At 32.4% G+C, this 144,179-nt stretch overlaps 1 protein-coding gene and 1 pseudogene across 1 annotated transcript; one reads left to right on the top strand and one right to left on the bottom strand.

The window, feature by feature from the left end:
* The first annotated feature begins 2,664 nt into the window (after nt 1-2,664).
* LOC124355989 lies at nt 2,665-89,231 on the top strand (annotated as a pseudogene).
* Nucleotides 89,232-90,275: 1,044 nt separating this feature from the next.
* LOC124355990 (mucin-1-like) lies at nt 90,276-90,665 on the bottom strand. The gene has a single exon (XM_046807136.1). The coding sequence runs from the start codon at nt 90,663-90,665 to the stop codon at nt 90,276-90,278; it is 390 nt and encodes a 129-aa protein (XP_046663092.1).
* Nucleotides 90,666-144,179: the final 53,514 nt, after the last annotated feature.

The following is a 144,179-nucleotide window of genomic DNA, read 5'->3' on the forward strand; positions in this document are numbered from 1 at the left end:
TTCAGCAACAATATTAGTTTTATGAAACCTTATCTGCTCTATTAAAGGCGGGGCATTCACCCTAATCACGTGATAATGGTTGCGATCGGGGAGATGATTAGGGTATTTAGCAACCCATGCTCTTGCCACGACAAGCTTTAACTGGCTGTTTACATTGACCTCCGCGAGCTCCGCAGATATTATATGTTTATTGCTATTTGTTTATAATATATTTATAACTCTTTTCATAATTTGCCAACTGAAAATAAATATAAAGTAATAAAAACAACTTAAGCTCTGGCTGTATGTTTGTGATAAATTTATTAACTATTCCTTTCATATATTTCTGTGCGTTGATATTATAAAAGTATGTCAAACAAAAATAAATGCGATCGGAATTCTCGAACTTTTCTCTTGCCATCATACCAATGTAAAAATGTTCGCTAATGGTTAGACACAAGCCATAAGTGCACCATCATCGAATTCAGTTAAAAAAAACAAGAACGAAATTTTGTATAAAACGTTGTCTTTAAGTCAGTTCGTTTTCACATAGACAGGCAGATAGAAATTAAATATATTCCTGCCTCTAAAAATGTTAGTCTTCGCTAACTCTTAGATAATATGAAAACAAAGTTTTAAATACAAATATAGTATGTTTGATACAGGTTCTCCTATTAGTTGGATCTTAATTGAATACGATACTTTGGCTTTTCCTTCTTAGTCAATTCCCCCCCCCCCCACCCCCCCCCCCCCCCACCCCCCCCCCCCCCCACCCCCCCCCCCCCCCACCCCCCCCCCCCCCCACCCCCCCCCCCCCCCACCCCCCACAATTCTGGCTGGTTTATGCCTTCCGGTTGAACCCACAGTGGGTACAGCAAAAACCGATGTGTCACTTTAATTTAAGCAACCTTATAGATGTCCAGGAGCAGCACATCACTAACCGCAAATGTCGAGATTCTGGGGTGGAAGGTAATTATATAGGTCTAGTTTACTGCGCGAGATGACTTTGAAATTGGTAGGGTTTCTTCCCTGAGAGTCAAAGGTTCTTGCCAGCCTAGAACATAAGGGTGTGCCACCTCCTGCCTGCTTTGACTGGAAAAGCTGGTTCAGAGCTGGCTTCTCTTTCTTCCTAGGACTTGAGATTAGTGCCCTAAACTGTTCCTCATGAATCTTGACAGGAGGTGGCCCCTACCCCCAACCTTAGCAATCTAAAATATCCTGTCACTCTGGAAGCAGCACAAGCACAAAGGTCCTTATAGGACTAAGAGGCCAAAAAACGTAAGAGCGGGGGTCGATATGTTTTACGGATAAGCATGTCACAAACATTTTGCTTTATAAAATTACAAAATTCTAAAACGGAGCTATTATTGTATTTTTCCACCAATTCAGTCGTACTTAAAGATAAATTTGTATTCATTCATTTTCTAAATAATATGTTTAGATAGATTAACCTAACGAGAATGGCCAGCAAGGCTTACTAGGTCATGAGGAATTTCCACTCAACAATCTCAACTGGAAACGAAATGAGATTCGGTTGATTCCACAAAACAATGCAGACGTACAGCCCTCGCCTCGCTGAAAAGCTCTAAGAGAGTCTATCGCACTTGCACAAAGGATATCTACTTTATTGCACAACACACATTCCTCCCTGCTTCACTCGGGGTTAACGTAAAGAAATACGTGCTCCCCTTAGTCTTTCTATTACTTTTAACACAAATATGAACAGAGAGTTTTAAATTTTCTTATTTTTCTCTTTATGAATACATCGAAGTTCAGCCACCAATATTTACGTTTTTTTATAAATGTCATTTTTTACCTTTCTTGCTGGGATCGTCTTGTCCGAGTTAATGTGCATTTCAAATTATGTTCGGTTTATTGTTTTATGCTTACGCAATGTTATGGTAAATCTTGCTTGATTTGAAGTTTTTAAATTTTAGTAATTCAATAACATTTCACATTGTAGGAAGTTGTAAATGATTTTTAAAACTTAAGTGAAACATAACTGGAACTGGACAAAATCCCACAGTTTTATTTTACCACGAGTGCACAATAGAACTTTAGGAATTAATTCCATTACAACTTTCTTGATAATTTAATGTTAAGAACAGAATAACGTTTAATTACATTTTATTTAAATTTCTAGAGCCATTTTTATTTTGTTATTGAGAAGAGAGCATTTTATTTTAGTTTTATTTTATAAATAATATTTTTCCAAAGAAAGTTTTGAATAATAAAAAAAATTGTTCCAAATTTCAGTTATATAAAAATTGAGAATACAACAGCAAAGTGTTTAATATTGAGTTTTGCAAGTGAATTAAACATTTTAAATTTATTTTGAACTGTGAGTTTGGTTTTAAATACTCTAGTAACATATCATATCCTTAAAAAATTTAAATGAATGCAAATTAAACATTATATGTATAGCAACTGAAGTACCGGTTCTTGTTACAGAAGACTCTCCATGGTGTGTGACGCCACGTGTTGGGATTTATCTAGGGAGCGTATCGGCCGTGCCGAACAAACCATCTGAAGACACTGGCATGGCACACTGGCCTGTCTTCAAGACTTTCCCTCTGTTGTAACCAATCTAAGTATTCCATATTTCAAGTGGTGGTTCTTGTTACAGAAGACTCTCCATGCTGTGTGACGCCACGTGATGCGATGTATCTAGGGAGCGTAATCGGCCGTGCCGAGCAAACCATCTGAAGACACTGGCATGGCACACTGGCCTGTCTCGAAGACTCTATCTCTGTTGGGAGTAGCGATTCTGGTGCATCTGATTGTCATGACTTCACTCGCTGACAGAGGTAAGAGTAACTGTCTTATTTTAAGAAATGTTTCAAAAGTGTCTTTGGGAATTCCAATTATGTTACATGAGATCGTAATATATGATATTTTAGGGTGTGATATCCTTCATTCTCTTAGAAAGAGCCAAAAATTTACTGTTTTGAAGGCAGCGGTTTTGGTGCTAGTTAAAATTAGAACACAATTTTTCGAGAGAGGTATTACCAGTTTAAAGCCTTACATCGGTCTCTGTAGAAAGAAGGACTTCTGGTGCATATAATATTCATAATGCCTCCTTCGTGAGAGATGAGTTCGCTTCTTTATTAGCCACAAGTTTAATTATTAGTATTGTGGAGAAATGTAATACTGTTGAATTTCCATGAGTAATGAAACATCAATTTTACGACTTGGAGGCTTTATTTTTTTATATCTAACGGACATACTTCTCCATTTTATATACAATATTCATACAATTAACTTAAACTTAACCTAAACAAGAATCTCTACATATATATATATATATAATTTCAATAAACATTGAATCGCAAAAAGTACTTGCTCCGCCGGGTATATATATAAATATATATATATATAATAAAACATATATATATAAATGTTTTAAGACAGTAACAATACATACAGGAAATCAATAACAATAAATACACCTTAACAATAGAAATAACATAATAAACTATAGCATAATATAATAAGAATATTATGTATCAATGTTTTCAAAACAGTAACTATAACAATAATAACACAATAAACTATGGCATAAAATAAAAAATAATATAAATATTATATATAGATAGAAAATTAGCAGTTGAAATAACAAAACTAGTTCTCTGTGAGCCTAGACGTAATTTATAGTTTTTTCTTGCAGCAATAGGGCAGCCACCGTATTATTGATAATAGTATTGCGGAGCTGCATTAATAACTATAGGCTGTCTTTATTTGTGAAAGATTGAGATTCGTTGTAATAAAAATCGTGCTCTTATGAGAAGGACAAGCTATATTGTAGTTGGGTGACGCTCTCAGCCCAATGACGATCAATATTGATCAAGCCTCAATGATTCATTTCAACTAGACCATTCAGCAATTAGCACTACTGCCTTATCAAAATCTACCAACTGTATGACTTGACAAAAACAATATACTTTTATTACATTAATAATATCTAAAGATGATAAGATGTTAGGCATAATATAAAGGAAAATAACTATAACAAGAAGGAAATACTATTACCAATAATACGGTGGCTTGTGATAAATAACACGTTTTAAAATCAATTACTCAGCGCAACCACAAAACTGAATAAATAAATAAAACATTGCTGCCCTATTTCTGCAAGAAAAACTTTATAAATCAAATCTAGTCTCGCAGAGAACTAGTCTGTGGGGGAGGTGAATGAAGTTATGCACAGGCAGATATCTATAGGTTGATAGAGAACGAAACTCTTGATCTATCAAAAAAGATAATAAGATAAAGTAAATACACGTTTAATCTCATACTCTACGTATTTAACAATAAAAAAATAATAATTCTCTCGTCTATGTACTATAGTATACTTATTTGCATGTGCCCACTTATAATGAAATTCAACGTACAACAGTAAACATTTGCCAGATTGCCGGTACACAATCAATATGTGGATTATGTTGGCTAAGCTTTGGATCGTTTCAGTGTAAATATATAACCAACAAAATTCATAGCTTATGAATTATATATCCTTCCCTAATATATATATCAAAACATCAAATTTGTATAAATGGTAATAGCCTTATTTAATTTCAATAAACATTGAATCGCAAATGAGTACTTGCTTCCGCCGCGACTCGAATTCGGATCTCTCACTTGCCGGGTGAATGTGCTACCATTTTGACAAGTCTTTGGTCTTCCAATTATATGTTAGTTTTGGTTATTTAACACATATGTGAATGAAACAGCCAAATACAAAATAATTGAATCGTAAAAAGTGAGGGCTCTGTGGTGTAAATGGTAGCACATTCACCCGGCAAGTGAGATATCCGGTTTCGAGTCCCGCGGAGCAAGTACTTTTTAGCGATTCAATGTTTATTGAAATTATATATATATATATATATATATATATATATATATATATATATATATATATATATATAATAATAATAATAATACGTGAGGATATATAATTCATAAGCTGTGACATCGTAACCCAGAAATACTAGCTAGTATCCTGTGAAGGAGTTTATGATGAGATAATTTTAAAAGTGTTGTTGAATGTGCAGAATGATAGAAAATTGGAATTTTATTGGATTTTGAAGATACGTTTTCATCAACCGATATAACGTTTTCTCTTATCTAAATATTTTCCTCAACTACTCTATAAAAATATATATTTCTGTGTACAGTTTCAGTGTTTATTTAATGAGAATGTATATTTTAAACAGTAAGCTATGTCAATACACTGGTGGGAGCGGCGAGAAACCTGCAGATATCCAAATAAAACATCAAAGACTGTGCTCAATATCAATTTGGTACAGAGCCAGAGTCAGATGTACACGTAAAGGTTGGGATTAAACTACTGTTCTTGTTTTATTGTGTACTTTAAGAGAAAATGTTTGTTGTTTCATATTTAATTTCCATTTTGCGCAATGCAATTCTGTTATTGGATCTGAATGGTTTCTGTTCATAATAGAAACCTATTTATGAAGTAAATTGTTAAATATATATTGTCAAATCGTTTACTCACTAATTAGATCTCATTTCGTAGTTTATATTTTCACCAAATGAATTTTTAATTGTGTATTTCTTATATATATATATATATATATATACTAGCAGACCCGACAGACGTTGTCCTGTACACACGTCTTTAATTCGAAAATTTTTAAACTTTGATTAATCTGTAACAATCGGGGCTGTTGATAAAAATGTCTATTAAAAAAGTTATTACAATATCTAACTTCATCACATGAACATTTAATCACACTTCGACCAACCGATAGTGTGTGAGTATAACATGAGTGATGTGAAATGTAGAGGATGTTTTTAAATGAAAACTTACTTAATCATACTGAAGGTAAAAAAGTTGCAACAAACTATTTAATAACAGGTATATTTTTTTCAATTTACAACTTAATTTATCGTAATGCCATTGAATGTACAATATTTTTTGTTAATCCTTCAGGAGTAATACACAAACAAATTAGATGATTTTCCGATAGAGCTGAAGTATAATAAGTGACCTCCATCACAATCGAATTATTGGTATTTTCTGAATAGCCTATATAACTACTATCCGAATTAGATTATAGTTATGTAAAGGCTGAAGTATAATAAGCGGCCAACATCACAATCGAATTATTGATATTTCTGAATAGCCTATCTAAACTACTAAAATGACGAACTGAATTAGATTATAGTTATTTAAAGGCTGAATTATAATAAACGGCCAACATCGCAATCAAATTATTGATATTTTCTAATTAGCCTATCTAAACTACCGAATTTCATTATCTTTATATTTATATTTCTTGTGTGCGTGTGTATGGAGCTGAACTCCTCCCTAAATGGTGGACCATCTTGGAATGTTTTACATTGTATCCAGCAGAATGCGCTACGATCACAGTTTCAAATGTTTTCTATTTTAATTCCAGGTTTTGCTGCTATCAAATATGTGTGTTGTTTTGTAACATCGTGTAATTATTGTGGTGAGTGCTAATTGTAATATTACATTAATAGAGATTGAAGATGTTTGAAGTACATAAAAAACTATTGTCATTCATTGAAGTTATTGAACTAATTTTGAAAATTTATTGAACGAAGTGAGTATATTGGTCGCATAACCTAAGTAGCATACAAATCAAAAGGTTGTGTTTCTATGTGTGAATAACTATTGTTAACAGTTTTGTTCACATAAGTTCAAATTAAGTAGCATATAAATCACAATGATTGAATAACTATTCGTCCTCTTCCACGAAGACGTGGCATTTTTCTGTAAAAATAAAATTCTGTATAATAGTACACAATGAATATGAATAACTTATTGAATATGTAATATTAATTAAGTAACTTCTAGATAAAAATGTATAACAACATAGACTACAGTATCTAAAATACTGAAGAAGTATTCCCTATAGGTCTAAAGTACAGTAAGTGGCCACCATCACAATCGAATTATTGATATTTCTGATTAATCTATCTAAACTACCGAATTACATTATAATTATTTAAAATTACAGTATAGTATCAGAACTGGCCAACAGAATTTAATTTATCTAACATACTAAATAAGTATTCCCTATAGGTCTGAAGTACAATAAATGGCCACCATCACAATCGAATTATTGATATATCTGAATAGCCTATCTAAAGTACTAAAATGACGATCCAAATTATAGTTATTTAAAGGCTGAAGTATAATAAGCAGCCATCATCTCAATCGAATTATTGGTATTTCTGATTAGCCTATTTAATTTAAAACCAATTCCTACATTATTAACAATAGTTATTGACACATGTGATTCTCTATTAATTTAATATTACAATTACACTCACACAATAATTACACGATGATACAAAACAACACACAAATTTGATAGCAGCACAAACTGTCAGGAAAACCTGGAATTAAAATAGAAAAAACATTTGAAACTGCGATCGTAGCGCATTCTGCTGGATCCAATTTAAAACATACCAAGATAAAAACAATTTATTTATAAACCAAAAATTAACTGATCAATCACTGCACACTTAATATTTAGGAATTTCAGTTAAAAGTGTATTTTACTAAAAACTTCCAATTTTATATCTGGATAACCTCTATTGATATTCCTGATTAGCCTATCTAAACTACCGAATTTCATTATAGTTATTTAAAATTACAGTATAATATCAGAACTGGCCAACAGAATTTAATTTAAAACCAATTCCTACACTATTAACAAATAGTTATTCACACATGTGATTTGTATGCTACTTAATTTGAACTTATCTCACCAATATTGACTGCAGATTAAAAATGTAAATTACAACAAATTATTTGAAATCCATTAGTTTAAAACTTGATTATCTAAAAATGTTAACAATAGTTATTCACACATAGAAACACAACCTTTTGATTTGTATGCTACTTAGGTTATTTGAGGTAATGCGACCAATAATCTCTATTAATGTACTATTACAATTTTAGCATTCCACACAATAATTAAACGATGTTTTATTTTTTATTGTTTTTCTTTTTGCCTGTTGGCTGGCCTTTATAAACTTATAAACGCGGCCCACGTAGTACACTTTTTATAACTCTCATTCTATTATATTTTAATGTTATTTGCCGTATTTACTTTTGAAACATGAACCTTACAAACAACACACAAAACATTGATAGCAGCACAAACTGTCGGGAAAACCTGGAATTAAAATAGAAAAACATTTGAAACTGCGATCGTAGCGCATTCTTCCAAGATCAACACTTAATAATTTACTAAGAATTTCACTTAAAAGCTAAAACTTCCAATTTTATATCTGGATAATCTCTATCCTCCAAAGTGAGTACAGAATATATGAAATAAGAAGTGGTTGTTATTTTTATATGTTTATGCTAACTCTATGCTTTCAAGACTATAATTGATTAAACGTATGGCTGTGTTGTAATATTATTAATGTTTACATAGAACAATTGGTGAAAATTTAACTTTGCAATCTGCATTAGACTACTGATCAAGCACTTTATAATAACGTAATCTAAATGTAAACAAATGTTTCTGCCTCTTTGGTGAACTTCAGCTGAAAATATTCACAGCTGTTTTTTTTAAGTATCAGTTCACTTTGTATTACGTGTCGTAGCGCAGTCTGTCGGATCCAATATAAAACACTCCAACATCAAACAATTTATAATTAAAAATTTAATTACATTTGACCGAATAAATAACTATAATGAAATTCAGTAGTTTGGATAGGCTATTCAGAAATATCAATAATTCGATTGTGATGGTGGCTGCTTATTATACTTCAGCCTTTAAATAACTATAATCCAATTCGGAATAGTAGTTAGGATAGGCCTATTCAGAAATATCAATAATTCGATTGTAATGGAGGCCACTTATTATAATTTCAGCCCTATCGGGAAAACCATATAATTTGTTTATGTACACTCCTGAAGGATTAACAAAAAATATTGTACATTCAATAGCATTAACAATAAATTAAGTTGTAAATTTAAAAAATATACTTGTTATAAAATTAGTAATTTAAAAATTACAGTATAATGTCGGAAACTGGCCAACAGAATTTAATTTAAAACCAATTCCTACACTATTAACAATAAGTCGTTATTCACACATGTGATTTGTATGCTACTTAATTTGAAATTATGTGACCAATTCTGACTGCAGATTAAAAAAATGTAAATTACAACAAATTATTTTAAATCCAATTTGTTTAAAACTTGATTATCTAAAACTTTTAACAATATTCACACATAGAAAACACAACCTTTTGATTTGTATGCTACTTAGGTTATTTGAGGTATGCGACCAATATACTCACTTCAATAAATGTGCAAAATGAGTTCAATAACTTTAATAAATAACTATAGTTTTTTATACACTTTAAACATCTTCAATCTCTATTAATGTATTATAACAATTAGCACTCACACAATAATTACAGAATGTTACAAAACAACACACCAAAGTTGATAGCAGCACAAAATGTCGGGAAAACCTGGAATTAAAATAGAAAAACATTATGGCTGTGTTGTAATATTATAATGTTTACGTTGAACAATTGGTGAAACTTCATCTTTGCAATCTGCATTACACTACTGATGAAGCACTTTACAAATTTAAAATATGAACTTTTCTAAATTATAATGTGAACAAATGTTTCTTCTGCCTCTTCGATGAACTTCAGCTGAAAATATTCACAGCTGTTTAAGTATCAGTTCACTTTGTATTACGTGTCGTTCGTGGCGCAGTCTGGCGGATCCAATGTAAAACACTCCACCATCAACAACAATTTATTATTAAAAATTAATTAAATAAACTATTAAAATTGGACCGAATTATGAATCTAAACCATTCTCGGATCCAACTGAAGACACACAAAAAGTTTCATTAAAATCGGTCCACCCGTTTAGGAGGAGTTTAGGCCCATACACACGCACACAAGAAAATATATATATAAAGATATATATATATATATATATATATATTATATATATAAATAAAAACTAAACTTAACATATGATCGGAAGACCAAATACCTGTCAAACGACTTTTGTTTACATTAATCAAGTTCGTATAAATGGCAATAGCCTTATTTTATTTTTATCAATAAACATTGAATCGCAAAAAGTACTTGCTCCGCCGGGACTCGAACCCGGATCTCTCACTTGCCGGGTGAATGTGCTACCATTACACCACAGAGCCCTCACTTTTTACGATTCAATTATTTTGTATTTGGCCTGCGTATCTGTCACATATGCGTTTAAATAACTAAACTTTAACATATGATCGGAAGACCAAATACCTGTCAAACGACTTTTGTTTACATTAATCAAGTTCGTATAAATGGCAATAGCCTTATTTTATTTTTATCAATAAATATTGAATCGCAAAAAGTACTTGCTCCGCCGGGACTCGAACCCGGATCTCTCACTTGCCGGGTGAATGTGCTACCATTACACCACAGAGCCCTCACTTTTTTACGATTCAATTATTTTGTATAAATAATATATATATATATATATATATATATATATATATATATATATATATATATATATATATATAATAATGAATGTTTGTTTGTCCTTTATGGAATCGTAAACTATTTAACCGACTATTATAAAAATTTGTATGTATGTATATGTATTTTTCCACAGAGAAGGTTTATATACTATGCTCATTGATGTAATTCACCACCAGGCAGTGCTGCAAAAGATACAAGTTTTCACTGCGTCTGCACACTAAAAACTGCAATTACGAGACAGTTATGTATATTTAATAACCAAACACTATATTGAAGTGATGATGTATATTTGTCTTGAAGATAAATTTCTGATTGAACTTAAAGTTTGAGTGTTAGACCACCTTATAATAAATTACATGTAAGTGTAGGATGGCTATAAACATACACAGACTTTCTTGGTCGTGGCAACAAGGCAAACTCGACATTGGCACTGGAAATATAATTCACTTGAACCAGAAGTGCACATACACGGGAAAAGCTTACGAAGAGCGTGTGAAGCCGCGGGATACAGCTAGTTTTATTATAAACTAGACCATCGAAGTTTGCATAAAATTTAATTCTAAATAGACAAGTATGAGTTCAATGATGATGCATTTCTATCTATGGGTTTTGGTTGAGTGTTGTAAAAATCCTATAAGTCAGTGTGCTGAAAAGATTCTTTTATATCTGTTTTACGGCTTAAAAATCGTTCTTGATTAAAATTTTTATGTCCGCAGGACATTTTGAGAATGAAAAAAGTTATTGACCTAAAGTTGTGCATGCTTCCTTAGCGAAGTTTGTTACGAGATATTTGGTTATGGCGTAGGAACGTTGTATTCTAAAGGGCTCCTTTGTAGGGGTAGTGGTTTCTACTGAGAACAGAGAGGCACTGAAAATTGCAATTTATTTAACTGAAATTTGATTTCTTAAGCTTTTAAAATCTAAATCTCCCTAGATTTTTTTCTGTGTTTGCCTTATAATTTAATCTATTATTTTTGTTATCTTTTTGAAAGTTTATTGTTTGTTTCATTAATTTTATGATATCCCTGTAATATAATTAGTTCCATAGAGCTGTTATAGTTGTAGTTTGATCGTAATTGTTGAAGTACTCGAAAGTAAAGTTTTTCTGTTATAATTGCTAATTTATTTGACCGTTAATAATTTCAATTCTTTGTTTTATAAATAACAATGTTTTATAAATTTGCATGTTTATATTGATTTCATTGCTAGTATGTAAATTATATTTGAGGTAGTAAGTAGTAGAGGGTATGTTTTATAGAGTTATAATAAAATATATATATATATATATATATATATATACATTTACTATTTTATTATAACTCTATAAAACATATATATATATATATATATATATATATATATATATATATACATAAATACACAGATATATATATTAATTTTTTTTTTTAATTTATTATATATAAATCTTCAATAATAAATAGGAAGATATCAAACAATTTCTATATTTGGGCTAAAAACCGTCTTCATGATATAAAAAATTATAAATAGGCCCATAAGAACAAACTAAACATAAAGATCAATACAGAAAATGAAAATTAGGAATCTATATCTGTGTGTGTGTATATATGCTGTATGTATATATTTGTATATCAAAGTAGATATTTTTGTCTGCAAATTAGTATAATTTCATAGTGTTTGAGAAGTTGACACCAAACATAGTGGACAGAGTGGACATGTACACCGGCTGCTAATATTTGTAATAGTAATTATTGTAATATTTTTCCCCGTACACACTTTTTGTAGTGCATGGGGCTTGTTATAAATTTACAATTTTCTTTTTTGAATAACATTTGTTGAAATGTAATGAAATGAACAGTTCAACTGCAGGGGGTTGTGTTCCACAGGGCCCGCTGATGAAGGAACTGGTGACCGCCCAAAGCGCAGTGTCGACCCTAAGAGGCACCGAGGATCAGAGAACACGCTAGCCCAGGACCAGAACGGTAGGGCTGCCGTGTTTGCCACAGAGAACTCCACAGTCGTTACTGCTCAGATCACCAGCACAGCCACCCTACCCTGCGTCGTGCGCAAATTTGGAACTGGTGTGGTAGGTTTTTATGTGCACTCTGTCCCTTATAATAAAATAATTAAAAGTTAATGCAATGTTTACGAATTTATGCCTTTACTGATTTACAAAAATGCACAGCCACCCTACCCTGCATTTTATCAAGTTTGGAACTGGTATAGTCAGTTTTTATGCGAATTTTAGTTCGTCAACCAAATATTATTAATTATTATCGTTTATACAGAGCTAAAATGAGGTACAAAATATTTTAATACTAACTATCAATTTTATTTTATTTATGAAAAAACTCAGAAGCTGCCAAACTCATTCATAATCTGAAATATGAAACAAGTCTTTCAACAATTTTCTTAATATTAAGCATTTTGTCATTGTAAATGTGTTTTCTATTTGAAACTGAAAAATGAGTTAGTAATTTTTTTTTTGTAATCTTTGATATTAAATCCCTAAAAGTACCTCTAATTGTAAGAAAATGGAAATCCATTTTAGGGATATAGAACAGTGTTGCTGGTTTAGATATAATATTATCAGAAGCGATAAGATAAAGAATGAATCTCCTTATCTATCAACAAGATGTAAACAAAATGTTGCTCTCATTACTCCAAGTGTTTAACAATAAAAACATAATACACGTCTGTGTACTTTAATTTACTTTTTGCATGTGCCCACTTAGAACGAAATCCGACGTACTACAGTAAACATTTGCCAGACTGCCGGTACACAATCAATATGTGGTTATGTTGGCTAAACTGTTGATCGTGTCAGTAGAACATGAACAATTGAACTATCGTACGGCACGCAAGGATGTTGCAAGAAATTAGGTTACGGGAATTATCGGTTTACTTACCAACAGTTATAATGTTGTTTTTGTACGACTGTGGCATAGAAAATCAATAAATATGATAGGTCTGCCCTTGGTTGTCCAACTGCTGGAAGTTGTATATAATATTGTTGAATGCCCAGATACTGTTATAACGGGGAGTTTGCTTTGGTTCGTTTCTTGTCTTTAAACCATTATTATTATTCGATCCGATATAAATCTTCAATTATATTTCATAAAAAGTATTTAATGTAGATTCAAGATCTGTATAAGTTTCAAAATATATCCATGTAATTTATTGTGGTAGTACCCATTACCTACAAATACAATACTAATTAAACCTTCTAAGCTAAATGTTATCGAGCATCTTTACCTCGATGGTAAAATATATATCTAGCCATTGGGTTGTATAAATCAGAATTTTTAGGCAAATCTTTAACTCCACATAGGCGTATTATTTCAAGATAGCTAATTATATGTGTTACTAACATTTTAATAGGTGCGGTTTTAAATTTTGAGAAGATCGTCATACCACTGGTTGTGTAAGCTTAAGAACTATGATAGATACCTTTAAGCTAATGAACTTTAAGGTAATGTTGGGCCTAAACAGAAAAATAATATGTGGATGTAAATATGTACCGTGGATTCATACATATGTACTATTTACTATTCTAAATATGGATCTAGTATTATGGATATACTATTTATTTCAGGTATCCTGGATTAGGAGGAAGGACTTCCAGTTACTCACGGTGGGCTTGGCGACTTACAGCAGCGACGACAGGTTCATGGTGGAACACGCTAGGCACCTGCAGGTGAGTTGGTCGACATTACCAGGTACATCTTTGGTCCAAGGTTTATGATAATTATATCACCATAAGATGTTAACTATACGTTTTCTGCTCTTTGTAAAAGTGTAGTCTCTCTGATTGCAGGTCCTAATGGCAGGTATAACACTTTGACACACTTTTGATACATACGTCTGTTTAAACAATATGCATACTTGTGATACAACGGAAATATTGTAACTAAGGTCCATGGAGCAAAAATAAAAAAGATTGTAATAATGTTGTTATTATTCTAAGACGATGACCATTTTTAATTGTATAGTAATTAACCTTGACTTCAATATCAAGATAAACCATTGCTATTATTAATAAATATATAACTAACTTGTATAACAATTATCATATAGTGCCCAGTGCTAAGAACCTAATCTAAGTTTTAAAACCTATTATTGTGTTACTCTCCCAGGTCATACGACACTGCAGTTTGTGTAATGAGACTACGCATAGGATTGATGCACAGAACAAAAAAGGGATGGTTTTCTGTATAATACACATGGCCTTTGCCGAAATACACTGCGTATAAAATAGATACATACACATAGAGGACTATTCAAGTAAACGAGTGGCAGGCATAAATTGGCCATACTCGCACATGATAATAGGGTTTATAAAAAAATCTGCTTTCCAGTTAAAATGTTAAATAACGTAAGTTATTTCCGAAAGTGAGAGAGCCTTAATATAAATACATTTTTGTTATTTTCTTTTTAATAACATCTTTTAAGATATAAAAAGCACACTAACTTCACTTTAAAATTTTTAATTGTTTTTTTTATACGAGAAAAAACCTTAAAACCCTATAAAAATTAGAACCTGGAAAAAAAGCTTCTGCAGAAGATGGTAAGTTGAGATGTCCAGCAGACAGTCTTGAGTCTTTGTCTCTAAAAATGTAAGAATATGCTAAAAAGAAAGAAGGAAAAATATAAAGTAAGATAATTGTTCTTCAGCTGGTGGTAAAACCCGCAATTCAAAACCTCTGAAGACTTGAGTAGGCATCATCCATAAGTAATAAAAACAACATACCAAAAATGGAGTGCTGCTGATGAGTATTTTTGTGGTTGAGAATATCTGTAATATTCAAATGTAAACTTCAAGTGAGAGCATACTTTTTTTAAACTAGCTTAATTTATCTCCCACATCTCGGGGGAAAACACACAGATATTAAATCAAGTGAAGTTGTAGCTTTGCTTTCACTCAAGCAAGGATCCTAAAATAATTTTGTTTTCCAGAACTGGGCCTCCAGATTCACAAGGTCCAGAAGACTGATGCAGGAATGTATGAGTGTCAGGTGTCAACACATCCGCCTACCAGCATATTTGTAGAGCTCAAAGTCATAGGTGAGTTTCATTGTTGCTTCACCCTTAGATACAGTCAAGAGTGGCCAACAAACATATTTGTAAAGGTCACAGTCATAGTTGACCCTTTATCATTCACATTTATAAGCAGGTCAACCAGTATAACTTATGTTTAGTGCTCAAAGCGATTGGCAAGCTTCATCGTTACTTTAAATTGACAAACAGTTACGATTGGTCAGTAGCAAAATAACTGATGTTAGCTTTGTTAAGTGTATGTCAATATACCTACAATAGTGCCAATCTATTTTCCATTATCAAAATTTCAATATTGCCGTATTTTATTGTGATGAAATATTATCGTAGATGAGTACTCCTATTTAGTTATATTTACCGGAATTAGAATAACTACAGTATAATGGAGGAAGCAGGACTTTTCTGGACATTTGCCATCGTTCAGTGATACAAAAAAAGCAGTAAACACTAGGTTTCGAGATCTGCAATCTGATCTCTTCTTCAGGTAAATGACTAAGCTAACACATAATTACAAACTAGTTTGAAATAAACTTATCATACCAGAGCGTTGTGACATGCGTAAGGCAGGAATCATAATCGCGAAATTGTGTGTCAACTTCACTACCTCTAAAACTTGCACTTAATAAAAAATCCGAATAAAACGCAATAATTATTTAAACTGATCTAAAGAATACAGGTCACAATAGATCTGCAATTGCCAACCATCCGCCTACGACTGACCCGATGCCAAAAACTAAACGGCGATCGTCTCGGCAGAAACAAGATGGTGGCAAAAATTAAAAATTCCCTAACGATGAAAAATGTCCTGAAAAAATCCTGTTTCCTTCACGATCCTCCCATCGTCAAAAACAAAGTACAGTACAATATTATTCAATGTAACAACAGGTGTAAGTTTTTGTAACAACTGGCTATATTTTCATTTTTGAAAAATGTTCATTGCCTAAGATGAAAAGTAAATGTAAACGCTTCAAACTGAAAGTAAACTTAGGTTATACTTTTCCAAAATAATACGTCTGATTAACAAAATAGCTTGCTGATTAACAAATATCCCAATATAAGAAATATGAAAGTATTTACTGCTTGTGCTCAACACTTTATGTTCAGAATACAAAATCATCCCTTCACGAAATTCACATTCTGATTGGGAAATGAATCCGTAATTTATCTTTTATTAATATTAATATTTCCGGCCGCTATCTTCAATCCATAATTTTATAACATTTGCACACTTTCAAATGTAAGTATTCTGGTGTTGTTACATTTCGAAAACGATTTTTAACTAAACATGACGTCATGGTTTGTTTGTTTGTTTGTTTTTTTGCTGATCTTATTTATTTATTTATTCTTCCAACGGAATTACACCACTTGTACATGTAATAAGTTAAAAAGGAGTATAAATTATTAATAGCACTAATATAATGTATACATATATTATTAAATAACAAACAGTGTTAAAATAAGTAATAAAAAAACAGCGAATTAGTAATAAATATAAGTTAATCTTTATAAGTAAATATGAGTTGATCTTTATTGTATGATCAACTCAGACTATGAAATATTATTTTTGTGTAATGTAAATGATTATATTTTTATTTTTAACATTAATTTATTGAATCTATTGTTGCCAATAAAGTGACAATTAAATAAATAACATATTGATAATAAAATTAAAGTTACTTTAACTGTCATGAAAATTTAATATTCTTGTAATGCTGTTATTTATAGAATTTTGATATTTATTTATTTCCTACGGTAAACCGGTTAATGGTAATCATTTATATACGAAATGTGATTGTGCTGGTATTTTTTGACTGATAGTTATTTATTAGTTGATTTTCAAATCTTTCAGTGTTTTATGTTTTATTAAGAAACATACAATTAGCAACTCATATATTAGCATAATAAAGCAGTCAGAAAAATGTGTCATAGGATCATATGCATCAAATAATCTATTTCTCAAAGTTCCTGCCCAAGTTACAACTACTTGAATAATGTACTATTGACTCTGCATTGAATATCTTGATAAGTATTATTGAGTGTACTGGAATGACATATTAAACTTATACTACTTTAATATTAAGGTCATTAAAATCTTATATGAAATTGTATTAAAATCATATAAGCATAATAGTTTTCTTAAAATATAATTAAAAGAAATATGATATTTAAAAAAAATTAACAAAAATTGTAAGCAAAGGGTTAAACTTGTGCAAGGTTCTCCACTACCAAAGTATATTTTTGATGTTTTATTGATAGTTTGATACTATAGTAACTTCTAAAATGAATGGTTATCAATATGGATGACTAAGCAGTTGAAGCAACATTTCTGAATGAGCTCAATCCTAATAAGCTAAGTGGACATTTCAAGCTTTCGGTATAATACCGATTATAAAGCCATTAAACGAACTATGTATTCATAATACTTCAAGTAGTATAATGTGTGTAAATTGAAAGCACTAGCCAAATATGAAAGTATAAGGAGTAAAATAGATTCTAACTTCAAATTATGAAACTGAAAATTCTTAAAAACTCGGATAAAAATACACCCATTACAAACATTGCCCTTTGAGTAGAAAACAATTATTTTTGACGTAAATTAAAGTATAAATAGGTGTGAAAATAGTTTTATTAATTATAATATATTATTAAACTATATATTAATACGAAAAAATATTTTCCTAACAGCTATATCTAACCATTAAATGTCTCACGCAAAAAAAAAAAAAAAAAAAAAACAGGTATATAACAGTTAGTAGAGTGATAGTTAAACCAAGCAGTTTATTACACCTCGTCGAGGTGTAAGATGACAACAGCTCGACGAAAGCATTAATGATGTCGTATAAAACTTGTAGGATCTAACAGAAACAGTATTTTCTCGTTATCTACTAAACTGTGTTGTGTTAAAGGAAACAATTACACCGGATTATTACAAAATTGTATGACTTCCTGTATAGGCGAGGATGTGTTTGTACGCGAAATAAATAAAAAGATATTCCATGATTGCATACCTATATAAATAAAATATACTGTGTAATATTAAGCAGAAATTATTATAAAAATATTCGATTTTTATCAAGAAAATTGGCTAGTAAAATATAAAATCCTTTATTTCAAAAGTACGAAATTGTAATTTGACTTTTAGGACAAAGATAAACATTATAATTATATTAGCTGCACAATTACGGTAGAAAACATCACATATTCTTCATAAATATTCCCGCATACGCTAGAACTAACATAGTTTATAACTGTGACTATAGGGTAAGGTTAACACAGTTAGAAGATCTGCTCTAAATGCCTCTTACTGATATTTGTTGTTGATAATAATCTGTTGAAAAATCGAACGGTCACAAAGGATAGTCCAGGCGTTTACTTATCTGAAATCAAACATATGCTCAACACGTAGGGTCCCTACTACGCCTTCCAGTGAACACATGCATACCATGTTCTGCACTACTCTACAGCTCTATTTGTATTGGTTCAGAAGCATCAGCTAAAATCCAAAGCTTCTATTGACCCCTTCTGGTACTACGGTATCTTTATGTTCACTATCTTCCCTCCTCAAAAATTCCATTTGTGACGTTTCAGAAGCATTGGCTGACGTACTTGAGTCTCCCGACCTCCACAGCAAGAGCGGCAACCAGCTGCGTCTGAACACGGAGGCTTCCTCGACCTCTTCTGGAACCACTGTGACTGCAAGCTCACCATAACCTAACCCACTCAAACATTCTATTTGTGACGTTTCAGAACCATTGGCTGATGTCCTCGGGTCTCCCGACCTCCACATGAAGAGCAGCAGCCAGCTGCGTCTGGTCTCCACACTGCGTCAGAGCACGGAGTCACCTGTCTACGTGTTCTGGCACCATGGTGACCGAATGATCCGATCCCTCTCTTCTGTCTCTTTCAATAATTCTATTTTTGACGTTTCAGAAGCATCAGCTGACATCCTCGGGTCCCCCGACCTCCACATCAAGAGCGGCAGCCAGCTGCGCCTGGTTTGCACACTGCGTCAGAGCACGGAGGCTCCTGTCTACGTGTTCTGGTACCACGGCGACCGCATGATCAACTACGACAAGGAGCGCGGGGTCTCCGTGCTGAGCGACCGGAAGAGTAGCGTTCTGGCCATCAATGCGGCGGACAAGGCGGACAGCGGCAAACTACACTTGTGTGCCGTCCAACGCCAAACCTGCTAGCATCAACGTCCATGTGCTCAATGGTGTGTTCAACCGACAGAATGTTCGCCCGATCGATCAATTACGTCACAGGCCAGTCGTTCCTACCTACAGATACTGTAAACTCGCTTCCCCAAAGCTCCTTAGATTACGGAATAACCGATAATATACTATCAACGGTCCGAACGGGCTTTCTCAACATCAGGTTGTTTTAATAAATCTTCATAAAAAAGTGTTAGATACTTGAAAATCGGTACATGGGTTCGTCTTGGTCCAAGAAATCCGCTCTTAATTTCGGAATAAAAAGTGGAATCTTCCCGTCTGTCCGCTGTGCTCTTTCCGAAAGTCTTGTTAGGCCTTCCTATACTCCGCTGTATTGGTTTTTACTCGAATAAATATACAAGGTGGGAAGAATCCCCGCAGGGGCTTAATAATTCCCGAAAAAATACAGGTAAAACAATTAAACTTGGTACATCATTACTGCCTTGCATTACCTATAAATTTACTTTTTGAAGTAACTACCATTTTTAATCATGTCAGGGAGAAAACCTGCTAGGAGTCAGAAGGAACTCTTAAATTAGTGGATAGGTCGAGTAGTACATCGAATTAAAGGCCTCTATTAGTACAGTAATGTGCGAAAATCCGACTTGAAATAATTTACACTTAAAACAATTACGCTGATTTAAAGTTTGAAACATTAACAGTGTAGGTCCTATTCCAGGTGGTTTAATATTCTTGTCTTGTCTCAAGTTGTGAAAGTTAAACTTAATATACGTATAAAATACTAGACTAAAAATATTTTTAGGTAATTATTGACTATTGAAATATAATAGGGGATGGTTCTAACAATTTTAAAATAATGTACATCTTGAGCTATTCTTACGTTAAAATTTCCCCCCAACTCTTTGTAGACCATTCGGGAATTATCCATGCGGGACTCTTTTTACACCCTGTATATTAGGCTCATTAGACTTTTTTAATACATAAAAGAAAATATAATGTGTCTTTCTTAGATGATAAGTTATGAATATAAAGTTCTCTTTTCCACAAGTTATAAAAATAAACTAGTAGCAAATGCTTTAAAATATCGTTATAGCTGGAAAAAATGTATTAAATCATTTAATAGCTTAAAAAATATATGTTGTGCATCTTTTAATAATTATACAGCAACATATTATATTAATGTTTGGATAACTTATCATTCACTAGAATAATTAATCTGGTAAGTTTCGTTAACAGAATCAACTAATATGAATAATTTATCTCCGCATATTTCATTCCTTTTATAAAGTAGGATCTACGCTATAATGAAATACGAACACGCCCCTAAAAATATAGGCTAGGCATAGATATGAAGCACTGTAGGTCATTTATAAAACTTGGTTTATGGGCTTTTAATCAGGGTGGAGTTAAAGGACAGATAATTTGTTTTCAATGTATGTATAGTTCTTTATACTTACCTAATTTTATGCCTTTTAAAACTATTTCTAGGTAATGCAATATCTACCGTCAAAACTACTCATTTCTGAGTATAACAGAAAATCTAAGTGCTTGTGTATTTACTAGAACATAAGCATTAACTGAAAATCTGGAATATGTACAGTGGTTTACTTACTATTAATAAATATAACAACTCAACCAAACTATACCAAACAGTAAAGAATTAAACTTCTTTGAGAGAAAAGAAAAACTCGAAAATAACACCTGCCATACGATAAGCATAGCGCGATACTGCAGTCTTGTAGTTGTATTCCACTTGCGATATAACACTTTAAAGTCTATTAACGCTAATTATCCCAGTCCTATTGGTGTCTACGGCAAGCAAGCTTCCCACCCACGTCTCTAAACACTGGTTCCGTGTTTTTTTGAAATGTCCATCGTGATAATTAATTTCGCTGGAAATTCTGGACAGGTGTTTGTAAAATAGTTATGTGGTTTTTAGTGGGTTTCACGGCAAGATTTGACAGATAGTTTGGTCGTCATCACTGTTTTACCTAAATTTTATGTTATATGACGTCATCAGGATTTAAAATTACTATTATAATAATCTAGAACAAATAATTCGGTACTTTGGGATTATACCGACCACACCCAGACATGAATCGTTATTTGACATTTTGCTTCTACTGATTACTAGATTAGCGTAGAAGAATATTTCGTCAATATAAAACAGGAATTGTCTTATCGCAAACCCCTCTTCATCCTCAGACAGAGGCCAAAGTCGAGTGGTCTAGTAGATAACGTGATTGCAGAGTCTCGCCGCCCGTTCAGCTGGTGCGTCGCTTTGTTGTACCGTGTTTTACCCCTACATTTCTCCAAACACAAAAATTCAACAAAAACAAACATTACCAAACAAAAACTAAACTCTTTTTTGAACAAAAACACACAAAACTTGTTTTTATTGTTAATCACACTCCGCCACCCAAAATGCGAGTGCTTCCGGCCATCAGCGCGGGGCAGCCCCGAGGGAAAATGTCCACGAAAGAAAAAACACCCCTCGAGATAGTACCTATCAGTAAAATATCAAATTCTAGAGGGGCTGATCAGAAATATAATTTGAGTTTTAATAGAAAGACAATTATGTACCGTGCAAAAGACTTAAATAATCATGTGATGCCGCGCGGGCCCTTATTCTTAAGAAGGATAAGATAACAGCGACAACAATACCGATCACAATACCTGGAAATGCTTGTTGATTGATAGAATGTTAGTTCGTTACTCAACTACATCGTTTTATAACGTTCTAAGTTAATTGAAAAAATTTAAGCGTTGGGGGCATATAACGGTATCTGACCACATTAACAATATTGATAATCGTTGTAAGTTTCTAATTGTGTAATTAAAGAGTTGTTTTTTCGTTCTATCATGTTGTTTCTATAAATTTATATTTTTGTGTTCTTCATACTGGTGTGGTTGGTATAATCCCAAAGTAACAATAATTCTTTATTTAAAGTTCCTTATCATCGAATGTATAAAAGAATAACATGGCAATTGCCATTTTATATATTAAAGACACTGAAACACAACGTTTCGATTAGTGGTATATGGTGCCTGCGTCAGTAGTTATTTTTTTCCGACATTCAGTACCTTTATATTATGACGGTTGTCGCTACGCGACTGTGTGATACTTTGGGTGAAGATCATCACATTTTTAAGCTTCATTTACATATTTGTTTAAAAATGGGAATCACTCTACAACTTTCATTCATTCAATCAACAATTATGCCAATTTTAAACATGAGGTATCAGCTAATTTCTGTTAAAAATGTTTTATACTTAAATCTAGTTTCATTTCATTTTACGTGATTCAAACTACGTCGCAGTTGTCACTGAGAAATCTTCGCTGCGCATTATTTTCTTCTATTTTTGTTGCATTGTTTTCTTGCTTACATATCCACTATTTTTTGTTTCTTTTCCAATTACAAGAATATTACATACAGTCAACTGTACGAGTCCTGCATAAAAGTTTTCAGTTCACTTTTCAGTGTTTATGGATTTGTGTGTTTTGGTAGCCTGCGCCATTTCCGTTAGCGTATTGTCTCAAAACTCCAAGCTCACAAGGGAAGTTAGTCATTTATTTAATTAATAAACCCAATATTTAATAAATTCGCCTTAAAAATAAAGTGGACATTGTTATAGTATTTTTAAATTATAAATATACCTGCACTCCTCGCACCAAAAGAACCACGTTGAAAATACTCCTTAAAATATTCAAAACTCTTTTTAAGCTTACTTGTAAATATGTGCTCAAGTATTGCACATTAGATCCGTATATATTACATATTAATTTATAGTTTCAAATATTTGTAACTCGATTTGAATTAAAATCTTAAAAGAATAAATTGAAGTTACCAATAATCATAAACTGCCAATTTAGTAGCCACACGTTTATTACATTAAATTTAGTATTCCAGTAAGCGTTATAATATGTTTATAAAGTAAGTTTGTCGATTAGAGGAACGTAGTAGTTAAAGTAAAGGAAAATAAGTCTTAAGACAAGCATTACTTTAACTTATTTAAGCAAAAATCATGTCAATGTTTCCACGCTGCGATTTTCAGAGTTTGATAGGTCGGAGACGTAATTAGGTGGGTCTCACAATCTCAGCAATTTATTTATTTAACAACTGGACTATAAAATGTATCAATAATAATAAAGAGGAATTTTGTTTGTCTAATCCAGTGATGGTTAACATATTGCGTAGCTTCAGGATTTTGTTTTATCCGCACACTATCATGAAAACTAACAGACCTCTGTACTTGAAATTTTACGCGAAGCATCAGGTCTGAAATAGTAAAATCGAGATTGATGATCACTCACGGCCATTTAATACGTAGTCATGATAATAATCAATAATCATATTTTTATTGCTTTCAATCAATTTTACATTGCATTTGCAAACGTCAGTAAATAAAGCTAAATGCTTGCAGTTTACTATTATAATGTTCATTTATTTTACGCATGCATATATTAAATTACATTCTCTCTCTCATTTATACATGGCTTCAGTATCGGTACTAAGTTAGTAGTTCCAGCGGCGTAACATGAACTCGTCTACAGAGTAAAACACTTCAGACACTAAAACGTCCTTTAATAGAGCTTTAAACAGGGTTGGGTAGTTGACACTTTTTATGCTCTCGGGCAGATTAATAATTAATCTGACACCAGCTTGTGAAGGAAGTTGTTCACATGCCAGTGTTCTATGTTGTTGCATCCTGTACCTGTCCTCCCCTCTAGTATTATACCTGTGAACGTCTCTGCCCCGCACTAAGTCACATTGGAATCGGCAATACAGAGCTACATCCAAGATAAAGAGGCAGGGTAAAGTAAAAAACCATGCTATCTGGAAGCATCATGGCACGACTCTCTTGGTTTCAGTTTGCACATGATTCTAATGAATTTCTTCTGAAATCTGAAAACTCTGTTGAATTTGATCCTGCACATCCCCCCCAAAAGCGTATGCCCTAGGTCAAAAAGAGATATGAAAGGCCAAAATAGGGCATCCTTAGAACGTCATAAGGGCAAACCTGTGCCAAATTCCTCTCGGCATGATGGCATCGAGCAAGTTGCTGAATAAATAAATGTGTATATAGACAATTGTATGAACTTATATCGTGTTTAGACACATTTAGCTTTAGACAAAGTTTTAAATTCAACCTAAGTGAAGCCTGTTACACGACATGTGGTTTGGCGTACTTCTACCTCGCATACACTACTTGCGAAAAAGATTGCAAAATAAAGAAGAAAAATTAGGAAATTATGCAAACTACGCGTAACGTGAAACCAATCGAGTTTACTCAAGAGGCGATTATTACACACAATTTAAATTGAAAAAAAAAAATCACAGCTGATACAAAATAAAGAAACTTCCTGAAAATGATTAACAATGAAAAACAGACGTACGAAACCAGAAACTTCGTTATTTATTTGGCACAATTATAAATACCTTTCCGACTTTTAATCGTTTCTAACTTGACAAATACTGAGTAGCAATAAACAATCGCTCTCAATATTATCAATAGTGATGGCCGTGAACTCCTTACTTTTACTACTCTATAAGTGGTTTATTTTTCCTTCCCATTTATAATAAACAAACTCCTCTTTATTCAATAGTATTTGAGTAATTCTGGTAAAAGCGAGAATTTTATTCAGTCAAGCGGAATTTATAACCTTCTTTGTATTGCATAATTGCAAAAAATTTCAAATAAAAACTGCAAAACCACTGCATTTACGCGCGAGGCAAAGCCGAATGTGAAAAATGCTATTGAGCCATGATGAAAATAACTAGACATCTTAAATGATTATCGGATAATTCATACACCATTAATCATTCTTCCATAAGGAAACGTAACACTACTTTATAATTCATTTTGGTGTAAAATCAGCTTTTGGAACTTAGACTTTTCAAAAAAATACGGGAATTTCAATTGTTCATATGTAAAGTATTGTTTGGGAGATGAAAAATCATCTGACTTAGCTCCGATGGAAACAATGGCCACGCAAAACTCAGCTGTACTGGAAAGTAGTTCATTACTGTATAGAATGATGAAACCATTTTTAATTACTATTTCAGTGGAAATAGGTTTTATAGATTTATAGTATGGTCATTTTGAGTTACTCTTCTTATTAAGTAATAATAAACAAAACGTATACATTTACATTTTGTTTTCTTGTGATAAAAACTGTGTTCATCACACGGAGTAGAAGTTTCCATTTGAAGCTTAATTGTATTTCCAACCTTGACTTTGCCTCGCTCGTTCGATTCACATCGAAAACAACCACTTCAGTGTCTCTTGGTGTAAATAATATTAAAAATTTTTAAACTTTAGGGATTATTCTTGTTTTGTTAAGTATTGGCTTACTTGATTATTTATGGAATGTGAAATGAAAAAAATCTGTGAGGAACTCTCTAATATGCTCATATGATGGAATATTTAATTAACTCTTTGTAAATAATATAAAATATATGAGAGACCTTAACAAGGTCTATTAATAAACTATTAATAATCAGCTCATACATATTATTTGGTGTGTCTCACGGGAAACTCATGAGATACGCCGATGAAAATTATACATATGTATTTTTATAATAACGCTACATTGCCTGGGGTGAATAATGAAAAATATCTACTGAGAAGGCAGATTTTATACTTAATAAGCGTTAATTGGCTAAGAGGTAACGAAGGAACTGGGAATCTTTTCTATCAGTCTGTCTGCACGAGTCTAAAAAATAAACCGATCTGCAGACAAAATTTTGCTGAAAGCTTCATTTACACATAGGCAACATCGAGTTCGATCATGATACATATTACTCCCTAGGATATAGCTGAGCGTTAGTGAAGGAACTGGAAAGCATTTATACCTGTCTGCCTACACGATATCTCAAGAAAGAACAGTCCTGCAGACGAAATTTTGCTGAAATATTAATTTGTGTATAGGCAACATCGAATTCGATGATGCTACATATCACTTTCTGGGATTTACGTGAGCATTTACATTGCGCTTTTGGGTAACAGTGGTTACAACGAGACAATTCCAAAGTAAATAACTTTATAATCAAACTGGTTACAGTCATATGGAATGTTTGCATGGATCATAATATGTATTTATTATAAGCTTCACGTAGGTTTATAATTTTCTGAATAGCTAAGGATAAACATGTGAATTGTCAACACTTAAAATATACTAAAATAAACAAATCAAGAAATAGTTATAGATTAGCAAAGCTTAGTGAACTTAGTCTAAAAATTAAATAATACGTAAGTTCCCATAAAAAAAACTCTTATTCACTTAAGTATTCATCAACTGCATAGTATGTCCGGATACTGAGGTAGAATTTAGGAGGTTTTAAATTCATTTATGGAATTTTCCCTCTTTAGATTTGGAGAAAATTTATTATAGATTTCAAGTGCTGAATAATAAGGAACCTGCTCGAATATTTTTAACCGGTGTATGGGGTATTGTAAGGAATGATCTCTGATGTTATAATGGTGAAAAACTAGATTTTTTTGAAAACAGTTATTAATTTTAAATAGTAATGAGGTTTCTACAATGTATTGAGATGGTAAAGTGGCACTTCCAGTCTACCGAAATAAACTCTAGCTTTGAGACGTTTATTCTTATGTTTATAATTGGATTATTAAAGTAAACGTTGCTCGTTTATAGCTCTAGATAAACAAACAGTTATCAATTTTACACCATGAATAATAATTGAAAGGTTTGAAGATGAATTCTTCGCAAGTAAATCTTTACCACTTCCTAAATACAATTATTTATGTTAAATCCAAATTGGCCCCCTCCCCTAACGTTTCATATACCAGACTTTTTTTTAATATGCACTATATATGTGCTTGGTATTCAGATTAATCAGGGGTGACAACTCCGGCTGTGACAGTAAAAGCTCTAATGGAATTGTCTCTTGTATGTAAACTTTGCATCACCTGTGAAACTAGCTTCAAGAGCTTCCTTCCCAAAGTGAACTGCTAAATTAATTCAATCAAAGTTTCTCTAACAGGGGCATAAACAAGGTAACTCTCCCATGTAGCAATTGCATTAATTAAATTAGGGTTTTGTCTCTCTGGCGACGAAACTTTATAATTCAAACGAATTTCAATTGAAAGTGTGTCACATGATTTTGCAATCTTCAATTACAAACTTTACCTATTGTACAGGGTATACTGTAGCATTTGAAAAAAACACTGTAGACCTAATTAATTAACATTGCACATCTTATAAAATATATATGTGTATTGAAATTTTTACAATTTCAAGCGGTTTAAACATTTAAAATTTTAACTTATAGTAACTCCATATGCAAGTAAGTGACATTTAAATTATATAAAGAGTTACTTGTATTGAATCGACCCTGAGTTTCCCTCTTAAGAATTAAATAAAAACGTTCATACTTAGTATAATGTGAACAATAGGAGTTATCACATTGATAACTTTGTTTTTTTGTAAATTTTTTTTAATTTGATCGATAAATTAGCGAAACCTTAGCATTCTTTAGGCAGTTAATAAAAGTATTTAATACATTAATCAGAGCTTGTATTAGTGTCAATTATATCTATACAATAAATTATATCTCGTAACATTCTACGACTAATTAGGCTGTAAAAGTGTAAATGTGTTGTAAAAGATATTTAGCACTGTTGTTATGTGGCTACAACCAAGATGATCACAATTACGGTCGGCTTTTTACATGAGCTATAGGTGAGCCTAGTAGAAAGCCTAACAAGGGGGAAAGGGCAGTGGGAGAAGATCGGCAGGCGTGCCGTTGTCATGGTGATCGTCCGTATTAGTCACTTTAAAAATAAGGTTCTGCGCATTTTACTTTCTTGTTGGCATCTTTGGGTGTAAATGTTTTCAGGACTCACAGTACATCGTGGCTCCATCTGTCACTATTCCTTCCGTTATTCAATTCTTGAAACAGGAACTTATTTTTTGAGTTTGAATAGATTTTATTTTTGATAGTTATATTTACTATTTTTGGTGTATGGTATTTATTACTTTAGAGAATTGAGAGACCCAGTTTATAAACAACGGCTGCTAAAGATAATATATGTTTTGTAATAGGGTTTGATGAATGTAAACTAAATTTTAACCATGTATTAGCTCCACACTAAAGGGAAAATTTCTAAAACAGTTCGGGCCTCCATATAAACCTACTTCGTGTGTTTTTGTTTCTTTATGTAAGGTTTTCAACATTTGACAAACAAAGAAACACTTGGGGTACTATTAAAAAATTCTTGAAATAATTAGAGAAAAAGTTTATAAACCAAAATACAAAAAAGATGTACAATATCAAAATATTTAATTTTATTTTTACTCCTAAGTTGGTAAATAAATCGACCATTAAAAGTACTAAATTAACAATAACACATCCATTGGTTTAAGACTTCCTACAGAGTGTTGTGTATTAAAAAAAATGAGCTAATATTTATAGTATAAATTAAAATGATACGAAAATAATTTTTTATACACCAAAATATATTTATAATATATTTAATTGAGAGGAAAGCGCCTGTTATTGGAAAATCGATTGCAGTAAGAGAAGTTCGACACTTCCAATAATACATCAGTAATTGCATTGTCAGGTGTGAATTCCAACACCTTGACACATTATAAATACTCGCGACCTTTAAAAACAGTTATCAGCTGTATAAAACTTTTTAGAATAGAATATATTTATCAAAGAATGTTCTCATATTTCTTTTATATAAATACAGTTTCAAATTGGTATAAAATCGTTGTTTGATATTTTTTTTAATATAGGACTATAATTAAAGACTTAGTACAATTGGAAACAAATCCTCATCAATTTAAACAAATTCATCCTTCCAAGGTGATGAAACCTTTGGTTTCTGAAGGCCTCATCCAAAAAATAGACTGTATTGGAAAAGTATTATTTTTATATCATTTAATACTGCTTTATAACACCATAATGTTTCATAATCGTCAGGTTCTTCATGTATATAAAGTAATTTTTATAAATTTAACAGTTTGTATATTTTCATTGGTGTATGATTTTTAACATGTTTTTATTTATATTAGTGATTTAGTTCATGTGTGGTGTGGTGCAATATCGTATATTTTAACTATACTAACAGGAAGTAATGTTTTGCATATCGATTTTGAGTAAATATTTAAAAACAGATTCGATTTTTATTCCAGGAGAAAAGCCCGCAGCTATGCAACATGGCGGCCGAAGCAGCGCGCCTCGAGCTGAAGGACTGGACGCCCCTGGGGGTGTTGCTGGCCTACTTCCTCAGCAGGTGATCCCCCACCCGACAGCTGATAGTCGACGTGGTTTGGTGCTAGATCTGTTCAGACTGTTTCGTTGTTTCATATCCTACATGTCTTACTTATATGTGGATATTTCACTAATATTACAGACGTTGTAATATATGAGACTATTTAATTTACTATGACCGTATTTGTTACAATTTGCTAACGATGTGATAAAGTATACTCATTTAAGGACGAGCCTTAAATATATTTTGTCTTAAGTGTAAATAAAACTAGAATAAGAATTCAGTTAGGTTAACGTTGGTCTTGGGCAATAATGTATTATCCGGTACAGCGTGTTATTATTTGTTTTGGTGAATTTCGTTTATCAGTTTCAGTTAAAATGATAGTTTTATTAGTAGTAAAAATAATTTCCATGAAATCCGTTTCATTTTAATCTGACTCAACATTTATAAAAACAAACCATAATTAAAAATGGTTAAATATACCCTCACTTTATTTAATTATATACATGAACGAGATACTAAAATTTAAAGCCTAGGCACAAATCGTAATTGGATTATGAAACACCTGTTATGGGAGTAGTTCGCATATGAAGTTAAATTGTACTCGATCATTAATACTAATTTGTAACTGTATTGAATCGATAAGTTTTGTGAAAGTGTCCCTGTATCAAAACGACTAAAATTGTTTCTGTAAATGTTCTATCATCTTTTCAGCATTCAACCGTCTGTGTATTTTTACCTAATGATTTAATAACTCGTGTATGAATTTAGCTCTTTTAACCGGGTTTTATGCTGCCAAGGTAATTTGTAATTATGTTGTTCCGTGTACATTACAAACAAAATTTCGTCCTTTGTAATAACGTAGAGAGAATAAGCATGAGTCTCGGCTGTAAATTCATTGGAATACTTACAGTTTTACTTTGTGCTTCACTTCCTCATACGCATGTTTTATTAATAAATTCAAAAATTTGAACATACATTTACTCGAAAAACATTTTTATTACGACGTTCGTTTGATCACGTTTCGGTTAATCGACATTCTAGTACACATTTTCAAGTAGTGAAATTCAACGACCATTTTTAATGTTTGATAATTGTTCAGTAAAAACCGTTATAAATACAGAAACACGATAAGTTTTAGAAAACCGTTTAAAAGCGGAAAGCTTTTGTTCTATATTTGTTCAGATCAGATTAAAAACAAGTAAGGAACAAGAGAAATGTAACGTTGATAGAAACTGTTTTGATGTAAGGGATACTGTCACAGGATCTGTCGGAACAATTCAGATACACTAAAATATACGTCAATATTGTTGTTCAACCACAGTTTCTCAAGTATTTACCTCAAATACATTTCACAAAAAATAAACGATATGGCAAATGTCTAGTCATTCATGATCAAAATGAAATTGGGTTGTCAAAAATAAATATATGTAAACACGTCTAATTTTCTAACTATATATTATGTTATTATTTATTTTATATATATTTTTTATAGATTTTATTACACTATGAATATGCAGGTAAATATGTTTTTATAAATGCAATAAAAGTTGTTTTGAGTTGCATGGTGCTAATAAAACGTGACGACTTGTGTATAAATCATTATGATTTTTTCTGACAGGTTTTATCCCCTTAATGAAGGGGGAAGGATGATCAGTATAAAATGTTTCAATGTTACAAATACAACTGTCTTGTATAATTGCTTCAAAGTTAGACCTAATACAAGGAAAGTAAAGTGTACATATATTATGTCTTATTTTCTATTATAGAGGAAACATTTCCAAATGAATACGTAAGTCATGTTGTTTATATTGATGGGTACAGTATTATTATTAATGTCATAATAAGATTAAAGTTTAGTTCTTTTCTCAGTTGTATTTTTTATACACTCAACCCTATTCCCATCTTTAATGTACATATATCGCAATTCACATGAATTCGCCTGTAATATTTATAACTATTTTCTAAATAGTGCCTGTTTTTATACCTGCAGACCAATATCCTTTTTTTGATAGCTAGGGTTTATAAAACAAACTTTAACTTATAAAAATAAACTGTATCAAAAGATATAAAGAATTGAAAAAGGATTACAATTAGTGTAGTTGGCAAGACACAGTGGTGAACCACATTCAACTCACCCGAACCTTACAATTATGATAAGAGGAAGGGTCGATTACCTTTCCGGCAAAAGCCTTATGTCCTGATTTTCCATTTATTTCACTTGTACTTTAGAAAGTTGCAAGCTATTTTCAAATACGGAAGTTTTACTCAAGATCCAATGTAATATTTGCACTTTCTGTAATATTACGGAACACATCTGAAAAAGAACAGGCAGGTAATGGTCGTGTAGGGAGGGGGGGCTTTAAGTTTTAGGTCTGTATATTAAAGACCTGACGAGTAAGTTTATTGGCCTTTGACGAATATTTTGTTCCTCTGCCTAGTTTGGTTATGAGAGATTATCTGTGTAAGGTTCAGTCTCAAGCCTCAAGAGAGTTTAACAGCTAAAGACAATAGATTTTTATATACTTGAATATTTATTTTTGTTACATAAGCATGGAAAATTCATAAACCCTGTAATACTTTCATATTCGATATCACCAATAAAAGACATAAAAGTTTTGAAAGTTATCACTCTTAATGATGAGAGGATTTGATGAACCTTGCATCTGTAGATATCTGTAGTATATCCAGTTTTATGAATGTTTATTTTAATGTATGGACAATTTTAGTACGCAAGCCACTCGAGAAGATACCTTTTACAAGGGCGAGTTAGTACTTCTGGGCTGACCAGTTTTAGTTAAAGGACCATGTCACTTGCGGTCCTTACAGTAACTCGCAAAACTGTGGGTCGAAAAGACATCTTTATGCTGATTGCTTATGCAAGAAAATGTTTCATCATTCCAAGTACGAAAGGACTGTGAGCAACGGATTATAGATTGCAAATTTTAGACTGTTGAACGAGAAGTTTCCAGATATAAAAACTATCCAGGATGTAAATTTTATCTTCTTTTGGTGTCGTGGAACCAATCGAACCACTTTCATATAGCGGAATAGTGTCACAGGAGAGAATAATACATAACTTTAAAAACTTCATATTTTGTCTTTTTTGTGGGTCATGATGATGTGAATACCAGTTGTTATTTTATGTATATCGTGTGTAAAGCTTAAATTTTCCATATCTCAATAAAACTTGACCGTTATAGGCATCGTACATACATCGTACAGAGAATACAAAATATCGATGACCCTGAATCTAGTTAAATTTGTACGATTATTGAAGTTTAATTCAAGTTTGTTAAAGGCAAGCTGGGAAAAGATACTCAACAATTAAATTGTAATTAGACACAAATTTTAAGGCATTATTTTAGACTTTTTAAATTGTTCTCAGTGGCTATGTGATGCACTACAATTGGTTTTTTGGCAACCAACACTGATCTAAGAAAGGGTTAGATTTGTCTTTCTACTAAAGTGAAGTTTATTCAATGCACAGTTTTAAGGCGTACAGTGAGACATTCTGGAATCATAATTAAAAATGTCCCTTGACCAGAAACTACCTCAGAGCTACAGGCCGAGTTTTCGACCTTAAAAAGTTTTAGCTTGAAGTTTCTTACAGGAGCTGATGCAAGATACTGGGATATTTGATATGATGATGATTCCTTACTATTACTATATGAAATTTAATAAATTATGAATTAATAGAACAGAATAAATAACGATTTCAACAAATATGGTAACTTCAGGATCACTTGCATTGATTAAGCTCTTCATCAAGAGGTAGGCAACAATAAAATAAAACTAAATTGACACAGCAATAACAAAAAAATAGAAGTTTAATCATCACAATGTTATCGATTTTACTATTTTATTTTAAAAAGTTCTCAAACAAAACGTGCGAGCTTATATGACATTAAAAGACCAACATTTTAGATGCTATTAAAGGAAGAATGAAGAGGATCGAATTTATGGCTGCCTAGATACGTGTCCAGCATTAGCGCAAATATTGCATATTACGTTATTGGAAATATCGTCCAAGCGATGTTCTTTTGCTAGGAAAACTGCTGTAAGAGAGCACAACCACGATACGGACATATAGTATATATGTTAAATTTGTTAATGTTAAATTGTCTTCATTTTAAATTTAATATTGGAATTCAATTGTAAAAAATAGATTTTTTATAGTAGATATTAGGTTTTAGTTTTCTGATTTTACTGGGATGTGCTCTTATTATAATTTGTCTTATCAACCACTGTATAGGTTATCATTTACGCAAATCAGACATCAAAAGGCAATATTACCTACTAAACAAATGCGTTTGGTTTATTTTACTGATAATAAGTGAAGTGAAAGTAGTGAAGAAGATTTATGGGATACAAGTGAGCCAAGGAGTCTGAGCGCACATCTGGGGCTCTACTACCCATCCAGGAAACATCGACCTTACCAACGCGCTGTCAATTTGTGATTGATTTAAATGAACTATCGGACCACGATTTATTTGAATATAGCCAAGATACAACTAATGGAACCAGGAAATGTTCTAGTTATTGGATTTGGGTCACGAAAAAACCGAAGGATAGGCTATAAGGGACAACTCAATGTCATCGGAAAATGCATCTGCGCGGGCACATTCCCTGGACCATCTTTACATTTTAGGCCATCTTTTCGGTGTTTGACCTTTAATTCTAGCATGTATTTTTTCTGAAATAGAGAAGGTTAATAAATATACATATCATATAGCAATGCAAAGACTTAAGAGAGCACTGAATTTTGACTTTCCCATCTTTTTATATCTACGAGTCCATCATCTATGCCAGGGTTCATTGTGCAAATTTAGTAGATGGAGCTGCGACAACACGACAACACGAGAGCCCGAGTAGACCTGCGACAAACCCAACATCGCTCAGCTCTGGCGGGTAATATTCCTCACCACTTAGTGGCTAGGTTTCTTGGAAATTCCCCAGTAATTTGAAAAATATAACAGAAAGACAATTAATAAAAACCAACTAAAATAATACCTATTAGAGGGTTGTTTTTATTCAGTGAGGGAATTTATAGTCTAAACTCTGTTGGATTAATCGTATGTATTGTTTTATTATTTAATGCCTAATTTCTTATTTTTTTAATAATGTACTTGAGAAAGTTGTCATACATGTAATATAAGTCTACTACGGTAAAAAAATTTAAATTTAACAGATATGCCTATCAGGTCTACATTTAGAATCTTCAGGCTTGAGTAGATAATATTTTTATTCATCTTTAAATTTTACTTTCTCTTACGACAGAAAGTGAACGTAATAGCCTAAGTAAGAGCTGAATGAACTCTATTAGGAACGTGTAGGTGTAACACATATTAATATAACTAATAATGGTAATATTAAATCATTGATGGGATTGACGTCGAATAAAATCCTTGGAGCTAAATAAAATGAGTGCTCATACTTCGGTTGTGTTCTTCAAATGACCATAACTTATTTCAGAAATACTGAAAAGCTGTCTTTACATTATTGATTTACATCCAATACTGCTGGAAAGATCTTACTATTTAAACTAGTTAAAAATTAAAACATTCAACTAAAATTGGACTACATTGTTGGAAACACATTTCATTATTTCTAATCCTTTATGGGGAAAACAGAAACAGTTATCCATACAAAATACGTCCTCTGTAGAGATGGAAACATATCATAACAAAACAATAACGTAAAATAACATAACTAATATAACGCTATTAATAAAATAACAATTTTAATCATTTAGAACAAAAAGTGGTAACAAACACTTGGATCTTTTCCCAAGTTTAGTAGATCCTTCAATAATTTTATTCTGGAACTAAAGATTAGTCTATATTTCTGATACCTTCCAAAATACTTCTTAATAAACCATCAACTTAATTAACTTACTTTATTACTTCTTAATTTAGTGTAAATTCGTAAAACAATTTAAAGAAAAAATTGGTTCTCCAAAAGCCACTCTTACACATAAATACGAGTAATATATGAATGTTGCATAACCTGTGAAAACGTGTCTATAACTTGTTCGTGAGGTAAAATTTCCGCAACCCAGACTTAATTATGTTCTTTATATCTCAATATTGACCCTAAAACTCACAAATAAGCTCTGAGCACACTCCCAAAGAATGATACGGAATTATTCATAGATACCTCGTTGAGCATCTCATAACGAAGCACAATCACGTATTAGACGCCGGTATTTTGGGCCGGATGCTGTCACACAGCCAACTGCCGCGCCAACAGGAAGTAACACGAATGTTATGTGTTGTAAAGACCACAGTGAGCAAGTTTATTGTTTCCGCTCTTCCCTTGAACGTTGGCGTCTCCGTCTTTGATCCCTATCTCGGCTCGCAATACACTCTAACTTCGTACTGTACTTCATCTAATGGAATATGACGTATTTCATTTTCAGAGAAGAACGCTGCCTGAACCGTGTGTGTTTCGAAATAAACATGACAAGTATTATTAACAGAGAGAGAACTAGCACATCTATATATTATCTTGTATCGTTTTCACGAATATCCCATTTGAGTTATGGATTTAAGCATTTTAACTGAACGGAATGTTCCTGATATGGAGGTAAAATACTGGAAGCAATAACTCTACATAGAAAGTATAGATTAAAACTTATTTGCATGGTTCAAATATTTCTCTACCATTTTAAAATACAGGAGTCATTGCATCTGAACACTTAGGATTGGGGTGTCCTAGAAATATGGGTGGAGAAATCATTTACCTTACATAAATATATGCCAAACTCAGCAAGAATAAATGAGCAGACTTTTGTCTAGAATCCTTATTCGGATCTCAAATAGTTGGCATTAGCAGATTTTTCTAATATAGGAGCATACTATTCCGTAATTTTCTAACTAGAATTGTAAACATTTTGTTTTAAAGCCGATTTTACAGCCGATACATTTCGATTTTAAAGACTCCTAATTCAAAATTCACCAAAGTAAATATAGACGAAGTTGGGGAATATCTGGGATCGAATAAGTTATAGGAAAGTCTTGTGCAAACTCAAACGACATTGTTTAGAATCCTTACACTTAACCCAGTCCTTTATCTTTTCAACAACGGAAGTAACAATCCTGCAATCCATCTTCTTCTGCTGTCCCTCTTTTACAAATGTGATGGAGATCCCTTCCACCTCATTTCTACTGGTGGAAGATACTCATAAGTTGTAACATCCCTCATAGTCACCGGAGTCTTATCAAACTGTCTTACAGAGTTTGTGGTAAGCCAACGGAAATACGGTAGACAATATCTAAAGAATAGAATTTCACTAAAACCCAAAACAAATAATTTTCTTCATACATGCATTTTTACCCAACAACTGCAGTAGTCCAGGCTACTCTTCACAGTCCATGCACCAAGCAGATCACTAAACTGTTCGTATACCAGAAGCACAAGTAAATTTTTTCTAACATCACCATTAAAAACCGAGACTTCTATATAAACAGAACCGTATGATTGAATAAAACTCTCGATGCATTTAGGAAAAATAATTTAACTGGAACATTTATTATATACGTAACCATTATATTTACATTAACTAATGTAAAAAACGTTTCGTGGCCTTATATTTCCTCAATATTACGCTAAGTAATGTACAATTACCGTAGTTGTGCAATACATAAAATATTCATAAATCCATATTTTATGCAAACTCTTACATTATTGTGCAAGGATTGAATCCAATATTTACGATGGTCAGTATTTGAAACGACGGATTATTGTTTACATTCCAAGCAATGTTATTCTAGGTCAACATACCGCTTCCTCTACTTGGAATAATACGAATTCAATATGATGTCAATCTATTCATATGGTTAACGTGTACTGTGCAGCTTATTTAAATAACCCTCATATACTGAACAAAAATTCAATATTTACTTTACCATAATCAGTCCACTGTTTTATCATTGTGACGCATCACTTTATGTTGTCTATATATTTTGTGACAACTAGTAGAATACTTCCACTATACCTTTAAAACTAACTTTTTAATAATATTTTTTATTTTGACGTGGAATTCTAAAATTTATTTAACTGTTACATTTATAGTGTAGGTTCACAGAGAAGGTTTCTTAGGACATGAAATACTTAGATTTAATGTGGGGCCCTTTTTTTGATAATTTTTATTACATTTTATTTCAGTAGATAGACAGCTAAAACTTATATCAATAAATTTACATGGCTTTTATTTATGACATTTTTATGAAATACTAGCAGTTATCCGAGGACTCGCACGCATTTTCTCAGGCTTATTTGGTCTTACTACTTTTTTGTGTCATGGTTGATTTTCCTTCCTCCCCGATTAAGAATATATATTTACATACACAGGTCTGAGAAGCCTATTTTCAGGTAAAATACTCCTAATATGGGTTTTATAACAAACTTTAATTTTATAGTAAACGTTAACTGTAACGGTTACAATGGTTATCGCAAGAAACCAAATCAAGTAACGTCGAGCGTGGCTGCTACTTGGATGGGTGACCGCTAAGCGATCTTGTCCTTGCAAGCAGCCCGCCTGCTCAGACCATTTGTGGTGGTTCGGCAGTCACTTTTAAGCAGTTGGTCCCCAAGTTATGTGTTAGAGAGGGCTTTTTATCCCTAACTTCGCCTGGTAAAATAAGACATCTTTACTTTATGTTAACTGTGTAAGTAAGAACTACTTTAATACATTTTTGCTAAAATGTACAGTAAAAGAAAATTTTTACTAAAATTTCCAATTTTATTACCTGAATGACCTCTGTACTCAGCAGTAATTACAGAAAAGATTAAAATAAGATGTATTGTTAATTATAAGCCTACTCTATGATTTCAAGCTATTGATATAAACAATTTAAAAATGTTAGTTAAACTAATGTAATTTGTGATTGTACTGGTACAATAAAATGCTTATAAGGAATTTTAGTATATTTTAAGAAGTTCTATCCATTAATAAAACTTTTGCCACCATGTATTTATTATATAAATTTTCTAAACTTTAGAGGCCATTCTGCTAAAGACCTGAAATAAGAGGAAGAAATTCGTTCTTTGTGGCCTTCTAGGACATAAGACCGATGGGTGACGATGTACCAAATTTGGTTTTTGTTGGACGTTGGTGAAGCAGTAGGTGATTCAGGCAATCGAGTCATGTTTTATAAACAACAATGTCTCTAGGGTAATGAGATTTTAGTTCAGTAGCATTTCAAATCCATAGGAGCCAGTAATATTAAGCCTTCTAAACACATTTGTACGGGTACGTTTCAATAGAAGTGAGCGGTAAAGCTACGCCTTTGAAATCTACTAATTTCAGATGAATACATGTAATGTTTGAGTGTGTGCCAACCCATTCGTGTATACATTACAGAGTGACACAGGCCAGGGAGCAGGCCGGAGCATTATACAGCGCATTACCCTGTTGGGTTTTGACATCGGACTCAACACAGCGCGTGTTGTTTATAATCTCCGTCCAACACAGCTCCCTTGTGTAGTGCTGATACGTACCGCAGGATTTCTCATATACTCAATACCTCAGTGAGAGTTGCTAAAAGAGTATAATTATGATAATTGAATGTGGTTATAATGAGTGTTTTACCATATATTTTATTACTTTTATTACAATGTATTATTACAATATTATTTCAAGAACCTTTTCACGCTAAGTTTACCTAGTTTATGTAAGCTTTATTTATGTAATTTAAACGTGTATATTATGGATTTAGAATATTATAAACAATTTCTTATGACATAAAATGTCATATTTGATTTGACTTTAGTAAAGCATACAACGTAGTTTCTACTTGAGTTAACATCTAAGACTAAAACAATAGATACAGTAACCTTATTTTTGTCAGGATACCTCTTTACCTCTATTATAAGGACTTATATTTGTGTTGAATAGAAAATTAATTCTAATGTTATTAAATATCGCAAGACTTTTGTAAACAAATTTTAAATGATTCGAAGTACTTAATTTAATGTGGTATAAGCATCAATGGTTCTAAATAAAGTTGTGTAAAGACTTTTTAAAATGGTTCATAAATTGTGTGTAAATTAAAAAGGCTAAGTATATTTTCAGTACTAGATATTGTTTATTATTAATACAAGTAATAAAGTAAACCGTAACTGATTTCTATTGTTTGTAAGAGAAAAAATTTAAACTAGAAAAAAAATGGTGTATATGCAAAAATTAATTTTAATACAATATAGTTTTATATACGTATGGGCGAGTTGCTGCCTATCAGAAAGGTAGCGTTCTTTTTTTGACGTAAAAAACAACTTATATTTGTTTATTTATCATTTCATTCACGCAATTTAGCAGCTGTATAATTTACCACGTGAAAGCTCTGCCTATTTGAGTTTTTATTATTACTGTTACCCCTATTGCGTTACCAGGATATCTGAAAAGGTAACTAATAGAATTCAAAGTGCTTTATATTTATTCCACATTTTTTGAACACACGTCCACCTATTGGCAAGATACCAATATGCTAATGGGATGAGTGTGTGGGATATTGTCCAGCTGCAAGACATGTAGAGTGCTAGTCTATAAAACTGCAGTACTTATAATGCTTTAAATGTGTTCCATGAAACAGCAATAGGGTTAATTTTTCTCTGCTACTACCAATAGAGAATTGTTTGGTCAAAAACCCTCCCTACTCCTCTGCTTATCCCTTTGAAACTTTTAGATTAAGATTTTTACTGTAATGCCCAACAATGTTTTTTCCGATTTGAAGTATCTTTTTATTTGTTTTCTACTGCAACTCTTTATATCTACCCCAGTGTCCAAATGCTTTAATAACTATTATTGCATGAACAGGCCATGTTATGGACAGAAGTAGGTAAACCATAAAGAAATGTTACAATTAAGTTCAAACATGTTTGAAATTAAATGTTTTGAGTTATACATTGGTTACAGTTAGTTTTACTAATAACTATGATAACTCGTAAAGATAAACGTGGCCTAATCACTAATAAGTCATACAGTAATAGACATTTTCTCTCGTGTATATACAAAAATTTAAATAATGAAGTGCCTTGGTAGTTTGGTTTGATAGAGAAGTAAAACCTCAGCATTTACATCTTTATATTCAGGTATTTCGTCGACTTATTAAACTTTTTATAAGCCATTTCTTGCAAATCTTGAGATTTATTTGCTAAGTTACTTTATCAAATTCCTTTTAAATATAACTAGGAATTTCCATATTGCCTTATTCTCATGTTCCTGTTAACGAAACCCCAATGCTTTAAACCATTAAACCATGGTTAACGAAGTTCATAGAACTAAATTCCAAGAAAAACGACTTGTACTGGGATGTTCATATCAATTCTGTATGTCTAAAATTATCCTAAGACATTTAGGCTTGCTAATGGCTAAATTTCAACTTAACTTTAAGGCTGAACTGCTACATAGCATCATTTTTACTGGAAATAAAGAACCTGAAAGATTGACTGAACTTGCTCACGTGCCTTGGATAAGTTAAAAAAATTATTTACTATGCCAAATGCACTACGAAGGGCTCATCGAAGTAGCGAATTCAATTAAGATCCCAAAAATAGAACAGCTTGTATAAAACATGCTATAATGGTATTTAAATCTTGGAATAGCTTTATTTCCTTATTGGCTGAGCGTTAGCGAACACTATCGCTTGAAATTATGGAAAATATTTAATTTCTCTCCATCTATCTGGAAAAAAAACTGACCTTAAGACTTGAAATTTTTGTATAAAACTTCGTTTATATATTTGTAAAACTGAAATCAATAAACTTTATGGGATGTGGCTCACCATAATTGAATTTTTTACATTAGTCTTACAGTTAGCATGATGGAAAGAGTGAATCGCATAATAAATGTTACGTAAGTTTACACATATGACTACGGACTTGAAATTTTACATAAAACCTCAGCGCAGCCTGGTATGCGACACATATTTGACGTATATCTACCTTGTATGTTATTGCAGATATAGAAGTGTCATTGAAAATTTAGAGCATTCTGATCTTAATTATATTTGTTTGACTTTTTGTTCTCTTAGGACGAGAAGCTTGGAAAATTGCATGTAGTCCTATAAGGACCTTAACGTTGCTTCAGGATTGACACGATATTCTGGACGGGTAAGGTTGGGGGTAAGGGATTCATAAGAAATATTTAGGGCACAAAACTCAGGTCTTGTCCCCTCGGAATAAGGAAAAGCCAGCTCTGAACAAGCCTCTCCAGTCAAAACAGTCAGGGGGTGGCCAAACGCTATGCTTAGACTAGCAAGAACCTTTTATTCCTAGGGAACGAACCCTAAGAACTCCAACAGCCATTTCCCGCAGTATACTAGACTTGCACCCCAGAATCTCGACTTTTGGCGTTATTGATGTGCCACTCCTGGACATCTAAGTCACACATTGGTTTTTGCTGTACCCAATGTGGGTTCCACAGGAACGTATAAACCAGCCAGAAATAAACTCTTTGTCTGTCCGACATAATTTTATAATAATAACGGACGGAAATATATAAAAAGAATAGTTTTTAAGAATTGTTTAAACAAATTTTCTAAGGAAATTTTGAAGAGACAAACCAACAGAGCTTAAGTGTTTTTTGTTATTTATATATTTATCCTCAGAAGGCAAATTATGAAAAGAGTTTAAAACAAATAATATAAAAAAATTAATAAACTTATCATATCTGTGTACCTCGAGGAGGTCAATGTAAACAGCCAGTTGAAGCTTGTCGTGGCAAGAGCATGGGTTGCTAAATACCCTAATCATCTCCCCGATCGCAACCATTATTTATTTATTTATTTTATTTACATGCAACAATACAGGTTACACACCCAATTACATTGTGCATGTTTAAATCAAGATGACATGCAATAATATTCACACATTCAAATAAATTCAATCCAGTCCAGTGTTCCACCAAAATAGTTCCATTAAATAGATAATTAAGCCCAAAAAAAAAAAAAATAATATATATATAGATATAACAACGTAACTATAATAAAATTATAAACAAAATAACAACAATAATAAATAACCATAAATATTAACAAAGTCAAGATAAGCCATAACAAAAAGAACGTGTGCGTGCGTGCGTGTGTGTGCGTGTGTGTGTGCGTGTTGCTTTTTTAATCACGAATAAACATCTTAATAAAAATATTGGTAGTGTAGTAATTTTTTAAATGTGTGTATGTAAGGTATTAGATAGTCTAGCTCAGTTTATATCCCTCTGACAAAGTCTTTTGTATTGATTAATACTATGTAAAAATATATCAACCTCCCCAGGCAAAGAATTATGCAATCTCATCATTGTATTCAAAGGTGATGAAAAATGTGCCATTGTACGAGAAAAATTAATGTGAAACAAATTTTGGGATCTATTATAAAATAATGGAGTGTAAAAATTAATTTTTGACAAGCAAAATGAATCCATTACTTCACCTCTCAGCAATTTAAAAAGAAAAAGTAAATTCGCTAATTTTCTACGTTTTTAAAGACTTTCCATTTCAAAAATGCTTAAAAGTTGATTATATGAAATATCGAAGGTAAAGTGACTAGTTTCTTTAAAATATAAATATCGTAAAAACCTTTTTTGTACCTTTTCAATTAAATTAATACGATTAGCAAAATAAGGATTCCATACTATATTGGCAAATTCTAAATTTGATCGGACAAGTGATATATACAATGTTTTTAAGGTTGAAATTGAATGAAAATTTGAAGACTGTCTAATAATAAATCCCAAGTTTTTGTAGGCCTTATTTACAATAGATGAGATATGAGGATTGAAAGTTAAAGTAGGATCAAAAATTACGCCTAAATCCTTAAATTCAAATACCCTTTCAAGATTACTACCATTTATGGCATAGTTATTCGAAATTGATATCTTTTTCCTTGTGAATGACATTACTTTGCACTTAATAATATTAAAAAAGATCTTATATTTACTAGTCCAATGTACAATTGCATCCAAATCCCCCTGTAATGCGTTGGAATCCTGAGGGCTATTGACTACTTTATAAAGTTTAAGGTCATCTGCGTACAGTAAAATTTGTGAATTTTTTTGTGCAGTTAACAATATCATTGATAAACAAATTAAAAAGTACTGGGCCCAAGTTTGACCCCTGAGGAACCCCTGAAGTTACTAAATATTGACTAGAATTGTGCCCCATATAAGAAACATATTGTAACATATTACAAAAGTAAGAAGAAAAAAAAATTTACCAACTTAGACGAGAAACCTAAATTAAGCATTTTACTTAAAATTAAACTGTGATCTACTCTATCAAACGCCTTAGTTAAATCTGTAAATATTACATCTACCTGAGAGTTATTATCCATTTGAAATAAGACATATTCCGTAAAATTTAACAAATTTGTAACAATCGATTTCTTAGCTTGAAACCCATGCTGCCTATCAGACATCAATGGTGTCATAAAATTTAAAATTTTTTTGCAAATAATAATCTCAAATATTTTTGCAGGAGTTGATAAAATTGCAACTGGGCGATAACTCTCTACAAGCTTGGAATTTCCACTTTTAAAAATAGGTGTTACTCAAGTTAATTTAAACAAATCAGGAAAACAACAATTAATTAAACAAATGTTAAAAATTACACAAAGTGGTTTCACAAATATTTCACTACAACCCTTATAAATATATGATGGGATTTTATCTGGGCCAGCAGATCGTTTACAACTAAGGTATTTAATAGCATCACTTACATCACCCTCAAATACCTTATCAATAACTAAGGCTAGGGAGGATAGACAAGTTCCAGGGTCAGTGAACTTTCCAGTTAAAGAGGATGGAGTGAAAGTAGATTTAAAGTATGTAGCAAATGCTTCCGCTATGTTACTATCCCCTTTAATAATCTGACATCCATCTGACATATGATTATTAGCATTCTTATGATTCCTTGAATTCTTTATAAAATCCCAGAATTTTCTCACATCTTTATTGATGCTACTTTCAACACTATAGAAATAAATATAATAATCCAATTTTATTCTACATTTAATATCTTTCCTTAATCTTTTGAACTCTCTTAAATCTATCTCATTAAAGTTTCGTGTTAACTTCATTCTAATTCTTATTTTTAATTTAATAATATTTATTAGTTCGTTACTATACCATACTGGATATCCACGTTTCACTTTGTTCCTCTTTGGACAACAGTTATCAAAAAACTTGATAAATGCTTTGTAAAATAAGTCCACAGCCAAATTAGGATCATTAATATTATACAAAAAGGACCAATCAATACTCCTAAGACCATGATACAACTCTACAAAATTTGTTTTTTTTTTTATTATAACTACTAATGCTGTTGTTATTACTATTTCCTGACTTATTCCAACCATAATGCACCATTCTAGCTTCCAAATATAAAGCAGGGTGGTAATTGTCCTCATTAACAATGGGGCTGTCACAATGATAGGCCAAACCCAGTTCCAGCCAATTTGAAATAACAAGATCCAATGTTCTGCCCTGGTGATTAGGTATAAAATTATGCATAGACAAATTTCCCAAATTCATAAAATTACTTAACTCATTAAAAATGATGTCACCTTTTTCTAAATCTTCATGAGGAAGTATTCTTAAGTTAAAATCCCCAAGAATGCAAATTCTACATTTATGGGTACTACATAACCTTTCTACAAATTCAAAAAACATAATATTAGCATCTAAACTGGAATTACACCTAAAGTATACTACTCCAATTAATAAAGTAAACCCCTTCCCATCCCTAACTTTAACCCATATCATCTCTTCTGACCTATCAACTATCACATGCTCAAACTGTAAACAATTATTCCTCACAGCTAATAAAACTCCTCCCCCCTTGCCCATTCCACCCACTAGCCTATCCCTATCTCTACGAAAAATACTAAACTCATTATTAAACATTTCTCCATTATTTATTTCAGGAAGTAACCAGGTTTCTGTCAATGCAATTATATGATAATCACAAGCCAAAACATTAGTTCTAAAAGTAGTAGTTTTTGACCTCAACCCTCTTACATTCTGGTAGTATATATTAAGTACTTTATTACACTTATTCATGTTAGACATAGAGCACATTTGGAGAAAATGAATAGAAAATATAATTTAACAGTATAAGGCTCATTCAGTAATAACCACATAATACTACCATATAACAGGCCTACTAGGCCTATATAAACCAGGCAACTAACTTCAGTATAAATATTGTACATTAATATAATACTGCTCATGATAGGCATACATAAATAATAATAATAAACATTACAACTAGCATTGTTCAAGCTTCTAAATATGTGTTCCAAACTTAATCTTAAAGTGTCTAACCTAATAGCTTTGTAAACAAACCTAGTATAAATATAACTAGCACCATGCAGTGAATAATACAAATAAGGAGGCCTACCTTTTTGGTAATAACATATTTCACTCTCGATATAAAAATACACAGTAAACACCAAACCAAAATGACATGACACTAATACTAGGGTCCTCCACTCAAAGCCCATCTAGGCTGGCTTCAGTAAGAATTTTCACAGCTTTATCGTTAGTAGCCTTTCTCACGTAGATGGAACAATTAAGGGTCCATACGTATTGGTAGCCATAGGGTGCTTTTTACAATAATTTCCCTGTACTCCTCAGGAGAGTATATGTTCTGATGTTTTCTTAAATTTTTCTCAATACGGCCGAAATCTCTGTCAGAATCTAGGTATGTATGACCTACCTCTGGGAATTTGTGGTCAGTTGTTTTAAATTGACGCTTGTGTACTAGATATTGGTAAAGACAAGTTAAGAGGAAATTCTTGTTTTGACCTGAACAAGAGTCTGACCATATAACCAGATGGTCTTTGTTTTCTAGAGACTCTTCGACTTCCAGAGCTGTTAGTAGACAGCTTAGTATCTCACTACTGCCTCTTGATGCTTGGTCTTCTGTACATTTACAGAAGAGGGCTTTGTCAACCTCTTTGGTTACTATATGTAGGCCAAAGTTGTACAGCCACATTTATCGCAAAATAAAACGCCTTAGATGTACTGAGTCGGGGAGGCGGCATGGTCTGTTGCAAGTCAATGGTGAGAAATGCTATATTCTCCAAGTTTTTAGCCTTTTCTCTATCAGATCTCAATGCATCAAATGCAGCATGATAGTTGATAGTACCTGATTTGCTGAATTAGCATCTCAGGTACTACAAGTATCACTCTTAGGGTGACCAAAAGGAGAGATTGTATTCTGTTTCAAACACTTTACGGTAAGTACATTCCTTAACACGGAAAGCATCATCCAAGTCTTCTTCAGAGCACTGTTCAAGATAAAGTTTATGCATCTTTGAAACTGAAAGTAGTGGAGAGAGATATTTCTTATAGATGTTTGATGTTCGTGAATAATGCGATTCTTCAGCAGGGAACTTTTCAATATGCTGCTTAATGTATTCCCTAACTGTATCAGGTGTCTTGTTAGGTCTGTTATTGTGCTGGCCTCTTCTGTCTGGATTGGGAGCACAGTTCCCGTCTTTAATGGACTTTTGAACAAGATCAATTTTCTTTTGGTCACACAAAACAGCAAAGCAATCGCATTTTTGCAAACAACAGTTTGCTTACCTTCAAGAGTAATAACATATTTAAATGAAGCTGCTTTGTGTTTATCTGCGCCTTTTCTTTTCCTCTTAGTAGGAGTCATTTTTAGGCAATTGAACAATAATGCATTTTTTGCATTGACATCAAGTTTGTAAAATTAAGAGAAGATGGACTGTCTATTATCAATGGACACAGGACACAAATTTTCCATAACAATAGGTTTTTCAGCTTTAGCTTCTCCTTTGTAAGACTGATAAGCCTCGCCTTTTTGGCGAGCAATGGCAGCTTTGTGCTTTTTCCATTCATTGGGATTTCTCTGACGCTTTCTAGAAACTTTTAGTTTAGGAGAAAATATTTTCTTTTCCTTTTTGACTGGAGGTAAAGAGTTTGGATCATCCATCTGGGCGATAGAGACGTTTTTCTTGGGGTTGTGGATCATCCATTTGATATATCAATATGTTTTCTTGGGGTTGTTCATTTACTTGTGATGTGGTCATAGGCTGATGTACAAAGTCTTAGTTAAAGCAGTTTACTTGCAATGTTCTAATTCCAGTAAAGCCCTCTTCCTCCTCACTTGGTCCCACAATATCATTATTTAAGGATTCTACCAAAGATTCTTTCACCTGGGCACAAAATAACGATCAGCTGTTTTAGTGCATGAAGGAGGTATGTTACAGACTTGTTCAACATTGCAATGGAAGATGGAGGTATGTGCATATGAGTGTTTCATACCTCTTTCTTCCTTGGTAATATTTCATCAGGTTTTTAATGGATGAAGGAGCTATGTTCCAAGACATAGAGGTACTACACTGGAAGAAGGAGGTATGTCAACAAAAATTGTTTCATACCTCTTTCTTCCTCCAAGGCTTGGATTAATTTTGTAACATAAATTCTTCTTCCATTATACTACAGAGTTCAGTGTGAAACATACCTCCTTCGTCAAGTGTTTATTTCCTTTGCAAAGCGTCTAGGAGCGCTAGTGTCAGTACCATATGTTAGTTTAACACATAACACCTTCATCCATGATGAAAACTCAAACCTTGAAAAAATGTTACATACCTCCTTCTTCCACTTAGCCCTTCGTTTTTCACAGGTGGTAAAAAAATATTATGGTTGCCTGTAAAGTCGGTTTTACGGGCGAAGATTTTACGTGACAACGTCTTTTTCTCGGTAGATTATTTATTGATATGAATATTATTAAATTGCACAATAGGAACAAGGAATTGAATGAAAATAAGAATTGCACACATTTTAACTATAGAAATATATTTTGTTTACTAAAACATTGTACATAATTTGAAATTAAATAAAATTTGTTATTGTAAACGGTAAATTTGAAATAAAACATTTACTAAAATTGGAATTTGAAATTCTTGCTAAACACAGTTAAATTCTAACTCCGCGCGTGGTGATTGGTCGGTTTAGTTCGTTTGTTTGGTCGCACTGTTATGACAGGTTAGAGGTTATAATTTGTTATTTTAAATGTTTGACTAGCAATACGCGCTGTTTCTTCTCAATTCGACTGAATTACGATTGATTGCAGAGTGATTTAAACTAATAATTTACTTAACACTATAAACATTTGTCAATAGTATGACATAACCTATAAACTCAGTTTCTCAACTTTTGTGTCAATCTAACAATTAATCAATCAATCATAGTTTACTATAATGAAATATCAGTGTATAATTATTTACCTTTATTGTTGTACATTTGTCAATAGTATGACATAACCTATAAACTCAGTTTCTCAACTTTTGTGTCAATCTAACAATTAATCAATCAATCATAGTTTACGATAATGAAATATCAGTGTACAATTATTTACCTTTATTGTTGTAGTTGTTGTAAATGACGAATCTAAGCACTCCACATTTTCACGAATAAACATAGTTATCTGCTTTATCCCGTGCGGCGGACCCACAGTTATCTGCTTTATCCCGTGCGGATCCCGTGCGGCGGACCCACTGGACGGGCATCGTAACGTTACCGGGCGTTACACTTTTTCATGAGTGACTCCGAGCCGCAACCTAATTTAAGACGTTGTCACGTCAAAAAGCATGCTTTATTAAAAATGCCTTAATAATATTAAAGTTTCGTTGATTTTTCCAACCAACCTCTAAATTTACGTTATTTGTTAATGCTGGATTCGGCATCCTTTTATAGCAAAGAGATTTTGAAGCAGTTTTAAGGCTAGTTTTTTGGAACAACGCCATTTTAATTGGCACGCCATATTGGTTGTAATTGTGGAACCACGTATATAAAAACAAACAAGCCGTATGTAATGGTTACATGAATATAATTATAATTCCAATATTAATTTTATGTAGCAAACTTAACCAATTTCACGAGACACAGAAACTAACTCGTAAGAAGACAAATAGTTTAGTTTATTTGTTTGTGATCGAATGATAAATGACTATGTTCCTGAAATTTCGCAGCAATTTTAGTAAAATTTAAATAAAATGTACTATTACTCAAACATTAGTGTCTCTTAGGACTGTCTTTCAGATAGGTGGAAACAACAGAATTATAATTGTTAAACTGAACAATTTTATAAAATTTATGTGGTTTTGGACGGTTGTTTAAATAAGTTTGAATACTTTTGATAATAATAAATTTGTAATACATAGTGTTATATATAAAGAGACAATAAATAAAAACCGTACAATACTTCACTGTTAAAAGACTGAAATGTTTTACTCATTACAGGGAGTGGGACGGTATTTGAATAAGAGTAAAAAACTGATTGAACAAAGTTGTTGGCCAGCATGAGATGCTGTCCGTGTTAATCCGAGTTACATGACGCTCGTAACTCTGCCGCTGCCGCCATTGTACTAATTGAGTTATGTTTGAGAGTTTCCTCCTGAATCATTAACATAACGTGTCCAACTTGTAGTATTGGAATAAGAGTAAACTGGTTGAACAAAATAGTGAGTCAATATCAGAAGCTGCCCTTGTAAATCAGAGTTACTAGACCATCGCAACACTGTAATTGAGTTTCATAGTACGACAGTTATATTTATTCCACACGTTTTGAACACATCCACCTATTGGCGAGATATAAATATGCTAATGGAATGAGTGTGTCTGATATTGTCCAGGTGCAAGATACGTAAAGTGCTGGTCTATATAAAAACTGCAGTACTTATAATCCTATAAATGTGTTTCATGAAACAGCAATAGTTAATTTTTCTCTAATACTACCAATAGAGAAATGGTTGGTCATAATTCCCTCTGTACTCATCTGCTTCTCCCTTTTAAACTTGATATTCTTTTATATTGGAATAATGATTATTTTTTACCGATTTAAAGTTTCTTTCTTATGCGTTTTCTACTGGAACTTTTTGAATCTAAAAAAGTGTCAAAACACTCTAATAAGTATTGTGGCGGATAAAGGTTAGGTCATGATCGGGGCGTAGGTAAAATGTGTGACTTTTGGTTAACCTGTAAACCGGGAATAAATGTAACAATTAATTGCAATAATTTTGTAAAAATTTTTTTATTTGAGTAATGTATTGGTTTCAAGTAGTTTTTACTAAGAGCTATAATAACCTATAATGATAAACGTGGTCAATTTTAATATGCCTAAGCATTAATAAGTCATACAGTATAGAAACTTTCTTTTATGTATGTACAAAACATGTATTGTTTAAACACTGTATACTGTAATTATTTATATAATGAAGTGACTTATTAGTTCAGTTTGATAGAGGAGTAAAACCCTCTCTCTGCATTGACAGTGTTTATATTCAGGTATTTCGCGGACTTATTAAACTTTTTATAAGCCATTTCATGCAAATCTCGAGATTTACTTGCTACGTTACTTTATCCGTTTCCTGTAAAATATACCCATGAATTTCAGTGAATTTTTGAGGTGAACGCACGCAAAAACATTTATTCTGGCAAAATTAAAAGCATTACACATTAGTAAATGAGGTCCATACAACTAAATTCCTAGCAACACACGTGTGACTGGAATGTTCATATCAATTCTGTATGTTTAAAATTATCCTTATTACAGTTACGCTTGAAATTGGCTAAATTGTAACTTAAATTGACCGTGGCCATTTCATAGCGAATTGTTTTTTACTGGAGATAAAGAATTTAAAAAAGTCTGGCCCACGTGCCTTGATAAGTTTGAACAAAATAATTTATTTAGGAAACCATGTTATTGCATGAAAAGATTATTCATTTTATGGTAAAATTTAAATCTGTTCTTACTATTTATTGCAGTCATATAGGATTCTTAGGAAGTGATAATCTATTTACCAGTTGTGTGATTTGAATTTTTTTAAATTAATGGATCTGAAATGTATTTAAATATTAGCTATTACCTACGACTTCATATGCAATGCTGTAAATTGAAGTCCATAGCTAAATGAGTAAAAGCACTACTGGTGTATGATGAAGGTTTATCATATTTTTCAAATATAAGAAAGCATTTATCACATACGTGTTATTTTATTGTTTATGGTCAAGATGATTTTGCAATAGACTATATTTTCAGGCTAAGGCTAACAACTTTGCTTTTGTCTCGGTTAAGAAAATATATCCTACACAATTTTCAGAAACTTACTTCGGTCAGAATTCCTCACCAAGTTCATGTAATAATTCGAAATAATCTTTTGGATAGAATTTGCGTCAAAGAAGTCAATTATTTTAAGAATTTAGTCTGGAAAAGAACTGGTCTTTTAGACTTGTCAGTTTATCTAAAAACGACTGAAAATTTGCATATTAGGAAGCCAATTAGTTTCAAGTATCTTATGTGTAAATATTTACGGTTTTGTTCATTAAGGTGGGTTGTATACCACCGGCTAAATAGTATTTCCAATGTATGTAATGTTTGATTAAAGTTACATTGGAATTAAGAACCACACACCTTTTATCAATATTTTTTTGAATTGTAAATTAATCCAAGAACCTTTTCAACCCTTCTCTTTATATAAACCTCCTCGAGCCTCAACGAATATTAAATGGTTAGATTGGGTCAACCATACTCCAGATTATTGCTCAGCAACAAATTTAATGATTTATTTTTTATTATTAGGAAGATAAAATTCCGATTATGTTACGGAAAGACTTTAGGCTTATTTATTAAAACCAAGGAGAACGAGGTTATAAATAAAAGTCACTTGGAAGATACAGCCTAATATATGTAATTTCCTTACAAACAAAGGGGCATAATTACGTTTCCGGCTCTTTATTATTAGTTTATTTCCGTAAAACGTGGATGTCTCTTGCTCCATTAAATACTAACTGGTTGTTGACATTAAACCACTTAATGTAATAGAAAAAATAAATGGAATCCTTATTTGTGCTCTTTAATTACTCACAAGTGGGTATATCGTATTCTAATTACAAGCCAAACCTTTAAAGTAACTCCAGATGTGGGGCCTTTAACCATAATTAGTCAAAGAAATTCATTATGATATATTTTATAGTATATTAAACAAATGATATACGTATTGATATAATGTCTTTACACTTTAAAACAAATATTAGGTACTGAACAAGGTATTAGGCGTTCTTCCTATTAGAAAAAAAGGTTACACTAACCGTAGATTCTATTTAAAAGTCGTTAAAAATGTTTGCGAAATTTCAACAACATTGCTCACTTAGTAATTTATTATTCAATCACAAATCAATGAACTAAAGGGTTTGTGCTCTTATGAGTTCGTTTACCTGTCTCTTGGAGTTCGTTAAATCTGCTATGTCAAAATTAATATTGGAAGTATTGTTTTATTTTTTTAAGTATTACATACGACTTATAAATTGTGATATAAATGTTTCCACAATTAAATAAAGCATAGCGTGCCGATCAAGAAGGGGTTGTTCCAAACAAAATAACCTCGATAATGCTCCAAAACCTCTTACCTTGTCATAAAAGGATGCCGAATTCAGAATTCGCCCATAACCTTAATTTAGAGGTTAGTAATAAAAATTATTCACAACGTTAAATACTACGGCAATTTTCATAACGCATGCTTTTTTACTACCAGTGTACATTACTTTTCACAGATGACCCGTAAAAATATTATTATCGACTAAAAGTCAGTGATTGTGGAAAAATGTATGCTTTAAAAAACGACGAGGCGTGTTCAGCAACAATATTAGTTTTATGAAACCTTATCTGCTCTATTAAAGGCGGGGCATTCACCCTAATCACGTGATAATGGTTGCGATCGGGGAGATGATTAGGGTATTTAGCAACCCATGCTCTTGCCACGACAAGCTTTAACTGGCTGTTTACATTGACCTCCGCGAGCTCCGCAGATATTATATGTTTATTGCTATTTGTTTATAATATATTTATAACTCTTTTCATAATTTGCCAACTGAAAATAAATATAAAGTAATAAAAACAACTTAAGCTCTGGCTGTATGTTTGTGATAAATTTATTAACTATTCCTTTCATATATTTCTGTGCGTTGATATTATAAAAGTATGTCAAACAAAAATAAATGCGATCGGAATTCTCGAACTTTTCTCTTGCCATCATACCAATGTAAAAAATGTTCGCTAATGGTTAGACACAAGCCATAAGTGCACCATCATCGAATTCAGTTAAAAAAAAACAAGAACGAAATTTTGTATAAAACGTTGTCTTTAAGTCAGTTCGTTTTCACATAGACAGGCAGATAGAAATTAAATATATTCCTGCCTCTAAAATGTTAGTCTTCGCTAACTCTTAGATAATATGAAAACAAAGTTTTAAATACAAATATAGTATGTTTGATACAGGTTCTCCTATTAGTTGGATCTTAATTGAATACGATACTTTGGCTTTTCCTTCTTAGTCAATTAATAGTTGTGATAAACCATGTAATAATCAAGTGACAGTTATGAAAAACTACCATGAGCTTAGTTTAGGTCTGATATAAACTTTCCAAAAAGGTTACAGCCACTTGTTCCGCGAAATGTGTGCTTGGAGTTGAGTTTATTCTAGTTTAAACCGCTGTACTTATGGTATGGATAAAAAGGTGTAATTAAAGTAGGTAATACTATGGCTCGTTCATGAATGGCATGTAAAGGAAGCAGCGTAGCGTGTAGATTATGACATGATTGTTACAAACAGAGTTGTTCTTTGTACAAGAGGAAGTAGCTTCAGCGTCTGTAGCATCTATGGACGCTTTCCTTGTGTGACATGACGTTTCGTTATATCTTCACTTTTAAACGTTTAGCATGCAAAATATATGAACTCCATAATAAAAAAAACAGACGCCAAGCATTAATTGCTTAATATAATACAAATATAAAGTATTTATGTTTCTTCTGTAGAAATGTATTTATGTGATTTAACAAATTCGAGTACTTACCTGCACTTGCATTTAAACTTTCAAAGTACATTGAATAACATTTTATTCATCAATTTCTTGTTAGACTAATCAACTCTCCCATCCTTCTTATCGTTAACTATTTAATATTCAGCATTTTGTTATGTTCACAAACCATTTCCTTTAACATTGTTTTTAATTAATTTGTTTTGATTGCCTAGGAGTATAGAAATTCAGAAGTCTTGTAAGAGATAATACAGTATACGGAAGGAAAAAAATGAAAACAGTCTAGTTGTGGTAAAATATAAAATAACTTTAATCATTATAAATACAAATTATTGAATCATTGTAAACCTTTTGGTAAACATTAAACTAGACAGAGTAAGGAAAAATTCTATCCAGGAAAAGTAATTGTTTTGAAATATTGCTGCTTTAACTGTGGTGTCAATTTAGGGCTCATGGACTGTATCAAACTTTAGACCATTCTAATTTTTGGAACTTTTACAAGACTTTTCTGAAAATATGTACACATTTTCTTTATAAGAAAGATTAATGTTTTATTACCAAGGCTATTTAGGAGGTCGATCGACTTCAAAACTTGTTGGTATTTTTTAAATAGTTCTTTGATATAGTTTTGGCTATAAAGTTACAACAAAAAGTATCTTGAACTGTTATGTCCATTATTATATATGCGGAAGATATTAATATTTCTAAAAACATCACCTGAACTATACGATCAGGTTATTTAGTTCTACATGATAGTGGCAAGATAGTTTTATTTTGAAATTAGCTATTTTTTGCTATATAATAGTCTGTAATCAATCAAGACCCTTTAAAATTCTCAAATCACTAGTGGCTGCATCAATTATTAATTTTTTTTATTTTTTATCAAACGAGGTGCATCTGGTTTACACGGAACCACGTCGTACCGGATCAACGACAACAGACAGGATTGTGGTGTTTATCAGTTTTGTTCTTATCCGAACACGTAATCAGGGTTGCCTTGAAAGTTAAGAGCATCTCGGGCATTATGTTGTGGTCCATTTCACGTTTTACAACGAAAACAAAGAGACGAAAGAATGATGTTCTATAAATCCTCGATCCTACAAATCATGGTAAGTATTCCAACAAAGACCGTGGCAGAGAAAGAGAAAACGTTAAATAATGAATGATTTGATTAGTTAGAGTAAGGTACATGATTGATCCATACTCTCATTTTGAAATATTGACTGTTATTCTTTATAACAGTCTCATATACCGTTACCGTATGTATCTGTTACGATATCGTGTCAAATATCGTGCAGGAAATATAAAATAGGGGAAAGAAATACCCTTCAATGCTTTATCAGTCTTTAGAATACAACAGACCGTTTTGTGCACTGTGTATAGGTAAAAGTAACTACTACATTTGAAGTCTGGTCATTAATAAAGAGCAACTGTCCCTTCACAAATTAAAGTTTCGCAATATTTCTCAAACACCATCACTGTGCGAGAACATCACTATTTATGAATGGAAATGAGCCAATCTCGGGTCAAAGTTGCAATGACTCTCAAAGAACGCTAAATTTGATGTTTAAAATTAAAAGCGACGTTGAATTTCGGAAGAACCACTCTGCATGCATGCACAAGGTAAACCGATTAATTTTAAAAGGACTATGGGTTAGACCATAATTAATTTTAAAATAGTTTTGTTTTTATTTCAGACCAAAATTGTATCCTCACCATACACTTTGGCAGATCTGTACACTTTTATTTGGAAAAGTTAGTGGTAAAATATGTAAGCAATCACTTATTTTCCACACTTAAATAAATACCACAATAATCAGAAATTTCATAAGCTCTTTAAGGCATAAAGAGCATAGGTATTAGTATTGTTAAAACTCGTGATATTACAATGAGCTTTTATATACTGTAATTACCAGGATAGGTTTTAACTGACAGAGACGAACCAGGATGTAGGGACACTAATAAAGTTTTAATACTCAGTCATTCAATTGGAAAAGTAACTACCATGGGCGAAAATTAATAGGAAACAATACTGCAAATGTGTGAACATATGCAAAGTGTTGGTTTTTATAGAACTAGTATTACATAAAAACGGTGTCTGCTTATAAAGATTTAAATATTTCGGTAAATCTTAAAATTTTGATCTTAAAACTTTCGGTATATAAAAGTTTTAAATGTAGAAAAATTAAAAAACAGATATTACTTAGCCTATTTTGAAACACCAGTTCGTCTTTTATTGGAACGAATATAGTTTGAATGTAAAAAGGACACAAAAAAAAACAACTTATTTCGTAAGGATTCGTGGAATAAAAGAAATTGAACCCTTTTTAAAACGAGAACAACTCAGTAATAAAATATTTTAAGGACATATCATATGAAACCCAATAACTTTTAGGAACATTATTATATTGATACTTACAATTGAATCACATTACCAAATTTATTTTACTAGTTCACTGCTTAATTATAATATCATAAAACTATGATAAGCATTACTGAGTGTTAAACAACAATTTAATGTTTCACTATTAGCGTACATTCTAACAACTATCATAAACCTATTGTTATATAGTTCATGACATTTTATATACAATTAAATTTAGTATGATTTTTCTAATTTAATAAACTTTGCAAACATTATGAAACAAAAATATGTCCCATTATATCTCTATTGGCTGTGTGCCAGTATAATTATTAAACATTTTATTTCTCTTTCAACTTTCTTATTAGCACCAATTGTGCAAAAGTTTATCTTGTTTGTCAAAACATAAAATTTAATAAAATTTTAGTAACAATATTTTTATTGGAACTGTTGCTTACTGAGGATTAGTTTAAAAGTTATATATATATATATATGTATATACGTTAAACTTTATAAATGGCAATAGCCTTATTTAATTTCAATAAACATTGAATCGCAAAAAGTACTTGCTCCGCCGGGAGTCGAACCCGGATCTCTCACTTGCCGGGTGAATGTGCTACCATTACACCACAGAGCGCTTACTTTTTCCGATTCAATTATTTTGTATTTGGCCCGTATCTGTCACATATGCGTTTAAATAAGCAAACTAACATATGATCGGAAGACCAAATAACGGTCAAATGACTTTTATTTACGTTAAACTTTATAAATGGCAATAGCCTTATTTTAATTTCAATAAACATTGAATCGCAAAAAAGTACTTGCTCCGCCGGGAGTCGAACCCGGATCTCTCACTTGCCGGGTGAATGTGCTACCATTACACCACAGAGCGCTTACTTTTTCCGATTCAATTATTTTGTATTTGGCCGTATCTGTCACATATGCGTTTAAATAAGCAAACTAACATATGATCGGAAGACCAAATAACGGTCAAATGACTTTTATTTACGTTAAACTTTATAAATGGCAATAGCCTTATTTAATTTCAATAAACATTGAATCGCAAAAAGTACTTGCTCCGCCGGGAGTCGAACCCGGATCTCTCACTTGCCGGGTGAATGTGCTACCATTACACCACAGAGCGCTTACTTTTTCCGATTCAATTATTTTGTATTTGGCCGTATCTGTCACATATGCGTTTTAAATAAGCAAACTAACATATGATCGGAAGACCAAATAACGGTCAAATGACTTTTATTTACGTTAAACTTTATAAATGGCAATAGCCTTATTTAATTTCAATAAACATTGAATCGCAAAAAGTACTTGCTCCGCCGGGAGTCGAACCCGGATCTCTCACTTGCCGGGTGAATGTGCTACCATTACACCACAGAGCGCTTACTTTTTCCGATTCAATTATATTATATTATATTATATATATATATATATATCAGTTTATATATATATATATATATATATATATATATATATATATATATATATATAAAGCACTATATACTACTATATACAGGGTGTTTGAAAAGTATGGGTACGGCTTAATATTTTAAAAACCATAGGAGATAACATCTATAAACTTTGCACAGTGTTATATGGCTATGTAAACTATTTTTCCTTGCTATTACCATGGCATGCCAACCATGGGGGGACGGCCCACAGAGGAAAACATGGAAATCTTAAATTGAAGCATGGGTCGAGTGATTTGAAAGAGCTCACTTAGTAGAGTTGAATTCCGCAAACCGCATCTCAAAAGGTTTATCCAATCAGAAATTGCGGGTTGTTTTAGTTACACATTGTGAAGTACATTATGCGCTACCATTTCTGACTGGATCGTCGTATTCTGATGCGGTTGGCGGCGTTTCACTCTACTAACCAATGTGTTTTCACTGACTTTTTTTAATTAGCAAATTATGTCATAAATTTATAACACATTAAATAAAACTAAAAAACATCGGTATTTATTGTGTGGGGGGGCACTGTGTGCATTTGAATGGTTTAAACTTACAAGGTAAATGAGGGTATATATTTTTAAATACATTGTTGTGTAGTTATAGTTTCCATAGATATGTAAATTATACGTGCTTTAACGGGAAGATTCTCTCAAAATTTTAGAGCGAAACCTGTGATGATATAAAATATTTTTTTATTAAACATTTAGTCAAAAAGTTAAATGAATATCGAAGCAAAATGATTAATGCTCAGCGTAAAATTATTTCTGATATCAAAACACATACAAACTAAACACATAACAAAACACTAACAGCACATAAAACTAACATTTATTAAACGTACTTTAAGAGTTCATGCCACTGATTGAAAAATGGCGGCCATCTTCAAACAATTCAAAAGTGTCTTCCTGAGTGAAACCTAAAATTGAGCAAGTTCCAAATTTAAAGTGTGGTGCTAAGACGTGTACTTAAAAAGTTAGCTATTGGATAACTTTAAAAAACTCACCCGGTATATATATATATATATATATATATATATATATATATATATATATATATATATATTTGTATTTTCATTTTTACACTTCCATTCAATTCACTACCCTCAATTCCCTCAGAGATGATAAAGGACTAATAATATAATAAAATTGCCTCCTATTTTCTAAAGTTGTTGCTCTTCGCAATTCGAAGATAAATTTACACCTTTATATATCACTAATATAAACTTCATATAGTTAACTATATCGTGAAAGATCTAATGGTAAATATAAGAACATATGTTGTGAACTGTACACACATAAAAGTCTGGTTGATTTTTTTGACAAAAATAATCTTCAAAAACTCAAACACCTTTATGTTACAACAGTGTGATGATTACATTTTCTCCAAAATCTAATAATAACACAATGGCTTGCGTAATGAGCAACTCGCCCTGTGGAAGGTCTCAGAACTACCGGCAACAAAGGCAACCTAATTAACCTTTCTCCATAAAGCTAGGGAGAGCGTGTGAAACATTCCAGTACTTGAATTTGTCAGGCAATTGTTGTTCGTTATCTTATACGAGATGACTGAAGATATGTTCCATTGCAATTTTACGAACATAACTATGGGATGCTTTTTCCTTTAACTTTATTTTACCTCCAAATAGGTTACCGAATCTTTTGATAGTGTATACTAATAAATAGGAAATGCGACTATTCCTTTAATATAAAAAATTTCTAAAGATTTTGATAAAGGTAATTAAATTTTGTTGAATGGGTTTAAAGGCTAAAGTTTAATTTTAACCTAGTTCAAAATGAATAGAAGTTACGGAATATTATTTTACAACTTATAATTATAAAGCCTGTTAATTTATGAAATATTAAGTTTATTAATTGTTAAGTCCAAGTTTAATAATGCATTAATTATTAAGTTTTATTATTAATAATTTTTTTATAATTTGTTTTTTAGGGGTAAAAATAAAATGTCTATTGTAGAATTTGAGGATGGTTTTAAAATGTGTTATGTGCTTTTTACTTATATTAAAATGTGGAGACGTCAGCAGCATGGATAAAACAACTGAAATTAAATTAGTTACTATTAATCAATTTGTGAAAAAAACTAAGATATCAAAATATTTTTAGGTCCCTATACTAAAATATTATCGCACTTCAGTAGCAAATATATTTTAGAAAACAATTTCTGTTTAACTATAGTTTCTAGAGATATATTACATACACTTTAACTGGAAAAATGTGTTTTTTAATTAACTGAAAAAAAAAAACTAAATTAACATAACCAACATAATATAAACAGCCTAAAGAGTCTAAAATTTATCTTGTTTTTATTAAATGATATATATTATTGCAGTATATCATAATTCAATAACGTCTAATAACATGTTTGAATTAATTTTCTTTATAAATTAAGCTAAGTATTAGTTATAGAGTAATTAAATCTTTTATTGTGTGTGGTATAATCTGAAATTATAAGACAACGGATATCGATTAGTTTTAACGAGTGTATGTTAGTTAAAATATATGGAAAAAATAAAAATATCCTTTAGAAACATTATTTAACTAAAGCGTAATTGTGTAAAAATTACCTGATTCACAGACATTCTCATTTAAACGCTTATTGTAAAAAATAAATAATTTATGCCGCAATCTCCACAAAAAACTGAACTCTGCGGTGTTTTTTTGGAAATTGTCAGTTTATTACGTACTTTTAATAACGATATATTTTATAACCATGAGATTAAAAACGTTTTAGCTATTGTTCAAGTAAATACTATGAAAGCCTGGATTGGCTCCACTCAGGAAATAAAGAATATGATGATCGCATTATTATAAGGACATGATTAAAAATAAATTGAATTAACGATTATTTTATTGCACGCTAGTATTAGGAATTCCAAATAAAAGTAAAATAAATATATCTGTAACTCGTGAGCGAAATATTGCAACAGAGAGATTATCAGTGTATGAGCTCCATTGTGGGAACTACGAGTACAATACAACAATGGTTAGAACAAATAAACATTTCAACATAGGTCTGTACTCTCCAGAGAAAGCAGACTTTGTGTCTTGGAGATTTGTACAAGCTTAGTTCACGTATTATAGCAGTAATGTCAACAGATTAAATAGCATTTTCTCGTTTTCATGAAAACCCGTATACACAAAATTAGGCAAACACAAATCATAACTTATTTAGAATTAAATAGAATAATTTAAACATTCAAATTGGTTTAAAAATAATGAAATAAAAACCTTTTTTATTATTTACTCTAACAATTAAATGCCACAATACAAGACACTAAAAAAACCTTTTCACTAATAAATTCAGACTATTCCTTTTCTAAAATTCTCTTTTTACTTTAGTCCAAAGTTATTGAATTCTTTTCTAGTATATTATAAATCAAAATAGTTTACATGTTTTTAAAATTAATTTTTTTGAGCTACTTTTGCCGAAAAACTTTCTGTAGTATATTCTGTGTTTATATTATGCATATTTTCTTATTATAGTTTTTATTGATTTTAAGTTTAATGTTCTTAAGTTTGTGAAGATAATAATACGTATTGCCTTAAGCAAGAACTGAATTTCAACTTTGTCAAAAAGGGTTTGATGCAATGCAGTTAAAATCATAAAAAATTCAATGACTGTAGGGTTTCTGTGCAAGAAATAAGTCTTTTATTTAGGTTTATTGGAGGTCATTAGTACTGAAGTAGTTTAATTTGTGGTGAAAGTGTGGTGATAGACTTGTGGTGAAAGTTATATTATTAGAATCAAGATGCGAGGAAAACTCAAAATGTGTCGTTAATAAGAACCCTTTCATCTGAATACTTAGTTCATTGGCAAAGACTCTACTTCAGCAAGTCAGGTGAAAGTGAATCGTGGGGCTTGATCAGAGCCAAGAGCAGCTCACACAGCTCCTTACATGTCATACACGAATATACTGTGAGCGACCTGTCTGTAGTTCCCATCCTCGAGGCACATCCTTCCGCTTAGGCTTGCTTAGGCCTTTTCAGGTTACCCACAATTGTCGGTAGATGTTCTTTAAAATTAGATTTTGACCTTCGTTATAAGTATTATTAGATGGTGTCCCATATTTCTAACACTAAATGAAATGCATTTTCAACCAATTTATAATTGTACTGCGGGACCCCAAACTTTGTGAACATGAGTATTAATCCAACTTATTCTTGATAACATTTTTTTCTCAGGTTCTTTGAAGAGCATTTTGAGCAAATATTATCCCTCTACTTAACTGTGTTCTGACAACCTTCCCTAATTTATTGGTTTGGTTTGTAAATACAACGAACAAAAAATTTATTTGCTTCATGATAAAAATTGCATAAAGCCGTATTAACTGAAATCCAGTAAAAAAATAATAATCGTAATATAATACTACAGAGGCTAAATACTCTTTTTATTATATCTAGAAACAAAGTTTGTATTTATTTTGAGAACACGGCTAACACAAAAAAACCACGAAATCCAATCCATTACGCAATTTTTCGTTTTAAATTCTGTCAAATCTCTGGTTAATGAGAGTGTTCAGGTAATTCAAGAAACTTCCCATAGTGATGCTTCTGTTTACTCCACTCTCAGACTTCATTTCATTACGAAGTAAAGCGATATAAGGACAAAAAAACAAATATTAACTGAAAAAGACATAATGAGCAATACTTCAGGAAATACTCTAACTTCATTTTTTTTTAGAAATTCGGAAAGAATAAAATCTTCAAATAATATGATTGAAAATGTTTGAAAAACAAATCTAATGGTAGTTAAATTACATTTTTTCACACATTCTTACGTTGGCGAATTAATGGTGTACGAATTAACTAACAACGTTTATTGTTTATATTTATCAAGTGTTGCTACAATTAATTAACCTACATAATATACCTACATTACAATGCAAGACTATAGCTCGTATTGGCACCGGTGTTAAATTTACTATCGAGGGTTAAGAGTTAAAATGTACAGTGCCGAAAAAGTAAGATAATTAATGTAATAATTAGAATGCAATCATAAATAAGAATATCAAAATTTTCCGAATGGGCTGTATAATCAATTTGTCTGGTTGGTTTGAAGAAAGGTACAGAATAATCAAATTCCTATGACATGGTAATTTTATTAAATATGAGAGACATTTTGTATAATTCGTTTATAAAATTATACAGTTCGTTGTAGCTGCGGAACATATAATTTACAAAAAGAATTTCTTAAAAATGCCTAGCTTAAATTCACATTTTTTTATTGGTTTCTTAGTTTGAAGTTATTTAGGTTTGACGATGGAAGGATTGTGAAGGTGAAACACGGATTTTACCTGGACATTTGCCATCGTTCTCTCAGAGTGAATTATAAGAACAATCAGTAACACTACGTTTCGAGATCTGCAATCATGAGATCTCTTCTTCAGTCGTAGGTCGATTTGGTAGAAAACGAAGTTGAAAAGACCGTTTCGTGACCTGTATTCCGTAGTTAAGTTTTAAATGATTAGTCTTCTTGTATAGTTTTTAATTAAGTGCATGTTTATAGAGTTTAGTTGAAGTTGAAAAACAACATGTGGGGTAAGATTTGTGATTCCTGACTTAGGCGTGCCACAACGCTTTTGGTAAGGGATTTTGTTTATTTTAAACCTAGTTTTGTTAATTATGAATTTAGGTTAGCTTCTTATTACCTGAAGGATAGAGATCAGATTTGCAGAGATCTAGGAAAACGTAGTGTTACTGATTTCTTGTTTTCACTGAACGATGGCACTGTTTCCTTTGTACTAGCTATATGCTTTTAAACGATATTCCAAGTTACTTTTTAAATAAAACTACGTATTAGGTTTACAAGACATTATACGTTACATTATCGCAGTTCTGTTCATGTAATAATTAAAAAAAATTATTAGTATAAAAACTAGATATATATTATAAACATTAAAAAAAATTTAATCGGATACGTAATATTTCTTTTACAATACATTGTTTATAATATTTTTGATTATATAAATATCTTTGATACACGGTCTTGTTATACATATTCTTAAATCTTACAAAGTAGAAGGCATCGGCGGAAATCTTCGTTGATAATAACTGAAACGATTTGCGTAAATCTTCGTTCGATTACATAGTCACTTTTTATTTTTTTACGTCCACAAGCTTTAAATTTTTCCCTGGCCTATCTGTTACACCTGATAAATATCCTCGAAAACGGAACTGATCTGTAGGCTTTAAACTTTGTACGAAGACGTTCACATTCTATGAGGTTTCTTCACCACTCTACATTTGGTCTAAAGGGTAGCCATAATGGCAACGATTAAGTGTAGGAAAATACATACAGAGTTTGTACAACAGGATTTAGCCCTGAACTACCCTTAGATTGTTTTACTACATAAAAAACAGGATGCTATGAAACCCAATTCTTATCTAAAGATTGCATACAAATATCATAATCAAAAAACACATACAAATAAAAAAAACGTCACATATAATACACAACAAGCCAATTGAAGAATAAAATTGAAAAAATTGCAAAACGATTAAAGAAGAAAATTTATTAATAAATCAGGTATATACCAAAATTAAATATGATGACTGAACAACAAAAGAATACATTGGGAGAAAACAAGAAGAAAAATTCATACCCACGATATAAAGAACATTTGCTCCCAACATTAAATTCAACAGATAAAGAATAAAATCGGCGCCGGATCGCACACCACATTTGTCTTATCCCAATACTGGGGAAACACTATTATCACAGAAAACCCTAAAACTATTAAATACATAGGTTAAACACTTTCCAAGTATATTTAAATACATGGGGGCCATATCACATTAATCAAAACAAAATAACAGAAGATCTATTAAAATCAAGAAGATGGACGCCAATGACAAAATTCAATATTACTTAAACGAAGATTACAAAAAATAACATTCAAAATTTAATATACCTCATAATACTAGTAATAATTTAATTGTATTTACTACAAATCACTCTACGCCACACAGGACCAAATTATTTATTTAAATTCACATATGTTAAAACTCTATTATTAATAATCAAATTTTACTTTTTGTATTTACTTTTGTGAGTATGGTGTTCATGAAGAAAGATAGCCTCGCTATCGAAAGGCCTCACAAAACAATACGTCTTAAATATTGGTTTAATGTTTTCATTGTAAGTTACACTCTCTTTTGTTGTGTGAATCTGTCTAAAATGTGCTGGTCACGGACATCTCGAAGATTAAGACATTAAGGCTATATATTTCAAATTTCCTTACCCTCAGCCGGAACTTGGTTGTACGCAAAAACTTACCTCAGGCGTAGAGTATAGTCTTTGTTCCATTGTTAGAATCAGTATATTCATACCACTATCATACCACGAGACATTCTTTGAGGCCTTAACATGCATACGGTAACAGCTAGTAATGTGTTCTCTATATTAATAAAAGTAAGGAATAAAAAGTAATTTATTGAATTAGTATGCAACAGACTGTTCTAAATGCTTTAAACAATTTATCTTACATTCAAAAATAATAAGCATGGGTTACATTGTAATTCATGAATTTTCATAAAAAAATTATTTCTATAATAATACAATATAAATCATTGAAATTATCGTTTGCTAAGCTATAATAATTGAGCACCGGCTGGACACTAATTCCAGCCATTAATATAAACAATTAATCGATGAAGCACGAGAACGGTGTTATGATGAAGAGGAAGGGTTTTGAAAAGTTTCTCGTAGTAATCTACAAACTAAAAAAATAATTACACAAAGGTATTTTGATTCTTAATCCAAATGTATACTGGGGTTAATATAAACTGTTTCAAACCCCGTAGCTGAAATTAGTTCATCGATAGTTAAGGTTTTTACTTACAATTGAATTTTAACTAGAACGTGCTTGATCAGTAATGTAATACAGATAGGCAATACGTTTACTATATACTCCCTTATACTCACAAATTGTTACCTTGAGAATTAAAAAATATGGTAATATATTGAAAATACTACCTTAGAAATTGTATAACCACCTTTAATAAAACAAAACTGTTAAATGTTTAACCTCGTATAATCATTAAGTCCGAAAACTAATTGTCTTGCTAATATTGCAACTCTTAAAAGTAGTGCTTCAATATAAAGAAGTTATTAAACTAACAAATTCTCTAAAAACGGACCCAATAATTTTCCAGACTAAAAGTCTAAAGGGGCAATTCTACAACGCTCTGTTGGCAATGCAGGAATTAACGCTTCTTAAACTACCGTAATTATAATATTATTAAGATAAAAATTCTATTACCCACTAGGAAATTTTGCTCCTCTAGTTTATATACGTGATGGCAATCTTGTATGTTCAAAGATATTAAGTAGTCCTCACAAGGTCACTAGAGACTGTCTTCTCTCATGAATTAATGCAGGATAAATTTTCATTCACGCTCAAGTAGCGTTGGTCAACACACAAATAAGACAACGCAACAAGCTTGGAGAGAGATTTGAGAGAGCATTCTTATCTCTTCACGCTCTTGTTGGGAGAGTCTAGAATTGAGATTTAAACTAGTACACCGTAATTATAGTAGTCTTAAGACACCACACCTGAATTACTTCTAGAATAAAACGACTAGTAATAATTTATAAACGAATTATACAAAAATGTTCTCCAACCTCTAATTTAAGTACCAATTACTATGAAGGAAACAGTGAATTTTTCCGGACATTTGCCCATCGTTCAGTGACAACAAGAGAATGAACAGTAACAGACTACGTTTCGAGAATTCTGCAATCTGATCTCTTCTTCAGTGTAAAGAACTAACCTAATACATAAATTACCAAACTAAGTTACAAGATGATTTGTTTTATTTATAACTTAAGGTTTGGTAATTAATGGGTTAAAATTAGGTTAGTTCTTTTTACCTGAAGAAGAGATCAGATTGGGCTAGATCTCGGGGGGGAAAAAAACGTAGTGTTTTTTTTTTTTTACTGTTTTTCTTGTTGTCACTGAACGATGGCAACATATAGTCCGAGAAAAATCCTGTTTCCTTCAACAATCCTTTCCATCGTCTCAAAATATAACCTTTGGGGACCAAATTTACTAATGTCCATACATAATTTGATTATTCGCGTGTTACCTTTTCTTCAAACTCAAACCAGACAAACATTGATTTGTAATAAAGCCCTTTTCGCGGAAAAATTGTGGTTTATTCTTTATTCTATGAATTTACATCTCTAGTTATTACATTAATTTTATCGTTACTTTCTCGGGCATTGTTACATTTTTACTGCTAACCCTCGATAGTACATTTAACACCGGGCTGCCTCAATTGTCTAAGCTATAGTCTTGCATTTTAATGTCAGTATATCATGTAGGTCTATCGTTTAAAGCACCATTACTTTAAATTACATTTCTGAGCAAACAACTGGATAAATACAAATAATAAAACTTTGGTATACATACACCCATTAATTCGCGACAAGCGTAAGGAATTTGTGGAAACATTTTTTATTTAACTATTACATTTGTTTTTCACGACTTTCAAATCATATTATTTGAAGATTTTTTCCTTGCGAATTTATAAAAAAATTGGAAGTAAGGAGTAAGAGTATTTCGCTGAAGTATTTGCACTCATTTAGTGTCTCTTTTCAAGTTCAATTTTTGTATATTTTGTCCTTTATATCGCTTTACTTTCGTAATGAAATGATGTCTGAAAGTCGGAGGTAAAAACAGCAGCATCACTATGGGAAGTTTCTTGAAATTACCTAAACATTCTCATTAATCTGATGCTCTTGGATGTGACAGAATTTTTAAAACCAAAAATAGCGTAATGGATTGGATTGGTGGTTTTTTTTGATGTTAGCCGTTGTTCCTCAAAATAAATACAAACTTTGTTTCCAGATATAAAAACAAGATGTATCTATTCCTCTGGCTAAACTATTATATTACGATTTAGTAATTTCTAAAACTGGGTTTATACTGCTTTGTTAATCTTTTTATCATTGAATGAAACTTAACATTTTTTTCGTTGTTATTCACAAAAACAAAACCAATAAATTAGGGAAGGTTGTCAGACACACAGTTAATGTAGAAGGATAATAATTGCCATAATATGATATTAAAAACATAAATTATTTTGCTAATATGATAATAAAATGCTCTTTCAGATGAAGCCTGAGAAATAAATGGGATCAAGGAATAAAGTGGGATTAACCACTTCATTGGTCACAAAGTTTGGGTCCGCAGTATAGTATTTAATCTGGTTCAAAAATTGCATATTCATAACGGTTTGTTAGAAATAATGGGAACAAAATCCATATAATACTTGTATGACGAAGATTTCCATAATCTAAGTTTCAAGAACGGCGTACCTGTACAATTGTCCACAAAGTCCGCTTTTCTCTGGAGAGTACCAGACCGATGGTGACGATGTTTATTTGTTCTAACCATTGTTGTATTGTACTTCGTAGTCTCCCACAGTGGAGCTCATAAACTGATAATTCCCTTTATTGCAATATTCCGCTCACAAGGAAAAGAGGCAGCATTTTATGTTTACTTTATTTGGAAAATTTAGTAATACTAGTGAGCTACTAAAATAATCATTAATTAAAATTTTTTTAATCATGTCCTTGTTTAAAACATTAATGCAAACCATCATATTCTTTATTTCCTGAAGTGGAGGACAATCCAGGAATTTTATTAGTATTTTACTTGAACAATAGTTCAAACGTTCTTTTAATCTCATGGTCTATATAATATTTCGCTATTAAAAAGTACGTAATAAATGACAACTATGCAACAAAAACACCGCAGTAGTTCAGTTTTTTTGTGGAGGATTGCGGCATAAAATTATTATAGGTTTTGTACGGATAAGCACTTAAATGAGAATTTCCGTGAAACCAGGTTCATTTTTACTCAATTACGCTTCACGTAAATAAATTTTCTAAAGGATATTTGTATGTTGTTCCATATATTGTAAAACTAACATACACTCGTTTTTAAAAACTAATCGATATCCGTTGTCTTATAATTTCAGATTATGACACAGACACAATAAAAGATTGAATTATTCTATATCTAATAATTAGACATAATTTATACAGGAAAATTATTCCAAAAATCGCAGTGTTATTAGACGTTATGGAATTGTGATATACTGCAATAACTATATTAATCACTTAATACAACCAAGATTAATTTTAGCACGCTTTAGAGTTGTTATATATTACTGTTCGGTTATGTTAAATTAGTTTTCGTTTTCAGTTAATTAAAAGCAAATTTTTATGGTTTACAAGTGTTATCTAATATATCTCTAGGAACTATAGTTTAAACAGACATTTTTTTCTAAAATTTAATTGCATACTGAAGTGTGATAAGATCTTAGTGTAGTGACCATAAAATATATTTTGATATCTTAGTTTTTTTCACTTAATTGATTTAATAATAACATAATTTACATATGAGTTGTTTTTATCCACTGCTACTGACGTCTCACATATCCACTGGAAGTAAAAAAGGCACATTGACACATTTTAAAACCAGGTTTTGTCTGATTCATAGTTCCCTTTGAGTATATTAGTTAAAACCAAGTTTTGTTGATTCCTAGATTCCCTTGAGTAGCGGTGATACCGATATGTAATCTGATTCCTAGTTCACTTAGAGCAGCGTGATATTGATATTCGTCTGTATATCTAGTTTCCTTTTGTAGTTAGTTAATACCCGTTTTTTTGTCTGATTTCTATAGTTCCCATTAGCCAGCAGTTTTTAAACGATATTTATTCTGATTCCTAGTTCCCTTCTGTAGCGTTGATACCGATAAGTATGCTGATTCATAGTTCACTAGAGCAGGCCGTTGATATTGACATTCGATCTCTGATACCTAGTTTCCCTTGTGTAGCGTTGATAAAACGATATTAGTCTGATTCCTAGGTTCGCTTTTAGTTAGCGGTAAAATATATCCTGTTACTATCGTAAATAATTTTGATCAATGATTAGGCAATTTGAAATTAGCCATATTCATACTACAAATTAATTGATCTCACAATTTGGTTTAATACTAACAGCCTTTTCTTTGAAATTGGCTTTTGTCCCACAACGTCCTTAGGAAATAAAGGATTTTGTTATTTACTTCTTTTTTACATTCAAATTATATTCTTTTTATAGATAAATTAACGAACTAATGATTCAAAATATGGCTACATAATATCTGTGTTTTATTTTTTTCCACATTTAAAAGTTTCCTTTACTGTAAACTGCAAATATTTAAATCCTTTATGCGTGCGTAACCTTTTTGGTGTGATAAGAATTACCTATGTGGAACCAAACATTTACGCATACGTTCCACACATTTGCGTGTTGTAGAAAGAAATTTTTTGTTTACTATTAAACTTTGGTCCCATTTGCAGTTACTTTTTCCAATTGGATGATTGTGTATACAAATTTTATTAGCATTCCCTATATTCTGATTCATCCCTGTCAGTTGGGAAAGACTGTATCCCTGTTTTTTGAATTTCAAGTATATAAAACTTCATTGTAATATCACGAGTTTCATCAACCCTGATAACTATGTGAGCACATTAGGCCGCGAAAGAGGTTATGAAATTCTGATTATTTTGGAATTCTCGAGTATGGAAAATAAATATCTTTCAATCATAATTGTAGTCACTAGACTTTTTAAAATAAAAGTTTCAAATGTTAGGAAGAAATGTACAGCGAAAGCCAAATTTTTTCTGGAAATAAAAACAAAACTATTTTTAAAATGTAGTTCTTAGACCACCCCGTAAATATTTTTAAACATTTATCTAGTTTCACGTTTGTAGTCCTACCTGGTATACAGAGTGCGTCTCTTTCAAAATTCAACGTTCGTTTTTAACTTCAAACATTAACTTAAAGCGTTCTTTGAGGTGGTCATTGCTACTTTGACCGGGATTGTTCTCATTTCCATTTATAAATAGAAGTGATGTGCCCCGCATGAGTGGTGGTGTTTGAGCAAATATTGCGAAACACTTTACTTTTTTTTTTTTGGGGTTGGGAAAGGGACAGTACTTTATTAATGATTAAGACGTGAAATGTAGTAGATACTTATAACTGTACATAGTACACAAAAACAGTCTCTCGATAATATTCTAAAGATGATAAAGTATTGAAGGTTTTATTCTTCTGTAAACCTATTTTTATATTTTCTTGAAAACTATAATTTGACCAAGTTCTTCATAAAATTTTACATTAACAGTCTGATTTTTTTTTTGAAAATAAAATCATAACAGTCAGTTTTTCCAAAATGAAAGTATGGATTAATTATTATAGTTTACTCTAACCCAATCTACGAACGTTTGTTAAGGCTTAGACCATTCCTTGCTTTGAACGTTGCCTCGTATCCTTATTTTTTTTGGGAATACTCACGATTACTTAGTAAACAATGATCTGTTAGAATGATCATTGTTTAGTTGTCAAAGAGTGTACGTCGGAATTGGATCAAACCCATGACACCAAGCGAGTTGCATCTGTGGCACCTCTTCACGGACAACCTTGATTAGTGGTGTTTCGGAAAAAAGATCACAACTGATAAAAACCACAATCCTGTGTGTTGTCGTTGTATCTGGTTACGACAGTAGTTCCATACAAAGCCTGATCTTATGTGACCTAAAAAGCGAAGAAAGTTATCAAATAGATGCAGTGACCAGAGTGATTTGAGGATTTGAAAGGGATTTGATTGACTTTACAGACGTTACTCTATAAGCAAATAAATGGCTGACTTATTGCAAAAGATAAACATTATCCTACTAGCTACCGGTAGAGGGCTAAAATAACCTGACCGTATTGTGGTTGGTGTGTAATGCCTAATAAAATATCTTCTGCATACATAATAATGGTAATGGACTAGTTCCGGATATTATGTCATCAATATATATATAAAAAATGAAAGAAAAGCCGGAATTTCAATCTTCAGCTACTTTCTAACCCGGTCAGGGAAACAATAAGACAAAAATCCTTTAAAATCGTAGTTCTACATTTCCATTCAACAGGTATAAAATTATTCCTGCAAACCAGATTATATGAAAGATTTGTGTACCATTTTTTTAAGTTTTTTTATATAGTATCCTCTGTAGTCTACGCATAGACGCGCAGTTGATATACTAAAAGTCATTGCTGGAAAATGATGAAAGAATTGGGAAGTCGTTTAAAAATTTTAAAAATCTATTGATACTTTTTGTAAAGAAAGTGTGTTATAACCTTTTCATACAAAGTCTTGTTAAAAACTCCAGAACTGAAAATTTGGCCTAAAGTTAGAATATGGTGCATGACCCCTCAATTTGGCACTGGTATTGACCCCCCGCAGCAATATTCCAATAGTACTTTTAGTGGGACGAAATTGGTTCCCAGACCTTATCGATTAAAGTAACAAATGCTAGCAAATTAGATTTACCGAAAACTGGATAGGTTTTAAAAATTTTTAATACGTATACTATCATCTCTTAACAAGAATTCTGGCATTTATAAATTTGAAGTACAATCAGAACAAAATAATTTTCCTACGGCCTCTTAACTTCCAGGTCCCAATAACAATTTTCAAAAGCTGTTTTTTGTACACACGAAAATATGTTAGTATTACAATAGATCAACTGTTTAAGCAGGGTGGAAGAGTTATCTTTATCCACACATTAAATGGATGACATAAAATATTATTTAATGTATTTTTGAAATTTGAAGTACAAGTACGGAGTAAGTATTAATCTTTGTAAATCGCATAAATAAATTTATATCCGAAGAAAGATAAATACTTTATATATTCTAGTGATATTATCAATTACTGTTTGTCGTCTGTTTTCGTTGAGAAACTAATATATTTTGTATGGGGACTTTTCAGTCTAAAAAGTTAAAATTAAAGATAAACAGAGAAACTAAACGGTCACACAAGGAAAGCGTTCACATAGATGCTTCAGACCGCTTAAGCTACTTCCTCTTGTACAAAGAAACAACCTTTTGTAAACAATTGTGTCATAATATACACGCTACGCTGCTTCCTTTACATGCATTTCATGAAACGAGCCTCAGTATTACCTACTCTTTATCTACACCTTTATATCCGTACCATATGTAGAGTAGTGTACACTTGAAAAAAACTTTACTTCAAGCAACACATTTTTGTGGAACAAATGAGAGTAACCTTCGTTGGAAAAGTTGTTCGAAACAAGTCTGACTCTTACCTTATTAGTACTTACTTATAACATAAGCTCATAACTAGCTCATAAAAAGAAAAGAATACACCGGAAAGTAACGTAATATAATAAAGGATTCCCTTAAATAGGAGAACTTTTATTTAAAAGTAATGGTATATAAATCTTCAAAACGGCAATTTATTTCATTATTAGCTAGGCGGTTAGGCGAAGACTATAACTTGAGATGCTGGAATGTTATTTAATTTTCTGTCTGTCTGTCTACCAGCATTTCTGTTTGCAATTAATTTATATTATTACGGAAAGAAATTGGTTAAATTGGAAATAGTGGTTCAGACAAATCCTAAAGTGGCTTAAGTTTTATATATTCCAGAGACACACAAAAAGAGTTAATACAATATTTAAAAAAAATAGCAATGGACGTATCATATCTGCGGGAGCTCATGGTGGTCAATGTATACAGCCAGGTGAAGCTTGTCGTGGCAAGAGTAAGGGTTGCTAAATGCCCTAATCGTCTCCCCTTATCGCAACCATTATCACGTGATTAGGGTGATATGTCCCGCCTTTAATAGAGCAGATAAATGGTTTCATATCAATAATATTGTTTACTGGGCACGTCTCGTCGTTTTTTTAAGCATACCTTTTCCACTTTTACATATATTTAGTTGGTAAGTAATATGATTTTTTTATCTGGTCAAACTGCGAAACATTTTTTCACTGGTAGTAATATATGCATGCGTTATAAAAAAGTGCATTACTATTTAACAGTTTGAATGATTTTAATTCGGATTGCAATTCAGGTTATCGGTGAGAGCGGAATTCCAAATCTTTTTTTTTAGCTATGTAAATGTTTTATTGAAGCTTTGTGGAGGGAGCTGTGGTTAGTGATACACTATATTGTATTCTGGAGACCTGTTTTGTGCTACTGTTATAATGTTTTTTGCTTGGGTGTAGGCGGTGGTTGAGGTGGAGGTTCGGTTGTGTTGTGTTGGGGGAGGTGGGGGGGTTGGTGGGGGTTGGGGGGGGGTGAGGGGCGGATGGGTCGTGTGGTGGGGGTTGGGTGAGGTGGGGGGTGGGGAGTGTGGGGGGTTGTGGGGGGGGGGGGGGTGGGTGTGTTCGGGGGGAAGGCGGGGTGCTAGGGGGGTGTGGTGGGGTGGTGTGTGTGGTGGGGTGGGAGTGTGGGGGGGGGGGATGTGCTTGGGGGGGGGTGTGGGGGGGGTGGTTTGGGGTATGGGGGTGGGGGTTGTGGGTGGGTGGGGGGTGGTGGGGTTGGGGGGTGGTGGTGGGTGGGGGGGGGGGGGAGTGTTTTTTATATTGTTTTATTGTATTTTATAGATTTTGGTTATTGTTATTTATTTGTTTTATTATATTTCAATTTACGTATTTTGTATTTTGTATAGTGTCTTTGTATGATTTTTTGTTTATTTTTTTTTGGTTTTTTTTATTTTTTTTTAGATATTTGTTATTTTGTTTTTTTTTGTTTTTTTTTATTATGCTTTTTCCGCTTATTTGTTTTTTAAGATTTTTATGTATTTTGCTTTATTTTTATTTTGGGTGTTGTTTTATATATGTATAGTTCCAAAATTAGGTTTATTATAGCTGACTTAAGTAAATTCATGTGGGTAAGTAAACTAACTCATAAGAAGGCAAATTATTTAGTTTATTGGTTTCTGAATAAGAACGATATAAAATGAATCTGTTCATTAAAATTTCGATACCATTTTAATTACATTTAAATCGAATTTAATGTTACTCTAACATGAGAGTATGTTAGGAACAACCACAATCTCTATAACCAACCCCATATATCTTTAATCGTATATAAAGTCTTTCATATCACATCGTATGAGTCTGATGTAATCTTTGGACGATTATATGTATAATTATTTAATTTAAAAGTTATCTATCAGAGTTAACAAACTTCATGAAATTGATAAACTACCTCGGAAAAGAAGATAAATGGTTAAGTTACTCATTTAGCGATCGATTGATAAAAAAGTATATAACGCATTGTCATTGCTACTTCACAACCGTTGAAGGTCTTTATAAATCGAATTCCTTTAGGATTAAGACTGTCAATTATCATTGGTCCTAATGGTAATTTTTAGTATAGTAAGATGAATAGATGCTACGTTGCAACATAACAGCGTTAACCTGCTGTGAATTAACAGAATTGTAACTATTAAAACATTCAAACTTTTATAATTAGATAAATGTTATAGGATGGTTAGTTTTGAAAATTACATGTGAATAAATATATATTAGTCTAATAAACATTAATTTGTAATACATAGTATTAAATATAAAGAGACCAATAAACAAAAAGCGTACAAAATTACTTCACTTTTAAGAGACTGAAATGTTTACTCATTACAGAGAGTTTGGACGGTATTTGAATAAGAGGGTGTAAACTGATTGAACAAAGTTGTTGGCCAGCATCAGATGCTGTCCGTGTTTAATCCGAGGTACATGTCCTCGTACACTCTGCCGCTGCCCGACATTGTTTACTAATTGAGTTATGTTCGAGATTTCTCCCCTAAATCATTAACATAGTGACCAACATTTCATCCACATGGGACAGGGAAAAATCATATCACTTACAGCGAGCGTTGGCAGAAATTAAAACTTGTGACTTTATAGGAGCTAAACTTACACTTAAGGTTACACTGACACTTTTATTGATAGATTTATACTCCGGTTGAAACAGTCAAGGGCACTTTGTGTAATGTTTATATTTACAAAGTGGAAATTTCTCTAAAAATTTTAAAGCGAAACCTATGATGATCCAACAAGGGATTTAAATTCTTTCATGATGTTAGTGCTTTACTTTTTATAATCTTCAATCATAGTAAGATATATTAATTAATATTCCAGATTGTTATATATTTTCATTTTACACTCCCAATCAAACTCACCACTGGTTATCCATCAGAAAAGGTAAAGGCCTGATGGTATAATTAAAATTGCTTCCTAGTTTCTAAAGGGCGTTAGTTAAAAACAATATTGACTAAATCAGTACGCACTTCGCAAATAAAAAATAAATGGTAAAACCTCACCATCATGTTATAAAAAATTATGAACTTCATTCTAGTTCTCAATTAACGTGGAAGGACTTATGGTCCTTGCAAGAACAGATGCTGTGAACTGTACAAATATAAGTACTGGTATATCTTTTTTCCAAAATACTCTTCAAAAACGAAAACACCTTTATGTTACACAGTGTGGATGATTACATTTTCTCCATAAATATAATAATAACCACTATTGGCTTGTGTAATGCGGGGATAATCGCCCTGTGGAAGGTCTCAGAACTACCAGGCAAGCAAAGGCATCCTAATTAACCTTTATCCATAAAGCTAGGGAGAATGTGTGAAACATTCCAGTACTTGAATTTTTCAGTAAAATTGTTGTTCATTTATACCTTTACAATGGTAAAATGAAAATATTTTGCATCGCAGTTTTTATGAATATAAAACTATGGAATTATTTTGTTCCTTTAACAATATTTAAATCCATTCTGGATAGCTTAAAATAATGTTTATTTTATTAACTAATAAAAATGACAGGCGATTTCGCCCTTGATATTTTAAATAAGGTCCAAACATTGTGATAAGATTATATTAAATTTTTGTTGTTGAATGGAGGCCAAATTTAAAATGTACCTAATGCCAAAGAAATAGAATGTTATTAAAATTATTTACATCTGATAACTATTAAATTTATTAAATTATCAGATAATTTTTTAAATGTATTAAATTTTAGGTTGGTTAATGTCTTAGTTAGTAAGTTTATTAATTTAATAATTATTAAGTTTTTTTTAAGTTGATGTAAGTTTTTTCAAATTGTTTAACTTAAAACTTTTTATTATTATGTTTTTTTTTTTTAGGTTTCAGAAAACAAAAAGCTATTAAGACCATTGTACGGAAATATTAATTGAAGTAGTTAAAACATGTTTCATTTGCTTTTTACTTGAAATTAGGAATGTTTGATCCTGAGACGAACCTGGAGAGAACAACTCTAAATTATATTCAGCCACTGTGATTCAATTGGAAAGAAAAGGAAAATAAAAGGAACTAAGTTATAAAAATTTTTTTAAAGTGAATTTGTAAGATCTTTATTTTTTTTAAAACACTTCAGTAGCAAATATATTTTTCAAAACACATAAATATTAAATAACCATGAGATAAAACCTTTGAAAAAAACTAATTTGAACTATTACTCAAATGAAGACTATAAAAGTCTGGATTATCTCCATTCAGGAAATAAAGAATATGATGATTGCATTAATGTTTAAATAAGGACATGATTAAAAATAGATTGAGATCACGATTATTACAGTGTAAAAATTGCCAAAAAAAGTAAAATAAACACGCCTCTACCAGGTGAGCGGAAATAATTTGGCCCAACAGAGGGAATATCGGTTTATGAGCTTAACTATGGGAACTACGAGTACAACAATTACAACAAATGGTTACAACAAATAAACATTTCAACATCGGTCTGTACTCTCCAGAGAAAGCAGACTTTGTGTCTTGGAGATTTGTACAAGCTTAGTTCACTTATTAACAGTAGTGTCAACAGAGTAAATAGTATGTTCTCAGTTTCATAAAAACTTGTATATACAAAACAGTGTAAAAACAATAGTCGTAACTAATTTCAAAATAAATAGAATAATTTAAATGTAAAAAATGCGTTTAAATGTATTAAGCGTTTATTTATTCAAGGAATATAAAAATACTTCACTTTGCAAAATAATGAAATAATAAACTATTTTAAATATTAATCTACAATATTAATTATACAAACAATACACAAACAAAAAACTTGTAAATATGAAATACAGACCCATTCACAACATTCTCATTTTACTTCGGTCCAAAATTATTTATTTCTCTTCCCAGTTCATTACAAAAAAAAAATAGTTTAAAACGTTATAAAGTTCTTTAAAAGAGCTATTTTGACGGTAGAGTTTTTTTTGTATACAGGAGGGCCTGGGATGGATCCCACTTAATTCGAAAAATAGAATAATTTTATCACTACAATTTCGTTTACAAAGTAGGTTTAAATATATGAAGCGTATACTTTTCTTCTTTTTCTTTCTGAAATTTTCTTTTTTACATTAGTCGAAAATGATTTAATTCTCTTTCCAATATATTAGAAATTAAAATAGTTTAGAGTTAACTAATATTTTGAAGATAATTTCAAGAGCTAGAGCTGTATAGTCTACAGAAGACTTGGATAGATCCCGACGTGAGGCAGTAGGTCTAATCACTTCTTATGCTTTTATTATTATTATTATCTGCTGCTTTATCTAAACCTTTTAAGTAATACGACGTATATGTAAATATATATACGGGTATATATATATACGGGTATATATATATATATATTATATATATATATATATATATATATATAATATATATATATTAAGTTCAATCGTGTCAAAATAAGTTTCAATGCAATTCTACTCAAATCATAAAATGCAATGACTCTATCGTTCTTAGCAAGAAGTAAATTCTTATTTTTTTCCTTAGAGGAGAAAGTATTTTAGATTGGTTTAGTTAAAACCGTCTATGTTAGTTTTTTTTGCTGATAGCTTATTTACTCCTGTGTTCAAAAAAATTGCTACAACTTTTATCTGGGTGTCCTGATAATGTTACATGAAGAGACTTGAGGTGAAAGTATATTGTTAGATTAAAGATGAGAGAAAACTCCAAAGTGTAGTTAGCAGGAACCCTTTTCTTTGATTTACTTAGTTCATTGACAAGACTCAAGTTTAGCAAGTCAGCTGAAAGCAACAAGTATAGCTGGGCTGATTAAAGCCAAGAGCAGCTCACACAGCTCCCCACGTCATATACTGTGAGCAACCGGTAGTCCCGGCCCCAGAGGCATATCCTTCCGCTTAGTCTTCCTGAGCTCTTACTTTACCTTCTCGATTCATGCCTTTCAGGTCGCCCACAATTGTCGGTTGCTGTTATTGAATCTTAGACTTGGACTTGCGTCATGAGTACTATTATATTGTGTTGATATTTTTACTAAGAACTTTATTATTCAGAATTCTATTATTTCACTCAGTTTCTCTGAAGAGCATTTTGAGCCAAGTTGACCCTGGTACTTTGTTCCAGATCCAGTTATAGAATAGCGTTTTGAAATGTCCTGAACTTTGTTCTGTAACCTTCCAAAATTCATTGGTTTGGTTGGCATATATACCGTTATAAAAAACTATTTCGTTCACGTTATACATTTTACAAAACAATATTAATAGATACCCAGTTTAGAAATATTAAGCGTAATACAAAGGCTAAAAACCCTTTTTGTTACATCTGGAAGCAATGAATTTATTTTGAGAACACGACTAACCTAAAAAAACCACCAAACCTAATCAGAGTTACGTCATGTATGGTTGCAAATTCTGTTACATCTAAGATAGTCAATGAGAGTGTTCATATAAGTCAGGTGACTTCTCATGGTGCTGCAGCATTTTACTTCACTTTTAGTATTTATTGAATTACGAAGTAAAGAGATAAAAGGCCAAAATAAATAAATTATAACTGAAAAACATTTCACTATGGACGATAATTCAGGAAGTAATCCTACTCCATGTTTATACAAACTCGCAAGGAAAATATTGAACTAATATGAATGAAATTGTAAAAAAAATCTTAAAGTAGAATTAAACTTTTCCACAAATACTAAGGTTTTGGTGAATTAACGATGTATACAATATTTACCGACTTTATTTTGTGTATTTTATTCAGTGTTGTTCATAAATTAGAGGTGGTGTTTAAAATTATATACACATATGGTATACTGAATATTGAAAAGCAAGATTATATCTAGTATGGGCACCGGTAATGAGAATAATAGGGAGGATAAGGAGTACAAATTTGCAGTGGCCTGAAAATACTATATTTAATATAATAACTTAGAACGTAATCACAACTTAGATTATTGCAATGTGCCAAACGAGCTGTGACAACCAATTTGTCTAGTTGGTTGTAAGAAAGGAACAGAATAATCAAAATTCCTATCACATAGTAATTGTATTGAATAGAGAGAATTTTGTATTATTTGTTTTTAAATTATATAAATTTTTATTCTACAATGAATTAATTTGGTGTCTTAAGACTACTATAATTACGGTACTTTATATCTCAATTCAACACTCCCAACAGAGCGTGTAGAATTGCACTCTAATCTCTCAAAGCTCGTTGTTTGCTTTTTTGTGTTACCGCGTCTTGTGCTGAATTAATTATACTCAGTATTCATCAGAGAGACAGTACCTAGTGTTTGTGAAGACTATTTATATCTTTTGCCATACACGTTGCATCACTTATACGACTTGACAAGCATATTCTTGTGGTTAAAATCAGTTTGGTTGTAAAGAATACTGTAATTACGGTAGTTTAAATCTCAATTACGCATTACGGACAGAGCGTGCAGAATTTCACTCTAATCCTCTCCAAGCTTGTTCCTTGCTTACTTGTGTTACCGCGTTTGTGCTAAATAAATTATACACCCAGACACAAGTGCAGATCAGAGAAATATTATCTAGTTCTTGCAAAGACTACTTATATCTATGTCATACAGATTGCATCAGTTTATAGCGTGGCATGAGTTCGTCGCTGGATAACATTTCTGTAGCAAACCTTCTTTTCCTGTAAGTTTTGTATTTTAAGAGTGCATTTAAATTGACTCGATTTACATCGAACTTGCCCAAATATTTTATGTTTCTTGCTCAGTTCCAGACTGACAGGATATACAAATTAAAACTGTGTACTAAAATGGTTGTATGATTAAGGTCTCCAGTCTCAGGAGTAATAGTCCAAGTAAAGACACTCCACGAAGGTCTGTAGGATGTGCCCCTAAGGTCCAGTATCTAAGACCACGATTGTTTTAAACTGTTTATTCATTAAATAATAAATCACGTTTATGTGGAAGGTCTCATGTTTACTTAAAACCGCAAGATTTACACGGAAAGTATATCAGAGACCAGAAAGAAACTTTGAACCAAGTACCAATATAGAAACATAATCAGATGCAAAAACTATGTTAAAAAAATTAATTCAAGGAGCATCGGTTCTTATTTGTTATACCAATCATTAAACCCAAGTCTCATTATCAGCTATGCCTTAAATGAAAAAAATTCCTACAATGGATATTGTGAAGGAGCTGAGGTAATTGTCAACTTATAGCCCAATGTGGGTTTTATTATCATCATGTATGACGATTTTTCAGGAAGCCTGTGATACGGACTGAATGGAGCTTGCACTAAAGTAGGGCTCAGGCAGGCAGTCTCAGTATACTTCTAAGGTTTCCTAATCTCGAAGTATCTAAGTGTACATCTCGAATATGGATCTGAAGTTCCAGGTGAAGATGGATCTGTCAAACATGGGAAGAGAGAGAAAGTGAAAGAGGAAAGAAGAAAGAAGAAAGAATATTTGGCGATGTTATATTTTTCTACTACCTTCTACGGATACATAAACTGCCTGAAGATGGAAACTTTTCTCACAAATACTAGTAGAAGGACAATAACATCTCGTGCCGAGCTCTCTTTCGCGACATGCTAAGAAATAAACAGCCCTACTGAATGATTTTCTACAACTTTTCAAAGGTTATAAAAGGAAGCGAGATGATCTTTTGTATGAAAGGCTTTTTATATATCATGTATACAAAATCAAATAGACAGTAATTGACCCACTTACAGGTAAAAGAATAAAAATATAAATGATCCGTATTGGTTCGGATGATGGGTGGAGAACTATTAATATATTTCTCCATAATTAATATTGGACATAACAGTTCAGGAAATTATGTCATCACTATAGATATAAAAAGATACGGAGTTCGTAACTCTTCGAGTTACTGCTAAGCACCAGTCTAAAAACTAATTTGAAGTTTAGTGTTTATAGTAACTTTATAGCCCAGAAGGTGCAGGTCGATATATTTCAAACGATTAGTCATTGCTAAGCAATGGAGGAAATTATTTTGTAAGTAGATCGACCCCTATTAAATAGCCTTGCTAATAATAAAATTTTTTATCTTTCTTATATATTATATGTGTATACCATTTTAGACAAGTCTTTGGAGGGTACACAAATTCACAAAACGGAATATGTGTTCTATCACCGTTTGATATATGTCCATGAGCTGCTAATTTGGCACCAGCGTGACAGCCAGCAATATTCCTCAAAAGTAATTTTACTGGACGGAATTTATCGAGTGTAGCGCCTAGCAAAAAAAACTTTAGGAAGTAATTTGTATTTATAATGAATTAAAGTATATCATATTTTACAAAGCTTTGAATATTTTTTATTTATTCCGTATCTCTTACAATTTCTCTTGAATTTCTATAATTCTTAGACAATCAGAACAAAATAAACTGTCCAAAGGTCTCGTAATGTACAGGCCCCAATGAAATTAATCCAAGGAAATGGCTTGTGTACATGAAAAATATTTAGTACTAAATAGTCATCAATAAAAGCTAACGAGGATAATTTTTTTGACCACCATGAAAATAGATAAATTTAAAAATTATTAAAATATACTTTGGAAAATACAGTCAAACATTTAAGTATTGATGTTTGTTTAATTTACCGTGTAGTAATATATCTAACGAAGATATTTAAAATTAATTTTAAGTTTTATTATATTAATAAAATGAATACTAAAGATTCGCTTGTTTTCTTAAAGATTATAGATGTTGTATGGGTATTTTTTAAGCCAAACAAATTAATAGTGAATATAAAAATAAAAGTCCACACAAGGAAAGCGTTCATAGAGACAGTACAGTCGCTGAAGCATACTTTCCTCTTATTCCAAAGAACAACCTTTGTATAACAATTCATGTCACCATCTACACGACTACGCTGCTTCCTTTTACATGCCATTCATGAACCCAGCCAAGTTATTACCAGCCTTACATTACACCTTTGTATCCCCATACCTTTAATGTAGAGCAGTTTAGACTAGAATAAAAGTTACTTTAAGCACACTTTTCACGGAAACAAATGGCTGTAAAATTTTTTGCGTGTTTCGATATTTCTGACTTAAACTTACTGGTAGTTGGTTATAACCATAGTCACATGATCATTACACGGCTTACAAAACGAAGAAGGGCTCGTCGAAGTATCGTCATCATCATCATCGTCAGACCGTTTCCGTTCTCACGGGTCGTCGTACACAGCCTCCTCCACTTTAGTCTATCGTTCCAGGTCTCCTCTTCATCCACCTGTATTTTCTGTAGTCCCCTTCTCTCTATGTCTTTCCACACTTGGTCCTCCCATCTTCCTCTCGGTCTTCCTCTTTGGTCTTCTTCCTCCTTCTCCTTCTCCAGTGCTATTCTAGGCATTCTATTATCTCCCATCCTCTTCACATGCCCCATCCACTGTATTCTTCTTCCTTCCATTGTCTCTTGCAGTGAAACTACCTTCAATCTTTCTCTAGTTATTTCGTTCCTTATTCTATCTCTTTCTTGTAGTCTTCTCTATCCCTCTTAAAAATCTCATTTCTGCAGCTTGCAATCTGCTTAAATCATTTTTAGTCCACGTCCACGTCTCTGCTCCATATAATAAAATTGGTTGGAAATAAGATTTATACATCAATACTTTTGATTCTTTCCCAATGTTCCAACTCCACACAATCTTCTTTACCATATTGAAAAACTTTCCACTCTTCCATATTCTGTTTCCTATCTCTTCTCTTATTGTGCCCCTATCTGTTATGATACTTCCTAAATAACAGAATTCCTTCACCTTTTCAAGTCTTTTTCCTTCAACTAACACGTCTTTGTTATTTCCATCCCTTCTCTCTACTTTCATTATTTTACATTTTTGTATGTTCATCTCTAAACCATATTTCTTCGCCACTTTTGCCCATTTGTTTAACTCTCGTTCTAACTCTTCTTCCCTATTTTCCCATATCATTATGTCATCCGCATATGCTATTGTCTTAAGTTCTTCTGCTCCTCTGTTTCCTTGTACTTCTAGAATAATTTCATCCATTATAATATTGAAAAGGAAAGGTGACAATATGCTTCCCTGCCTTACTCCTCTCTCTGTTTTAAAAGTATCTGTATATTTTTTCCACCCCCCCCCCCCCCCACCCCCCCCCCCCCCCACCCCCCCCCCCCCCCACCCCCCCCCCCCCCCACCCCCCCCCCCCCCCACCCCCCCCCCCCCCCAATTCGTCTTTTATTGGAACGAATATAGTTTGAATGTAAAAAGGACACAAAAAAAAACAACTTATTTCGTAAGGATTCGTGGAATAAAAGAATATTGAACCCTTTAAACGAGAATAACTCAGTAATAAAATATTTTAAGGACATATTATATGAAACCCAATAACTTTTAGGAACATTATTATATTGATACATACAATTGAATCACATTACCAAATTTATTTTACTAGTTCACTGCTTAATTATAATATTATAAAACTATGATAAAGCATTACTGAGTGTTAAACAACAATTTAATGTTTCACTATTAGCGTACATTCTAACAACTATCATAAACCTATTGTTATATAGTTCATGACATTTTATATACAATTAAATTTAGTATGATTTTCTAATTTAATAAACTTTGCAAACATTTATGAAACAAAAATATGTCCCATTATATCTCTATTGACTGTGTGCCAGTATAATTATTAAACATTTTATTTCTCTTTCAACTTTCTTATTAGCACCAATTATTGTGCAAAAGTTTATCTTGTTTGTCAAAACATAAAATTTAAATAAAATTTTAGTAACAATATTTTTATTGGAACTGTTGCTTACTGAGGATTAGTTTAAAAGTTATATATATATATATATATATATATATATATATATATATATATACAGTGTCACTATATATATATATAATATATATATATATATATATATATATATATATGTTTAGAACCTCAGCACTTGCTGGTCCAGGAGCGTAAATCGTGCGTACCTTGTTGGTCATCGCGCCTCATGCTGGTCCGGGCCTTGAACGTGTTGGTCCGGACCCGCAAGTTACGAGGCTCTGTATAGAGCGTGTAACATCCTGGACCAAGAAGTGCTGCTTGCCTGTAAAGTTCATTTGATTGTACAGTAGCTCGCCTAGCGTGAGTATAACGAACTAAATACTCGAATGAGGGGAAATCCCCCACCATTCTCGGACCAAGATTTGCCGGGTTTCTGTACAGGGCATACTGTCGAACATTGAATAAAGTGCTTTTTCAAATCAAATCAAATCAGTCTTTATTGCCTTTTAACAGCATACAATATTGTATAGAAGCAGTCTGTATTAGCCAATGTATTAGCCTATCTACTCATTCACACACAATTATACATACAAAAAGTTCCTCATCCAGACAAACATGCAATGGCTAATCGGATCCTGTTAAAACGTGTTTCGATTTTAATTGTCTATTTACGGGCGGCTTTCCATGAACTCACATACCGTGTCAAAAGCACCTGACACCAATAGGCATTGAAGACGAGATTTAAATTTTTTGGTACTGCCAATGTTTTAAGATCCTCAGAGAGCCTATTAATCAACCTAACACCAGCCTGCGATGGCAAATTATGAGACGCCACCGTTCGATGTGGTTGACTGCGATAGTTGTCCCTGCCTCTTGTCTCATACTGGTGAATGTTCCTTCCCTGAGCCAATGTGCTCTTTGATTTACAGAACACAGCCACCTCGAAGATGTAGAGGCAGGGCAAGGTCAGTAAACCAAGCTCCCTGAAGGCATCCCTGCACGACTCTCTTCTCTTTAATTTTGAAATGATTCGTACACAGTTTGTTGTTTGCACAGCTGCCCCAGAGTCTTACTCCATATGCAAGGTGCGGATAAACAAGGGCAAAATAAGCCATTCTCAGGATGTCGTGAGAACAGTGTTTTGCCAGATTCCGCAAAGCATACAAACCTGAAGTTACTCTGGAACAAACACTTTCAACATGATTGTCCCAGGTCAGACCTCGATCTAGGTACATCCCTAGGAATTTGATGGAGTCAGATTCCTCTAAGAGTTTGTCATCTACCAGGACAGCAGGTCGTGCACTACCTTCACGCTGTCTCAGACAAAAATCAATTGTGTTTGATTTTGAGCTGTTTGTTTTCAAATTGATTTCCGAAAAAATTGGATGCATGAATTCACTGTGACAAATAAATTAATTTCAAGCTTCTGCAAAGAATTTGCAGTAACGCAGAGAGTCGTATCGTCAGCATATTGAATCACCTTTCCATTCTGGACCGATGAGTTTAAATTGTTAACGTAAATAGTAAAAAGCACTGGCCCATGGATCGATCCATGAGGGACGCCATTTGCCATTTTCAATTTTCCTGACATGGCATTTGAGATCTGCACGCACTGGTCTCTATCCTTATGTAGGACGAGATCCACCTGTGTGGTAGACCCCGTATTCTTCATGTCGCTAACTGATGCATCAGTGTCAAAAGCCTTAGAAAGATCGAGAAATATGCTGAGCACCTTATCCCGTCTCTCAAAACCATCGACAACAATATCCACAAGACTTGAAACCGCATCAATTGTTGATTTGTTTTTATGGAAGCCGAATTTTTCAGGACACAGTATGTCAAATCTTTCCAGAAAACTTTGTAGTTCATTCAAAAATGCCTTTTCAAAGATTTTGCTGAAAATTGGCAAGATTGCGATTGGGCGGTAATTTTTGGTTTGATGAGGATCTTCTTTCTTAAAAGTCGGGGCAATTTTTGCTGTTTTCAAATCATCCAGGTAAACTCCAGATAGAAATGAGGAGTTTACCACTTTTTTAGTGGAGTCAAGATACGCTTGGAGCATTTTTTGACTAGCCACATGGACATACCACTGTTGTTACAAGATTTCTTTTAATTTATTTTTTGCACAATACCAGCCATCTCAGCCTCATCGACAGGGGTCAAGATCATAGACGATACCGGTTCTCTACCAAGGTTGCGGGAGAGGGTTTCAGTGAAGCACTCATCACACGAACCAACTGAGGCAAAATACTTGTTAAATTTGTCAGCAATTTTTTGAGGATCATCTATCTATAAGTTGGTTTTCAACGAGCAGTAAACATTGTTTTGATTTTTGTATTGGATGTTCTCGTTTTACGGATTAATTTTCCATGCTGTTTTTGAAAAGTTCTCGGTATTCTTTAATAGTTTGTTTAATTCATAGGCTTTAGCAGCTTTTATAACTTTCTTATATATTCTTCTATAATTTTTGAAAAATCTTTGAAAATTTTCGTTGTTTGTATTAATAAAAATTGAGTGATAAAATTTGAGTTTTTCACGAGATGTGAGAATACCTTGTGTAACCCAAGTATTCTTATGTCGCTTACTGCGTACTTCAAATTTTCTGTAAGGACATGAAATATTTAAATAATAGAGAAAGCGTTCATTAAAAGCAGTGTAAACTTTATTTGGACACTGAATGTTATTTAAAAAATTCCAACTTTCTCGCTTAAGGTGATAAATTAACTCGTTAATATTTTGAGGGTTTAGAGCTCTTTGGACCGTATTTTCTGCAAGCCTAGTCACCGGATCAAGTCCATTAATCAATCTCCTGAGCGAAGTGATCAGAGATGGCAGGATTGAACACGACAACGTCAACTTTCGGGATGTTGGTGATAACGTTGTCGATGGTTGTACTCGTCGTGGCACATACTCGTGTAGGAGAGTTCACTGACCAATTTAGACCAAAAGATTGAAGAATATCACGCAGCCGCCGAGTGTGGGGGTCGGGGTGGTCCAGTGCGTTTATATTTAAATCGCCAATTAAGAGAAATAGTTGATTGTTTGAAAACAAAAATTGGTTAGCAGGCTCTCTGGTTTTCCAAAAAAGGATGAAATAAAACTTCGGTTGTTGTTTGGACGGTATATTTCAACAATATTAACTTTTTCGGATGAATTTAAATTTATATTAATACCAGCAGCCTCAAAATCAAATTCTAGAGTATGAATTACTTAATTTTTTTCAAATTTCAAGGGGATTTTTACAAAGATTGCCACACCACCTCCCTTAAAATTGGAACGAAGGAAAATATGTGCCAATTCATAATTTTGCATTTTTTTAAATGCTGATCGGTTGTAAAACAGTGTTCCGATATTACAATAATATCAGGTTTTCGCTCATCGCACATGAGGTCCAACTCTTCTAACTTATTGGTAGCGGATTGAGCATTTAGGTGAATAATTTTGAATTTCGAAATTTTATGAAAATTTTGAGTGGTTTCTGAAAACGTGTTCTGAATAAATAACGGGATCTGATACCCCTCTCTCGTTTTACATTCGTCATAGGCTCTTCGTTTTTTTTGACAGGAAAGCGTAATATTGTTTTCGTCAGGTTTTACAGGCGAAGTAGCTTTGATGAAGTGTCATGCTGCATGAGACGGTTCTGGGCAGGACTGGCGAGCGACTCACAGGTATCAGCAGCAGCAGGTGAGGCAGCGGGCACTAGGCAGTGTTAGAGACAACTCAGGCGCAGCAGGCGGTCCGACAGCAGCAACCAAGCCCTCCACTATCATTTCGACCAGCAGCTCTTTACCCGGCAATTGCAGATGCATGCCATCCGTGTGAACCAGTTTCTTCCGATATCATTGATATCGAGGAGCTTGAGGTTTGAGTGTCTCACGCATAGCTCCTCTATGTAGTAATTGGCGAGAATGGTCCGTTGGTTCACAGGATGGCTAACGAGCAGATCGTGAAGATAAGGGATCATTGCCAAGATGACATCGGCCGAACTCAGTCGAACGGTGACTCTTTCTTCCAGGCGATTATAGATGTTGTGTGACTCACCGGCAGCGATGTCGTTGGTTCTGGCGAGCAGGATGAAGCAGCTAGAGGGAGGCGAGGGGCTGCTGGACGTTACATTCAGGAGTTTGGCCCCAGGCTTACATATGCCAGTCACTTTGGCAGCCGATGAGACGCGGCGCTGCACAATGCGGGCCAGGAAACGGGTATTACTGTCACCCTCAATCACAACATTCCTGAAGGAAAGCAACTCTCTTTTAATTTTGCCTTTCAATTTTGGCCTTCTACCAGGAGAAGACTTTGGAGGAGGGTGTTGGCCGGATGGTTTACTATTGTTGCAGGTTATTGTACGGGGATATTTTTGTTGAGCTGCATTAGTGGTTGCGATGGTTTTGAGAATGGGTGGTTTTTCGTTTGTATTTTCGAGAGGTTCAAATCTATTGCTGGTCGTAATAGGAACATATTTTTTATTTTAACAGACAATCCAATCACCCGTCGCCTGAGAGTAGCCACAGGAACACCCCTGGACCTCCCTCTCGGCCCGTAGACATTCAATCTCTGCCTCGAGTACCTGAATAGTTGTCCTCAGATTGGTGACGAGGTCGCGAGTCTCGGAGCACTGTGAGACCTGACAGCAGGTGGTCACCGGTGGCTCGCACTGAACAGCGCAGTCTCTTACAGAAGCTCCCGCTGATACTCCGGACAGCGAAGATCTCGCAACAAAAATGTCATTTGTATACCGAAGAAGCCTTGTGTCCGATTCAATGGAATGATCGACAACCCTCATCAGATCGACATTGAGCTGCCTTATCTGCTCCTTTAATCTGCAGTTTTTTTGACGCAAGTTCGTCAGCATCAGAGGCTCCCGACGAGGCGACAGGCGTAGGCACTTCGAGTGAGTTTGTAGTAGCGAGCAGGTCAGGTTTTGTTGCAGCGACAGGGGTCGGTTTCTCTCCCGTAGACGCGTGGAACGCAGTAGTCTCGCCCGCCGGTGAACTGATCGATGTGGAGGATCTGGATGGAGTGGCGCTCAGCGCAGGGTCCGGGCCAGGCGTGGAGCAGGCAGGCGGCGAGTCAGATGCAGGCGGAGTAGGTGAAGCAGCGTCGGTCGCAGACCGAGTCCTGGACAGCGGTGACAAAAGCGAACGCATGGTGACTGGGTGTTCGCCGCTGTGTTTTTTATTGCAAACAGTCAGTGCCGTTATATTTGGATCAGTTTTAATCGATGCGCTGCAAATTTTTTCCGAGACATCGCCAAGATATGTAAAGAATACAGGGTTTCCCGGTTTTTGTTTTTTCTATTGTAAATTGCATATTTTTGTCAATAATAAATTAATGAATAAATAAATAAATAGATAAAATGAAAAGTCACGATTATTAAAAGAATCTAAGTAATAAATTTATAAGAAATAAAACTTATTAGATTAACAATAAAAACAGTTTCTCTACAGCAAAAAGGTGCTTCTGTCGGTGGGAATCGAACCAATGTGTACTGAGATGCTGTGCCGTGACCCCTACTGTTGCTGCCACGCAGGTAGACAAGATGTGGTAGTTACTTCTTGTTCATACGGCTCGTCGCTCTGTGGTTGTGTCAAAAATGGAGTTGCACAGTTGTATTGCAAGTCTAACCTTGCTATTTTTGCGACTAGGTTTAGGGCTAAAACTTACAGATAAATAAACTATCCAACTCACTGTAAGGCGTTATTTATCGGTAACTTAAAAGTGTTCTTCAGTAACTAATTCTAACAAAACTGTGACGTAAAACCTTGCAAAATTTCGTCTATGCCAGTGCCGCGCTCGTGTGTACTTTCTTGACAGTATGTATACTTTGATTATCAGTAGGATATTAATACGTACAGATTCGAAGACCCTAATGTTTCATTTTATAGAGCCTAAAAGTTAGTTTTGCTTTCAAAAATTATTTTTCAAAGTTTGTTATTTCACTTTTCATTCTTCATGTATATAAAACGAGTTCAGGTACATTAAATCAGGTATGCTGATCGTCTGATTTTAATTTCTAACATTCACTCTATTCGCAACAATTTGAGTGCGGAATTACTAAATATATACCTGTAAACTTATTTTATTTCAGTTTCCTTATTCTATACACCTATTGTTATATTCATACATGTATTTCTTATATATGTTACAACCTTTTATCATATGTACATGTTAAAAATTTTATTTCTGATGATAAATAGGCAGTTTATTAACCATATGAAATACCTTGGATAATTACCGGTTTCTCAGATCAATCTAGACCAGAAATTAGATGAGCTACCGTTTGTAAAGACAACCTTTCGACACTGCGTTGAAAACCCAATTTCAAATGGTCCTGACGTTTTAACAAAAAAATTAGTTCCTCAAAAATTTAGGTAATTACTGTAATAAAATCAATTACTCGAAAAATTAAAATATGTGGGAAAATATTTCAAAAGCCATGGATATAAACAAAGATAAAGAAAGGATTCCAATTAATTGATCATTTCAATCAAGGGTCAACGAAAGGTTAAAACTCTACGATGTAAAAGATGAAGCAGATTTATTCAAGAAATATTACGCGAACGTCGGGGACCGCCTAGCCCAGTTTTTCCTGTAACCTGGGTCGTCACGAAAGATACTGAGTACCTGGTGGACGCTTACTTCCGGGTAGAATCTATAACGGGCCCCGAACTCCAGCACGTATTCACGGATATGAAGGGCGGCTCGGCTCCCGGCAGTGATAACATTCTAGCTTAATTCCTTCAAATTTATTTGGCCTATTTAATTTTTCCCTTGCTTCATATAATAAATCAGAATATTAATGAGGGCATTTTCCCAATCACTTTCAAACTTGGAAAAGTAATCCCGTTTTATAAAGGGTAAAGTAATGATCATGATTTTGGGCGGACTTCCCAAGTACGTTCATTATTAACAGTAAATATTCATTAAATTTATCTAGAGTAATGAATGTGATTGAATGATAACATATAAAATATATCTTCTTACTGGCCGTTCTTGTATATGTTTATTCTTTACGCCTCTGAAACTACTAAGTTGTAACGTATTGACTGTTTACATTTCTTTCAGTGGCAATCCAAAATTTACCCAAAGAATTATATTGCTTGTTTTTTTACGGTTTTTAACTATTGAATTATGGTATAAGAGCACAATCATATTTTTAAATTTTTGCTATGACCAATTTTAAAACGGCGGTTACCCATCCAAGCAGCTGCCACGCTCGGCGTTGCTTGATCCCGAACCGTTACACTGTGCCATTGGCAAGAGGAAATGTTCGCTGCCACAACTATAAAAAAACTAAGGTTCCTATGGGCTAATGAAACAAATCATAGGATTTAGTTACAAATACTGCTTTATCTAAACAGTGGTTTGCAAGAAGACCTATAATATTTCGTGAAAAAATATCCGTATTGCTTTATAGTACCTTGAGAATGAAATTATGTTCAGATCAAATATTTCCCCCATATCTGAACTTCCTAGTTTAAATGAGGATAAATCACTATAATGGCCATAGTAGGATATTATTAGTATTTAGGAGAACATGATAATTTAGAAAACAAATTTTCCTAAACCAAGCATTTTTCAGACATAATATATTTGTATGTTAAACTTTTTTTATTTTAACCCCTAAATATATTTTAATGACAGGTGGATTTATTACCAAACAATACAAACTTGGAGATGAACTATTTCGATATATTTTAGCGTTATGCTCCTTATAAGTATAATGTGTATTTTTGTGCATTCAATAAATTAAGGGAAATCAAGTTATATGAAATTAAAGTTTAGTTTATCCGATTTCTATACAAATATTTCAATATATTTTAATTTTAGATTGTTTTGTTCAAACGCATTTATATAGTTAAAGGACGAAACAAACACGATAATAGCACTCAAGAATCAAGTACTTAATAAAACCAATATCCGTAAAAGATTTAAGGGTATCGTAGGGGTAACACGTTCACGGTCAAAATTTGTTCAAAGGACTTTTATAATTACTTTCTTAGAAAGAGGGCTGTAGGGTGACTTGAGCAAATTAGCAGTTCTACATCAATGAACCGCAGTTTACAGAAGTTGATAATAATGAAGCAATGGGGATTTCCAAAATGGTCATTCCAATGTATGTCCGCTATATTTTTCACTAGACCAGCGGATGTGTTTTGTTATGGGTGAGAGGCATTACGGTGCAGTAACCATATTAAATAAAACCAAAGTCGCAGTTATTTCCTGTGAACGATTCCCTTACGGGGAGATTTGTGTTCATGGAAGGTTTGTGAAATGGCCATATACTCATTTGATCTTTACATTCATGCAAACAATGTTTTGTATAAATAATTTACGGAGTGTTGAATGAGTAGACTGTAGAAAACAAACAACACATGGGCGTTACAATAAATATATCTATTTAAGATATAAAAACATCCTCACTACATGCACAGCACATAGAACGCCATTACGTTTTATTTAATACTTACTTATGTTAACGAAAGTGATGTATTGCATTTCTCAGTCAACATAATTTGTTTTAGATAAAATATATGTTAAGCGAAACGTACAACCTTTCCTATATGACTATATGACCATTCCTATCCAAAGGCGTATCCAGGAGGCTTTTGGGGTAACCCCCCTCCCCTTATTGATACAAACATTCAAAGTAGGCTTATATTTTAACTTACGTTAAACAGAATTTATACTCGTTGTCAAACAATGAATCACACTCGTAGTTCAGTTTTGTTTTTTATTTGTTTCGATATTTTAACTATAACAGCTGACATATAGTAAAACACAGGACTTGTGCTTTATAATTTTTCTCGGAATGATAAGTCCGTCTGCTACCTCTAGGGGTTGACAAAATATAATAAGACACTGTCGCTTATCAAAAGGTGTTTTATAGTTGACCAACATTTAAAAATCAAATAATGAACTTCAACCCTTTGGTAGTGACTTAAAACACACAAAAAGTTACGTAATAACCCATGTAATTTATTTTATACCATCTTTTAATCAAATATTTACAAAAACCATTATTCCACAAACAACGTAAAGAAATATCATGTTAATCATAATATTATTGTTATCATAATATCTGACTTAAAGTTCGTATATTTTTATTTACTTAAGTTTTTATTTAAATAAAAGAACATATTTTATTTACATCAAATTCCACAAACAATATATAAATAATAGACTAATATTAACAAAATATTATCATAAAGTAAATGTGAAACTCTTAATGATATCAAAATGAACTCGAGAACTTTATGCAAACAGTAAAAAGTCTTTCCGATCAGATAACTTTTGAGTTTTGAGGCATAAATAATGTAGGACTTAAGTAAACAATTAAATGTTTATAAATTTGTAAGTTCAATTTTTTAATTTTTATATAATTCTAGTTTCTATTTATGAAGCTTTGTTCTGGACTTTCAAACATGTGTTAGTTGTGGAAAGCAATATAACTGCAATAATAAATTAATTAATAACAGAGAATTGAGATGCTATATCACGAAAAATATTCAAGTATTTAATTTTTAGAAAACATATATCAGCCTATAGACTGAAATATACTACCGTAAGTCCCCCTGAGAGTATCATGGTCGGTAACGTCAAAACCGTAATTAAACAGAACAGAGAGAAATATTATGCTCATTTCACTCAACGGCGGTAACTGCTTTTCGAACAAATAAAGAAAGGCAAAAATTGTCGAGGCATTATGAGGATTAGGATTTGGATGAACAAAATGTATTATTGTTTTTAATAAAATAGTGTTTTATGGTAATGGATTTGAGTAATGTATTCTAGTCCAGTAACGTACAGTAGATTTTACGTTATTCAGAAATGTACTATGTTCTCAATATTAAAAAAATCTTATGTTATCGAGATATCAAGGTTAAAATTTAATTTTTTTAGGATTTGAAAGGCCTTGCTAATTTTAAAATCAGTTGAGAAAACACCTTACATGTTTGAGGATAGTAAAAAAAGTCGAGTTAAGGAATAGACAAATACATGTTGTTTGACTAGAAGAAGACAAGAAGAAAGCTGGATTCAAACAATTCGATTTTGTAGAAATAAAATTAACTAAATATACTCGTATTATAATATGACAGTTAACAGATCTAGATTGAATCCTATAAGACTGACCTGTTTATCTATAAGTCTGGTCTAAAATCACAACACAGTAACTTTAAACTAATGTCACTTTTGACATAAATAGATAAGATTCTCGACAAATGTGTAAGAATTCAGTTACCGAGTTACCTAAAGCAATTTCACATTGTAGCTAACGAAAATTATGGTTTTAGAGAAGAAAAAAGTACATCCGATGCTTTAATTGATGTTACTAAGTTAATTTCACATACATAAAAAAACACGTTATAGTGACATTCCTAGACCAAGATAAGGTTTTTGATTCCGTTAATAGAAGAAATCTCATTAGAAAACTGGAAATTACTGGAGTTAAGAACAACGACGTGGAGTCTCTGCAGGAATTATTCCAGTACATTTATCTTTTTGCAATTTCTGTAAGTCAAATGTATGTATGTATTGTTTGGAAACAAATAAATGAAATGAAATGAAATGTTTACTGGAATAAAGGTAATTCGAATTATATGTAGCCGAGCAGTCCATAAAGTTAGTATTATAGTTTTACTGTAGAAATTTCTTTTAGATCGTGCGAGATAAATTCGTTGAGTTTAAATTCTTACATCTCACGTTTATATCACGAAGATTAGTAACAATTTTCCAAGTTGCACTCAAAAGGGTTCCCACCTGTCAAAATCTACTCTATGTTAGTTAAAACTTCTTTAACTGTGAATAACTATTAGTTCTATTGGGCCATTGAATTGTAAGATATAAAGTATCTTGAAGTTTTTTTTGTCTATTAATTAAAAAAATTATTAAACAAAATTAGCTTCTTACAAAGTGATAAGTGAGCTTTGTTTAAATAGTCTTTAATAGTTTCGAAGACATATTAACAATTTAACGATTTCTCTAACGATCTAACATCAATATATCGAGAACACTCTACTCCAATTTTTATTATGCATTGTTTTTCGTTAGTTTTCTTACTAAAAACTATCACCTTTACTTTTTCAGCGTATCAACGTTCTAAGAAACTGAAAAATAAAATGCTAATTTGCTACGAAACAGATTTACGAAAATGTTGTATATTCCGTGCCTGGGGAGGAAATACACTATCATCTCAGATCTATCTTATTGTCAGATCTCAGTTTGATGACTAATAGTTTGTCTAAAACTGTAAATACAAAGAGTATCTAATATGACATTAGAGTCTGTGGCATAATTAGAATATTGAAATTAAAATTGTCAACAAACTAAATAGATTTTTTTGTCCATTTATATTGGTATACCAGCATTAACTTTTATGGTGGTTATTTCCCTATCGCTATAATATTTTTGTGTCACACTTTGTGTGTGGACCCTAAATTTAGACAATGGAGGTCAACCACTCACATACAAGGCGGCGGAAACACATACAATTACTGATTATTTGTCTAAAAATTTGTGCAGTTGTATTTACAGTAAATATATCCTTTATAATGCCTTCGTATTAATAGTATATCGGAGAAATTTTAACCTATATTGGTTAGAATGTAATTTAATTATACTTTATAATCTGTCCTGCTGTGATATTTGAAATTGCAGATTTGCCCTTAATTCAAAAATAGTTACCTTAGTGTGTCTTTCTCTCTATAAGGACTTCCTGATACTTGGGACTCTTTGCAAGTCACGTTAGTCCGGGCAGGTATTCCCCTCGGCGCTCGGAGTATCGATTTAAAATAGGACTCACAATGGTCAACCCAGGCGAGCCACACCGCCCGGTTCAGAAGGGCCGGTTTCGTCGTCGGCCTGTTGTAACTGACCATCAGCGCTTTGGCATTTTGGTTGATATAACCACAAACGCACTCTCATTAAAATTCAAACCATTGATATAAAAAGTACATGCACAATCAGCCACGTTGTTAGTCTACATTTCCACGAAATGAGATCAACCCGGCGATGCCTCAGTTTGAAACTACTGCTGCCACGTTTAGCTTTATAGTTTGTTTATCGTATGATGGTTGTTCCAGATCAGTATTTCAAGAACGCAAATTTAATAGAATAGGCATTCCAAACTGGAAAAAGCCTTCCTCTTTTCGTTAATATGTTCAATAGACTGTAATGCATCTCATATGGAGGCTAATTTTAACATATCTACTGTCTTATTGAAATAAAATAGCTGGCAAACTTAACGCGGCTACTTTCTTCAAAGGTCGCTTTCATCGGGTATCAATCCCTCTTTTAGAAAAAATATATTAAAGAGCCTTCAGTTTTGTCATTAATTTATATTTGCATCTAGATAACTTCATTGCTTTAAGAAGTAATGCTAGTTGGCTTCCGGCCACGCATCTGAGTCAGATTTTGCCATGGGGCCTTGCAGATTTTGCCTTGCATACCAATTGTATTTCTTAAGAGACCCTTACTAGTCGTATCCTGTCCGTCCACATAGGTGACCAATCAATACAAGGATCTTATGAAACAGAATAAGGAGGAAATTCGGTACAGAGAAGAACGATTGTATTAGTAAACGATGCAGCGGTCACAGAGGAGAATTGATTTTGCGCTATTATTACTTCAAAGTTTTAGGTCCGGCAACGAATGCGCTAACACTACAACTAGGTCGGGCCACCGTACTCTGCTGCATTGATATCACATTGAAACCTTATGAAAAATAAATTCCCCTTAAACTATAACCAAAAAACCCCTTTTCATATCAAAACCATGGTGTTTATATAATTTGCGGCGGTAGTCAGAATTTTAATGACGGTAAGTTTATGGCCGACCAAACTGATATAGCAAAGTGCACTGATGGTCATTCTTTACTGAACAGACGATAGCAAAGCCGCATCTTCCGATCATTTATGTATACAACTACTAGATAGATAACTGAGCAATTTAAAATTTGTCTTGCCGACTGGGATCTTTGGATCTACCAGACGACAATAAGACGGCAGCTGCAGTAATTACGTATGTTGTGATCGCCTCGTTTTTTTTGTACTTGCTCAGTCAGGTACGTAGTTATACTGAATGTATGCTTAATAATCATGTATATTTTTTACCCGGTGATAAAAGGTTTAAGAATCATGAACTGAGCATGAAGAATTAAAAATGATGAGCAAATCAAGAATTGATTTACTTCTTCTTGCTGTTTGACTCAAATGTCACATGTTTTAATGATAGACTTGTCACATCCGCTCGCAAATTGTAGAAAATTCATTGCTATTCGAGGGTAGGCATAGTTGGTACTTTTATTCTAATAATTTTTAAAATATAGGAATTCACACATTGGTAAAATCTTTTAAACTATTTGTAAATAGTGATTTATTCAAAGTTTAATATTTAGTGTTAAAAACAATCGTTTTCACGGGGAAAATATTTATTTGAGATAACTACATTTTTAGTTATATATTATCCAAATACTACTACAAATCTCGATTACATTAAATATGTGCAAAAATGGATCTTGATAAAACAGAATTATTTTCCTAACACGTAAATGCAATCTTTTTTTTAAATCTAACGCATCCTTCCTAGTTTGGCAATTCATACAAACTGTGCAGGATGAACTAAAATCACTAATTCCTCTAAAATAAAGAACGGTGAAAGAATTGCCAGATAAGTTTTTTCAATAAACCGAAATCAATCGAACATAATGTGAACACCTACCAACCACTCAGTAGCTATTCTCTCGTTATAACTATAAAGATATTGACGGTATCTAATGACCTCACTTCCATATTAAACTCCCGGGACTATGAAAGGGCTCTGTTCACACAGAAGATAAACTTAAACAATTGCAGTCCTTCCAGGAACCAGGCTTCTGAATCGTCCTATGCCGGCCCGAACCGAGGGGCAACTATTTATGCTCGGCGCAATCTAGCCAAATTTTTCCCCCAGAAGTTTTAAGAATGGTCTACTATGGCCTAATCCATCTTCATTTTGCGTATGGAATAAGACTTTGGGGAAGTTGTGCAAAAAACAAAATGGAGCGCGTCTTTAGACTTCAGAAAAAAGCTGTCAGAATCATTGAAAATTTGAATTACAGAGAGTCGTGTAGGGAATATTTCAGAGAGTTGAGATTGCTGGCTTTGCCCTGTCTCTATATTTTTGAGGTGATCATGTACTGCAGATCAAGGTGCATCTTGATTCGTGGCAGGAACGGTCATCAATATGACACTAGAGGCAGGGATAACTTTCGAACTCATCAACGCAGATTGACATTAGCGCAACATCTACCGCAAGAAGTTGGTGTCAGATTAATCAACAGGCTCTCTGAAGAAATCAAAATTTCCAATAATCAAAATCGATTTAAAACGCGTCTCAATCTCCTTTTGGTGTCCAAGGCTTTCTGCTCTGTTGATAAATTCATGATAAGCCACTGGGATATTTGAGAGTGCTGGATCTGAGGTCAATGCGATTGTGTCTTGAATGATTGTGTGAATTGTGAATATGAGGTTGCGTTAATGTGTAGATAAAATCGTGTAAATTTACTTTAACTATTGGCTATTGCGATACGATGTAAAAATTGTTAAAATAATGCAATAAAGAGATTATTATTATTATTTTATTAACGTTTACAGGTGTGACAAAACGATTTTGTGAATTTTTGTGCTCTTAATTGTCTCAGCGATTCATCATAAACTCGTCAACAGAGTAAAATGCCTCTGGCACCAAAATAGTTTTGAACTGATCTTTAAATTTAGTTGTTTAATACCTTCAGGGAGACTGTTATTAGTCCGACACCAACTTGAGAAGGCAAATTTCTGAAAGCATTTCTTCTGTGTTGTTGGACTCGAAAGTTATCAAGTTACCTCTACTGCCATGATGGTGAAACCCCCCCCCCCTTCCAACAAAGCGCACTTTGATCTGGAGTAAAGGATCACCTTGAGAATATAGAAACAGGACAGAGTCAGTAACCCGACTTCCCTAAAAGCATCTCTGCATGACTCTCTGGCTCTCAAACCAAAAATCATTCTCACAGTTCTTTTTTGGAGAATGAAGACCCGTTCCAACTTGTGTTTTGCACAGCTACCCAGAGTTTAATTCCATACCCTAGATGAGGATAGATTATGCAAAAATATGCCGTTTTCAAGACTCCGATGGAGCAATACTGTGCCAAGTTGCGAAGAGCAAAAATTTCTGATGCAATTTCTGCACAAGCGTGGTCGATGTGATTATCCCAAGTCAAACCCCGATCTAGCTACATATAAAGGAATTTCGTGGTTTGAGTTTTTATTGTTTACATGTTTTATACTGTAAAGTTCCATTAAATCTAGAATACAGTAAATGTTTTGTTGATAGTGCTAATATTGACAGTGTCCTGCACTGGGCGCCAAAGAAAAAATTTAACTTTTCCTGTAAAGTGACGAGATGTATAATATTTATTGAGAAATTTGTTTAAGGAAAACTGGTAATAATGATTTATTAAAATGTCCTTAATAAAAAAGCAGCAAAGTATGGTATTGTTTTTGATGGGGAAGGATGGGATTGAATTTAAAACCTTTGATAAATGTTTTATAAGAATTAAATATAGAGTAATATGAAATATTATTATATTGTTTACCGAGACTCGGCCGGCAAAGCAGATTCGGGACGACTCAGACGAATTTCCAGAGGTTCATATCGGTTTGCTTCCGGAGTGAAAAACTCGTAGAATCATCTATTAAAGTCTATAGTTTTATATTTAAATACATCCATGACCTTTTTTATTGATACAAAAAGCCAATGTAGTTCCTAAATCTGGCAATAATACTAAATATGATTGTATAAACCTCCCACATTTTAAATTTACCGTTCTATAGATCTCCCCGAGATACAAACGGAAAGACACACATTTCTGCTTTAAAGATTTAGTGATAGATTTTATTTAATGTAACATTGTTTATGTACAATTCAAAAATTTAGTTCAAACAAATTTAAAACCTTAGAAATTTATTAAATTAATGAATAGTGTTAGTGCTATTGGTTCAAAATTAGTGAAGCCTGTAACTCGAGGGGCTGGAAAAACTTAATTTATGATTCTCTGTCTGTCTTTCCGAACGACATTCCGATAACTAAATGTGCTATTGACTTGAAATTGTGCATGAAGCTTCATATCTATTTGAGGAACACCGAGTTTCATGATGGTCTGTGTCACTCTATAGAGTTTGGTTAGGCACTAGCCAGAGAGTGGTAATAACACTAATATCTTTGTTTCGTATTGCGCACAAAACTTGTATACAAAATTGTACACTATAGATTAATAATACCTCATTTTTTCTATTGAGTAATTATTTGTGCAGGATATTCATAAAATAAATAATAACTAAAGAAGAAGTTATCAACATACAAAAAGTAAATATTTGTTTCGTGAATGCTTAGCTGTTAGCTGTGATATTTTTAGGAAAGGGGTAAATTTATTTAATTAACAATAAATTCAACATTTTCAAAAATAATATTTTGGCCTGACAAATTGCCCCCATGTGCATACTAGTATGTCTAAATTTATTTTAAATCATCAACACACTACAATGATTTTTTTATGTATCAAAGGAATTTTATATTGTGGAAAATTAGCATTTCTTTGTGAAACTCTTTATTTTGCTCGAAAGGTTTTAACAAATACCACACAGTTAGAAAACATTTTATAATACTCTTTTTAATAATATGCACTGTTAAGATATTATAATTGCGTTATCGTCTTCAATTCAAGAGTATTGTCTTATTTAGCTGTTCTCTCTGGAGCGGTTCCCTGATATTTATAACTCCAGGCTATCGCTTTCTAGATAATAAACGTGCCACTCAGAACACTCAACCATTGAAACCGTTGGCCTAACATAATATCAACTTACATGATGTTCCATTCCAATTGGCTAATTAGATAGCAATATAATCAAAAATCTGTCATAAAGCAATCATTTTCCAAACTCCTGCCTATCATGAAAATTTACATTGGACTAAAATCCTAGTTACAGTTAAAATATAGACATGCGTAGATATTAACTACTTCATCATTCAGCTAACGCACTTTTTCCTGTCTACAGTGTCATTTACATCGTAAAAAAATTCAATACTCATGCGATAATTTTATGTAACGCTGTTCTAATGTATTGATTGACTTTACCTACCACGTCATTCATGAGAGGGCGCAATGAAAGCTGATTGAAAAGAGGAAGGAAATTACTTTGCTTGCTCTCAATCTGAAGTATAGGTTAGGTTGCATCTTGAACCTAATGCATAGATGACCACTGCGGTGCTGGCTCGGTATATTCATCACTGCATGACAGATCAGGTTCTATTACTTCGGTGCTCAGTGCACAGTTTTCAGCTCTGCGATCAGAGCAAACAGTGCATTCAGTGCAGGTGCAGGACACCGAGGAAACTCGCTTCCAGTCTTCTGTCAAGAACGGGGCGAGTGGGCGAGAGAGAGCGAGCAGTCGAATGACAAAGAATGAACATCCGCCCCGCTGACCAATATAGTACTCTTACTACCACTACGACGCGACAATAGTACTCTTGTCCTGCGTGCCGTGACCGTGGTCAGCACCTCCTGCACTTGGTCAGGGATTCATTCATGAGTTTTTCTAAAACACTTCAATAACTAACGCTCGCTCCCACTTAACTCTGTGTTGGCAGCCGATCTTTAAGGTTGACTTTTTGATTATTCCTAATGACTGCAATTTTGGGTATTAAAAAATTGTTTAGATTCATCTCATAACCAGAACTAAAAACTGTTAATGATAAAGATATGAATTTTTAAAGTAGGTGCAAGTAGTCTGGCTGAAGAAAATGTCAGGAATTTATTTATAAAACATTTTTTAACTATTTATATATTTTGTAAAAACATTTTAAAGCTATATTTAATCTTAACAAATTTAATTTTCTCAAATCATTAAAATTAAGAAATGTCACGTCCTGAAGTTACTATTTATCTACGTACAGTACAAAATTCACTTTTTTATCATCGGCATCGGCCGTTTAATGTGGACTTCATCACAAACATTTTCTCATTTACACATATATTAATCGTAAAAATCCTGTAATATTGCTGTATTCCTATATTATTAACTTATTCCCTTACGACTTATATTGAGGTAATATGTGAAAAGCTCGTATCTATGATTTGATGTAACTCATTATGTAGTGAGGAAATACTTCCTCCCGTGTTTAGTAACTTTAAATTAGTATATAGCGGTTTCTTGCAATAAGACGGAAACATTTATATGTTATTTGGAGAAAGGAATTCAAGTATGATCGTTGGATAACATGCAGTTAATTATAAACGAAATGGGTTCAGTGAAAGGTTAACATCAAAAGTTACAGTATGTATTTAACATTTAATGGTAAATAAGAAACAGTATTGTGCATTGGTGTCCCGTAGCGTTTAAATGTTGACAGAGTTTAAATCCAATCAAATAGGTCTCAGTTCCTTATAGGACATATTTGGTTAGGGATCATAAGTACTATCAGACACAGAACTTTGTGACACACTTTTAAGAACGCCTTGCTTTAAGATTTATGCACCAGAATTAGTGCAAACAAATATTCTAAACTCTAGGACGGAATCAGTAATTTAACGCGATTTACTGAGTGTTTATCCATCGTATATACATAACAGAGATTAGGAGCATTTGATAGCGATGCTTCCTTTCCTGGGAAGGAGCGGTGGATTTCCCATATGATATTTTTCTTATATGGAGTAATCTTCATTCGTTCATAACTGTTACAATATTTACTATATGTGCTCTATATAGGTTTATTTGGAAAATCTGCCATTTATTCTTGGATTGGTATCCGCAAAGCAATGTTAAGCGACCATCTATCTTATCGCTGATTGCCAGGTTCACATCTTAAGGAAATTCTTTAAAGCTGAAACAATTTTATTATTTTCATTTCTCATTTTAAATACGTTAAACATTTTTTTATTTTTGTTAACATCATGTTATTAACCTTAATTATTAAGTAAAAATAACACAAATAGGACAATATTCGTATTGTTTTTGCTAACATTAACCATAACAAAAAACATATTACTTTGTAAGTGTTATTATTTTTCAGGAAAATTTTGATTTAATTAAAACAACTATATACGGAAAACTAAGGCGCGGCGTTGAAGTTTCAAAATCAAGCAACATTGGAAACCTCTTCTATATTTATCTCATAAGAGTATATTTAGCTGTTATTACTGTGTCGTGTAGTGTTTAAATCGATAGAAATATCTTGAATTCGTTTTCATGAATGTGAAAGAATTGGGGGGGAGGGCTTATTAGGCTAGACCCCCTAATCAAGTGCAATGCACATATGAGTAAAGCAGCCTTATTCGGCTTAAGCATTAGGTGTGTAAAAACGTTGATATGTATTAAAAAATATATATATTTTTAAACCTTTTTATCGGTACTTTCACGCCATTCTCTATTTGGGGCGGTTCCCTAACACAAAGAAATTTATAATGATAATCATAAAATAATCAATGTGCAAAATTCGCACCTATAATATTTTACAACAGTTGACATTTAAGAGGCTCTTTTAATTAACTAATTTTTGTAACTGTAGAGACGGAAAATGGAATTTTTAGCTATTTTATAGACCAGTAGGGCGTAGCCCGAAGAGATTTTCGAAATAAGAATATGCATATATTCATCCAAGGAACCCTAAGAATGTCTACGTAAAATTGCAGTACAATGGGTTAAATAGTTAAAGCGTGAAAGCAAAACAAACAAACATAAGCAATTTTCCATTTATAATATTATTAATACCTTCATGTTATATCCAGGCCTAAAAATCATTGATAATAAGGATAATACATTTTACCGTACGTGCTAGAAAAGTGGCTTGTGGGAATATTTTTATTTTATTCATAATAAAATTCTTAAATTATATTTGATTTAAATATAGACATTTTTAAGATATGTGTAACTTTAAATAAGTAATTATTTATGAAAATATATTTTTTCCTTTCCTAAAGTTCTAAATTACGTACAAAAATAAAATTTTGATATCCATCCGTTTTTTTGGTCCTAATTTATGAACTTGACAAATATTTTCTACATTCAATGTATGTAGGTCTTAAAAGCCATTAATAATGCTTTATATCTACGAGAGTGGTCTGAAAAGTTTCCGACCTAACAAACATGACATAATTTGTGAAATAAAAAAATCAACATAGTCTCCTTGTCACTCTACACACTTCTATCAGCGATACCATCTCTGTAACCCGTAAAAATTGTACTCGGAATATTTCTCTGAAAAATAATTGTTCACGAAGGTGATTGCCTCTTCATTTGACGATCACATTGTCCTCCGAGCGCAATTTTGAGATGAAGGAACGAAAAGAATTCGCTTGGGACTGGATCTGGTAAGACGGATGGTTAAGCAGTTAAACCCGTAATTCATGGATTTTCGCCATCATAACCGCTAAGGGACGAGAAGGTTCGTAGCCTTGGTGAAACATTATATTCTTTTTCTACAAATGTGGGCGTTTCTTTAAAAAATGTCTACCTTTACCTTGTCAAGTAATGATGGATAGTATGCTCCTGTAATGGTTTTCCTTTTTGAAGCTAATCTATTAAATTAATTCTATTAATATCGCATAAACAGTCGTCATGTCTTTCCTAACCAAAGAAGCAGCATTTTTTCTTTTTTTGAGTCTGTTCCCCTTTTGTAATTTTTTTCGGGTGTATAATGGTGTAGTCAAGTTTTATCTACAGTAATTAATCAGCGCATTTGGATTATTTTACCTAAACTGCGCCAGAAGAGCGTTGGAAATGTTCATCCTCGAACCTTTATGGTCTAACGTGAGCAAACGCGACATTAAACGCGCGGACAGCTTTCTCATGCCTAAATGTTGATATATTTTTCACTTTAATTCGGTGGTCGTCTAGCACCATTTGGTTAACTCTGTCGATGATTTCATGGGTAGTTGCAGTTTTTGGACGTCCCGAACGTTCATCGTCTCTCAAGATCTTATGGCTATTTTTAAATGAAGCAGCCCAAAATTTCACTGAGGTAAATGATTGTGCAGAGTTTCCATACACAGAATCCAACTCATTTTTGATTTAATAAGGCGTATTGCCTTTCAAACACAAATAGTTAATGGCAGCACGATAATCGTGTCCATATCACAAAAACACTCACATCAACTGACTCGACTGTTACATAAAAACGGCACGTCGAAAATAGCTAAAACTTTTTTTAGTAACTGTCAACAGACGAAATTCAGTAGCTTTTGTTAACGAACCTTCCATCTTCACGTTCAGAAAGCAAACTTTTCAGACCACCCTCGTATACTATTAACTAACTCCGATATGTTTAATACAGAATTATACAGAATTAGAATGTGAAAAGATCTATGTTGCTTTTATGTACCATCTTTTAATGCAGAGTATAACGAAGAGTTGGTTTTACCATCTGTGAATGTAGAGTGTGAACAGACCTTAGCTATATTTTATGGTTTTATATTATGCTATATGGAGATATGCTTGTGTAATATCTCATTGTGTAATACCAAAATATTTCTTCCCAAATTCAGTAACTTTAAATTAGTGCTCAGTGGTTTCTTGCAATCAAACATTTAATATGTAATTTGAGGAAGTAAATTCTTGTATGATTGTTAAATAAAATACAACCATAACCAGTATAGGCTAAAGTAGTGAAAGACTAACATCACATGTTACATTCGATATTTACAAATTAAAGGGCCAATAAAAAGGGGTAACATAAGAAACAGTATTGCGCATTGGCCTTCTGTATTCTTAAAATTGTTAAAGGTGCCAATGACCTAAGAATAGGCGAATTTAATAAAATAATAAAATTTGTGCGCACTTATATTTATAAAACATTTAGGAAAAAGGAATAAATTTTAAAACTTTACAATTAAGTGCAGTACCTGAGAACTAATAATATTTTACAAGATGAGCTCAAGATTTTGTCCACAATAAATTGACATGTTAAGACATTATTTGTATAAACTTGGTATAATGTTTATTTTTTAGCTTTTAGTGAATTCAACTCCCTTCAATATCACATAGTTATAATTAAATTTTTTATGGCAGATTTATTATAAAATGTACAACTTTTATTTTTCATTTCATTCCGTATTTATAATTTTAGGAGAAAAATATGTTGCTGGTTATCTTATAGTATAAATGGGTAGATGTAATTCAGCAGTTAGTATGGAATTAGTAGGCCTATACGTGTATACATTCCTGGTCCCTGATCATATTCGAAAATTAGTTTAATTAAAAACAATTCTTAGATTTAAGTTCATCATTGATGATTGGTGTATTATTTTTAAAATGATATTAATGTAGAATGTTTACATTCTTTTAGTGTGTTAGGGTGATATATGTGATGTAGATGTTTAAAATTTTAAAATAAAAAATACTTTGAAGAGTGCTTTAAAGTTTATAATGTTCTGGCAAAATAAAGCTGTTATTTTATCTATTTCAATGCAATCCTTTCGCTGATTTGCTGGCCACACAACTACCCAGCAATAATTGAGACGCTTGAGGCATAATATTCTCCGTGTGTAAACCAGCCACTGTCAATTAACTTTTATGTTAAATTCACTACAGAAACGCGACCCATTAACAAATTAAAAAACAGTATTATGACAAAAATGCACAGCATAGATAAATATTACTTACATTAAAACATGCGCATTACCATATCTATTTATAATTGTAAATATAGAAATAGTTTAAACTGAAAATATTTTTAATGCGTATGATTTAGAAAATGTCATTCTATTGAAATATATGTTTAATATTATGAAATACAATAAATGTCTGTGGGTAATAAGGAGGCCACAGATCAGATGCAACAGCAATTTATGTTTTAATATTAATGATTATCCAAGATATTCTGTTACTTTCACCTAAGGTAATATTATTGATTACCTTAAAATGAAATAAAATATGTGAAATGAATGCTTTACAACTTGGAGTTTTACAAACGAAAGGCAAGTACAGGTCTTTTCAATATATTACAATCAAAAGGCAGATGCAGGTCCCTTCCCCTCTTTCTCCCACCACCAACCACACGACCCGCGGATCAACATGTACCGCTTAATTGTACGGTGTATAAAAAGGACCAACATGGACCGCTCATTACACGCGGACCAGCATGTGGACAAAAGTTTTTATATATTAAAAAATATTAGCATACATTTATCAAGCAAGTTATAAAACATAAATGTATGCTGAGAACAAATTCATAACACGGTTATATGAAGGTTTAAATAGGGGGCTTGATGGACCTGCATGGGTCGCTGTATAACACAGGACCATCAAGTGCCTTGTTTCCGTAAATATATATATATATATATATATAAACCATATGGTATTTGAATAAGAGTAAACTGATTGAACAAAGTTGTTGGCCAGCATCAGATGCTGTCCGTGTTAATCCGAGTTACATGACCCTCGTAACTCTGCCGCTGCCGCCATTGTACTAATTGAGTTATGTTTGAGAGTTTCCTCCTGAATCACTAACATTTACGTGTCCAACTTTCATCCACATGGGGCAGGGAAAAATCGAATCACTTACAGCGAAGGTTAGCGGTAATTTCAACAAGTGCTTATGGAGTAGAACTTACACTGAAAGTTAGACTGTCACTTTTATAAAGATTTATACTCCGGGAAACTCTCAAGGGCACCGTGTGTGTATTTGAATGGTTAAACTTACAAGGTAAATGAGGGTATATATTTTAAATACATTGTTGTGTAGTTATAGTTTCCATAGATATGTAATTATACGTGCTTTAACGGGAAGATTCTCTCAAAATTTTAGAGCGAAACCTGTGATGATATAAATATTTTTTTATTAAACATTTAGTCAAAAAGTTAAATGAATATCGAAGCAAAATGATTAATGCTCAGCGTAAAATATTTCTGATATCAAAACACATACAAACTAAACACATAACAAAACACTAACAGCACATAAAACTAACATTTATTAAACGTACTTTAAGAGTTCATGCCACTGATTGAAAAATGGCGGCCATCTTCAAACAATTCAAAAGTGTCTTCCTGAGTGAAACCTAAAATTGAGCAAGTTCCAAATTTTAAGTGTGGTGCTAAGACGTGTACTTAAAAAGTTAGCTATTGGATCACTTTAAAAAACTCACCCGGTATATATATATATATATATATATATATTTATTTGTATTTTCATTTTACACTTCCATTCAATTCACTACCCTCATTTCCCTCAGAGATGATAAAGGACTAATAATATAATAAAATTGCCTCCTATTTTCTAAAGTTGTTGCTCTTCGCAAATCGAAGATAAATTTACACCTTTATATATCACTAATATAAACTTCATATAGTTCACTATATCGTGAAAGATCTAATGGTAAATATAAGAACATATGTTGTGAACTGTACACACATAAAAGTCTGGTTGATTTTTTTTGACAAAAATAATCTTCAAAAACTCAAACACCTTTATGTTACACAGTGTGATGATTACATTTTCTCCAAAATCTAATAATAACACAATGGCTTGCGTAATGAGCAACTCGCCCTGTGGAAGGTCTCAGAACTACCGGCAACAAAGGCAACCTAATTAACCTTTCTCCATAAAGCTAGGGAGAGCGTGTGAAACATTCCAGTACTTGAATTTGTCAGTGAATTGTTGTTCGTTATCTTATACGAGATGACTGAAGATATGTTCCATTGCAATTTTACGAACATAACTATGGGATGCTTTTTCCTTTAACTTTGTTTACATCAATTCTAAAAAGGTTACCGAATCTTTTGATAGGGTATACTAATAAATAGGAAATGCGACTATTCCTTTAATATAGCAAAATTTCTAAAGATTTTGATAAAGGTAATTAAATTTTGTTGAATGGGTTTAAAGGCTAAAGTTTAATTTTAACCTAGTTCAAAATGAATAGAAGTTACGGAATATTATTTTACAACTTATAATTATAAAGCCTGTTAATTTTTGAAAAATTAAGTTTGATTAATTATTAAGTCCAAGTTTAATAATGCATTTATTATTAAGTTTTATTATTAATAATTTTTTTATAATTTTTATTTTTTAGGGGTAAAAATAAAATGTCTATTGTAGAATTTGAGGATGGTTTTAAAATGTGTTATGTGCTTTTTACTTATATTAAAATGTGGAGACGTCAGCAGCATGGATAAAACAACTGAAATTAAATTAGTTACTATTAATCAATTTGTGAAAAAAACTAAGATATCAAAATATTTTTAGTTCCCTATACTAAAATATTATCGCACTTCAGTAGCAAATATATTTTAGAAAACAATTTGTTTTTTTACTATAGTTTCTAGAGATATATTACATACACTTTAACTGGAAAAATGTGTTTTTTAATTAACTGAAAAAAAAACTAAATTAACATAACCAACATAATATAAACAGCCTAAAGAGTCTAAAATTTATCTTGTTTTTATTAAATGATATATATTATTGCAGTATATCATAATTCAATAACGTCTAATAACATGTTTGAATTAATTTTCTTTATAAATAAAATTAAGCTAAGTATTAGTTATAGAGTAATTAAATCTTTTATTTTGTGTGTGGTATAATCTGAAATTATAAGACAACGGATATCGATTAGTTTTAACGAGTGTATGTTAGTTAAAATATATGGAAAAAATAAAAATATCCTTTAGAAAAATTATTTAACTAAAGCGTAATTGTGTAAAAATTACCTGATTCACAGACATTCTCATTTAAACGCTTATTGTAAAAAATAAATAATTTATGCCGCAATCTCCACAAAAAACTGAACTCTGCGGTGTTTTTTTGAAATTGTCAGTTTATTACGTACTTTTAATAACGATATATTTTATAACCATGAGATTAAAAACGTTTTAGCTATTGTTCAAGTAAATACTATGAAAGCCTGGATTGGCTCCACTCAGGAAATAAAGAATATGATGATCGCATTAATGTTTAAATAAGGACATGATTAAAAATAAATTGAATTAACGATTATTTTATTGCACGCTAGTATTAGGAATTCCAAATAAAAGTAAAATAAATATATCTGTAACTCGTGAGCGAAATATTGCAACAGAGAGATTATCAGTGTATGAGCTCCATTGTGGGAACTACGAGTACAATACAACAATGGTTAGAACAAATAAACATTTCAACATAGGTCTGTACTCTCCAGAGAAAGCAGACTTTGTGTCTTGGAGATTTGTACAAGCTTAGTTCACGTATTATAGCAGTAATGTCAACAGATTACATTAATAGCATTTTCTCGATTTTCATGAAAAACCCTGTATACACAAAATTAGGCAAACACAAATCATAACTTATTTAGAATTAAATAGAATAATTTAAACATTCAAATTGGTTTAAAAATAATGAAATAAAAACCTTTTTTATTATTACTCTAACAATTAAATGCCACAATACAAGACACTAAAAAAACCTTTTCACTAATAAATTCAGACTATTCCTTTTCTAAAATTCTCTTTTTACTTTAGTCCAAAGTTATTGAATTCTTTTCTAGTATATTATAAATCAAAATAGTTTACATGTTTTTAAAATTAATTTTTTTGAGCTACTTTTGCCGAAAAACTTTCTGTAGTATATTCTGTGTTATATTATGCATATTTTCTTATTATAGTTTTTATTGATTTTAAGTTTAATGTTCTTAAGTTTGTGAAGATAATAATACGTATTGCCTTAAGCAAGAACTGAATTTCAACTTTGTCAAAAAAGGTTTGATGCAATGCAGTTAAAATCATAAAAAATTCAATGACTGTAGGGTTCTGTGCAAGAAATAAGTCTTTTATTTAGGTTTATTGGAGGTCATTAGTACTGAAGTAGTTTAATTTGTGGTGAAAGTGTGGTGATAGACTTGTGGTGAAAGTTATATTATTAGAATCAAGATGCGAGAAAACTCAAAATGTGTCGTTAATAAGAACCCTTTCATCTGAATACTTAGTTCATTGGCAAAGACTCTACTTCAGCAAGTCAGGTGAAAGTGAATAGTGGGGCTTGATCAGAGCCAAGAGCAGCTCACACAGCTCCTTACATGTCATACACGAATATACTGTGAGCGACCTGTAGTTCCCATCCTCGAGGCACATCCTTCCGCTTAGGCTTGCTTAGCCTTTTCAGGTTACCCACAATTGTCGGTAGATGTTCTTTAAAATTAGATTTTGACCTTCGTTATAAGTATTATTAGATGGTGTCCCATATTTCTAACACTAAATGAAATGCATTTTCAACCAATTTATAATTGTACTGCGGACCCAAACTTTGTGAACATGAGTATTAACCCTCCTTCGGTCGCACCTGAAACGTTACATGACAGGTCGCACTGTTTCAAATTGATACATTTGTATTTAAACTAATTTCAGTGGTATTTACTCCAATATAATCATACAATATATTATATTTATAGGTTCTAAAAATATGCCTTATGCTTTTCAAATATCATAGTCGTTTTTTAAATGTAGTTTAAAAAATATTAAAAATATTTTACAAAATGTGTGCACTCAATCCAAATTGTAATTGAAACGGGAATGGTCGCACTGTATCTATTTGATACACATTTGGTAAATTACATGTATTTGAAGAAATAACACACAATAACGATCAGGAATAATGGAAATATATTTATTTTGAAAACTAGTTACATATATTTTGCTATTTTTTAGCCAAACAACTGCAGTACAAAAAGTAGTTGTTTCTGTCGCTAAAAATATAAGATATTTGTATAAAAAAGTAAAATACAGTAATAACACTTACTGTATATATATATATATATATATATATATATATATATATACACTTATATATATAATGAACTCAAGAACTTATGTACGAAGGAAAACTGTTTTACATGTTCGGATAGCAGCGTACGCACACAACCTCTGTATGTTCATTGCAGATGGTTTTCTTACACTTTCTGCAAAGTGTTTTTGTAAGTCGGGTTTTCTCTTATCAAGCTTGGCAGAACTCACACCTTGTCCGCTTCTCTAACTGTGGCCTCTCTCTATTTAAAATCATTTCCATCCCGGTCAGCATTGCATATTTTCTTCAGTCCATGTTGAATGTGCAAGGGAATCCCTCCAACTAGTATGGTCTCACACCTTCGTTGAATGTGTTCAGTTACAAGGGAGTTTTACCGAGTTCTCGTAGAAACAATCTTCTAATTTTGGTGACAATGTCATTTCCAAATGAAACTACTTGAGCATTGATGCCATCGGCGGTTACCTCTGGCAACGTTGTACGAAGCACATAACTTGTCCAACACAGTCTACACCAGACTTTGTGTTATTGTAGTGCAAGACAATGTCAGGCTTATTTGTGTGAGCATCAGTTCGTCACTGAAATGTAAGCTTGATATCAACAAAATATTTTTTGTTTTTTGTACATATGATACCATTGTTGAATTTTCACCATACACGAAATAGCTTGACTGCAAAGGTCTTCCTAGTGTACATGTCAGCTCAGAAGAAGAATACGAGTACGGTTTTTTTTAAATCGTACCAACAAATGATAACATTTTTTATTTCAAATGGTCAACAAGGCCTTACCGAACTAAACCAATTATCGGCAGTAATGTTCCTGCCGCTGTTATGTATTGGTTCAACCAATCGCTTAACAACATCGTCCGACTTATTGCTGACCCAGAAAGGGCCCGTCTGGCTGTTTAGCTCAGTACACTTCAAGATTGTTAGTGTAAAATGTTTTAGTGTCACAAAGAGCAAAGATTTTGATACCATATTTTGCTGGTTTTGAAGGAATATACTGTTTAAAGTGGGAACCACCACGAAAGGCTTCCAGTTTTTCATTGATAGTTACATTTTCTCCGTGAGAGTAACATTTTTTACAGTTACCTACGAAGTCTGTAAATACCTATCTGATAGCGGCTAAGTTATCAATCTCTTTACGCTCGTCTCGAGTACTTCTATCATCAAATCATAAGCATCTTAGGAGAAATTTAAACCGTCTGAGACTAAAAACGTCATTCTTCATTTTGCTATGTCGAAACCATCGGTTAGAAAACATCTCATCTAGGCTGTTTGAGTTAAAAACTCCTAAAAGGTAAAGTATGCCTATGAACGCCTTTTATTTCGATCGTTAGTGGTTTTGGCATCACGAAGTCTAGTGTACTTTAGCAGTACAAGGGTAATATACTGATTTGTATGCAAAACAATTTTTTCTAACATTGAATCTGTGAAAAAGTTGGACCAACAATCTAATTCGGATTAGCTTTGACGTGCAGGCCCAATCACGCCACGCCAGGCAGGCGTCGCAAAATGTTTTGTGGCTGTGTTCTTTGATTGTACTGCCTAGGTCTTAAGAACCACTTAATTGTATCATTCTTACCCCATTTAGCTGTCAAAAACAAGTTGTCTTTTGCATCTTCTTCGCGAACCTGACATTGTAGAGGTGGTGGCTGGTTGATCGGCTGTGGCTTGTCGATCACCTGCGGCTGTGGCTGGTCGATCACCTGCGGCTGTGGCTGGTCGATCACCTGCGCCTGTGGTTCATCCAACATCATTAGTTCGTCAGCAGCACTCTGTTCTGTATCGGAGATTTCTTCTCTTTCTTCAACCACATATTTACCGTCTATATCGCTATTATCACCATCAATGTATTCTAACCTTTCATTCTCTTCTTCACTTGTATCAGAAAATAAGAAGGCGATGGGACAGTTTCCTGACCGTCATCAGTTTCTAAGTTCAAACTGCGTTTTGACATTTTTTTTACCTAAAAAAGTGCAACCGAAACGATCGCACTGCATCACAATGATACTGTAAATATGATACGTGAACTGTCGCACTGCATCAAATTGATACCTTAAATCTGAAACGGGAATGGTCGCACTGTATCTAATTGATACAGCTCCGTAAACACGCTCTGTTCAAGGGTCAGGCGTAGTACTGCCAGTTCAGAGATGAGGAGAGGGAAGCCCATTAGGAAGGGGATGGCAATATGCGCGCACATCGTGAAATAGCACGGAGGAGAACGTGCATGCGTATCAAATTGATACAGTGCGACCGATGGAGGGTTAATCCAACTTATTCTTGATAACATTTTTTTCTCAGGTTCTTTGAAGAGCATTTTGAGCAAATATTATCCTTCTACTTAACTGTGTTCTGACAACCTTCCCTAATTTATTGGTTTGGTTTGTAAATACAACGAACAAAAAATTTATTTGCTTCATGATAAAAATTGCATAAAGCCGTATTAACTGAAATCCAGTAAAAAATAATAATCGTAATATAATACTACAGAGGCTAAATACTCTTTTTATTATATCTAGAAACAAAGTTTGTATTTATTTTGAGAACACGGCTAACACAAAAAAACCACGAAATCCAATCCATTACGCAATTTTTCGTTTTAAATTCTGTCAAATCTCTGTTAATGAGAGTGTTCAGGTAATTCAAGAAACTTCCCATAGTGATGCTTCTGTTTACTCCACTCTCAGACTTCATTTCATTACGAAGTAAAGCGATATAAGGACAAAAAAAAACAAATATTAACTGAAAAAGACATAATGAGCAATACTTCAGGAAATACTCTAACTTCATTTTTTTTTATAAATTCGGAAAGAATAAAATCTTCAAATAATATGATTGAAAATGTTTGAAAAACAAATCTAATGGTAGTTAAATTAACATTTTTTTCACACATTCTTACGTTGGCGAATTAATGGTGTACGAATTAACTAACAACGTTTATTGTTTATATTTATCAAGTGTTGCTACAATTAATTAAGACCTACATAATATACCTACATTAAAATGCAAGACTATAGCTCGTATTGGCACCGGTGTTAAATTTACTATCGAGGGTTAAGAGTTAAAATGTACAGTGCCGAAAAAGTAAGATAATTAATGTAATAATTAGAATGCAATCATAAATAAGAATATCAAAATTTTCCGAATGGGCTGTAAAATCAATTTGTCTGGTTGGTTTGAAGAAAGGTACAGAATAATCAAATTCCTATGACATGGTAATTTTATTAAATAGAGAGACATTTTGTATAATTCGTTTATAAATAATTATGTAGACGTTTATTCTAGAAGTAATTCAGTTGGTGTCTTAAGACTACTATAATTACGGTACTTTAAATCTTAATTCTAGACTCCCAACAGAGCGTGAAGAATTGCACTCTAATCTCTCCAAGCTTGTTGCTTGCTTATTTGTGTTACCACGTCTTGAGCTGAATGAAATTATCCTCAGTATTCATGAGAGAGGCAGTGTCTAGTGCTTGTGAGGACTACTTATATCTTTGACATACAAGATTGCATCACGTATATAACTAGAGGAGCTAATTACTGTGGTAATGAAATTTTTTCTTCATAATATTATAATTACGGTAGTTTAAAACTCAATCCTGCATTGCCGACAGAGCGAGTAGAATTGCCCTTTAGACTTTAGTCTGGAAAATTATTGGTCGTTTAGATTTGTTAGTTTAATAATTCTTTTTTTAAACACTACTCTAAGAGTTGCATATTAGAAAGACAATTAGTTTCGATTATCTTATGTGTAAACATTTACAGTTTTGTTCATTAAGGTGGGTATAAAATGTCTAAGTAGTATTTCCAATATATTACATATTTTAAATTCTCAAGGGAACAATCTGGAGTAAAGGGTATATAGTAACTTTGATATCTGTATTACATTACTGATAAAGCACTGTTAGTAAAATTCAGTTGTAAGTAAAATTTAACTATCTATGACTAATTTCAGGTAAGAGTTGTAACAGTTATTTAACCCCAGGATTGAGAACAAAATACCTTATATAATTATTTTTTTGAGTTTTTCAACCTTTCTTTTCACATAAATCTTCTCGAGCTTCATAGAGTATTTAAACAAAAATGCCTGGATTGTGTCAGCCGTGCTCAATAAATATTATAGCTTAGCAACATATCTAATGATTTATATTGTATTATTATATATATATATATATATATATATATATATATATAAATTCTTTATGAATCATAAATACAATGTAACCCATTCTTTATTTGAAGTAGAAATTCGTTAAGCATTTAGAACAGTGTTGCATACTAATTAATTACTTTTATTCCTCATGTTAGAGTTGATAAGTTATGAATTAATTATATTACGGAAAGACTTTACGCTTATTTATCAAAACCAAGGAGGTTATAAATAAAAGTCACTTGGAAGATGCAGCCTAATATATGTAATTTCCTTACAAACAAAGGGGCATAATTACGTTTCCAGCTCTTTATTATTAGTTTATTTCCGTAAAACGTAGATGTCTCTTGCTCCATTAAATACTAACTGGTTGTTAATAATATACCACATAATGTAGTAAAAAAAATGGTGCACTCCTAATTTGTGGTCATAAGTGGGTGTATAATTTTATTTTTTAAATTATTAGCCAAACGATTACAGTTACTCGATATGTGCGTATAATTAATTAGTCAAAGAAATTCGTTATTATATATTTCCTTATATTAAATAACCACCCATAACGGTAGTTCTTAATCCTCTATATTACGCGTACTAGCTGTACCGTATGCATGTTTAGCTCAAAGAATGTCTATGGATGATAGTCTATATACTGATACAATGTTTAGCTCAAAGAATGTCTATGGATGATAGAGTATATACTGATACAATGATTAGCTCAAAGAATGTCTATGGATGATAGTGTATATACTGATACAAACAAGGAACAAGGACTACGCTGAGTAAGGTTTGCGTAACAAGTTCCGCTGAGGGTAAGGAAAACATTTGAAATATATAGCTTATTTCAATCTCGAGATGTCGTGCACACATTTAGATAGACAGATTCACACAACAAAAGAGAGTGTGTCAGCTTACTGAAAGGTAGGCTTCAATGACGCTCAGAAAAATTATATACTTAGACATGCACAATCATAAATTAATCTTGTCTACGTAGAAACGAGATTTCATGCGAATTTAAAGTATATAGATGAAATGTTTCTCGAGCTATTTTGCCATATAATACATATTATTGTTCTTTAAGTTGGGTTTCATAGCACTGTTTATTAGTAAACATCTAAGGGTAGTTAGGCTAAATCTGTTTACAAACTCTGTATGTATTCTCCTTATTTATCGTCGCCATTATGGCTACCCTTTAGACCAATGTAGAGTGTGAGAAACCTCATAGAATGTGAAGCTTCGTACAAAGTTTAAGGCCTATAGATCAGTTCGTTTTCGAGATATTTATCAGGTAAACAGATAGGCAGGGAAAAATTAAAAGCTTGAAAAAGTGACTATGTAATGAATGAGATTTACCAAATCGTTTCAGTTATTATCAACAAGTCTTCGCCGGTCTTCTATTTTAAATTAACATTTATAACAGACCGTGTATCAAAGATAAAAAAAAATATATTATAAACAATGATTGTAAAGAAATATTACGTATCTGATTAATTTTTTTTTAATGTTTATAAAATATTAGTTTTTATACTAATAATGTTTTTAATTACTACATGAACAGACTAAATAATTAACGTATAATGTCTTGTAACCTAATACGTAGTTTATTTAAAATACTTGGAATATCTTTTAAAGTATATAGTATACAATTTTAGTTACACGTAAAATTTAAACATTGGTGTAGTAAGGTTTTGTGTGAATTACATGTTTATGACAAGTGTAATACAGGGCAGGGAACAGACATTGATTATTATAGAGAACGTTATCATGTTAGGTTTTACAATCGGTTCCGCCAAAGCGTGCGATGTTGATAATTTCCATCCAACAGTCTTGTGAAGCGGTGATACCGATGTTTGTCTGATTCCTAGTTCCCTTAAGTAGTAGTAATACCAGGTTTTGTCTGATTCCTAGTTCCCTTGAGTAATGCTGATACCGATGTTTGTCTGATTCATAGTTCCCTTGAGTAGTAGTAATACCAGGTTTTGTCTGATTCCTAGTTCCCTTGAGTAATGCTGATACCGATGTTTGTCTGATTCCTAGTTCCCTTGAGTAGCGGTGATACCGATATTTATCTGATTCCCAGTTCACTAGAGCAGCGTGATATTGATATTCGTCTGATACCTAGTTCCCTTAAGTAGTAGTAGTACCAGGTTTTGTCTGATTCCTAGTTCCCTTGAGTAATGCTGATACCGATGTTTGTCTGATTCCTAGTTCCCTTGAGTAGCGGTGATACCGATATTTATCTGATTCCCAGTTCACTAGAGCAGCGTGATATTGATATTCGTCTGATACCTAGTTCCCTTAAGTAGTAGTAATACAAGGTTTTGTCTGATTCCTAGTTCCCTTGAGTAATGCTGATACCGATGTTTGTCTGATTCCTAGTTCCCTTGAGTAGCGGTGATACCGATATTTATCTGATTCCTAGTTCACTGGAGTAGCGTGATACTGATACTCGTCTGATTCCTAGTTCCCTTAAGTAGTAGTAATACCAGGTTTTGTCTGATTCCTAGTTCCCTTGAGTAATGCTGATACCGATGTTTGTCTGATTCCTAGTTCCCTTGAGTAGCGGTGATACCAATATTTATTATGATTCATAGTTCCCTTGAGCAGCAGTGAAACGATATTTATTATGATTCCTAGTTCCCTTGTGTAGCGTTGATACCGACATGTATCTGATTCCTAGTTCACTAGAGCAGCGTGATATTGATATTCGTCCGATACCTAGTTTCCTTGTGTAGCATTAATAACGATATTTGTCTGATTCCTAGTTCGCTTGAGTAGCGGTGATACCGATATTTATTCTGATACCTAATTCCCTTGATTAGCGTTGATACCGATATTTATCTGATTCCTAGTTAACTGGAGTAGCGTGATACCGATACTCGTCTGATTCCTAGTTCGCTTTAGTAGCGGTAAATATATCCTGTTACTATAGTAAATTATTTTTATCAATATTAGCGTATCAAATTAGCATATCACACAACAAATTAATTAATCTACAATTTGTTCATACTAACAGTGAACATTAAATTATTGTTTAAAACCCAATAAAGCTTTTCTTGAAATTGCTTTTGTCCCACAAATCCTTAGGAAATAAAAAATTTGGTATTTACTTCTTTTTACATTCAACTTATATTCTTTATGGAAAATTAACTAACTGATGATTCAAAATAGGCTAGGTAATATCTGTGTTTTATCTTTTCCACATTTGCAAGTTTTCTTTACTGTAACTGAAATATTTAAATCCTTATGCGTGGACACTTTTTTGGTGTGATGCTAATTACTATGGGAACAAACATTTCGCATACGTTAACACATTTGCTGTTTTAGAAAGACATTTTTGTTTACTATTAAATTTGTCCATTGCAGTTACTTTTCAATTAAATGATTGTGTATAAAAACTTTATTATTGTTCCTACAGTATATTCTGATTCATCCCCGTCAGTTGAAACTTATCCCTGTGATTTCAGTATGTAAAACTTCATTGTAATATTACGAGTTTTATCAACCCTGATAACTATGCACATTAGGCGCGAAAGAGGTTATGAAATTTCTGATTATTTTGGAATTTCTCAAGTATGGAAAATAAATTATTTCAATCATATTGTGTTACTAACTTTTTAAAATAAAAGTTTACAATGTTGAAAAATGTACAGCGAAGCCATAAATTTTTCTAAAAAAAAAACAAAAGTATTTTTAAATTAGTTGTGGACCAACCCGTAAATATTTTAACATTGAATGATTGTGTATAACAATTTTATTAGTGTTCCTATATTCTGATTCATCCCCGTCAGTTGAAACTTATCCGTGTGATTTCAGTATATAAAACTTCATTGTAATATCACGAGTTTTATCAACCCTGATAACTATGCACATTAGGTGCGAAAGAGGTTATGAAATTTCTGATTATTTAGGAATTTCTCAAGTATGGAAAATAAATTATTTCAATCATATTGTGTTACTAACTTTTTAATATATAAGTTTACAATGTTGAAAAATGTACAGCGAAGCCATAATTCTTTTCTGAAATAAAAACAAAACTATTTTTAAATTAGTTGTAGACCACCCCGTAAATATTTTAACATTATCTAGTTCACGTTGTAGTCCTAACTGTATACAGAGTGGTTCTTCCAAAATTCAACGTCTCTTTTAACTTCAAACATTAACTTTAGCGTTCTTTGAGAGACATTGCAACTTTGACCCGGGATTGTCTCATTTCCATTCATAAATAGTGATGTTCCCGCATAGTTGTGGTGTTTGAGAAATATTGCGAAACTTTGCTTTGTGAAGGGACAGTAATTTTATAATGATTAGACGTGAAATGTAGTAGATACTTATAACTGTACATAGTACACAAAACAGTCCATAATATTCTAAAGACTGATAAAGTATTGGAGGTTATTCTCTTAACCTGTTTTTATATTTTCTGAACTATATTTGACAAGATCTCATAAAATTACATTAACAGTCTGATGTTGTTTTAAAATAAAAGCATAACAGTCAGTTTTTCAAAATGAAAGTATGGATTAATTATATAGTTTACTCTAACCAATCAGAACGTTTGTTAGCTTAGACATTCATTGTTGAACGTTGCCTCTATCCTTAGTTTTTTTGAATACTCACGATTACTTAGTAACAATGATCTGTAGATCATTCTTAGTTGTCAAAGCGTGAATTGGATCAAACCATGACACCCGAGTTGTTCTTACCTTTCAGGACAACCTTAATTAGTTGTTCGGAGAATATCAAACTGATAAAAACCACAGTCCTGTATGTTGTCGTTGATCTGGTACGACATAGTTCCATATAAGCCTGATGCACCTTATATGACCAAAAAGCGAAGAAGTTATTAAATGATGCAGTTACAAGTGATTTGAGGATTTCAAAGGGATTTGATTGATTACAGACTACTCTATAGCAAAAAATGGCTGATTGCAAAAGAAAATTATCTTGCTTCTACCCGGTAGAGCTAAATAACCTGATCGCATGGTTCGGGCGATGTGTGGATAACTATAAATATCTTCTGCATACACAATAATGGAATGACGGTTCCAGATATTATGCCATCAATATATAATAAAAAGGAAAGAAAAGCCGGAATATCAATCTTGAGCTATTCCTAAACTGGTCAGGAAACTATAAAAAAAAACTCCTCTAAATCGTAGTCTACATTTCCTTTCCAACAGGTAGAAATTATTCCTGCAAAATATTATACGAAAGGTTGTAGTTGTTTTTATACTAACCTAACCTTATAGCCAGAAGCGCAGTTGATATACTAAAGTCACTGCTAAAAACAATGAAAGATTTTGGAAGTCGTTCAACGTCTTAAATAGCCTTGCTTCTATAAAAATTAATTTTTTTTGTGTAAAGAAAGTGTGTATACCTTTTCAGAAAAGTCTTGTTAAAAACTCCAAAACTGGTATTTGCCTAAAGTTAGATATGATGCATGACCCCTAACTTGGCACTAGATTGACAGCAGCAATATTCCAATAGTACTTTTAGTGGACGAAATTGGTCCAGACCCTTATCGATTTTAGTGCTTAGCAACAAATTTAGCAAATAGTTAGATTTTACCGTAACTAGCTAGTTTTACAATTTTTAATACGAATACTATTATCTCTAACAAGAATTCTGCATGTTTGAAATTCGAAGACAATCAGAACAAATTAATTGTCCAATGGTCTTAACTTCCAGGCCCAATAAAATATTAAAAAGATGGTTTATGTACATAATAAAATATTTAGTATTAAATAGTCAACTTTAAGCAGGGTGGGAGAGTTACTTTATCCAACATGAAATCGATGAATACAAATTATTTAATGTATTTTTAAAGTTGAAGTACAAGTACAAGTAAGTAATAAGCTTTGTAAATCGCATAAATAAATTTATACCGAAGAAATATAAATACTTAATATTTCTAGTATATTAATCAATTAATGTTTGTCGTCTTTTTTCTTGGAGAACTAATATATTTTTATGGGATTTTTAAGCTAAAAATTTAAAAGTGAAGATAAACAGAGAACTAAACGTCATGTCACACAAGGAAAGCGTCCCATAGATGCTTCAGACGCTTAAGCTACTTCCTCTTGTACAAAGAACAACCTTTGTAACAATTGTGTCATAATATACACGCTACGCTGCTTCCTTTACATGCCATTCATGAACGAGCCACAGTATTACCTACTTTATCTACACCTTTATATCCGTACCATAAGTAGAGTGGCTTAAACTAGAATAAACTTTACTTCAAGCACAAATTTTGAGGAACAAATGAGAGTAACCTTCTTGGAAAGTTTCGAACAAGTCTGACCTAACCTATTAGTACATACTTATAACATAGCTCATAACTAGTACAAAATTAAAAAGAATACACCGAAATAACGTAATTAATAAAGATTCCAGAAATAGGAGAACTTGTATAAAACGTATAATGGTATATAAATCTTCAAAAGGCTTTAATTCATTATTAGCTAGGCGTTAGCGAAGACTATAACTTGAGATGCTGGAATGTATTTAATTTCTGTCTGTCTGTCTACCTGCATTTCTGTTTGCCATAATTTATATTATTACGGAAAGAAATGGTTAAATGGAATAGTGGCTCAGACACATCCTAAAGTGGCTTAAGTTTTATATATTCCAAGAACACAAAAAGAGTTACTACAATATTTAAAAAAATAGCAATGGACATATCATATCTGCGGAGCTCATGGAGGTCAATGTAAACAGCCAGTTGAAGCTTGTCGTGGCAAGAGTATGGGTTGCTAAATGCCCTAATCGTCTCCCCTATCGCAACCATTATCACGTGATTAGGGTGAATGTCCCGCCTTTAATAGAGCAGATAAGGTTTCATAACAATAATATTGTTACTGGGCACGTCTCGTCGTTTTTTAAAGCATACCTTTTTCCACATTTACATATATTTAGTTGGTAATGATATTTATACTGGTCAACTGCGAAACTTTTTTCACTGGTAGTAAAATATTCAGGCGTTATAAAAAGTGCATTACTATTTAACAGTTTGAATGATTTTCATCGGATCAATTCAGGTTATCGGTGAGAGCTGAATTCCACATACTTTTTTAGCAAAGTAAAAGTTTTATTGAAGCTTTGTGAGGTTAGTTTGTTTAGAGCAACACTATATTAATCAGGATCCCATATTTGTTCAACTGTAAAAAATAAAAAGCAAAGTATAAGTCGTATGTAATCTTAGTATGAATATAAGTATAGTTCCAAAATTAGGTTTATATAGCTGACTTAAGTAAATTCATGAGATAGGTAAACTAACTCATAAGAAGGCAAATTATTTAGTTTATTGGTTTCTGAAAGAACGATAAATGACTTCTGTTCATTAAATTTCGATACCATTTTAATTACATTTAAATCGAATTTAATGTTACTCAAACATGAGAGTATGTTAGGAACAACCACATCTCTATCACCACCCCATATATCTTTAATCGTATAAAGTTTTCATATCACATCGTATCAGTCTGATGTAATCTTTGGACGAATATAAGTATAATTATAATTTAAAAGTTATCTATCAGAGTTAACAAACTTCATGAAATAGATAAACTACCTGAAAAGAAGATAAATGGTTTAGTTAATCATTTAGCGATCGTTTGATAAAGAAGTATATAACGCATTGTCATTGCTATTTCACAACCGTTTAAGGTCTTTTAAATCGAATTCCTTTAGGTTAAGACTGTCATTTATCATTGGTCCTAATGGTAATTTTTAGTATAGTAAGATGAATAGATGCTACGTTGCATCATAACAGCGTAAACCAGCTGTGAATTAACAGAATTATAACTATTAAACATCAAACTTTTATAATAGATAAATGATATAGGATAGTAGTTTGAAAATACATGGGAATAAAAATATAATAGTCTAATAAACATTAATTTGTAATACATAGTATTAAATATAAAGAGACAATAAACAAAAAGCGTACAAAACTTCACTTTTAAGAGACTGAAATGTTTACTCATTACAGAGAGTGGGACGGTATTTGAATAAGAGTAAACTTATTGAACAAAGTTGTTGGCCAGCATCAGATGCTGTCCGTGTTAATCCGAGTTACATGACCCTCGGAACTCTGCCGCTGCCGACATTGTACTAATTGAGTTATGTTCGAGATTTCTCCCCTAAATCATTAACATAGTGACTAACTTTCATCCACATGGGTCAGGGAAAAATCCAATCGCTTACAGCGAGCGTTGGTAGAAATTTCAACTAGTGACTTATTTAGCTGAACTTACACTTAAGGTTACACTGACACTTTTATTGAAGATTTATACTCCGGGAAACTCTCAAGGGCACTTTGTGATATTTTAATTTACAAAGTGGAAATTTCTCTAAAAATTTTAAAGCGAAACCTATGATGATCAACAAGGATTAAAATTCTTTCATGTTGTTAGTGCTTTACTTTTTATAATCTTCAATCATAGTAAGATCTATTAGTTATATCCAGATTGTTATATATTTTCATTTTACACTCCCAATCAACTCACCACTGGTTATCCCTCAGAAAAGGTAAAGGCCTGATGGTATAATAAAATTGCTTCCTAGTTTCTAAAGGGGTTAGTTAAAAACAATATTGACTAAATCATTACGCACCTCGCAAATACAAAATAAATGTAAACCTCACCTCATGTTATAAAAATTATGAACTTCATCTAGTTCACAATAACGTGGAAGGACTTATGGTCCTTGCAAGAACAGATGCTGTGAACTGTACAAATATAAGTACTGGTAGATCTTTTTACCAAATTACTCTTCAAAAACGAAAACACCTTTATGTTACACAGTGTGATGATTACATTTTCTCCAAAATATAATAATAACACAATGGCTTGTGTAATGAGGAACTCGCCCTGTGGAAGGTCTCAGAACTACCGGCAACAAAGGCATCCTAATTAACCTTTCTCCATAAAGCTAGGGAAAGCGTGTGAAACATTCCAGTACTTGAATTTTTCAGTAAATTGTTGTTCATTATCCTATACAATTTTAAACTGAAAATATTTTGCATCGCAGTTTTATGAATATAACTATGGAATTATTTTGTTTTAACATTATTTAAATCCATTCTGGATAGCTTAAAATAATGTTTATTTTATTAACTAATAAAAATGACAGGCGATTTCGCCCTTTATATTTAAAAGAAGTCCAAACATTTTGATAATATTAATTAAATTTTGTTGAATGGAGGCCAAATTTAAAATGTACCTAATTCCAAAGAAATATAATTTTATTAAAATTATTTTACATCTGATAACTATTAAATTTATTAAATTATCAAATAATTTTTTTAAATGTATTAAATATTAGGTTTGTTAATGTCTTAGTTATTAAGTTTATTAATTTAATAATTATTAAGTTTTTTTAAGTTTATTTAAGTTTTATCAAATTGTTAAACTAATACTTTTATTATTATGTTTTTTTTAGGTTTCAGAAAACAAAAAGCTATTAAGACCATTGTAGAAATTGAAGTAATTAAAACATGTTTCATTTGCTTTTTACTTGAATTAGAATGTTGATCCTGAGACACATGGAGAGAACAACTCAAATTTATTTAGCCACTGTGAATCAATTGGAGAAAATAAAAGGAACTAAGTTATAAAAATATTTTAAAGTGAATACTGTAAGATCTTAAAACACTTCAGTAGCAAATATATTTTCAAATACACATAAATATTATATAACCATGAGATAAAACCTTTGAACTAGTTTGAACTATTACTCAAATGAAGACTATAAAAGTCTGGATTATCTCCATTCAGGAAATAAAGAATATGATGATTGCATTAATGTTTAAATAAGGACATGATTAAAAATAGATTGAGATCACGATTATTACAGTGTAAAAATTGCAAAAAAGTAAAATAAACACGCCTCTACCAGGTGAGCGGAATATTGCAACAGAGGGTATTATCGGTTTATGAGCTCTACTATGGGAACTACGAGTACAACAATACAACAATGGTTACAACAAATAAACATTTCAACATCGGTCTGTACTCTCCAGAGAAAGCAGACTTTGTGTCTTGGAGATTTGTACAAGCTTAGTTCACGTATTAACAGTAGTGTCAACAGAGTAAATAGTATGTTCTCAGTTTCATAAAAACTTGTATGTACAAGAAAGTGGAAAACGAATAGTCGTAACTAATTTCAAAATAAATAGAATAATTTAAATGTTAAAAATGCGTTTAAATGTATAAAGCGTTTATTTATTCAAGGAATATAAAAATACTTCACTTTGCAAAATAATGAAATAATAAAATATTTTAAATATTAATCTACAATATTAATTATACAAACAATACACAAACAAAAAACCTGTAAATATGAAATACAGACCCATTCTCAACATTCTCATTTTACTTCGGTCCAAAATTATTTATTTCTCTTCCCAGTTCATTACAAATAAAAATAGTTTAAAATGTTATAAAGTTCTTTTAAAGAGCTATTTGGACGGTAGAGCTTTTTTTAGTATACAGGAGGGCCTGGGATGGATCCCACTTAATTCGAAAAAATAGAATAATTTTATCACTACAATTCGTTTACAAAGTAGGTTTAAATATATGAAGCGTATACTTTTCTTCTTTTTCTTTCTGAAATTTTAATTTTTACATTAGTCGAAAATGATTTAATTCTCTTTCCAGTATATTAGTAATTAAAATAGTATAAAGTTAATTAATATTTTGAAGTTAATTTCAAGAGTTAATTAAGCGTTTATTTATTCAAGGAATATAAAAAATACTTCACTTTGCAAAATAATGAAATAATAAATTATTTTAAATATTAATCTAAAATATTAATTATACAAACAAAAAACTTTTAAACATGAAATACAGACCCATTAACAACATTCTCATTTTACTTTATAGGTTTAAATATATGAAGCGTATACTTTTCTTCTTTTTCTTTCTGAAATTTTCTTTTTTACATTAGTCGAAAATGCTTTAATTCTCTTTCCAGTATATTAGAAATTAAAATTGTTTAGAGTTAATTAATATTTTGAAGATAATTTCAAGAGCTAGAGCTGTATAGTCTACCAGAAGACTTGGGATAGATCCCGACGTGAGGCAGTAGGTCTAATCACTTCTTATGCTTTTATTATTATTATTATTATCTGCTGCTTTATCTAAACCTTTTAAGTAATACGACTTATATGTAAATATAATATAACGTATATATATATAAGTTTAATCGTTCAATCGTGTCAAAATAAGTTTCAATGCAATTCAACTCAAATCATAAAATGCAATGACTCTAGCGTTCATAGCAAGAAGTAAATTCTTATTTTTTTTCCTTAGAGGAGAAGTAGTTTAGAATGGTTTAGTTAAAACCGTCTATGTTAGTTTTTTTGCTGATAGCTTATTTACTTCTGTGTTCAAAAAAAATTGCTACAACTTTTATCTGGGTGTCCTGATAATGTTACATGAAGAGACTTGAGGTGAAAGTATATTGTTAGATTAAAGATGAGAGAAAACTCCAAAAGTGTCGTTAGTAGGAACCCTTTTCTTTGATTTACTTAGTTCATTGACAAGACTCAAGTTTAGCAAGTCAGCTGAAAGCAACAAGTATAGCTGGGCTGATTAAAGCCAAGAGCAGCTCACACAGCTCCCCACATGTCATATACTGTGAGCAACCGGTAGTCCCGGCCCCAGAGGCATATCCTTCCGCTTAGTCTTCCTGAGCTCTTACTTTACCTTCTACGATTCATGCCTTTTCAGGTCGCCCACAATTGTCGGTTGCTGTTATTGAATCTTAGACTTGGACTTGCGTCATGAGTACTATTATATGGTGTCTGATATTTCTACTAAGAACTTTATTATTCAGAATTCTATTATTTCACTCAGTTTCTCTGAAGAGCATTTTGAGCCAAGTTGACCCTGGTACTTGTTCCAGAACCAGTTATAGACATAGCGTTTTGAGATGTCCTGAACTTTGTTCTGTAACCTTCCAAAATTCATTGGTTTGGTTTGCAAATATACCGTATAAACAAACTATTTCGTTTACGTTATACATTTTACAAAACAATATTAATAGATACCCAGTTTAGAAATATTAAGCGTAAATAATGGTACAAAGGCTAAAAACCCTTTTTGTTACATCTGGAAGCAATGAATTTATTTTTAGAACACGGCTAACCTAAAAAAACCACCAAACCTAATCAGAGTTACGTCATGTATGGTTGCAAATTCTGTAACATCTAAGATAGTCAATGAGAGTGTTCATATAAGTCAGGTGACTTCTCATGGTGGTGCAGCATTTTACTTCACTTTTAGTATTTATTGAATTACGAAGTAAAGCGATAAAAGAACAAAATAAAAAAATCATAACTGAAAAACATTTCACTATGGACGATAATTCAGGAAGTAATCTTACTCCATGTTTATACAAACTCGCAAGGAAAATCTTGAACTACCTAAAATGAAATTGTAAAAAACAAATCTTAAAGTAGAATTAAATTTGTCCACAAAGTTCTAAGGTTTGGTGAATTAACGATGTATAAAATATTTACCGACTTTTATTTTGTGTATTTTATTCAGTGTTGTTCCTATAAATTAGAGTGTGGTGTTTAAAATTATATACACATATGGTATACTGATATTGAAAAGCAAGATTATATCTAGTATGGGCACCGGTAATGAGAATAATAGGGAGAATAAGGAATACAAAATTTGCAGTGGCCTGAAAAATACTATATTTAATATAATAACTTAGAACGTAACCACAACTTAGAATATTACAATGTGACAAACGAGCTGTGACAACCAATTTGTCTTGTTGGTCGTAAGAAAGGAACAGAATAATCAAATACCTATCACATAGTAGTTGTATTGAATAGAGAGAATTTTGTATTATTCGTTTATAAATTATATAAATTTTTATTCTACAATGAATTAATTTGGTGTCTTAAGACTACTATAATTACGGTACTTTATATCTCAATTCAACACTCCCAACAGAGCGTGTAGAATTGCACTCTAATCTCTCAAAGCTCGTTGCTTGCTTATTTGTATTACCGCGTCTTGTGCTGAATTAATTATACTCAGTATTCATCAGAGAGACAGTACCTAGTGTTTGTGAATACTATTTATATCTTTGCCATACACGTTGCATCACTTATACGACTTGACAAGCATATTCTTGTGGTAAATCAGTTTGGTTGTAAAGAATACTGTAATTACGGTAGTTTAAATCTCAATTACGCATTACGGACAGAGCGTGCAGAATTTCACTCTAATCTCTCCAAGCTTGTTGCTTGCTTACTTGTGTTACCGCGTTTGTGCTAAATAAATTATACACCCAGACACAAGTACAGATCAGAGAAATATTATCTAGTTCTTGCAAAGACTACTTATATCCATGTCATACAGATTGCATCACGTTTATAGCGTGGCATGAGTTCGTCGCTGGATAACATTACTGTAGCAAACCTTCTTTTCCTGTAAATTTTGTATTTTAAGCGTACAGTCAAATTGACTCGATTTACATCGAACTTGCCTAAACATTTTATGTTTCTTGCTCAGTTCCAGACTGACAGGATATACAACTGAAAACTCTGTACAAAAATGTTTGTATGATTAATGTTCCAGTCGCAAGTAACAGTCCAAGTAAAGACACTCCACGAAGGTCTTTAGGAGTGCCCTAAGATCCAGTACTAAGACCACGATTGTTTAAACTGTTATTCATAGAACTAGTAAATCACGTTTATGTGGAAGCTCTCATATTTATTTAAAACTGAAATATTTACACGGACATTATATCAGAGGCCAGAAACTTTGAAACAAGTATCAATATGAAAACATAATCAGGTGCAAACACTATTTTAAAAATTGCATCAAGTAGCATGGTTGTTATTTTATACCAAACATTAAACCCAGTCTCAATCAGCTATACCTTAAAATAAAAACATTCTTACAATGGAAATTGTGAAGTACGTCCAGCCCAATGTGGGTTTATCTCATCACGTAGACGCCTTTTCCAGGAAGCCTGCGATACGGACTGACTCGAAGCTGCACAAAGAAGGCTCTGGCAGAGTCTGAGTATACTTCTAAGGTTTCCTAATCTCGAAGTATCTAGTGTACATCTGGAATCAGGATCTGAAGTCCAGGTGAAGCTGGATTTGTCAAACTTGGAAGAAATATTGGCGATGTTATATTTTTCTACTACCTCCTACGGATACATAAACTGCCTGAAGATAAAACGTTTCTCACCAAAACTAGAAGGCAAAACATCTCCTGCCGAGCTCTCTTTGCGACATGCTAAGAAATAAACAGCCCCACTGAAAGAATTCTATATCTTTTCAAAGGTATAAAAGAAGGGATGATATTTTTTATGAAAGGTTTTATATATCATGTATACAAATGAAATAGACAGTAAATGACCACTACCAGGTAAAGCTAAATAACCTGATCGTATGGTTCGGATGATGGGTGGAGAACTATTAATATATTCTCCATACATAATAATGGACATAACAGTTCATGAAATTATGTCATCAGTATATAATAAAAAGAATCGGAGTTGTAATCTTCAGTTACTGCTAAGCCATTACAACTATTTTGAAGTTAGTGTTTATAGTAACTTTATAGCTAGAAGCGCAGTCGATATATCAAACTATTAGTCATTGCTAAGCATGAGGAAATATTTTGCAAGTAGATCGACCTATTAAATAGCCTTGCTAATATAAAATTGTAATCTTTCTTATATATTATATGTGTAAACCATTTTAGACAAGTCTTTGGAGTAACAAAATCCAAAACGGAAATTATTCTAAAGTTTTATATAGTCCATGAGCTATAATTTGGCACCAGCGTGACAGCAGCAATATTCCTCAAAAGTAATTTTACTGGACGGAATTTATCGAGTTTAGCGCCTAGCAAAAACATTTAGGAAGTAATTTGTATTTATAATGAATTAAATTATTTCATATTTTACAAGCTTAAATATGTTTTATTTATTCCGTATCTCTTACAATATCTCTGAATTTCTAAATTCTTAGACAATCAGAACAAACTAACTGTCCAAAGGTCATAACGTACAGGCCCAATGAAATATCCAAGGAAATGAAATGAAATGAAATGAAAAATGACTTTATTAGAGGCGAAGTTAGGACTATAAAGTCCTCTCTACCACTTAACCTCATAAAAATTAAACTAACATATATATGAATACATTTATAACTAAAACTTAGTCTATTTATTTACACTATATATTAAATGAATCTTAAAATAAAAACAATCATCAATAATTAGTGTAACTATATACAAATTTACAATAATATCGCAAGACACACACTCGCATTCATTCAACTTGCATGCAATTGCCCTAAGTACCGCACACCAAAGCCGCCAATCGCTATACCCTCTGAGGCCCCAGCATCAAGGCCCTGACCTCCGCCCCAAAGCGAGCGCGCTTATCGATGGCTCTGATGTTCACGGGTAAAGCATTCCACAATCGACAGGCAGAAACTGTAAACGATTTGCTAAAGGTAGTTGTTCGATGAATTGGGATAGATAATAAGGATGTACCCCTCCTTGTACTTCTTTCACTTATTTCATACATAAATAGAAAGTTGTTGGAAAGATAACTAGGACAATTTGTATTTAAAAGAGCGTGCAACAGAATGAGTGAGTGATAGTCTCGAAGGTCTTGTAATTTTAAGATAGATAATTGATTGAAGTAGGGCGTTACGTGATCATCACGTCTGAGATTGAAAATGAACCTAATGCAAAAGTTCTGAGCACGCTGGAGTCTATTTGAAAGCTCCACAGTCATGTCATTAATGACTATGTCACAGTAGTTGAAGTGAGGCAGTACAAGAGTCTTTATCAGCATTATTTTAACTTGCTGTGGTAGATATGAAGCCAACCGGCAAAGACCCTATTACATGTCAAAGAAGCCTGTTCAGTCCATCTCAAGTGTTTGTCAATAATAATTCCTAGATTTTTAATTTTCTCAGAGTATTCTAGCTCTTGATCATTTAGTTTTAATTTTGGAGCCGTAGTAAAGTCAATTTTACGAACAAGCTTTGGATGACCTGAAATGGCTTGTGTACATGAAAAATATTTAGTACTAAAAAGTCAATGATAAGCTATAGAGGATAATTATTTTGACCACCATGAAATAGATAAATATAAACATTATACAATATACTTTGGAAATACAGTCAAACATAAGTAATGGTGTTTGTTAAATTACAGTAATAAATTTCTAATGAAGATATTTAAATAATTTTTATTTTTATTATATTAAACAATGAATACTTTTCGCCTGTTTTCTTAAAGATTATAGATTTTGTATGGTATTTTTTAAGCTAAACAATTAAGAGTGAATATATAAATAAAAGTCCACACAAGGAAAGCGTCACAGAGACAGTACAGACGCTGAAGCTACTTCCTCTTATTCAAAGAACAACCTTTGTAACAATCATGTCATAATCTACACGCGACGCTGCTTCCTTTACATGCCATTCATGAACCAGCCAAGTTATTACCTGCCTTACATACACCTTTGTATCCATACCAAAATATAATGTAGAGCAGTTTAAACTAGAATAAAATTTACTTTAAGCACACTTTTCAAGGAACAAATGGCTGTAAATTTTTTGTAATGTTTCGATATCACCTGACTTAACTTACTGGTAGTTGGTTATAAGTCACTTGATCATTACACGGCTTACAAAACGAAGAAGGGCTCGTCGAAGTATCGTATTCAATAAAAATCCGAGGAATAGGATGTCTTGTATCAAACGTACCATAATGGTACTTAAATCTTGCATTGGCTTTATTTCCTTATTGGCTGAACGTTGTCGAAGAGTTGTTATACGATAGAAGATATTTATAATCTGTCTATCTCTAAACGGACTGAATTAAATAAAGAGTTGAAATTTTGCATAAAAATATGTTACTGTTTAGGCAAATTTGAATTCTATAATGGTAAACGTCAGTTGTGGCTAATCATTAGCGAGCATTACTGTATTGATCTTACGGTTAACTATGATGGCAGTAAGAAAATTGCACAATAAATGTGACGTAAGTGACACGTAAAACTTCAGACTTGAAACTTTGCATTAAACCTCAGCCCAGCCTGCTACGCGACGCGGGTTTGAGGAATTCCTACTTTGTAGAAACATAAGTAAGCTATTTCAAAGTTAGAGAATTCTGATCTCATTTATTGATTTTTGGTAATACTTTTATATTATTAAAATTCATAAATGTACAAGTTTATCAGAAACATACCAACAAACCTTCAGATTTTTTTTATTATGTATTAATTTATTCCGAGAAGGCAAATTATGAAAAGACATAAAAAAATTTATAAACAAAATAATATAAAAACGTATCATATCTGCGGAGCTCGCGGAGGTCAATGTAAACAGCCAGTTGAAGCTTGTCGTGGCAAGAGCATGGTTTGCTAAATGCCCTAATCATCACCCCGATCGCAACCATTATCACGTGATTAGGGTGAATGTTCCGCCTTTAATAGAGCAGATATGGTTTCAAAAATCTAATATTGTTACTGAACACGCCTCGTCGTTTTTAATGCATACCTCGTTCGACATTCACAGACTTTGAGTTGGTTATGAAAAGTGCATTACTACGGTTCGAATGATTTTCATTATAAACCTCTAAATTCAAGTTATCGGTGAATGTTGAATTCGTCATTCATTTATGGTAAAGTAAGAGATTTTAAAGTATTTTTGTGGTTAGTTTCTTTAGATCAGCCCAACCTTAATCAGCACGCCATACTTTTTTAAATTTTGGAAATACTTATATCACATCAGATAAATCATGGTTACACGAATATAAGTATAATACCAATATTAATTTTTATAGCAGACCTAATTAACTTCATGAGACATATAAACTAACTCATAAGAAGACAAATCTTTTGGTTTTTTGGTTTGTGATGGAATGATAAATGACCTATGTTCCTGAAATTTCCTGTGACAATTTAAATAGAATTTACTGTTTGTCAAACATTATTTCTGTTAGAGATAACCACATTTTGATCAGCACTTGAATTACTTGTTTAATTGTGTAAAGTCTTCAAATCAGTCTGATGTAATCTTTGGATAAATAGAAGTATAGTTCTAATTTAAAAATTTTCAGACATAACTAACTTCATGAAACAGATAAACTAACTGAAAAGAAGAGAAATGGTTTAGTTAATCGTTTAGCGATCGGATGGTAAAAAAATAAGTAACGCAATAACAATGCTCTTTCAGAACCGTTTAAGGGCTTTTAAATAGAATTTCCTGTCGGTTAAACATTAAAAGTGCATTTATTAGTCATTTATCATTAGTTATATGGAAATTTTGATTACAGTGAATGAAAATATTCGCCACATTGAATTGTAACAGCGTAAATAAATCAGCTGTGAGTTATAATCTTTAAAAGAAAATATCTCGCAGGTAGGTCGGAACAGCAGATTTATGACTACTAAAGAAAAGAGTTTTAGATAGTTTCTGATGGTATTTCAAAGATACATGTGAGTATAAAAATATACTGTTTTATTTAATATTCATGTGTTATACATAGTATTACATATAAAGAGACAATAAACAAAAGCCGTACAAAAATTCATTGCTAAAAGACTGTGAATTTTACTCATTACAGAGTGGGATGGTATTTGAATAAGAGTAAACTGATTGAACAAAGTTTTTGGCCAGCATCAGAAACTGTCCGTGTTAATCCGAGTTACATGACCCTCGTAACTCTGCCGCTGCCGCTATTGTACTAATTGAGTTATGTTTGAGAGTTTCCTTCTGAATCACTAACATTACGTGACCAACTTTCATCCACATGGGGCAGGGAAAAATCTAATCACCTACAGCAAGGGTTGGCAGAAATTTAATCTAGTGACTTATAGAGCTAAACTTACACTGAAGGTTACACTGATACTTTTACTAAAGATTTATACTACGGGAAACTCTCAAGGGTACTTTGTGATATTTTAATGGTTCAACTTACAAAATGGAGACTTCTCTGCAGTGCCGGATCTAGAGATGCTGCTCATTTAGTATTTACTTATCTAGGGACAATACTTTGTATACGGTTTAAAACATTAGAAAACATTTTCATGTTCTAAAGAGACTAGTTTATTATTAAATATGTTTTCTTGTGATGCAAACCCTTTTGAATTACCTTATTTCTGCATGGATATCCCCTCTCTAAGTTGTGAGATATGTTTTCCGTTGAATTAGACAGAACAATATTTTTAGGAGCAATTACTGTATATAACTAGCATGGCTTAATAAGTGAACTACCATACTTTGGCTTAAATTTTACCTTTGTCACTGTTTTATAATATAAACGTAAAACATTAGAAAACTACCGAGTTTTAAAGAGTTTTAAATACGCCTTGGATGTTTAAATAGTGTGCTATTTCAGACTATCTTGCTTATCATGTTGGCACATTTGGTTGTGAAATTAGTTATATTTTACTGCTAATTGGATAAACAATTGGTGCTGTTATTAAGCGTGTCTTTGAATTATATTTACTATTAAAAGACATCCAGATTACGTATTAATTTATAAATGACGTTCCTTGCAAAGATATTCAGGACACTGGTGATATTTAGCATCGGATTTCCAGACAGAAACAGTAGGCTAAGTATTTCTTTGTTAATCTTTCTTGTACAACATTTATACTAAATTGATAAGAAATTGCTATATAATTAATACAAAGATTTTACCTCATATATGCATTGAATTAAATTTTTTTCACATTTTCTTGTTTGATAAGGTACGATTAATGTATTACACTTTTAGCATTGCTATTTTTATATATACATTCTATGGTACATTTACTATACTTGGGTCAGCAGTGTTTAGATCGTAGTTTGAAAATAATACTCAAAATTGTCCCTATTTTCTTACTAGAAACTGCGTGCGCTGCCGCTTATAACTGCTAGTACTATATAAACATGGTAATAATAATAATAAACGTTGAGTCAAATTACGGAAGTAAAACGTAAAAAAGTAAGTAAAAAACCTTACCACACCCAATGAAATAAAACAATTAGAATAAGACTAACAACAAATGGCGACTAATTTATGACAAAGTGCTATTTCTATATTTATTTTGATTTTAGTAACAATATTTAAAATTTTTGCAATACTGTTTTAAACAGGAGACTGTTAATTCGAGGATTTTAACACAAGCTGTACGTGTGCACAAATAGTGAGCTAACAATTAGTGATTTTAATTTTAGTATATTTGTCTATCCCCGCAATGGCGTACTAACATATATGTCTATAGACTGACCTTTTCATAAAACAATGAGTTATACAACGGTGCTTGCTCATCCATGAAATCTGAAGAAAGAAATAAGGTGTAGATTTTTTGGCATGCAAACTTTTATATCACGTGGTAAGGCTTGCTCTTCAAGTGTATTAGTTTTACTGTTTATATACTTTTATGTAGGGTAATTTACGGAAAACCCCTTTTAGAGTCGTTTCATTTAAAATGAATTATTCTATTTTATTAGCGCCGAAAAGAACATATCATAATGTGACAAATATATTTAGTTTTTTTAATCACTATGAGTAAATATGCACACAGTCAACATTTTTATAGATTTCACAATATACATTACGTTTTATGTCACTTTGAAATTATTTTTTATATTTTTATTGTCTATATTTTTTTAAGTTGGTAATTTGCAGTTTGTTTAGAATCACAACTGTTATTGGAAAACCATATTTCAACGATGTAGTATGTTGATATAGTAAAATACAATTAACTTATTTGAAACCCGCAAAAAGTAAAATCGAATTCAAAACCAGATATCCAAACATTGGTACTTCACAACAGTTACAACTGTCTTATAACAGCTGACAACTTAAGCAATTCTCGGCATATCTTCATACATCAGAGTTTTCGGACTTACAACCCAATGGGTTAAAATATCAATATTGATAATAGAAATGGAAATTAATGGAGTAACCTATAATAATAAGTTAAGTTTTCGTAATAAGTTGATGGGCTTCTACTCCTTTTTAAAACAAAGTTTATTTTCAATCCAATTTAAACTCATTTTTATCACATATTTGTAGGATAAGATTCCACTTTCAATTTTAAATAATGTATAAGTAAAAATGCTACAAAGTCGAGAGCCATTAATAAATCATGAATTCTTAAATATTACATAGAAGATCCTAAAATAATGAGTGTTATGTTCAATGAAATTTAAATTAATTTTTATTACATATTCAAATTTTAATTTGTAATAATTAACAGCAAAATGCTACAACATCAAAAACCGTTAACTAATAATAGATTTATAAATACAACAGCTAAAATATACAAACGAAAACTAACACGAGATAGTATAAATTGGTTTTTGCTAAACTGTGACGTGTCTAACATTCTGGCGTAACCCGTATGTGCAAGCCGCGTATAACCACAAGTTAATTTATTTCCACCAAAAGCCAAATAACCCAACAAGTACAACAAGCTGAAGTCCACGACATAGGTAGTGATGGCAGTTATAAACCCAACTCGAGAACAACACTCAAGTATCCTCGTATGCTCTCGTATATTCTCTCATCCATTTGGTCTAATTTCTATCGTTCTTCCTCGCTAAACTCAATACACCTTCGTCCTTGGGTCACTCGTACTGTTCCTCTTTTCAACCATCATATATACACACACCCTTAACTGAGTTAAAACTCGTTTCATAGTTATCTAGTTAAAAAATTTGAACCCCCCCCCACTTTAAAAGCAAGTTACGGAGAGATAACTTTTATAATTGAGGAGGGTCCAAGCAAAAGCAAACATGTCCATAAAAATAAAAATTTGAGTTAGCAGCTGATTTGAAATCATGAACATCATTGCTATCACTCCATTCACTTTTATTCATTCAAAAAATTACATGTCCTATTTAAAATAAACACTGAAATATGCAGGTTCAGAGCAAAGAAACACATGTCACCGCTTAGTTCCAAGCAGACACAAACATGTCCCTCTAACCAATGGGAAGGCTCCATCTGATCATGTGATCTGCAATATTATGATTTTTATTTTCAGTTATCTGCTATTTGGGTTTGAGGTTATAATTCCAGTGTTTGTATTGCACAGTCTATCAATAATTTGCAATAGTGTTAATGATGTTTTAATTTATCAAGTTATGGAAAATATGGATGACAATGGTTTAGTCAGAATTGGTGATGCTAATCAAGGCTCAAGAAAGAAACCAAAGACAGCAAGTGTAAGGACATTAGCTAAGTTAAAACGACATGGTGCCCCTCTTGGTTGTCGTGTTTTCCAACCTTGTAAACATTTGAACAAAGGTGTGAAATGTGCTCTAGTGAGACCTAAAGATGCTTTGAACACAAGACAAGTCCTTTATAAGGAAGCAGAAAAGAACAAACAAGATGGAATCATTGCCAGCTGGGTAAGTCTAAATAACATTAAACGAAAGAGACCTAGGCCTACCTCAATTAGCTCAAAGAAACACAACTTTACTGTGAAGTATAATATAATTTCTGTAACTGGAAAGATAATACCTGTGTGCAAAAATTTTTTTATGCATATCACCCTCTTAAAAGCAACCCGCTTGCACATTATTGCTCTGAAGATAAAAAATGGAGAAACTATAACAGACAAGAGAGGTGGCGATAGGTGCAGCCAAAAGTGTGAGCCCAAAAAACAGGCTCTGAGGTTATTTTTATTCAATCTAAGAGGAAGAGAGAGCTATTACAATCGAAAGAAGTCGAAGAGAATATACCTGCAATCAGATTTAAACAAGGCAAAATTGCGCGTTATATACAATGGCACAGTGTCAAAGGATCTAACAGTTTCAAAAAGCATGTTTAGCAGAGTTTTTAATGAGTTCAATATAGGGTTTAGATCCCCTGCCACAGATGTATGCTGCACTTGCTATGAACTAGATCTTAAAATCAAATCAGAAAAAGCTAAACCTAATGTAGATAAATCAGTCATCACCAAACTTATGTTCGAAAAAAGAATTCACAAAATAACAGCTAAGTGCTTTTATGAACTCATGAGGGAGAATAGAGATGACGAAGTAACTTTCTGCTTCGACCTACGACAGGTACAACCTCTCCCCAAATCCCCCATCCAAGAAGCATTTTATAAAAGGCAACGTAGCTGTTACTGCCTCTGTGTTGTTGGATCAGATGCAAGAGATCCAGTATTTTATACTTGGACTGAAGAACTAGCTGGACGAGGGGCAATCGAGGTATCCTCAGCTATTTTGCATTTTCTGATTTCAGAGGCAAAAAGTTTGTCTGAAAATGTCCACATAATAAGACTGTTTTGTGATGGGTGTCCAGGACAAAACAAAAATAACCCCTTGATCCACACTTTGATGTATTTTCTAGGCACGGAAAGTCATAACTTAAAAGAGATTAGAATTACATTTCCTGTTAGAGGGCATAGTTTTATGCCCGCTGACCGAGTTTTTGGCAGAGTAGAGAAGTTATTGAGGAAGCAGCCTACCATGAGCACCAAAGAAGACTGTCTACCAATCTGTAGGAGAAGTGCGGAAACTGGGAGATGTGTGGTCTTTGGTAAACACAAAATGTTTGTCTTCAAGATTTAGGAACGTTGATCACATTTCTGAAAAGAAGAAAATTTTCTTAAAGAAGGGAAAGGCGGTAGTGGAAAAAACAACTGGCCGTCATGAAGTTTCCACTGTTAAAGTGAAATCAACTGATCATTTCAGATTTCAAAGTGATACTGAACAGTTCATTTCCCTGCAGAAGAAGGGTTGGTCATCTACCAAGTGTTTTTCAACCCCTTTAGAGCCTTTTCCACTTGGACATGCTATAAAAGCATCTAAGAAGAAGGACGTTGAATCCTTGCTGAAGTTAATGTACGGTGACGAATGGAAAAACAATGCTAACTTGTCTTGGTACAAGATAATTCTTGAGGAGACACCGGAATGTCGTGAAATTGAAGGTGACGAAGAAGAGTGTGAGTGTGACTGCTTGGAGCCTGATGTGGGACTGCATATCTGAAATTTAATTATAGCCTACTTTCTAAAATAGTAATTCAACATAATATGTAATAAATATTGTATACCATAAATAAAACAAGTATTATTACTATACATTTTATTGTTTACTGAATTTTTAAACCCTAGCAAAAGAAAACATGTCAAATGTAGGCTTATGCAAAAGCAAACATGTCCCTTGTGATGAGTCAAATAAGAACATGTCCATATTTTTATTGCTAATAACGAGCACATTACGTGAAATATATTTGAAATGTGCACGTATTTTGACTCAAAAAGATTACAACAATCATAACAAATATATCAATTTATTGCAATATTGCATAATGTTGTAATACTAGTTTTTTCCAAATTCCCCAAAGTTCCATTTGGGTGACATGTTTGCTTTTGCTTGGAACCTCCTCAATTAAGCTCTGACCAACTTACGTAAAGTTTAAAAGGTCTAGGCAATGAGAAAACACAGTGCAGCTTAGAAAAAATCTAACAAACCTTCGTTTAGCCCAAACCATTTCCCCGGGCGGAAAGTCGCTGGTACTACCCCGGCTGTCCTTAATACGGTACATGACTGGGTTCGCAGTGAAGGTGCTAACAACATGTAATATAGCTAGAGATGTATGTAATGTTGAAATTGTTAAAAACTATTGTTTCACATTCAAAGTTCAAATGCAAATAGATTGGGCAGTTAAATTTTAAATCTCCACTAAACAAACCTCTTAATCAAAAAAGATGTTTGCATTTAATTGCGCTAAAAGCAGTAAGAAATATCCTCCGTTTGGGTCCTCTTTATCAGACCTTCATCATAACCTTTATCAGACATTTATCATAATCTTTATCAGAAGGAGAGCTATCAGCAAGCATCATCTAGGACCAATCATTATCTCTGCGGTCTGTCTGTATGCCGAGATTGATCACCAATAAAGACACCAAGAAAATATACAGGGTGTTTGAAAAGTATGGGTACGGCTTAATATTTTAAAAACCATAGGAGATAACATCTATAAACTTTGCACAGTGTCATATGGCTATGTAAACTAGTTTTCCTTGATATTACCATGATTTGCCGGCAATAACTTTTCTTCAGTTCCCTGGTGACTCTTCCTTCTGACAGACAAAATGTTTGAAGAAAATATGGTTTACAAACAGGCACTGATAGCTGTCTCTGATTTAAAAAAAATATTTGTTGGATCCTCCCCGTAACAAAGTCCCCTCTTTCTTTGCCTTCTTTGTTTTATTTCAATGAGTTGTACTCGAAAATAAAGCATTTTGCCTTCTAAAATTTCCGATTTCCCAAAATTGGTCAAGTATACATTTACGTTTATCTTTTTAAACATTCTGACTACATTTAATGTTAAAATTGTATTACAAGGCACGTCCAGAAATTGTTTCTTGTTTACAACAAACCCCTTCTTTGTAATACAACTTTGGCCCGATTTCTTAGTCGTGCTCCAGTTGCTTGTTTATGTTGAGCCGGATTTCTAGTTCTTTTCTTAGACTTGATGTTGTTTGAAGGTCCAATAATACTTAACCTATTTTCTACATAATTAGCCTCTACTGAATCAGAGCTGGAAGAATAATTCACTAGGAGCCTTCCACGGGGAAGAACTAGGTTAGGCCTACGCCTATCACCTCATATTCACTGTCATAGTCAGGATTATTGTCGAGGTTGTCTACAAAAGAGTCAGTATCTCTACTACTTAGAGGTTCAAATCGAGTATTCAACTATAGTGACATTTTACAAGAGTTTTACAATTACCAGAATGAATAATAGTGTCTTTCAAATGAAAGTTTCAAAGGTAAATGTAACCTAAATTTTAGTGATGATCAGAAAGTGATCGTGTAACCAAATGTTTTTAATTTAACTGATTCACAAACAGTACTTACAGTCTTAGTTCATCGGTTTACACTCTGTAATGCATTAAAAGTACAACACCTTTCAATAAACGGAACAAAACTCAATTTAGCTTCACGGAACAACCAGCGTAAATAAGCCATAAGATTTGGTACTAACTTACACCACTGTCATTCTAAATTGAGCAGCTGTTTTGTTCACTGGCTTAACTGGTGCTGCTCTATAGCGGCCTATATTTGTACTAATGACTTACACCACTATCACAGTCAATAGAGAAGCTGCTAAGGACCACAAAACTTGACTTAACTCATTTTATGCAATTTCTTGACTTACACCACTTTTATTCTCTCCGGCTCAAATCAAAGTAATGCTTAATTTTTACAAACTTTCTCTTCAAAAACTGAAACACCTTTATGTTACACAGTGTGATGATTACATTTTCTCTAAAATCTAATAATAACACAATGGCTTGTGTAATGAGCAACTCGCCCTGTGGAAGGTCTCAGAACTACCGGCAACAAAGGCAACCTAATTAACCTTTCTCCATAAAGTTTGCGAGAGCGTGTGAAACATTCCAGTACTTGAATTTGTCAGTGAATTGTTTTTCATTATCCTATACTATATTAAAATGAAGATATTTAAACATTGAAAATGTATGAACATAACAAACTATGGAATGCTTTTTCTAAAAGTGGAGAGTGTCTAAAGGCTAAACAGTATCAATATTTCTTTACTTCTCATAATTATTAGCTTTATACATTTAAGAATTCATAATTTATGAATTTAAGAAATAATAAGTTTTTCAATTAATTTATTATTAATTTTATAGTTTTTTTAATTACTAAGTTTATTGATTTATTAAGCTTATTA

The sequence above is a fragment of the Homalodisca vitripennis genome, chromosome 2 (assembly GCF_021130785.1).
Source record: "Homalodisca vitripennis isolate AUS2020 chromosome 2, UT_GWSS_2.1, whole genome shotgun sequence".
Taxonomy (NCBI): Eukaryota; Metazoa; Arthropoda; class Insecta; order Hemiptera; family Cicadellidae; genus Homalodisca; species Homalodisca vitripennis.

Excerpts from the sequence above, each read along its gene's own strand:
- LOC124355990 (XM_046807136.1), bottom strand. The coding sequence starts at position 90,665 with ATGCGTTCGCTTTTGTCACCGCTGTCCAGGACTCGGTCTGCGACCGAC.